Raw genomic sequence first — 144,179 nt, forward strand, 5'->3', positions numbered from 1 at the left:
TGTGATGAGGATTCGAGCCTGCCATCCTCAGATTACTAGCCAAGCGACCTAATCTCTTCGCCATGCCGAGCCAGGAGCATTTGTACCGGATGAACAGAAATGGATATTGTTTTCGGATTCAGCGCACAGGGTTTACCATAGAACAGAAACCACTTTCAAGACAATAAAACCATCGCAGTCCCGTGCGTTTCAGTGTGACTGACTACTACAGTATACTGGTTTTTAACTATATTGATACATTATCGGTGAAACTGGTTAATTAAGTGTATGTTATTTCAGCTGTATTGTTAATTTGATTGGAGGTGTCGTTTTAAAATCCTTGAAGTTTACGAAACAATATTATTTGTATTGATTATATCAGCTGATAGGTTGTCACGAGTTTCACTTCGAACACTACTGATTAGTTCATTCAACACAACATTAATTCACACAGGGTTTTCTACATAAACGCTGTTATTTGTAAGACTTCCATTCTCAGTAAAATAACTTTGATAACATTGGTCTATCCTACATTGGTAACATTGGTCTATCCTACAGTGATAAATAACATTGGCCTATCCTACAGTGATAACATTGGTCTATCCTACAGTGATAACATTGGTCTATCCTACAGTGATAACGTTGGTCTATCCTACATTGACAACATTGGTCTATTCTACATTGATAACATTGGTCTATTCTACAGTGATAACATTGGTCTATCCTACATTGATAACATTGGTCTATCCTACATTGATAACATTGGTCTATCCTACAGTGATAACGTTGGTCTATCCTACATTGATAACGTTGGTCTATCCTACATAGATAACATTGGTCTATCCTACATTGATAACATTGGTCTATCGTACATTGATAACATTGGTCTATCCTACATTGATAACATTGGTCTATCCTACAAGATAAGGTTGATTTATAAACAAGACAAACGATCCAAGAAACAACGTTTCCGTGTAATCAGATACGTTAAACGGAGACTTGTTCTGGTTGCTAAGTTTTGTGGTACAATAAGAATCTTGCATGACCTTATGTTTTAGGTTGCTAGGTTTGTTGATATTCTATTAACCTTTGAATAATTAATATTTTCTTGTTGCTAGTGTGTTGTTTGTTTATTTGTTTACATCTTAGCAACGTTTTTACAACCAGTATTGTCTCTTTACTCGGCTTATTGATATTCTAGCAACCTTTTAAGAACTAATACTTTCTAGTTGCTAGGTTGGTTGATACGCTAACAACCTTTAAAGAACTAATACTTTCTAGTTGCTAGATTGGTTGATACGCTAGCAACCTTTAAAGAACTAATACTTTCTAGTTGCTAGGTTGGTTGATACGCTAGCAACCTTTTAAGAACTAATACTTTCTAGTTGCTAGAGTGGTTGATACGCCAGCAACCTTTAAAGAACTAATACTTTCTAGTTGCTAGATTGGTTGATACGCTAGCAACCTTTAAAGAACTAATAATTTCTAGTTGCTAGGTTGGTTGATACGCTAGCAACCTTTTAAGAACTAATACTTTCTAGTTGCTAGGTTTGTGTTACTTTGTACCAGTGGATTTACTTCCTTGTTATCTAATGTGTTATACTGATCTCACTGTCATCATTTTTTAACAGTTTCTGCTGTTAAACATCACTTAGGCCTGACGTTTTCCTTGTAGTAGCAGGGACCTGGGTTTTCTCTTCCGTACCATCACGCTGCCGTCATTCCCAGGCCCTTACGAAGCCAGGGGCCAAGCTGAACCGCCCGCACCTTCCCCTCCCACCCCGGGGCCGACTGCGTGCGGCTATGCAAATGACCTGTCGTGTCAGAATCTGAAAAGGGCGCTGGAGGGAGGACAATACCGTTTGGCCACTCCTGCGTAGCTTGGCACTCCACCGCGCCCTGCTTGCCTTGTGAATTTAGCACGGTGCCCGAACTGCCACTCGCTGCTCAGGGTTCGCTCGTGCTGTTCGTGTTTAGTATCACACGTGGAAGGTACCTGTTCAGTGGCGTATGAAGTGTCTCAGTTCGTATGGTGTTGGTAAGTGTTTCAAAATATGGTTCATTTACAGAGATTAGTAGCACATAGGATGTCGTGATAACTATACGCATAACGTGGAATGTTTATTTTGTGAAAACATTATTTATTAAACAAAATATTTATTTCTCACACCTATAAAATGTTTTAAACGATCCTAAAATAATACTTGTCGCAAAGTCTTTCAGTAGCATAGCCTTAGGAAGAAGTTCCAACCTCTCATGCATTCACCAGTACGCCATCTAGTAGCAACCTTTTAATCGTAAGATCAATACTTCCGCCAGCTGTTGACGTCATTTTGTGACCGGAGGGGTTCCAATCCTTATCAGTTACTTTTCCCTTTTTTTGTTTATACGATTTTTCAGGGTCTCTATTAAAATCAATTATCTAATCAATATTAATAATAAAACTTCTCAGGAAACATCAGATGAAGTTAGGTTGCAGGTTTGTTACTATTATTTCACGTAACCAGTCGACAACATGTGACATCTGTTGATAAATAATATGATCTCTTATTTTCACAGACATTTTATTAGGGTTAAAATAGGTAGATGTTCAGACAAAACGATTTAATATTTACATGTCACTATAATGAAAAAACAAACGAGAAATGAATTTGTCAAACAGACCATTTTATCTAATTTTTAAACAGACAGCAGCTGTTTTAATAAAATGTGACAAAAGGTAAGAAAAGATCAGTGAGGCCCAATGTCTAGTTGACCTCGTAATTCAAGACTTTCTTGTAAGGTGTTGTTCTGTTCTTTGGTAAGACACTTTATCTCAGAGTAACGAACTATGTAGGTTCTGGAGGGATACGACACTTTGCCTCAGAGTAACGAGCTATGTAGGTTCTGGAGGGATACGACACTTTATCTCAGAGTAACGAACGAGTTAACAAAGGTAAGAAAGACTAGTAACAGTATATGTTTCTCTTTGTTAAGAAAGGTAAGAAAGACTAGTAACAGTATATGTTTCTCCTCATTAACAAAGGTAAGAAAGACTAGTAACAGTATATGTTTCCCTTCGTTAACAAAGGTAAGAAAGACTAGTAACAGTATATGTTCCTCTTCATTAACAAAGGTAAGAAAGACTAGTAACAGTATATGTTTCTCTTCGTTAACAAAGGTAAGAAAGACTAGTAACAGTATATGTTTCTCTTCGTTAACAAAGGTAAGAAAGACTAGTAACAGTATATGTTTCTCTTCATTAACAAAGGTAAGAAGGACTAGTAACAGTATATGTTTCTCTTCGTTAACAAAGGTAAGAAAGACTAGTAACAGTATATGTTCCTCTTCATTAACAAAGGTAAAAAAGACTAGTAACAGTATATGTTTCTCTTCGTTAACAAAGGTAAGAAAGACTAGTAACAGTATATGTTCCTCTTCATTAACAAAGGTAAAAAAGACTAGAACCAGTATATGTTTCTCTTCGTTAACCAAGGTAAGAAAGACTAGTAACAGTATATGTTTCTCTTAGTTAACGAAGGTAAGAAAGACTAGTAACAGTATATGTTCCTCTTAGTTAACGAAGGTAAGAAAGACTAGTACCAATAGATGTTTCTCTTTGATACATTAAAATACCAGACCATGGAATCACCAATTCTCCTTTGCATGATATTAAAATACCAGATTATCAAATCTCTAATTTTTCTATACATTATTTCAAATACCAGACAATGGAATCACTGATTGTTCTTTACATCATGTTAAAATACCACACCATGGAATCACTGATTGTTCTTTACATCATGTTAAAATACCAGACCATGAAGTCACTGATTGTTCTTTACATCATGTTAAAATACCAGACCATGAAGTCACTGATTGTTCTTCACATCATATTAAAATACCAGATCATGAAGTCACTGATTGTTCTTTACATCATGTTAAAATACCAGACCATGAAGTCACTGATTGTTCTTTACATCATATTAAAATATCAGACCATGAAGTCACTGATTGTTCTTTACATCATATTAAAATACCAGATCATGGAATCACTGATTGTTCTTTACATCATATTAAAATACCAGATCATGGAATCACTGATTGTTCTTTACATCATATTAAAATACCAGATCATGGAATCACTGATTGTTCTTTACATCATATTAAAATACCAGATCATGGAATCACTGATTGTTCTTTACATCATATTAAAATACCAGACCATGGAATCACTGATTGTTCTTTACATCATGTTAAAATACCAGATCATGGAATCACTGATTGTTCTTTACATCATGTTAAAATACCAGATCATGGAATCACTGATTGTTCTTTACATCATGTTAAAATACCAGATCATGAAGTCACTGATTGTTCTTTACATCATATTAAAATACCAGACCATGAAGTCACTGATTGTTCTTTACATCATATTAAAATACCAGATCATGGAATCACTGAATGTTCTTTACATCATATTAAAATACCACACCATGGAATCACTGATTGTTCTTTACATCATGTTAAAATACCAGATCATGGAATCACTGATTGTTCTTTACATCATGTTAAAATACCAGATCATGGAATCACTGATTGTTCTTTACATCATATTAAAATACCAGATCATGGAATCACTGATTGTTCTTTACATCATATTAAAATAGCAGATCATGGAATCACTGATTGTTCTTTACATCATGTTAAAATACCACACCATGGAATCACTGATTGTTCTTTACATCATGTTAAAATACCACACCATGGAATCACTGATTGTTCTTTACATCATGTTAAAATACCAGATCATGGAATCACTGATTGTTCTTTACATCATATTAAAATACCACACCATGGAATCACTGATTGTTCTTTACATCATATTAAAATACCACACCATGGAATCACTGATTGTTCTTTACATCATATTAAAATACCACACCATGGAATCACTGATTGTTCTTTACATCATATTAAAATACCAGATCATGGAATCACTGATTGTTCTTTACATCATGTTAAAATACCAGATCATGGAATCACTGATTGTTCTTTACATCATATTAAAATACCAGATCATGAAGTCACTCATTTTTCATCACATTATTTTAAACTACCAAACCTTGGAATCACTCATTTTTCATCACATTATTTTAAACTACTAAACCTTGGAATCACTCATTTTTCATTACATTATTTTGAACTACCAAACCTTGGAATCACTCATTTTTCATCACATTATTTTAAACTACCAAACCTTGGAATCACTCATTTTTCATCACATTATTTTAAACTACCAAACCTTGGAATCACTCATTTTTCATCACATTATTTTAAACTACCAAACCTTGGAATCACTCATTTTTCATTACATTATTTTAAACTACCAAACCTTGGAATCACTCATTTTTCATTACATTATTTTAAACTACCAAACCTTGGAATCACTCATTTTTCATTACATTATTTTAAACTACCAAACCTTGGAATCACTCATTTTTCATTACATTATTTTAAACTACCAAACCTTGGAATCACTCATTTTTCATCACATTATTTTAAACTACCAAACTTTGGAATCACTCATTTTTCATTACATTATTTTAAACTACCAAACCTTGGAATCACTCATTTTCATCACATTATTTTATACTACCAAACCTTGGAATCACTCATTTTCATTACATTATTTTAAACTACCAAACCTTGGAATCACTCATTTTTCATTACATTATTTTAAACTACCAAACCTTGGAATCACTCATTTTTCATTACATTATTTTAAACTACCAAACCTTGGAATCACTCATTTTTCATTACATTATTTTAAACTACCAAACCTTGGAATCACTCATTTTTCATCACATTATTTTGAACTACCAAACCTTGGTATCACTCATTTTTCATCACATTATTTTAAACTACCAAACCTTGGAATCACTCATTTTTCATCACATTATTTTAAACTACCAAACCTTGGTATCACTCATTTTTCATCACATTATTTTAAACTACCAAACCTTGGAATCACTCATTTTCCATCACATTATTTTAAACTACCAAACCTTGGAATCACTCATTTTTCATCACATTATTTTAAACTACCAAACCTTGGAATCACTCATTTTTCATCACATTATTTTAAACTACTAAACCTTGGAATCACTCATTTTTCATTACATTATTTTGAACTACCAAACCTTGGAATCACTCATTTTTCATTACATTATTTTGAACTACCAAACCTTGGAATCACTCATTTTTCATCACATTATTTTAACCTACCAAACCTTGGAATCACTCATTTTTCATTACGTTATTTTAAACTACCAAACCTTGGTATCACTCATTTTTCATTACGTTATTTTAAACTACCAAACCTTGGAATCACTCATTTTTCATTACGTTATTTTAAACTACCAAACCTTGGAATCACTCATTTTTCATTACATTATTTTATACTACCAAACTTTGGAATCACTGGTTGCCTTTCATGTTACATTAAATTACAAGACTATACAATCACTGATTTTCCTTCTCTTTCTTTAAAATACCATACCATGGAATCATTTATTGTCCTTCATTTCATATTGAAATACCAGACAATGAATTCACTGATTGTTCTTTACATCATATTAAAATACTAGACCATCGAATGACTGATTGTTCTTTGTATAATATTAAAATACTAAACAATGGTATCACCGATTGTCGTTCACATTACATTAAAATACCAGACCATCAAATAACTGATTGTTCTTTGAATAACATTAAAATACCAGGCCATTGAATCACTGATTATGCTTTATGTCATATTGAAATACCACACTATCAAAACACTGAGATTTTCCTTTATATCATATTAAAATACCAGACCATAAAATCACTGATTTTCCTTGACATTATATTAAACTACTAGACAATCAAATCACTAAGCTAACAGATAAAGGTATTCTATATTCTTTAAACAAAAGTAAAGAATAATGTTATACCAAGATTGTAAGCTAACAGATAACGCTAAGCTATGTTTCTTATAGAAAGATAAACAATAATATTATACTAAGGTTGTAAGTTAACAGATAAACCTAGGCTATGTTCTTTTCAGTAAAGTAAATAATAACTCTATCCTAAGATTGTAAATTTTAATTTAGATGTAATATGGTAACAGGGCAGTTTTAGGTTTGTACATTGAATGATAGCAGTGTAAAACTAGAAGTAGCAAGTTGGGTTACAGAGGGAAAAAATTTCACATCCAGTGATAGCAGTGTAAAACTAGAAGTAGCTAGTTGGGTTACAGAGGGCAAGATTTTCACATCCAGTGATAGCAGTGTAAAACAGGAAGTAGCGAGTGGGGTTACAGAGGGCATGATTTTCACATCCAGTGATAGAAGTGTAAAACTAGAAGTAGCAAGTTGGGTTACAGAGAGAAAAATTTTCACATCCAGTGATAGCAGTGTAAAACTAGAAGTAGCAAGTTGGGTTACAGAGAAAAATTTTCACATCCAGTGATAGCAGTGTAAAACTAGAAGTAGCAAGTTGGGTTACAGAGGGCAAGATTTTCACATCCAGTGATAGCAGTGTAAAACTAGAAGTAGCAAGTTGGGTTACAGAGGGAAAAATTTTCACATCCAGTGATAGCAGTGTAAAACTAGAAGTAGCAAGTTGGGTTACAGAGGGCAAGATTTTCACATCCAGTGATAGCAGTGTAAAACAGGAAGTAGTAAGTTGGGTTACAGAGGGCAAGATTTTCACATCCAGTGATAGCAGTGTAAAACAGGAAGTAGCGAGTGGGGTTACAGAGGGCAAGATTTTCACATCCAGTGATAGAAGTGTAAAACTAGAAGTAGCAATTTGGGTTACAGAGGGAAAAATTTTCACATCCAGTGATAGCAGTGTAAAACTAGAAGTAGCAAGTTGGGTTACAGAGGGCAAGATTTTCACATCCAGTGATAGCAGTGTAAAACTAGAAGTAGCAAGTTGGGTTACAGAGGGAAAAATTTTCACATCCAGTGATAGCAGTGTAAAACTAGAAGTAGCAAGTTGGGTTACAGAGGGAAAAATTTTCACATCCAGTGATAGCAGTGTAAAACTAGAAGTAGCAAGTTGGGTTACAGAGGGAAAAATTTTCACATCCAGTGATAGCAGTGTAAAACTAGAAGTAGCAAGTTGGGTTACAGAGGGCAAGATTTTCACATCCAATGATAGCAGTGTAAAACTAGAAGTAGCTAGTTGGGTTACAGAGGGAAAAATTTTCACATCCAGTGATAGCAGTGTAAAACTAGAAGTAGCAAGTTGGGTTACAGAGGGCAAGATTTTCACATCCAGTGATAGCAGTGTAAAACTAGAAGTAGCAAGTTGGGTTACAGAGGGAAAAATTTTCACATCCAGTGATAGCAGTGTAAAACTAGAAGTAACAAGTTGGGTTACAGAGGGCAAGATTTTCACATCCAGTGATAGCAGTGTAAAACAGGAAGTAGCGAGTGGGGTTACAGAGGGCAAGATTTTCACATCCAGTGATAGCAGTGTAAAACTAGAAGTAGCGAGTTAGGTTACATAGGGCGAGATTTTTATAGCCAATGATAGCAGTGTAAAATTAAAAGTAGCAAGTTGGGTTACAGAGGATGTGATTTTTACATCCAATGACAGCAGTGTAAATTAGGAAGTAGCAAGTTGGGTTACAGAGGATGTGATTTTTACATCCAATGACAGCAGTGTAAATTAGGAAGTAGCAAGTTGGGTTACAAGTTGGGTTTGGGTGCCAAAGCGATATTCACTTATCCGTATTATTTATATAGCAACAAGAAGACATAATCAGTTGGAGATTCATTTATCCATATTATTTATATAGCAACAAGAAGATATAATCAGTTGGAGATTCACTTATCCATATTATTTATATAGCAACAAGAAGACATAATCAGTTGGAGATTCATTTATCCATATTATTTATATAGCAACAAGAAGACATAATCAGTTGGAGATTCACTTATCCACATTATTTATATAGCAACAAGAAGACATAATCAGTTGGAGATTCACTTATCCATATTATTTATATAGCAACAGGAAGACATAATCAGTTGGAGATTCACTTATCCATATTATTTATATAGCAACAAGAAGACATAATCAGTTGGTTGAGGGGTGAGGAAATGATATCGATGAATGACACACTGAAAACAATGTGAGAAAGAACTGAATCTTGTTAAAAGGCTAATGGAAACTTGCACTGAATCTGTGAAGAAGGCTAATGTAACTTGAACTGAATCTGGCTAGAAGGCTAATGGTAACTTGAACTGAATCTGGCTAGAAGGCTAATGTAACTTGAACTGAATCTGTGAAGAAGGCTAATATAACTTGAACTGAATCTGGTTAGAAGGTTAATGGTAGCTGGTACAGCTTTAAGCATGACCTTTGTTTACACAGACGTGATGATAGACTGATTTTTAATTAAACGTTGTAGAATCAGTAATTTCCGGTTTATGAACAAATAAAACAATATCTTTTAAATTGACTAGGTCGTCACCAATGAAGTAAAATACAGAATCACGCGACGCTGAGTTAATTTGGTCCTGTTTCTATTAACAGGGTTACTTTCGAGGTCGTTACTAGTACCAAGTCCGCTTTCTCGTTTATATGTGCAAGTTGGAAATAGAAAGTTGCTCCAGGCCATTACCAATAGCAGATAATATAGATATAAACAAGTTAAATTTAGGGGGGTAGGAGTGAACTGGATATAAGAACTGTAATGATAAAAGTAAAACAAAACTTTGGTTCGTTATTTATTAAAACTGTTTGTATTCTTCTTTTGGCTTCCAGTGGCACAGCGGCATATCCGCGAACGTACAACGTTAGAATCCGGGTTTCGATACCCGTGGTAGGTGGAGCACATACACCCCATTATGTAGTTAATTACAAACATTCTTTTCTGTTATATTCTTAATACATTGGTCGTAACATGTATGTTAATATCTATGTATGTAATCTAATCCCCTGCGCCATCTATTAATGGCACCTCAATAAAAAATACCACATAAAGTTCATACTTAAGGTATTCAAGATTCAGACAATCATAAAATAACTGTTGTACGTACAACAACCATTTCTTTGTCACAGAACACAGTTCCAACTATGTGTACTCTCTTCACAGCTTTAACTAGAACTGTACGTGAGTGTTTGATCACATCTTTATTGATGTGATTTATAAATATTCATCAACAGGACTTCTCACACAAATGTTATTTTTCTCCAGTAAACGGCGCCACTTTCTTCAAGGTAAAATTATCACAGTTTATATGGGCACAATCTAAATACTTCATGTGCAAGACACGGTCAAAACATTTCATGTGCAAGACACAATCAAATTACTTCCTGTGCAAGAAACAATCTTAATACTTCATGTGCAAGACACGGTCTAAACACTTCCTGTGCAAGACATAATATAATCACTTTTTGCGCTGTCTTCCCAGAAAAAATAAACAGTAAATATCTTGTTTTCAGGACGTATTTACTCTTACCAAATTCTTTTCAATATGTTATGAACAGTATAGTTATTAATTATTAGCATAAACAGGTGCCCGCAGGGCGTCGTTCTTCTAGGTTTATTGAATACCATTTTAAAGTACAGTTTCTTTAGGGCGAGGAACGTAAAGATACCAAAGTTGTCTCGTAATTGTATAATCGTGGAATGTCGTGTTGTGGGATCCGTAGCGTTTCTTCTGCACACACGTGTATTTACTAATGTGTGAGTCTCATTGTGTTTATTTCTCTGTTCGAACTCGAGAATATACCAATAATATTGTTCTGTTTATGTTTCAGTGTTAAAATACACCACCATTGTTATGCGCCAATTTCCTGTTTACATATTACTGATAGAATTCGACAACATTGTCACGCGTCAATGTTGTGTTGATGTGTTACTGTTACAACACACCACAATTGTTATGTGTCAACATACAAGTTCTATCTTAATATCGGTTCTAGTGTAGTGCTACTATAACAGTTTTCAGTGCTACTGTTCCTGTTTTAGTGTGACGTATGTTATCCTGTGCAGTGTGGTAACTATTGTGCAGAGTACTTCCAATTGGTATGTTTCGAGTCAAAACTTCAAAACGTTTTTAAGTAATATTTTAACACGAATAACATAAAGTTTAGTATTACTGAAGTGACCTTCAAAATAAAAGTGATTCTATTTCTATGTCACTTTAAACTCAACATTCTGAAGCTACTCAGCATGTATGTTGGTCCTGATTTTGGCTGTCGCAACAAAAGAAGGGTGGACCGACCCCACCTGACGCTGTCCTATGGGTGGGGTGCGTCTAGACAACGTGACAGATGTCCTTGTTAGAAAAGGAGGGGTGCAGTTGCCAAGGGTTTGATTGTGTTTCATGCCTGTAGACTTACTGCGTGCACGTTATAACAACTGTGTGTTTGTTCATCACATCTAGCCTCAAGCATATTGTCACAAAGTCTGACTATTGGTTCATATACCTTATTGTATTAATACCTCTCATATTAAAGTCATACTCTATAACTCAACTATTTTACACATTATTATATTGATATCTCGCATATTAAAGTCATACACTATAACTCAACTATTTTACACATTATTGTATTCATATCTCGCATATTAAAGTCATACTCTATAACTCAACTATTTTACACATTATTGTATTCATATCTCGCATATTAAAGTCATACTCTATAACTCAACTATTTTACACATTATTGTATTCATATCTCGCATATTAAAGTCATACTCTATAACTCAACTATTTTACACATTATTGTATTCATATCTCGCATATTAAAATCATACTCTATAACTCAACTATTTTACACATTATTGTATTCATATCCCGCATATTAAAATCATACTCTATAACTCAACTATTTTACACATTATTGTATTCATATCTCACATATTAAAATCATACTCTATAACTCAACTATTTTAAACTAAGTTATTTGTTCCTTTTAAAGTTTCTTGATGTTATTATTGTTCTGTATTTAAAAGTAAGCTTTATCCGTTATCCTCGGATGTTTGTAGTAAAGCAACGTTCCATGTGTCACCCCAGTATATCTAATAAAAATTAGTGCTCTGTTCGTTTCGTTTATTTGGTTAAAAAGTCGTGTCTAACTTTGTTTTCACGTGACAATCCGATGCTGTTACATTATGGGTCGTTCGAGACTTAATCACGCCTTTCCAGATAAGAAACTGTGGTGTGATTCCAGGTGCTTTAGTACACTGTCCTTGTAACGGGACTCGTGCCAAGTGTGCCAAGAGTTGCTTACACTTTGATTCTTCGTCCTAGTGCTTCCGAGGGCGTTTAACTCGTTGTTACCACCTGAAGACGGGCCACAGTACGGCGTCCGTGACGACTGTTGTAGCGTCACATAACCTCCTATCTATTCACGTGCAGCGAAATGTAAAGTTTGTGTCTGAAAGATTATTGTACGAGGTGTGGTTAATATGTTCGTACGGGTAGAATCTCTGACTAGCGATATAAAAAAATTAATTGAAAACTGTAGAAACGCTCAATAGCTTTTTTTAGTCCTGGTTATGGAGTTTTATTAACGTTTACCTTATAGTACAGTTTCATGATGAGGAAATATATTTCAGCTAGGTGGACAATGTTTCAATCACACACATCTTTTATAATTCACTTCAGGCATCAGAGACAGGTTACTTTATACGTGGCTCCTATTGGTTTTGTTTGTTATATACTTATAAACAGTAGGGTCGTTAGCTGTAGGTCATCCCTAATCTAATAAACAGCAGGGTCGTTAGCTGTAGGTCATCCCTAATCTAATAAACAGTAGGGTCGTTAGCTGTAGATCATCTCTACTCTAATAAACAGCAGGGTCGTTAGCTGTAGGTCATCCCTAATCTAATAAACAGTAGGTTCGTTAGCTGTAGATCATCCCTACTCTAATAAACAGCAGGGTCGTTAGCTGTAGGTCATCCCTAATCTAATAAACAGTAGGGCCGTTAGCTGTAGATCATCCCTTATCTAATGAACAATAGGGTCGTTAGATGTAGGTCATCCCTAATCTAATAAACAGTAGGGTCGTTAGATGTAGGTCATCCCTAATCTAATAAACAGTAGAGTCGTTAGCTGTAGGTCGTCCCTAATCTAATAAACAGTAGAGTCGTTAGCTGTAGATCATCCCTAATCTAATAAACAATGGGGTCGTAAGCTGTAGGTCATCCCTAATCTAATAAACAGTAGGGTCGTTAGCTGTAGGTTGTCCTTAATCTGATAAACAGTAGGGTTGTTAGATGTAGAGCGTCCCTAATCTGATAAACAATAGACTCATTATCACTGATTTGTAGGTTCAAGGTCTTCTTATGTCTGACATAACGTGCACTTTATAAGGTAAAATTGGTGTATTTATTAAACTTTTCACTTTCTCAGTAAACTGTTGATTGTGACTCATTATGTACAGGACTCAGTAGGTTAGTCCTAGAGACTAAGTGTATTACGTACAGGACTCAGTAGGCTACTCCTAGAGACTAACTATTTTACGTACAGGATTGAGTAGGTTAGTCCTAGAGACTATCTGTATTACGTACAAAACTCAGTAGGTTAGTCCTAGAGACTAACTGTATTACGTACAGGACTCAGTAGGCTACTACTAGAGACTAACTGTATTACGTACAGGATTGAGTAGGTTAGTCCTAGAGACTAACTATATTACGTACAGGACTCAGTAGGTTAGTTCTAGAGACTAAAGGTATTTCACCTGAAAGCGTTATACCTATTGATTCGGTAACTTTATCCTAGTTACTGAATGTGGTTCTTCTGTAGGCATTACGTATAGTAATAAATTGTTTTGTTCTGGTTACTAATAGTTACTAAATGTTGTTTCTCTGTGGGCATTACATATAGTAATAAACAGTTTTGTTCTTGTGTCTGAGTGTGGTCCTTCTGTAGGCATTACGTGTAATAATAAATAGTTCTGTCATAGTGTCTGAATGTGGTTCTTCTGTAGGCATTGCATGTAATAATAAATAGTTTCGTCCTTGTTACTGAATGTGGTCCTTCTGTAGGCATTACGTGTAATAATAAATACTTCTGTCATAGTGTCTGAATGTGGTTTTTCTGTAGGCATTGTTTATAATGTTTCATAGTTTTGTCATAGTTACTGCGTTATGTATAGTATTCAATAGGTTTAATATTGAATATTTATCTGAGAGTAGTACATTTAGGAATAGATAGTCGTAAGTTTTTATTTTGTCATAAATTCTTTCCTCACCATATCAAAAATATAACAATTAACTAACAATACTACAATCATCAATTATATAACAATATAATAACTATATAACAATTATATAATAATAATATTTATAAATATCTTTTCCTGTATATATGTAAAAACGGCCCGTTTGGATTGAGAAAATTTTTCATGTAGAGGAGCCAACAACATTTCGACCTTCTTCGACTCTACGTAAAAAATTTTCTCAAACCAAACGAGCCGTTTTTTACATATATATGTTTCTCTACAAGTGGGTTTTCTCGTTATCACTGATAATTTTTTCCTCTGTTTCAGCGTAACGGATTAACGTCAACTTCTGCCATTGGGTCTGAAGAGGATTTAGGCCTAGCACTAATGCATCAGATCATGAACTCGAAAGAGGTAATTTTTATATCTTCTCAGTTACCATTCTCTATAGATAATTTAAAATTATTAACAGTTCATGTTTTGATTGTCACATCAAAACGTTCTTTTAATGAGAGAAAACCTAGTCCATGATAATTATACTCTTGGAGCTCTACAAATGAACAAACAGTTCTGTATTCTCACAAAAGAATACAAAATTCTGGAGTCCTACAAATGAAAACACAGTTCTAGGGTACCACAAATTAAAAGTTATATGGTCCCACAAAATAATACAAAATTGTGGAGTCCTAGAATACTGTTAGAATTAGTACCTTTGTTTATGTTGAAAACAGTAGATACTGTTAGAAGTAGTACCTTTCTTTATATTGAAAACAGAGATACTGTTAGAATTAGTACCTTTGTTTATGTTGAAAACAGTAGATACTGTTAGAATTAGTACCTTTGTTTATGTTGAAAACAGTAGATACTGTTAGAAGTAGTACCTTTCTTTATGTTGAAAACAGAGATACTGTTAGAATTATTACCTTTGTTTATGTTAAAAAGAGTAGATACTTTTAGAATTAGTACCTTTGTTTATGTTAGAAAGAGTAGATACTGTAAGAATTAGTACCATTGTTTATGTTAAAAACAGTAGATACTTTTAGAATTAGTACCTTTGTTTATGTTGAAAACAGTAGATACTGTTAGAAGTAGTACCTTTCTTTATGTTGAAAACAGAGATCCTGTTAGAATTAGTACCTTTGTTTATGTTAAAAAGAGTAGATACTTTTAGAATTAGTTCCTTTGTTTATGTTAAAAAGAGTAGATACTGTAAGAATTAGTACCATTGTTTATGTTAAAAACAGTAGATACTTTTAGAATTAGTACCATTGTTTATGTTAAAAAGAGTAGATACTTTTAGAATTAGTACCGTTGTTTATGTTAAAACAGATACTGTTAGAATTAGTACCTTTGTTTATGTTAAAAGAGTAGATACTTTTAGAATTAGTACCATTGTTTATGTTAAAAAGAGTAGATACTTTTAGAATTAGTACCGTTGTTTATGTTAAAAACAGATACTGTTAGAATTAGTACCTTTGTTTATGTTAAAAAGAGTAGATACTTTTAGAATTAGTACCATTGTTTATGTTAAAAGATTAGGAAGTATATTTCTGTACCAAAAGTAAGGATGTGGTGTTATTAATTTTATATGTTATGTTATTAGTGTGTTGATGTGTTGTTATTCGTTTTATATGTAGTGTTAATAGTGTTACATGTAGTGTTCTTAGAATTGGTGTGTTGTTATTAGTGTTACATGTAGTGCTATTAGAATGAGTGTGTTATTATTAGTGTTATTAAAATGGGTGTGTTGTTATTAATGTTATACGTAGTGTTATTGAAATAGGTGTGTTGTTATGTGTGTTTATGAGAAAGCCACATCAAGTCATCTGCTCTTCCTACCGATGAAGTCTGCTGTTACAATTATTATATTTGTATGTCAAGAAGACATCTCCATATTTATTGTAAATTAAAAAAATATCTAATGGTAAAAATTCCTATCTGGTAATTCAATAATTGGTTTAAAGAAATAAATTTCATTTTACAAGTTTCCTGTGTTGTAGGAACTACATATATATATGTATGTGTGTGTAAGTATGTATGTGTTTGTGTGTAAGTATGTATGTGTTTGTGTGTAAGTGTATTTTTGGCGATAACTTGACCAGCGTCTAAATCTTTATAAATCACTAACAGATTATATTTGTAACCCTGGGGTAACAGAATATAATTTTATATTTTCCTGTCGCACAGTATAATTCTGTTCATCTTCAAGCAACTCTGTTCGTTTGTTTCCTGGAACGTGAACCACAACAATATGATTGAATATTCACTGTGTCAGTGATTACAGACCTGTCGTTGTACGGTAATTAATTTTACATGTAAAAAAGCACAAAGGTACTAGCAACTTGTTCATAATTTTGGGTTTTCTGCATTCGACGTTTCTTCTTGTTTTTTTTTTCCTAGCAATGAAATTAATTATGTAGTACTTACTGCCTGTAAAGTTAAATGAAATTCCATGAAAATTTTCCAACCACGATTTACCAAACCTTCCTCCGTTGAAGGCGGTTTCTTTGATCCACTTCTTGTTGCCGCATGCAAAGGGCGCCCTCTTTTGTCACATATCACAGATAAGTTGATGTGTTCAAAATTTACCGAAGCCAGCTGATATATGATTGACACATTTATAGTCAAACCAGTATCTTATGCTTTCTTTGTTATTCTTGTATCACGAATTCTGTCTTCGGTTTTCTAAACACCTACTGTAGTTACGTTTCTGTACTTCAAAGTTCATTAAATTACTTCCAACTACACAGGTAAACCACAAATGTTTATTAAATGATTATGTTAAACCGCGTTAATTAAAAACACAGAATACGTTTCATAACTTTACTTTATCGAGCATTTCCTTAGAATCATGTTAAAGAAAGCATAGGCTATTGTTAAACGGATGTTTACATAGAATCGTTTTAAAGATTTCGCAATATATTGTTAACGGCATTACGATATTAATGACTGGAGTGAAAGTATGCCATGAAACCTTATAAGTGTAGTGAGTGTTGATACAAAAAGCCTATAGACGTAATGTGAGATCACATAGAGCCAAGTGTATATAAGTTATCATTAAAGTATACTGATTGAATTTTAAACTTAAATCGTTTCTGAATTAAGTTATATTCTGTTATATCACCAACGTTTTTAATGATACAAAACTAACCTCTTTAACCAACGGAGACTCTAAACTAAAGAACCAACAAATGTTTTCCAGTTTTGTTGTCTATACATTTAACTTTGTACTTTCAGTACATAACATAAAAGACATTGTAGGAATGCACTGTTTTTCTATATATCTTAGAAGTTTTAAGTATAACTGATTTTTACCAATAATAACTCTAACAATACAGCATTAATTCATTCTATGAATTATCTAAATTTTGACTGGCTCCTTAAGGGATTTACTAACTATCTCCTTCACACTTTTATCTCTTTTCTATGGGGTGGGGGTGGTAGTACTTGCCCCGTCGTAAATAATACGCCCATTAAAATACATAGCGTATCGTTAAACCATTGTTTATCAGTACAATGACATTAAAGAACACACGTGTATCGTCAAGGTAAACAATACACAATGTGTAGTTAAGTCATTGTTTATCGGTATAATGACATTAAAAGACACTCGTGTATCGTCACATTAAACAATACTCGATGTGTTGTTAAGTCATTGTTTATCGGTATAATGACATTAAAAGACACTCGTGTATTGTCACATTAAACAATACTCGATGTGTTGTTAAACCATTGTTTATCTATATAATGACATTAAAGAACACTCGTGTGTCGTTGAATGACAAGGTTTATCCAACAATAAATAATTTACTGTAAAGTTATTTTTATCGAATAATAATAAGAACAACGTGTAAAATAAGTGCCGTCTGGTGTTAATTATTATTCAACAGATAAAGTACCTGTTGTTTACGTTGGAAACCAAAACTGCTACGTTTTGATAATAAGATAGTCAAGTATGATTGTATTAAAACGAAACGCTAGATCGTTAACTAATTATTTATCAAAGCCTGAATTATTGTCAGTCCGAATATTCATGGTTTGCAGCCTGATCCTGCGCAAGCAAAAGTGATATCTGGATTTTGGGGCCTCTATAAATATTAAACCCATTTCTCACTAATGGATCAAACAAAAATTTACAGGTGCTGCTAACTAGTGTCTTCTATTTACCCTATTATTTCTAAACTTGGGATGGCTAAGCCTAGACGAAAATTCTGAAATAAGAAACAAATAAACGCTTGTAACAGAAGAAGTGCATAGGCCTATTCCAAATTGTACTTAATCGTAAAGTTATTAAACGTGACAACATTTCGCAGAATAAATAAAATGAATAGATAATATTTACATTTCAATGCTAGACTTCAGATAATCTTTGAAGCACTTTGACAGATTCTGATAAAATTCTAGTTTTATAGTTCCTAACATATGTTATAGTTGTTTCTAACATAACATTGCTAGTTCTATTGAGATATAATAACCATCTATGTGATGTTTCTTCTCTTGTTGCTAATTTTACAAGGTTTAATAACCATCTATGTGATGTTTCTTCTCTTGTTGCTAATTTTACAAGGTTTAATAACCATCTATGTGGTGTTTCTTCTCTTGTTGCTAGTTTTACAAGGTTTAATAACCATCTATGTGGTGTTTCTTCTCTTGTTGCTAGTCTTTACAAGGTTTAATAACAATCTATGTGGTGTTTCTTCTGTTCTTGTTGCTGGTGTTTACGAAGTTAATAACGATCTATCTAGTGTTTCTTCTGTTCTTGTTGCTGGTGTTTACGAGGTTTAATAACGATGTATCTAGTGTTTCTTCTGTTCTTGTTGATGGTGTTTACGAGGTTTAATAACGATCTATCTAGTGTTTCTTCTGTTCTTGTTGCTGGTGTTTACGAGGTTTAATAACGATCTATCTAGTGTCTCTTCTGTTCTTGTTGATGGTGTTTACGAGGTTTAATAACGATGTATCTAGTGTTTCTTCTGTTCTTGTTGATGGTGTTTACGAGGTTTAATAACGATCTATCTAGTGTTTCTTCTGTTCTTGTTGCTGGTGTTTACGAGGTTTAATAACGATGTATCTAGTGTTTCTTCTGTTCTTGTTGATGGTGTTTACGAGGTTTAATAACGATCTATCTCGTGTCTCTTCTGTTCTTGTTGCTGGTGTTTACGAGGTTTAATAACGATGTATCTAGTGTTTCTTCTGTTCTTGTTGCTGGTGTTTACGAGGTTTAATAACGATCTATCTAGTGTCTCTTCTGTTCTTGTTGCTGGTGTTTACGAAGTTAATAACGATCTATCTAGTGTTTCTTCTGTTCTTGTTGCTGGTGTTTACGAGGTATAATAACGATCTATCTAGTGTCTCTTCTGTTCTTGTTGCTGGTGTTTACGAGGATAATAACGATCTATCTAGTGTCTCTTCTGTTCTTGTTGCTGGTGTTTACGAGGTTTAATAACGATCTATCTAGTGTTTCTTCTGTTCTTGTTGCTGGTGTTTACGAGGTTTAATAACGATCTATCTAGTGTTTCTTCTGTTCTTGTTGCTGGTGTTTACGAGGTTTAATAACGATCTATCTAGTGTCTTCTGTTCTTGTTGGTGTTTACGAGGTTTAATAACGATGTATCTAGTGTTTCTTCTGTTCTTGTTGATGGTGTTTACGAGGTTTAATAACGATCTATCTAGTGTTTCTTCTGTTCTTGTTGATGGTGTTTACGAGGTTTAATAACGATCTATCTAGTGTCTCTTCTGTTCTTGTTGCTGGTGTTTACGAGGTTTAATAACGATGTATCTAGTGTTTCTTCTGTTCTTGTTGCTGGTGTTTACGAGGTATAATAACGATCTATCTAGTGTCTCTTCTGTTCTTGTTGCTGGTGTTTACGAGGTTTAATAATGATGTATCTAGTGTTTCTTCTGTTCTTGTTGATGGTGTTTACGAGGTTTAATAACGATGTATCTCGTGTCTCTTCTGTTCTTGTTGCTGGTGTTTTCGAGGTTTAATAACGATCTATCTAGTGTTTCTTCTGTTCTTGTTGCTGGTGTTTACGAGGTTTAATAACGATGTATCTAGTGTTTCTTCTGTTCTTGTTGCTGGTGTTTACGAGGTTTAATAACGATGTATCTAGTGTTTCTTCTGTTCTTGTTGCTGGTGTTTACGAGGTTTGATAACGATGTATCTAGTGTTTCTTCTGTTCTTGTTGCTGGTGTTTACGAGGTTTAATAACGATCTATCTAGTGTCTCTTCTGTTCTTGTTGCTGGTGTTTACGAGGTTTAATAATGATGTATCTAGTGTTTCTTCTGTTCTTGTTGATGGTGTTTACGAGGTTTAATAACGATGTATCTAGTGTTTCTTCTGTTCTTGTTGCTGGTGTTTTCGAGGTATAATAACGATCTATCTCGTGTCTCTTCTGTTCTTGTTGCTGGTGTTTTCGAGGTTTAATAACGATGTATCTAGTGTTTCTTCTGTTCTTGTTGCTGGTGTTTACGAGGTTTAATAACGATCTATCTAGTGTCTCTTCTGTTCTTGTTGCTGGTGTTTACGAGGTTTAATAACGATCTATCTAGTGTTTCTTCTGTTCTTGTTGCTGGTGTTTACGAGGTTTAATAACGATCTATCTAGTGTCTCTTCTGTTCTTGTTGCTGGTGTTTACGAGGTTTAATAACGATCTATCTCGTGTCTCTTCTGTTCTTGTTGCTGGTGTTTTCGAGGTTTAATAACGATGTATCTAGTGTTTCTTCTGTTCTTGTTGCTGGTGTTTACGAGGTTTAATAACGATGTATCTAGTGTTTCTTCTGTTCTTGTTGCTGGTGTTTACGAGGTTTAATAACGATCTATCTAGTGTCTCTTCTGTTCTTGTTGCTGGTGTTTACGAGGTTAATAACGATCTATCTAGTGTTTCTTCTGTTCTTGTTGCTGGTGTTTACGAGGTTTAATAATCCTGCATTTAATATTTTTCGTCTTGTTCTTGTAAATTTTTCTTCCGATATAAAATTAACAATTAGTTTAATGTCGCTCCAATTACTTCGATAAGAAAGGCTTGCGTTAAGACCAATTCTACATTGTTTTTTTTATGATTTTTTATGATTTCAGATAATCACGTATCAAGGAAACTATGTCCAAAACCATTTTAGTAATATTGATATAAGTCTAACTCACATGTCTTATTTCCACCTCTGATACTGAGAATTTGAACATAAGCCCCGAGATCACTGTTGCCTGGGAGGGAGTACCCTAGGACCCTTCGTTCATCCGACCCCTTTATTTTCAGAGAAGTTCAGTTTTCATATTTAAGATATAATTCTGAAACAATAATTCGATAGTAGGTGTTCAAGTATTCTCAATATGCCCTGAACAAAACCAATTCTACCTTTCGAAAGCCCTCTGGCGACAGATTTCTTATTTGTGTTTTTAGTCTTAAAACACTGTCTTAACATTTTATTTCTTCCAAAGTGTTTGCTAATCTATCTCTTAATGAAGGAAATAATGACACAATCCTCTCTGGTGTTTAGTTGTTATTATACTGACGCAATCCTCTCTGGTGCTTAGTTGTTATTATAATGACGCAATCCTCTCTGGTGTTTAGTTGTTATTATAATGACGCAATCCTCTCTGGTGTTTAGTTGTTATTATAATGACGCAATCCTCTCTGGTGTTCAGTTGTTATTATAATGATGCAATCCTCTCTGGTGTTTAGTTGTTATTATAATGACGCAATCCTCTCTGGTGTTTAGTTGTTATTATAATGACGCAGTCCTCTGGTGTTTAGTTGTTATTATAATGACGCAATCCTCTCTGGTGTTTAGTTGTTATTATAATGACGCAATCCTCTCTGGTGTTCAGTTGTTATTATAATGATGCAATCCTCTCTGGTGTTTAGTTGTTATTATAATGACGCAGTCCTCTCTGGTGTTTAGTTGTTATTATAATGACGCAATCCTCTCTGGTGTTTAGTTGTTATTATAATGATGCAATCCCTCTGGTGTTTAGTTGTTATTATAATGACGCAATCCTCTCTGGTCTTTAGTTGTTATTATAATGACGCAATCCTCTCTGGTGCTTAGTTGTTATTATAATGACGCATTCCTCTCTGGTGTTAGTTGTTATTATAATGACGCAATCCTCTCTGGTGTTTAGTTGGTATTATAATGACGCAATCCTCTCAGGTGTTTAGTTGTTATTATAATGACGCAATCCTTTCTTGTGCTTAGTTCTTATTATAATGACGCAATCCTCTCTGGTGTTTAGTTGTTATTATAATGATGCAATCCTCTCTGGTGTTTAGTTGTTATTATAATGACGCAATCCTCTCTGGTCTTTAGTTGTTATTATAATGACGCAATCCTCTCTGGTGCTTAGTTGTTATTATAATGACGCATTCCTCTCTGGTGTTAAGTTGTTATTATAATGACGCAATCCTCTCTGGTGTTTAGTTGGTATTATAATGACGCAATCCTCTCAGGTGTTTAGTTGTTATTATAATGACGCAATCCTTTCTTGTGCTTAGTTCTTATTATAATGACGCAATCCTCTCTGGTGTTTAGTTGTTATTATAATGGCGCAATCCTCTCTGGTGTTTAGTTGTTATTATAATGACGCAATTCTCTCTGGTGTTTAGTTGTTGTTATTATGACGCAATCCTCTCTGGTGTTTAGTTGTTATTATAATGACGCAATCCTCTCTGGTGGTTAGTTGTTATCATAATGACGCAATCCTCTCTGATGTTTAGTTGTTGTTATAATGACGCAATCCTCTCTTGTGTTTAGTTGTTATTTAGGCTAAAGTTTTAAAACCACGTTTAAATTAGTTATATTTGGAGCTTTTAAATATAATTTTTAATAATTTTACTCAATATGTCGGTTGTTAAACACAAAGCTGCCTCTCTGTGGTCTACCCATCATAGGTATCGAAACTCAATTTTAGTGTCATATGCATACATTCTGACTAACTGCTAGGTCACTGGAAAGTATTATTTAATGGATTGGTTTTGTTGTTGTTGCACACAAAGATACACAATGGGCTATCTGTGCTGTGCCCATCACCAGTATCGAAACTTGATTTTAATCAATAGCCTACAGACGTAGAATTACACTAACTGGGAATGTTTAATGTAAGGGAAATATATTAGTACACAGATCACCATATGAAATGTATTAGTACACAGATCACCACATCAAATATATTAGTACACAGATCACCACATCAAATATATTAGTACACAGATTAACTCATCAGATATATTAGTATGCAGATCACCACATCAAATATATTAGTACACAGATCACTTCATCAGATATATTAGTACACAGATCAACATATGAAATATATTAGTACACAGATCACCACATCTTTTTTTCGTTTCCAGTTTTGACATCTGAATTACTTGATGAACATGAAAAGAAACAAATGACAATTAGTATTTTCTGAAACTGTTGTAGAATGAATGTGAACTATCTGTTCAATTAGTATTTTCTGAAACTGTTGTAGAATGAATGTGAACTATCTGTCCAATTAGTATTTTCTGAAACTGTTGTAGAATGAATGTGATCTGTTCAATTAGTATTTTCTGAAACTGTTGTAGAATGAATGTGAACTATCTGTCCAATTAGTATTTTCTGAAACTGTTTTAGAATGAATGTGAACTATCTGTCCAATTAGTATTTTCTGAAACTGTTGTAGAATGAATGTGAACCATCTGTCCAATTAGTATTTTCTGAAACTGTTGTAGAATGAATGTGAACTATCTGTCCAATTAGTATTTTTGAAACTGTTGTAGAATGAATGTGAACTATCTGTCCAATTAGTATTTTCTGAAACTGTTGTAGAATGAATGTGAACTATCTGTCCAATTAGTATTTTCTGAAACTGTTGTAGAATGAATGTGAACTATCTGTCCAATTAGTATTTTCTGAAACTGTTGTAGAATGAATGTGAACCATCTGTCCAATTAGTATGTTTTGAAACTGTTGTAGAATGAATGTGAACTATCTGTCCAATTAGTATTTTCTGAAACTGTTGTAGAATGAATGTGAACCATCTGTTCAATTAGTATTTTCTGAAACTGTTGTAGAATGAATGTGAACTATCTGTCCAATTAGTATTTTTTGAAACTGTTGTAGAATGAATGTGAACTATCTGTCCAATTAGTATTTTCTGAAACTGTTGTAGAATGAATGTGAACTATCTGTCCAATTAGTATTTTCTGAAACTGTTTTAGAATGAATGTGAACTATCTGTCCAATTAGTATTTTCTGAAACTGTTGTAGAATGAATGTGAACCATCTGTCCAGGTTTCGGTTTATCTGTAGTAAATTATATCACGTTTCAGTATTTCATGAAATCCATTACTTTATGCTATCTCTATTTTATTGCATCACTAAATAATAGTCTAGTTTACTTATAAAACTAATTCTAGTGTATTGGATTTGTCGAACATGACTATGTTAATCTAGGAATTTAGTTTTTAATTGTCTATCATTGTTTTTCTGTTTAGTTATGTGAAAGAACATTATGTTCTTAGTGCAAAGATACACAATGTAATGTCTTCACTCTGTTCAGCGCGGCGAACCTAACCCTGGATATTTCATTGTAAGTATGGAAACTGACCCACTGAAAGGAATTACAGAATTACATTGTCATTAATTTCAAATATTCATTTCAGTTTCACGTCAAGAAGACTTCAACGGTTAAGCGAAAATCAGGAACAACTTTATTGTATTACTATGTAACCATAAACCTTCTGGTATTGTGGTTATGTTATCCAGATTCGGTTCTCACAACCCATTTTCTAATTTCCAGGCTGAGTGCCCGCCTATTCAAATGGAACCAGTCGACCTGTCCGTCAACAAAAGTCGGTCGACGTCATCTTCGCCTACTTTGTCCGTGTCTCCCGGGTTTGGACGTCGACTGCTATCACCAGCATCACCGGCAGAAAGCCCAAGCCTCATTGATCTTAGGGTTAATAAAGGAGGTAGGAAGCTGCTACGGTCGTACAATAATTACATGTACCCAGTTCGTAACTAGTGGTAGAATTTCTTGTTTTGTAACTTTTTGTTTTCAAAATTCGAAACAGAATTATTTTTTGATAATTTGAAAATCTTACTTTTAAAGCAACAAAAGCACACACATTTTGCTGGTTCTTTTGTAAATAATCACAAAGCTAGACAAAGGGCTATCTATATTCTTCCCACCATGGGTATCGAAACCCAATGTCTAACATTATAAATCTACATATGTTCCGCCAACCCACCGAACGTCGACAAAACCGGGAGATGGTTTATATATAACAGAACGGAAATAAATCCAGGAAATATTACTGTGTGTTTGTGTGTACGTTATAACTGTTCGAGTTGTACTAAGTAACAATGTTTGATTGAAAACAGTGTAACCATGAGTAAATATCACGTAATGTCAAGAAACATCGTAACCGTATACAACTGTTACGTTGTGTGAGGGAACATGGTAACCATGTAAATCCATTACATAGTGTCGGGGAATATATTCTGCTTGTTTCAAGTGTCACATAATACAGACTTTCTAATGTGTGAGGAAATAAACGTAGGAAATAGATGTGGTGAGGTCGACAACCTGTTTGTCTGTCCTTCATGTCATCTTTGTGGCTATTAACTACAGTTCCCAGAATGTCGGTAAACCACTGGGCGTTTCCTGTCTTGTTTCCACGACAGACTGACATAGATAGCTCATGAGAAGGGCGTGTTGCGTCATCACAACTCTTGTAATCCCCTGTGTGAGGTCGGATTATTTCTGAAGGTAATTATTTAGGGACCGTGCACTAGCTGGTGACCTGTCGTGATTGTCTCAGCGGTATCTGGCCGTTCATCCCAGCCAATATTCCATTTTATTTTAAAAGACCACTAGTGAGGCCAGGAGCATTATGGGAAGAAACTACCGGTATCGACTGCCATAATACTGGAACGTACTCTGATATCTCTGAGCTACAAAATTTGCACGAGCTGCAGAATGCGGTGTTAGAGGGGAACAACTCCCCATGTAATCATTGTTCTCACAAGAGAAGATAAGGACAGGACCTTGTTTCAGTTTTAATTATTCAAATAACTATAAGAAACAGTTTTATTAAAATCACCACCAACTCGTATAGAATATCCTTCCAGAGGATACATCGCCTGTGAGACACGTTTGCCACGCACGAGATGCAGAATTTGTTGTCACTATAGGCTGATGTTGTCACGTGCTTCAAGGGGCTGGACCGAAGTGGTCGTTCAACCCTCCGACCCCGTTTGGATGACGCTACAGGGGCTGAAACCAGTAATCAGCACGACTTGAAGCGGCTTTTTAATTGTACATCCTTTCGTTTCGTGACCAGTCTTGCAAGACCGTGGGCTGTTACTAATGAAGTGCTGACCACGGATTTGGCTGTTCCTATATTACCCTGTAGCTGATTAGAATATAATTAACATGTAGATCACTATGGTATGTTAATCATGACACAGTAAAGTTAAAACTTAGTTCCAAAATCCATTTAAACAATAACGTTTATCTTTCATTCACGACTATTCTTTGATCGATAATTATTTGAATGAATAATCAGCCAATAATAATCAAGTTTCGAGCAACAATTACATTTTTGTTTTTTTTGTAAATAGGCGACAGTGAGGGTATCACGAGTCATAATTATGATGGCACGGGTGATTAATTGTTAGCAACGTATTATAAGGTATAATTAAGATGTTATAAGGTTTAATTAAGATTATATTACACTTGATAATTTTTATAATTTTAAACAAAGATCAACAACACTTTTATAACGCTTAAATAACTGTTAAAATACAGTTGTGAAGCCTAAAACCAAGCAGGTTTACACTTCTTATATCATTGATGTGAAGCCTGAAACCAAACAGATTTACACTTCTTACATCAATGATGTGAAGCCTGAAACCAAGCAGGTTTACACTTCTTACATCATTGATGTGAAGCCTGAAACCAAACAGGTTTACACTTCTTACATCATTGATGTGAAGCCTGAAACCAAGCAGGTTTACACTTCTTACATCATTGATGTGAAGCTTGAAACCAAGCAGGTTTACACTTCTTACATCATTGATGTGAAGCCTGAAACCAAACAGGTTTACACTTCTTATATCATTGATGTGAAGCCTGAAACCAAACAGGTTTACACTTCTTACATCATTGATGTGAAGCCTGAAACCAAACAGGTTTACACTTCTTACACCATTGATGTGAAACCTGGAACCAAGCAGGTTTACACTTCTTACACCATTGATGTGAAGCATGAAACCAAGCAAGTTTACACTTCTTACACCATTGATGTGAAACCTGGAACCAAGCAGGTTTATATTTCTTTCGTCATTGTCTGAAGCCTCACACCAAACATATTTATACAATTACTTCCACGTGCTGTTAGTTTCCACATGGCTCCGGCATGGCCAAGTTGGTTAAGGCGTTCGATTCGTAATCTGAGGATCGCGGGTTCGAATCCCCGTTGCACCAAACATGCTCGTCCTTAAGCCGTGGGGCGTGATAATGTTGCGATCAATCCCACTATTCGTTGGTAAAAGAGTAGACCAAGAGTTTGCGGTGGGTGGTGATGACTAGCTACCTTCCATCTGGTCTAACACTGCTAAATTAGGGACGGCTAGCGCAAATAGCCCTCGTGTAGTTTTGCGCAAAATTTAAAAGCAAACAAACAGTTTCTACGTTTAGTTGTTTGTTTCGTATATTAATGTGAAGTTGCAAATTGTCTGTCTGTCCCTAACTTTAAGCGGCAGAGTGTAGAGAAGATGGCTGACTTAAAGTAAAATTATATACAACTTTAAACCTTGGATTATGTTCACAACAAGCCACTCACCTTCTGGTTAAGAGCCGGTTTACATTAGCAGCAGTATTAGCAACCACTCTCTAAAGGAAGGTTATGCTGTGTCTACCTATAGGTCATTCCCCACTCCTGAGAATAATTCTAGAGTCTTGCACCATTAAGACCAGCTCTTAACCGGAAGATGAATGTATCCTCGATTGATAAAATGTAGAGAAAATATCTGAACGTGAACACCGGTCGTTTAATATGAGGTAAACGAAACTTCTTTGAGAGAAGACAGATATCTCACCAGTTTCGTGATTTCCAAATCTAGCATAAGGATGAGCGAGGAATGGGAAAAGTTCAGGCTTAAAGCTATTTACAATGAGGTCTCTCGAATATTTACTATTTATTAGTTTTCACCACACGATGTGGAAATGGCGGGTCCTGAGGCAAGCGGTAAGAGAGTCACGGTTCTACAAATTATGTCCGCCCCTCCATGCCGTGTTCCGTGTTATGTGCCTGAAAGTCACGACATGCAACGTGGCTTACCAGTTTTTCCCTTTTAATTAGCCCACTTGCCGTATTAATAGGGTAGGTGAGTTATGTTTTACGGGAGACCATCGGTTAAGTAGCTTAAACTTGCGGAGAATATTTCACATTGAACAAGAGAAGCACTCCTGGGGAGTCACCCATCGGGGAGTGTGGGTGGACTGTGAGTTCTTCATATAGTTAATGAGGTCAACAAGAAGGTAAATGTCCTTAATTGTAAATCAAGCAGGCCCTATTACTTGGATCGTCTACTGACTTTTCTACACATAGTTTTCATTGTAAGCTCATAGCGTACTAAAACACGCTAACCTTTGAGAGCTGCATCCAAACCGTATTCTTCTATTTTATACAAGGTAATTTCAAATCATCTAAAGTAGGTGACAGTTATTATAACACAGAACACATCAACTGAAGTAGGTGATAGTTATTGTAACACAGAACACATCAACTAAAGTAGGTGATAGTTATTGTAACACAGAGCACATCAGTTAAAGTAGGTGATAGTTATTGTAACACAGAGCACATCAGTTAAAGTAGGTGATAGTTATTGTAACACAGAACACATCAACTAAAGTAGGTGATAGTTATTGTAACAAAGGAAACATTGTACAGGTAGATATTACGTTGTAGAGACAGATGTTACATTGTACAGGTAATCTTACATTGTAGAGGTAGAAGTTACACTGTACAGGTACACGTTACGTTGTAAAGGTAGAGGTTACACTGTACAGGTACACGTTACGTTGTAAAGGTAGAGGCTACACTGTACAGGTACACGTTACGTTGTAAAGGAAGAGGTTACACTGTACAGGTACACGTTACGTTGTAAAGGTAGAGGTTACACTGTACAGGTACACGTTACGTTGTACAGGTAGAAGTTACACTGTAAGCAACCGTTACGTTGTATAGGTAGAGGTTACATTGTAGAGGTAGACGTTACGTTGTACAGGCAGATATTACGGTTACAGGTACACGTTACGTTGTAAAGGCAGAGGTTACATTGTACAGGTAGAAGTTACACTGTACAGGCACACGTTACGTTGTAAAGGCAGAGGTCACACTGTACAGGTACACGTTTCGTTGTAAAGGTAGAAGTTACACTGTAAAGGTACACGTTACGTTGTATAGGTAGAGGTTACATTGTAGAGGTAGACGTTACGTTGTACAGGTAGATATTACGGTTACAGGTACACGTTACGTTGTAAAGGTAGAGGTTACATTGTACAGGTAGAAGTTACACTGTACAGGTACACGTTACGTTGTAAAGGTAGAGGCTACACTGTACAGGTACACGTTACGGTGATTGGTTAGAGGTATAAATAATTCGAATGTAAAAATGTATTCTTAAGACGGCTAGTATTAGTATTAGCCTGAAGATGACATAGGAAGGTAGAAACGTTTTCTCTAATTTATTTTAATTAAAGTTTTAATAACCGTACCAGCTGTCTTGAGAATAAATTTTACTTCAATTGGGTTTCTTGTCACCACGAGTTTCTACTGTAAGTTATCGTGTGTAACTATTATTTTGATTTTCTAAGATATTAGAACGGCTATACATATTTTCAGTTCTAAGTGTATAAATGTAAGGTTTTCATTTTCTGTAGCAAAATAGACAAACGTTTGTTTACGTCACGTGCCAAATTGTGAATCATTCACTATTTTATTTGATCTATTCTGCAGAGAGCAGCATATAGCAAAAGCCATGCGGACGTAACTTCCTTATTTCATGTTTCTTGGACTAGAGAAATAATAATATTTTAAGTTATATAGCAGTAGTCGGGGAAGTATATATCCTCCTAACTACTTATAACTGTACTTTACCAATTTAAGCGTGATATTAGATAACACTGCACAGGGCAGATAGTAGAAGGGATTGTCAGTGTGTTTTAGTTTTAGAAAGACTGTTTAGGAAGACATCCAGAGTTTTGTTATATTTACTTTATAACGTAAAATGCGAGTGATTATATATTCTTTCTTAGATATTACCCAAGCTTTGCAGCATTCCGAGTAAACTTAAAGTTAGTGTTAAATAAGTAGTTTATACCACAATACACAGAAAAATATAATGGTTTTTGTTATTGCTTACTTTCACTATAGAAATTTAAAATTTAGAAACTAGAACTAATGATGCTGTTTAACCTGGTAAATGTAGTTTAAAAAAAAAAAAAATGTTAATAATAATAATAATAATAATAATAATAGAGTCTATCAGAATTTATTGTTGAATGAAAACACTAGTTTTCTGGAAAACCAGAATTTTGATTTCAGAAAACTAGCACTGTGTTTTATTTATTGCTTTCAGAAAACTAAGACTGTGTTTTATTTATTGCTTTCAGAAAACTAACACTGTGTTTTATTTATTACTTTCAGAAAACTAACACTGTGTTTTATTTACTGCTTTCAGAAAACTAGCACTGTGTTTTATTTATTACATTCAGAAAATTAACACTGTGTTTATTTATTGCTTTCAGAAAACTAGCACTGTGTTTTATTTATTGCTTTCAGAAAACTAGCACTGTGTTTTATTTATGGCTTTCAGAAAACTAACACTGTGTTTTATTTATTACTTTCAGAAAACTAGCACTGTGTTTTATTTATTACTTTCAGAAAACTAACACTGTGTTTTATTTATTACTTTCAGAAAACTAACACTGTGTTTTATTTACTGCTTTCAGAAAACTAGCACTGTGTTTTATTTATTACATTCAGAAAATTAGCACTGTGTTTTATTTATTGCTTTCAGAAAACTAGCACTGTGTTTTATTTATTGCTTTCAGAAAACTAGCTGTGTTTTATTTATTTCAATAAATAATTTATAATTGTATACATTTCACCGTAATATCTTTTTTGTGCCCGGTAATAACTGTTTCATAATTTAAATTTATAATTTAAAAATATCCATAACAATACTTCATTCTGAAAAATGTATTTATTTAATTTTGTATGTGTTGACATAACTTAATTATTATTTATACAGGCCCGGCATGGCCAGCTGGGTTAAGGCGTTGGACACAACAGTATTCTGGAAAATATATTAGTGATCTGGTTGATGAATCTTGTAGGTCATCCAAGTAGTGTGTTGTTGCTAGTGACAGGGCAAATAGGACTATAGGTTGTATCTACATATATATGCAGTACAAGTCTAAAGAGGCTACATTGTTATTGTATAAGCCGTTGGTTAGGCTATATTTAGATTACTATGTTCAGTCTTGGACTCCTTACCTTTCAAAAAACATCGAACTGTAGGAAATGGTTCAGAGAATGGCTACTGGGATGGCCAGATGGTTAAGGCACTTGACTCGTAATCTGAGGATCGCGAGTTCGAATACCCGTCACACCAAACATACTCGCCCTTTCAGCCGTAGGGGCGTTATAATGTTACGGTCAATCCAAACTATTCATTGGTAAAAGAGCAACCCAAGAGTTGACGGTGGTTGGTGATGACTAGCTGCCTTCCCTCTAGTCTTACACTGTTAAATTAGGAACGGCTAGCGCAAATACCCCTCGTGTAGCTTTGCGCGAAATTAAAAATACATAGTGTCCTTTGGGTTTTATTCCAAACGTCTTTAATGCACTCTCATAAACTGGAAGAAACTATTGATTTGTCATGTTTTTGATCTAGTAAATTCCATATCTACTCAACTGGATTGAGATTGAAGCTCTGTGGGAACCAATGAATGAATGAGTCCAGTAGCTTCTTTCTTAACTAAACAGTTTCTACATAGGTTGGATGTGTGTTTGGGGTTATTATCTTCTTGATAGTAGAATCATTTACCAATAATACATAAACTGCTTGGTATACCATGATGGATCAATATCTGATGGTACTTGACCTGGTCCATTATTCCATTTATTTTGCAAGTATCTCTTGTCATCTCAGAAGAGAAACACCCCAAAATAATAACACTGCCCCTCATGCTTCATGGTAGGGGTATGCTTTGAGGTATATTCCACCTTTTTTCCACTGGACGTACAACCTACACTTTGAACCAAATATTTCAAACTTGGACTTATCCGTCCATAACACCCTTTCCAAATTATAAACAGTCCAGTTTTTGTACTTTTACCAACTTTCAGTTTCTTGAAAATGTTTCTATGTCAAAGTAAAGGTTTTAAACTGGTACATAACCAAATATTCCATTCTGGTTCAGTGTTCTTCATACTGTAGATCTGGACACTCTTCTGTTATTTGGTACATGTTGTTTGTGTCATGCTAGATATCAGTGCCAGTCTTACTTTTGTCCTGAAGACTTCATAAACAAAGATATTTAAAATCATTATCACTGAGTTTATGTGTTCTACCTCTTCCTTTCTTATTTTAAAATTTACTTGTCTCGGTTTCAAGTTCTAGGATGCATTTGTCAGTGTTTGTGGAACATTTCAAGTCTGCGGCAGTTTGTCGGAGAGTCCAACCAGCATCACGTAAAGCTTGTCTGTGAACGCTCTGCTCTATTGGCAGTTTTCTACGTTTTTTGGACCGTGGTATAACAATGAAACTTAATATATAAGGTTAAATACTGTCTACACCGAAGTTTCTTTGTGGAGTGCTATTAAACTGATTATATGATGATAAATCAGACACATGAATGAGAAAATATTTTATTCTCCTAACTCAGTACTGTAAATTAATACTTTATTCTCCTAACTCAGTACTGTAAATTAAGAGACTATTTTACATTCAGTGTTTACCATTTTATTAATACAAGCTTTCGAATGTAGTCTTCATTTGATAGATGTTTTGTTGGTAGTTAATTTATGTTATAATTATTACATATTAATATGATAGTGAAGATACAACAGAAAAAGTTTAGAAAGGTGGAAGTTTCCACAATTAAGGGTTAATATTAATGTAAGCCATACTTTTAAAGGTTTCATTTGGATATTTGTTATAGGGCGCAAGAATCTAAGACAAATATTTTATAGTGAAGAACAAACACCACATACGAATATTTGTGGGCCAGTCAACTAGTGAACTAGCAATGAAACAGTATTAAGATCACTATTAGTTATCGTGTCATCTCCCACTAGTGGAACAGCAGTAGGTTTGCAACACTAGAAACTGGGTTTCGACACCCATCATGGGCAAAACACATATATAGCCAATTGTGTAGCTTTGTGCTTGATTCCAAAACAAACAAACACTTATCGTGTTTTCAGCTACTCCAACGGTCAGTCGCGCTACTGTTATTAAAGGCCTTCAGTTTACACAAAGAGAAGGATATTTAGTAAATAAGTGAACTCATTCACCCCACAATCTGCCCAACAAAATAACAACGTTACTATAATGTGTTGTTTTTATTATTATTTTAAATAATAAAATAAGAGCATTGGGAGGAGGGAAGCATATGTTTTGGTGGATTAACCATAATTTAAGAGTCTCTGTCGACGATGTTTATGTAGATAAAGTTTATTATGGTAATTACACGATGTTTATGTAGATAAAGTCTATTATGGTAATTACACGATGTTTATGTAGATAAAGTCTATTATGGTAATTACACGATCTTTATGTAGATAAAGTCTATTATGGTAATTACACGATCTTTATGTAGATAAAGTCTATTATGGTAATTACACGATGTTTATGTAGATAAAGTCTATTATGGTAATTACCTCTCAAAAACGTTAATATTATTTACTAGAGTGCACTTTTTTTCTTCAAATTCTACAATTTTTCTAAATGGTGTTGAACTTTGTTTTGTTAATCAGTTAATGAAGGTCTCTTTTAAGGAGAACCAGTTTATGTTTTAGAAGCTTCTGGCTGTAAGAAAACGAATGATTTATCTTATTATCGCGTTTAGAAGTAATAATACTATTATAAATAAAACTTTCTTGAAGTAGTAATATTATTATAAATAAAACTTTATTGAAGTAGTAATATTATTATAAATAAAACTATTGAAGTAGTAATATTATTATAAATAAAACTTTAATGAAGTAGTAATATTAATATAAATAAAACTTTATTGAAGTAGTAATATTATTATAAATAAAATTTTCTAGAAGTAGTATTATTATTATAAATAAAACTTTCTTGAAGTAGTAATATTATTATAAATAAAACTTTCTTGAAGTAGTAATATTATTATAAATAAAACTTTCTTGAAGTAGTAATATTATTATAAATAAAACTTTATTGAAGTAGTAATATTAATATAAATAAAACTTTATTGAAGTAGTAATATTATTATAAATAAAATTTTCTTGAAGTAGTAATATTATTATAAATAAAACTTTCTTGAAGTAGTAATATTATTATAAATAAAACTTTATTGAAGTAGTAATATTATTATAAATAAAACTTTATTGAAGTAGTAATATTATTATAAATAAAACTTTATTGAAGTAGTATTATTATTATAAATAAAATTTTCTTGAAGTAGTAATATTATTATAAATAAAACTTTATTGAAGTAGTAATATTATTATAAATAAAATTTTCTGGAAGTAGTAATATTATTATAAATAAAACTTGCTGGAAGTAGTAATATTATTATAAATAAAACTTGCTGGAAGTAGTAATATTATTATAAATAAAATTTTCTTGAAGTAGTAATATTATTATAAATAAAACTTGCTGGAAGTAGTAATATTATTATAAATAAAACTTTCTTGAAGTAGTAATATTATTATAAACAAAATTTGCTGGAAGTAGTAATATTATAATTAAAGCTTGCTGGAAGTAGTAATATTATTATAAATAAAACTTTCTTGAAGTAGTAATATTATTATAAATGAAACTTTCTTGAAGTAGTAATATTATAAATAAAACTTTCTTGAAGTAGTAATATTATTATAAATAAAACTTTCTTGAAGTAGTAATATTATAAATAAAACTTTCATGAAATAATAATATTATTATAAATAAAACTTGCTGGAAGTAGTAATATTATTATAAATAAAACTTGCTGGAAGTAATAATATTATTACAAATAAAACTTTCTTAAAGTAGTAATATTATAAATAAAACTTTCATGAAATAGTAATATTATTATAAATAAAACTTGCTGGAAGTAGTAATATTATAAATAAAACTTGCTGGTAGTAATATTATAAATAAAAAGCAGTAATATTATAAATAAAACTTGCTGGAAGTAGTAATATTATTATAAATAAAACTTTCTTGAAGTGGTAATATTATTATAAACAAAATTTGCTGGAAGTAGTAATATTATAAATAAAACTTTCATGAAATAGTAATATTATTATAAATAAAACTTGCTGGAAGTAGTAATATTATAAATAAAACTTGTTGGAAGCAGTAATATTATAAATAAAACTTGCTGGAAGTAGTAATATTATTATAAATAAAACTTTCTTGAAGTGGTAATATTATTATAAACAAAATTTGCTGGAAGTAGTAATATTATAAATAAAATTGCTGGAAGTAGTAATATTATAAATAAAACTTTGTTGAAGTAGTAATATTATTATTGATAAAACTTGCTTTTGGGTACGTTTCCCAGTTATGATAGTTTATTAAGTAGATATAACTCAAGTCAAAGAGATATAGAAACTCACACACGCATACGGAACCTTCATAGTTATGGGGTTAATATCAGAAAACTTTGTTTTTATTGCTGTTTTTTATTCTCATGGCGATGGATAATTTCTAGTGTTTTTATCTTCTCTTTCATGCTATTATTAAAAGTTTGATTCCATAGACGTTCGTGTAGTGATATGTTCACAACTATACATTTAGAGCAGGAAGTTTTTAACCAAATGCAATATCACAGTTCATTTCTTTAATATCTCTCATCACCATGACAACCTACTTTACATTGTTGTGTTTCTGTCCTTCTGCTATCAATTTACCTGTTATTGTTACTAAAGAAACATAAAGTCATCATGTTGTTTAGCAACAGGAAAATCATTTGAGATCAAAGACTACAGAAATCCTTTATGGTAAAATTTACGTTAACTAACTCAATAACAATAATTATTGTAGGGTTTGATGAATAATTCACAAGTAAAAATTATTCTGACTACTTTTTAATCTTATGCTAGTACTAAACAAATAAAAACCAGGGTACTTCATGTTAGAACAATACCAAGACGCTTTTAAATGTATTCCTAAGTTTAAAAAAATTAGTCTTTTAAACCTTGATGACTGAAAAATCATTGCAGATATATTTTACTTTAAGTAAGAATGTTTTTAAGGTATAGATGGGTACAAACTTTAAAAACAAAAAGATAGAATAATTACATGGTTTGTAAGGTTGTTATATTTGTTATCATAACCTTACTGTCCACCTTTAGTGTTAGCTTCACAAATGTCAGTAACATTCATAGATATGCTCAATTTCATTTTTAAAATCATATTGTAACACAAGACTAAACGCAACAGTGGCGGCGCCAAGGGGGGCCCAAAATGAGCCAAGCCCCCTTCAGCCCCCCAATATTGTTACCTACATATATTCATAAAATATAGAAAACACAATCATCGTTGTTGCTTAACAATTAACATGAAAGAGACATAGATCTGTGGAACTCAGCGTCTTCATTGAGACGGAAGTATGTGTCATGCGTATCATAGCAACGTACTGAATGCACTGAAACTCATGCGCTGTATTGCTGCTCCCTGTGTAATACCATTCTATCTTGAGCTTTGACGAAGATTAGACAACCACGTTGATTTCAAGTTACAACAGATCATCAGGGATTTTACTTGATAAGCCAAAGGTTTCACAGGTATTTACCCATTAATTTCATTTATCTTTTATTGAAAAGTAAAACATAGCATGCATGTATAAGTGTATTGTGTATAGGTCAAAACTATGAAGGATTTAGCCCATGTTGTGTCCTCTGTGAGATCGTTTCACATCGTGTATCAGCCATCGAAAATTTGCTGTCAATCACCAGAACAGGTGCATTGTTTTGAAGTAATATTGACTATAAACTCAACATGATGAAAGATAGTTAGCCTGATAGTGACCTTACTTTTCCTCAGAGTGTATTAACTTCACATGGGATAATTCGTTTCTTCTATGTAAACTATGTCTTTATGTTATATGTCTTTTGATTTGTAGCTTTACTCTTAATGGTATATTAAATGTTCAATCTAAGCTAATCTTGATTTTCTTTATTATTATTTATTACCTTGGGTGGAACTTAGGTGAGCTTCCTCTTTTACATATATGCATATTCTCATAAACAGATTATTTCTAATTTGTAATAATGAATTATTAATCAGAGTATGAGTTTCCAATGAAAACTGCATTGAAAACGCAGTTCAAAATAGCACACCTTTCTGAAATGTACCTTGGTATTTACATTATTATAATTTACCATCTATACTTCATATTGATGGCATTTTGGGAAGCCCCTCCACAGTTTACCTCAGCCCCCCCCCCAATGAAAATATCCTGGCGCCGCCACTGAAACCCAATCTTTTCTGGTATCTTTAATTATTTACATTTATTAAAACTATATTTATTTGACTTCAGTTCATGATAAAAAATTTTGTTTCGTAAAGTAGACATTTTTTTTTCTCATGTGAGATGTTCCGATCAGTCTTATGTTAAAGTTATTGGTTTGGTAACATGTTTAATACTTGTTAGGGTACCTTATTGATACTTCAAATAAATCTATGCTGCCAACTAATTTTTTACACTTATAGGACACTTAAGCAAACTAGACAATATGAAAATATTGAAAATCGTACAAGTTCTATATTCTATTTGGTTTTACTGTGTTGTGTTTCAATAGTCTCTAAACAAGGCTTAATGGAATAGTTGTTTTTTACCCACAGCGTGTACCTTCAGCCTTTGTGGTTTCATTGAAGCTGATAGAACTCACATTTCCATATAAACCCCCGTAGGGTGTGTTAAATTTCATGCTTAAAATGTAAATTGTCCATTTCATAAAGTTAGGTCGTGTATTCCAAAGAGGTTAGAACGAACGCTGTAACTACCATTTAGGTTAGTTAGTTATCGTTATTATTTGTTTTGTAATGTTACCTGTTGGTTTCTGTTTATCTCGTCAACTTCATGTTTACTTAAAATCAACTTAACCGATTTTTTTTATCTTATATGAAAGTTTTAAGTCTCGAAATCTCTGTGATCAAAACTGCATTTACATAGGTGACAACTCACTGTAATTATATTTTACTTAAACTAAGTCAGAACGTTTTTAGTCAATGCAATAACCTGTCTTTACATAGAAAAATCTAACTCATTAAGGTTTATTGTTACGGAGAGAACGTTTTCTCTGAGCTGGTGAACCATGATTATAATTAATTATACTTGTCATGAGACGTTAGTATTAGCTCTATTGTATTTTTAACAATGCATTATTTATCTAGTCCTTCAGAGATTTTTGAGAATTAAAGATTTATAATAATCGTATAATTAACCATTCACCCTTACTTAGAATTCTTCATTGTTTTCATAATTATCCATTTTTCATTTATTTTTGTAGTTTATGTTATTTCAGTGGTCTCTAAACTTACGTAGAAACAACTGAAAGTTTCAGTTATAACCATGTTCGACTGCAACTTCAAATGAATTGCCTTCTGGTAATTTTTTTTAACTACGTGTGGGATTTTCACATTAGGCTTACGTGCGTTAGGTTCAGGGTTACCACACACTTCTCTTATAATTCCCCCATGGGTCCATAAAAAAGAACACTTTTCGATAGTTTACCTCCGTGAACATCTGTAATGTTGAAGACTGCTAATAAAAACATTTATTAAGTCTACTGTACATGGATATAAAATATCTTTGATATGTTGGTTTTACGTCATTGATGTAGCTGTCCTGGAATCATTAGATGTAACTTAAAGTTTGCGTGAATATCATTTTAGTTATTTTAAACACTTGGAATGCGTTGCACACTAGAGCGGTAGGAAACTCGATTTGCTAAGATACACAGTTGTGTGTATCTCAGGTCCTTGCGCGTACTTGACAGGGCTGAGAAAATAAAACTGTGTTGTTTAAAGTAATACGTGTGGGCTAATTCGCCCTGCCCACGTTATCTTTATTTATGAAGACACATTTCCTTGCTCTAGACAGGGTTGTCAAGGAAAGCAAGAATGTCTTATCCTTCTGGTTTTAAAGGTAACCAGTATGGCACATCTGTCGAGACCAGGATTTGAGTAAATCAGTTAAGCACAGGCTACCACCTGCCACGCGCACCTTATGTTGGTAACCAAGGCCAAAGGTCCAATGAAGGAACCGGAACAATGCAGTCAGGGTTTCTCCGTGTACATATTCCTACATACGTGTAAACTGACTTGGTAGTGCTCGAACTGGCGTGGTTGTAGAGCACGCCTGTGTCAGAACTAATGACAGAATATTTTAAGGTGAGAAGTGAACTGAAACAAAGTCTATGGAAGAAATAGCCACAAGTTTTCAGAATGGTATTTCATCAAGTCAGCTACGGAGAAAGTCAAGTCTACTTCATGTAATTAATGTGTAAACATTTTTTATTTGTCAATATAACACTTTCGTTTCAGCTTTTTAACACCTTGTTGCAGTAGTCTGAAAATGTTGCGGTATTAATATTTTTATTTGTCAGTATAACACTTTCTTTTCAGCTTTTTAACACCCTGTTGCAGTAGTCTGAAAATGTGGTATTAATATTTTTATTTGTCAATATAACACTTTCGTTTCAGCTTTTAACACCCTGTTGCAGTAGTCTGAAAATGTTGCGGTATTAATATTTTTATTTGTCAATATAACACTTTCGTTTCAGCTTTTTAACACCCTGTTGCAGTAGTCTGAAAATGTTGCGGTATTAATATTTTTATTTAAATTTCTTACTTAAATTGTTATATTCTGTACACAAAATATGTTTATATGATGTATATTCGGTGTTGTATTTAGGTAGGGCTAGAGGACGCTCAGTCCCAGGCCCCATAGTCTTAATGAGACCAATCGATTATTTTATTATATGTAAAATTACATGGAATGTAGGGCCTACAAAAATTATTAACCCCTGTGCCCACCCAGCCTTAACTCCGCCACTGCGAGAAATTATAAATTACCTGGAAGTAACATTGTTCAGTTGAGTGACCAATAAAACAGTTTCATGATTTATAGTCCCCGGCTGTTACAGCGGTAACTCTACGGATTTACAGCGCTAAAATCGGGGGTTTGATTCCTCCTCGGTGGACTCAGGAGATAGTCCAATGTGGCTTTGCTATAAGAAAATACACACACAGCTCTTGTATGTCCATTAACAACAAAAACAGATTTGTTACCTGTATGTCACTTTGAGTAATATACCGTTAAGAAATTTCACAGATTTATCAACTATATGAAACTGCAAGTCCATTATGTCCATAGTACTTGGAAATCCGCTAATTTAATTAAACATACATACGTTGTTCCATATCCTATGTACTTAGATCCTTCATCAGGCATGGTTCCAATAGAATTATCGATTTCTGTGTATCACTGGTATAATTTTTCCACAGTCAACCCAGATATCCCGTTCTTAAACTTCACTTTGATTGTGTGTGCCAAAACTCTGTAGTTTTCCACGTGCAAACCAGCCATCTCGTTCTGAAACTACTTTAATTGTATGTGTCAAAACTGTGTGGTTTTTACAGTATCAAACCAAACATCCAGTTCTGTAACTGTACTTTGATTGTATGTGTCAAAACTGTGTGGTTTTACAGTATCAAACCAAACATCCAGTTCTGTAACTGTACTTTGATTGTATGTGTCAAAACTATGTGGTTTTACAGTATCAAACCAAACATCCAGTTCTGTAACTGTACTTTGATTGTATGTGTCAAAACTGTGTGGTTTTTCCACAGTCAACTCAGACGTCCCGTTGTGAGCGTATGCGTTAACTTTACTGTATATCAAAACACTACTCGAGTTTCTCTAACGTCAAATCAAACATCCTGTTGTGCGTCGATTTTTAATGTATGTCAGTATTGAAGTCGCAACCTTGTGGATCATGTTATCATGTTTCAGATACGTTATTGGTACAGCTTGTGTTGTTATCCAGTGTGTGTAATTTACACTATAATTTAAAGTTTCGTACTGTGTTGTTTTTATCATACTATATATGTGTAGCTTGGGCTGGTATTGTTGTCTTATGTCCCATATTCGATTAAAATAAACAAAATATAAGCAGGACTGATGAGATCTGGCATTTCGACTTCAGTCACATATACTTAAGAACGTGTGACTAAAGTAATAATATATTGTACGGGTAACCCGTATTCCGTTAGTTAAGAATCGTTAGTGTTAATAGAGTTGTCTAACACAATGTCATGTCCGTTTACTTGTTTTCAAGTTAAGCACAAACTATACAATGGGTTATCGAAACCCGGTTTCTAGCATTAAATCCGCAGACATACCGCTGGGGTATCCTGTTCTGTGTTGCATGATGGATAATGACTCCAGTATAACTACAAGTTTACTCTGATAACTTGGTCCTGTTTCCAACACATATCTATATATAACTGGGAATTATGTTTGTGTGATACAAAAAATCCACATTTAACCTCATACCGATAAAGGTAAGAAAAATAAAGTGTAACGAATTATGGAAGTGTTTACTTCATTAGTGTAATTACACTTCCAACATGCACATAGTGTAATTACACTTCCAACTTGCACACTGAACAGCTGTGTAAGTTTATCTTCTTTTAAGTTGTTAAATTGTTTTCCAACTGTCTATAAAAAAATAGTTTCGTACTGAGATGACAGAAAGCAAACACTCCTCCCATAAGGATGAATCAATCATGTCTGGACCCCTGGGGTTTTAAACTGGTCCCTCCCTGGAATACAAGTTACGTTAAACTACTCATACAACAAATCATCAGTTTGTCACTTATCTGGGTTTGGAAAGAATTCTTTTAAAATGGTTATGTACATCACGTGTTTAGCACCTATGTTATCGCACCTGTATTAGAAAGTGAAGTAAGAACACGAAACCTTAAAAAACCCTTTCCACACAATCACTAGAACTGACATAATGATATGAAAAGTCATGTTTTAAACATACAATTAGTAGAACTGGCATCCAGATATAGCAAATCCTTTCTTAATCAGTTATTTTGTAAAAATAACATCCAAATATAACAAATCGTGTCTTAAACAGTTACTTAATTAAACTGTTTCACAAAACTAGCACATAAACATTATCAGATATAGAGGACTCTTTATTGTAGGTAGTATTAATTTATTTATTTTGTGGATTAATATTTCATGATTGTTTAGCTTTGTATCATAAGAGAGTTGAAAGCAGGCGATAAACGGAAGCTGTGTTTTTTAAGTTATTCATTTCGATGCTATCGAACGTCGCGTGCTGCAATCCACTGATTTTGAGAATATAGAGATTTCTAGAAGGCTTAAGTGATAAAATTATAAATAGCTGGAAGAATACAGACAGAGAACAGGAAGAAATCCAGAAGTAAAGCCAAGAGAAAGAGAAGTTCGGTCAGAAAAAGTTAGAAAATGTAAAGTTAACCGTGTAGGAATAAATAGCCTCATGGTAGATGTGTTACAGTGAAATTAACAGTTTTCTGACATTTTAAGAAAATAATTTGTCTCGTGAAAGGATTTAAACAGACGATTATTTAGAAGTTTATGTGCATAAAACAAACGTTTATTATAAGCAGGCGAAAATATAACAAAGCAAACAAGTATAAAAAGTTAAGGATACGCTGCGGTAACTCACGAGGCAACACAAGTGAATTATACACCGATACTGTGGTGATAAAAAGAAGATGAAAGAGAGAGAAGAAAAGGAATAAGTACATTGATAGTGTTTAAGAGAAGAGAAAGTAGTTAGGCTTGTCAACTTAATTCTAAAGTAATACAATTGGCGACTTTTGACAAGAGAACTGTAGTGTAATATCTAAGAATAACTATGATATACGTAGTGAAAATAACTTTGTGCATACGTTTAACTTGTTTTAAATAAATTCCTTTAAAAAGTGGAGAGCGTACTCTTCATTTATCGTCAACAAGTCAGACACCTGCTGAAGAATCCTCAGCCATACTTCTATAGAAACTGAAAAGTAAATTCCTGACACACATGCTTTTATTAAATATTTTGTACCCCGGTGGGACAGTGGCAATTCTAAAATGCTGGAATCAGTGTTTTGATTTCCCTAAGACGACACAGCAGATAGTTTGATGTGGCTTGGCTATAAAACACACACACAAACATAATATTTCCAGTAAGCAATGTTAACTAAACTTATTTGATTAGCAGTCACCCATTAGTCCTCAAGCTAAAGTTTAACAACCACTCTCTTTTAACACAAGTCAGTCAGTAGTACTACCAAAGTTTAATTGAATTAACTCAGGAGTTAGGTTAATAAAGGCTGAGATCAGTAGGGACCGTAGGGCGTAACAAACTTAGTATAGTAAAAATATTAGTATATTAATATATTTATCAGTTATGGTTAAGGTGGTTTTGATATTGATGGCACAAATAATTATGTTTTAATGGTAGAACATTGAATGATCGTGTTCCTCTTATGTTGTCACACATTTACTGTTATTTCAAATTAAAATGTTTACTTTACAAACAAGACCAACTTTTTATATTTGTTTGAGATGTTTACTGATAACATTCTACAGAATATGGTTAAAGTTGTCGGTTCACAAGTTCCATATAGTTCGTAAGTAAATATAGTAATGTTGGTGTCAAGTTTTGTAGACATAGAAAAGTTTATTTAGATTTGAAGCACTGATTTCTCTTGAACTGGGTGTTAAGTTCTGAGGCTTGAAGTGACGTCATGATACTGTCCTTTTATAGAAGGATTACAACATCAGCTGGTTATAACACTGTCTCTCTTCATCTGAGACTTGAAGTGTCGCCATGACACTGTCCTTTTATAGAAGGATTACAACATAAGCTGGCTATAACACTGTATCTCTTTATCTGAGGCTTGTTGAAGTGACGTCATGACACTGTCCTTTTATAGAAGGATTACAACATCAGCTGGTTATAACACTGTCTCTTTATCTGACGCTTGAAGTGACGTCATGACACTATACTTTTATAGAAGGATTACAACATCAGCTGGTTATAACACTGTATCTCTTTATCTGAGGCTTGAAGTGACGTCATGACACTGTCCTTTTATAGAAGGATTACAACATCAGCTGGATATAACACTGTCTCTTTATCTGAGGCTTGAAGTGACGCCATGACACTGTCCTTTTGTAGAAGGATTACAACATAAGCTGGCTATAACACTGTATCTCTTTATCTGAGGCTTGTTGAAGTGACGCCATGACACTGTCCTTTTATAGAAGGATTACAACATCAGCTGGTAATAACACTGTCTCTTTATCTGAGGCTTGAAGCTGGTAATAACACTGTCTCTTTATCTGAGGCTTGAAGTGACGTCATGACACTATCCTTTTATAGAAGGATTACAACATCAGCTGGTTATAACACTGTATCTCTTTATCTGAGGCTTGAAGTGACGTCATGACACTGTCCTTTATAAAAGGATTACAACATCAGCTGGTTATAACACTGCCTCTCTTTATCTGAGGCTTGAAGGTACGTCATGACACTGTCCTTTTATAGAAGGATTACAACATCAGCTAGTTATAACACTGTCTCTCTTTATCTGACGCTTGAAGTGACGCCATGACACTGTCCTTTTATAGAAGGATTACAACATCAGCTGGTTATAACACTGCCTCTCTTTATCTGAGGCTTGAAGTGACGTTATGACACTGTCCTTTTATAGAAGGATTACAACATCAGCTGGTTATAACACTGCCTCTCTTTATCTGAGGTTTGAAGTGACGTCATGACGCTGTCCTTTTATAGAAGGATTACAACATCAGCTGGTTATAACACTGTCTCTCTTTATCTGAGGCTTGAAGTGACGTCATGACACTGTCCTTTTATAGAAGGATTACAACATAAGCTGGTTATAACACTGTCTCTCTTTATCTGAGGCTACTTGAAGTGACGTCATGACACTATCCTTTTATAGAAGGATTACAACATCAGCTGGTTATAACACTGTCTCTCTTTATCTGAGGCTTGAAGTGACGTCATGACACTATCCTTTTATAGAAGGATTACAACATCAGCTGGATATAACACTGTCTCTTTATCTGAGGCTTGAAGTGACGCCATGACACTGTCCTTTTGTAGAAGGATTACAACATAAGCTGGCTATAACACTGTATCTCTTTATCTGAGGCTTGTTGAAGTGACGCCATGACACTGTCCTTTATAGAAGGATTACAACATCAGCTGGTAATAACACTGTCTCTTTATCTGAGGCTTGAAGCTGGTAATAACACTGTCTCTTTATCTGAGGCTTGAAGTGACGCCATGACACTGTCCTTTTATAGAAGGATTACAACATAAGCTGGCTATAACACTGTATCTCTTTATCTGAGGCTTGAAGTGACGCCATGACACTGTCCTTTTATAAAAGGATTACAACATCAGCTGGTTATAACACTGCCTCTCTTTATCTGAGGCTTGAAGGTACGTCATGACACTGTCCTTTATAGAAGGATTACAACATCAGCTAGTTATAACACTGTCTCTCTTTATCTGACGCTTGAAGTGACGCCATGACACTGTCCTTTTATAGAAGGATTACAACATCAGCTGGTTATAACACTGCCTCTCTTTATCTGAGGCTTGAAGTGACGTTATGACACTGTCCTTTTATAGAAGGATTACAACATCAGCTGGTTATAACACTGCCTCTCTTTATCTGAGGTTTGAAGTGACGTCATGACACTGTCCTTTATAGAAGGATTACAACATCAGCTGGTTATAACACTGTCTCTCTTTATCTGAGGCTTGAAGTGACGTCATGACACTGTCCTTTTATAGAAGGATTACAACATAAGCTGGTTATAACACTGTCTCTCTTTATCTGAGGCTACTTGAAGTGACGTCATGACACTATCCTTTTATAGAAGGATTACAACATCAGCTGGTTATAACACTGTCTCTCTTTATCTGAGGCTTGAAGTGACGTCATGACACTATCCTTTTATAGAAGGATTACAACAAAGCTGGTTATAACACTGTCTCTCTTTATCTGAGGCTTGAAGTGACGTCATGACACTGTCCTTTTATAGAAGGATTACAACATAAGCTGGTTATAACACTGTATCTCTTTATCTGAGGCTTGAAGTGACGTAATGACACTGTCCTTTTATAGAAGGATTACAACATCAGCTGGTTATAACACTGTCTCTCTTTATCTGAGGCTTGAAGTGACGTCATGACACTGTCCTTTTATAGAAGGATTACAACATCAGCTGGTTATAACACTGTCTCTCTTTATCTGAGGCTTGAAGTGACGTCATGACACTGTCCTTTTATAGAAGGATTACAACATAAGCTGGTTATAACACTGTATCTCTTTATCTGAGGCTTGAAGTGACGTAATGACACTGTCCTTTTATAGAAGGATTACAACATCAGCTGGTTATAACACTGTCTCTCTTTATCTGAGGCTTGAAGTGACGTCATGACACTGTCCTTTTATAGAAGGATTACAACATCAGCTGGTTATAACACTGTCTCTCTTTATCTGAGGCTTGAAGTGACGTCATGACACTGTCCTTTTATAGAAGGATTACAACATAAGCTGGTTATAACACTGTATCTCTTTATCTCAGGCTTGAAGTGTCGCCATGACACTGTCCTTTTATAGAAGGATTACAACATAAGCTGGCTATAACACTGTATCTCTTTATCTGAGGCTTGTTGAAGTGACGTCATGACACTGTCCTTTTATAGAAGGATTACAACATCAGCTGGTTATAACACTGTCTCTTTATCTGAGGCTTGACGTGACGTCATGACACTATGCTTTTATAGAAGGATTACAACATCAGCTGGTTATAACACTGTATCTCTTTATATGAGACTTGAAGTGACGTCATGACACTGTCCTTTTATAGAAGGATTACAACATCAGCTGGTTATAACACTGTCTCTCTTTATCTGAGGCTTGAAGTGACGCCATGACACTGTCCTTTTATAGAAGGATTACAACATAAGCTGGCTATAACACTGTATCTCTTTATCTGAGGCTTGAAGTGACGCCATGACACTGTCCTTTTATAAAGGATTACAACATCAGCTGGTTATAACACTGCTCTCTTTATCTGAGGCTTGAAGTGACGTCATGACACTGTCCTTTTATAGAAGGATTACAACATCAGCTAGTTATAACACTGTCTCTCTTTATCTGACGCTTGAAGTGACGTCATGACACTGTCCTTTATAGAAGGATTACAACATAAGCTGGCTATAACACTGTATCTCTTTATCTGAGGCTTGAAGTGACGCCATGACACTGTCCTTTTATAGAAGGATTACAACATCAGCTGGTTATAACACTGCCTCTCTTTATCTGAGGCTTGAAGTGACGTCATGACACTGTCCTTTTATAGAAGGATTACAACATCAGCTGGTTATAACACTGTCTCTCTTTATCTGAGGCTTGAAGTGACGCCATGACACTGTCCTTTTATAGAAGGATTACAACATCAGCTGGTTATAACACTGCCTCTCTTTATCTGAGGCTTGAAGTGACGTTATGACACTGTCCTTTATAGAAGGATTACAACATCAGCTGGTTATAACACTGCCTCTCTTTATCTGAGGCTTGAAGTGACGTCATGACACTGTCCTTTTATAGAAGGATTACAACATCAGCTGGTTATAACACTGTCTCTCTTTATCTGAGGCTTGAAGTGACGTCATGACACTGTCCTTTTATAGAAGGATTACAACATAAGCTGGTTATAACACTGTCTCTCTTTATCTGAGGCTTGTTGAAGTGACGTCATGACACTATCCTTTTATAGAAGGATTACAACATCAGCTGGTTATAACACTGTCTCTCTTTATCTGAGGCTTGAAGTGACGTCATGACACTATCCTTTTATAGAAGGATTACAACATAAGCTGGTTATAACACTGTCTCTCTTTATCTGAGGCTTGAAGTGACGTCATGACACTGTCCTTTTATAGAAGGATTACAACATAAGCTGGTTATAACACTGTCTCTCTTCATCTGAGGCTTGAAGTGTCGCCATGACACTGTCCTTTTATAGAAGGATTACAACATAAGCTGGCTATAACACTGTATCTCTTTATCTGAGGCTTGTTGAAGTGACGTCATGACACTGTCCTTTTATAGAAGGATTACAACATCAGCTGGTTATAACACTGTCTCTTTATCTGAGGCTTGACGTGACGTCATGACACTATGCTTTTATAGAAGGATTACAACATCAGCTGGTTATAACACTGTATCTCTTTATATGAGACTTGAAGTGACGTCATGACACTGTCCTTTTATAGAAGGATTACAACATCAGCTGGTTATAACACTGTCTCTCTTTATCTGAGGCTTGAAGTGACGCCATGACACTGTCCTTTTATAGAAGGATTACAACATAAGCTGGCTATAACACTGTATCTCTTTATCTGAGGCTTGAAGTGACGCCATGACACTGTCCTTTTATAGAAGGATTACAACATCAGCTGGTTATAACACTGCCTCTCTTTATCTGAGGCTTGAAGTGACGTAATGACACTGTCCTTTATAGAAGGATTACAACATCAGCTGGTTATAACACTGTCTCTCTTTATCTGACGCTTGAAGTGACGTCATGACACTGTCCTTTTATAGAAGGATTACAACATAAGCTGGCTATAACACTGTATCTCTTTATCTGAGGCTTGAAGTGACGCCATGACACTGTCCTTTTATAAAAGGATTACAACATCAGCTGGTTATAACACTGCCTCTCTTTATCTGAGGCTTGAAGTGACGTCATGACACTGTCCTTTTATAGAAGGATTACAACATCAGCTAGTTATAACACTGTCTCTCTTTATCTGACGCTTGAAGTGACGCCATGACACTGTCCTTTTATAGAAGGATTACAACATCAGCTGGTTATAACACTGCCTCTCTTTATCTGAGGCTTGAAGTGACGTTATGACACTGTCCTTTTATAGAAGGATTACAACATCAGCTGGTTATAACACTGCCTCTCTTTATCTGAGGCTTGAAGTGACGTCATGACACTGTCCTTTTATAGAAGGATTACAACATCAGCTGGTTATAACACTGTCTCTCTTTATCTGAGGCTTGAAGTGACGTCATGACACTGTCCTTTTATAGAAGGATTACAACATCAGCTGGTTATAACACTGTCTCTCTTTATCTGAGGCTTGAAGTGACGTCATGACACTGTCCTTTTATAGAAGGATTACAACATCAGCTGGTTATAACACTGTATCTCTTTATATGAGACTTGAAGTGACGTCATGACACTGTCCTTTTATAGAAGGATTACAACATCAGCTGGTTATAACACTGTCTCTCTTTATCTGAGGCTTGAAGTGACGCCATGACACTGTCCTTTTATAGAAGGATTACAACATAAGCTGGCTATAACACTGTATCTCTTTATCTGAGGCTTGAAGTGACGCCATGACACTGTCCTTTTATAGAAGGATTACAACATCAGCTGGTTATAACACTGCCTCTCTTTATCTGAGGCTTGAAGTGACGTCATGACACTGTCCTTTTATAGAAGGATTACAACATCAGCTAGTTATAACACTGTCTCTCTTTATCTGACGCTTGAAGTGACGTCATGACACTGTCCTTTTATAGAAGGATTACAACATAAGCTGGCTATAACACTGTATCTCTTTATCTGAGGCTTGAAGTGACGCCATGACACTGTCCTTTTATAAAGGATTACAACATCAGCTGGTTATAACACTGCCTCTCTTTATCTGAGGCTTGAAGTGACGTCATGACACTGTCCTTTTATAGAAGGATTACAACATCAGCTGGTTATAACACTGTCTCTTTATCTGACGCTTGAAGTGACGCCATGACACTGTCCTTTTATAGAAGGATTACAACATCAGCTGGTTATAACACTGCCTCTCTTTATCTGAGGCTTGAAGTGACGTTATGACACTGTCCTTTTATAGAAGGATTACAACATCAGCTGGTTATAACACTGCCTCTCTTTATCTGAGGCTTGAAGTGACGTCATGACACTGTCCTTTTATAGAAGGATTACAACATCAGCTGGTTATAACACTGTCTCTCTTTATCTGAGGCTTGAAGTGACGTCATGACACTGTCCTTTTATAGAAGGATTACAACATAAGCTGGTTATAACACTGTCTCTCTTTATCTGAGGCTTGTTGAAGTGACGTCATGACACTATCCTTTTATAGAAGGATTACAACATCAGCTGGTTATAACACTGTCTCTCTTTATCTGAGGCTTGAAGTGACGTCATGACACTATCCTTTTATAGAAGGATTACAACATAAGCTGGTTATAACACTGTCTCTCTTTATCTGAGGCTTGAAGTGACGTCATGACACTGTCCTTTATAGAAGGATTACAACATAAGCTGGTTATAACACTGTCTCTCTTCATCTGAGGCTTGAAGTGACGCCATGACACTGTCCTTTTATAGAAGGATTACAACATAAGCTGGCTATAACACTGTATCTCTTTATCTGAGGCTTGTTGAAGTGACGTCATGACACTGTCCTTTTATAGAAGGATTACAACATCAGCTGGTTATAACACTGTCTCTTTATCTGAGGCTTGACGTGACGTCATGACACTATGCTTTTATAGAAGGATTACAACATCAGCTGGTTATAACACTGTATCTCTTTATATGAGACTTGAAGTGACGTCATGACACTGTCCTTTTATAGAAGGATTACAACATCAGCTGGTTATAACACTGTCTCTCTTTATCTGAGGCTTGAAGTGACGCCATGACACTGTCCTTTATAGAAGGATTACAACATAAGCTGGCTATAACACTGTATCTCTTTATCTGAGGCTTGAAGTGACGCCATGACACTGTCCTTTTATAAAAGGATTACAACATCAGCTGGTTATAACACTGCCTCTCTTTATCTGAGGCTTGAAGTGACGTCATGACACTGTCCTTTTATAGAAGGATTACAACATCAGCTAGTTATAACACTGTCTCTCTTTATCTGACGCTTGAAGTGACGCCATGACACTGTCCTTTATAGAAGGATTACAACATCAGCTGGTTATAACACTGCCTCTCTTTATCTGAGGCTTGAAGTGACGTTATGACACTGTCCTTTTATAGAAGGATTACAACATCAGCTGGTTATAACACTGCCTCTCTTTATCTGAGGCTTGAAGTGACGTCATGACACTGTCCTTTTATAGAAGGATTACAACATCAGCTGGTTATAACACTGTCTCTCTTTATCTGAGGCTTGAAGTGACGTCATAACACTGTCCTTTTATAGAAGGATTACAACATAAGCTGGTTATAACACTGTCTCTCTTTATCTGAGGCTTGTTGAAGTGACGTCATGACACTATCCTTTTATAGAAGGATTACAACATCAGCTGGTTATAACACTGTCTCTCTTTATCTGAGGCTTGAAGTGACGTCATGACACTGTCCTTTTATAGAAGGATTACAACATCAGCTGGTTATAACACTGTCTCTCTTTATCTGACGCTTGAAGTGACGCCATGACACTGTCCTTTTATAGAAGGATTACAACATCAGCTGGTTATAACACTGCCTCTCTTTATCTGAGACTTGAAGTGACGTTATGACACTGTCCTTTTATAGAAGGATTACAACATCAGCTGGTTATAACACTGCCTCTCTTTATCTGAGGCTTGAAGTGACGTCATGACACTGTCCTTTTATAGAAGGATTACAACATCATCTGGTTATAACACTGTCTCTCTTTATCTGAGGCTTGAAGTGACGTCATGACACTGTCCTTTATAGAAGGATTACAACATAAGCTGGTTATAACACTGTCTCTCTTTATCTGAGGCTTGTTGAAGTGACGTCATGACACTATCCTTTTATAGAAGGATTACAACATCAGCTGGTTATAACACTGTCTCTCTTTATCTGAGGCTTGAAGTGACGTCATGACACTATCCTTTTATAGAAGGATTACAACATAAGCTGGTTATAACACTGTCTCTCTTTATCTGAGGCTTGAAGTGACGTCATGACACTGTCCTTTTATAGAAGGATTACAACATAAGCTGGTTATAACACTGTCTCTTTATCTGAGGCTTGAAGTGACGTCATGACACTATCCTTTTATAGAAGGATTACAACATCAGCTGGTTATAACACTGTCTCTCTTTATCTGAGGCTTGAAGTGACGTCATGACACTGTCCTTTTATAGAAGGATTACAACATAAGCTGGTTATAACACTGTCTCTCTTTATCTGAGGCTTGAAGTGACGTCATGACACTATCCTTTTATAGAAGGATTACAACATCAGCTGGTTATAACACTGTCTCTCTTCATCTGAGGCTTGAAGTGACGCCATGACACTGTCCTTTATAGAAGGATTACAACATAAGCTGGCTATAACACTGTATCTCTTTATCTGAGGCTTGTTGAAGTGACGTCATGACACTATCCTTTTATAAAAGGATTACAACATCAGCTGGTTATAACACTGTATCTCTTTATCTGAGGCTTGAAGTGACGTCATGACACTGTCCTTTTATAGAAGGATTACAACCTCAGCTGGTTATAACACTGTCTCTCTTTATCTGAGGCTTGAAGTGACGCCATGACACTGTCCTTTTATAGAAGGATTACAACATCAGCTTGTTATAACACTGTCTCTTTTATTTGAGGCTTGAAGTGACGTCATGACACTATCCTTTTATAGAAGGATTACAACCTCAGCTGGTTATAACACTGTCTCTCTTTATCTGAGGCTTGAAGTGACGTCATGACACTGTCCTTTTATAGAAGGATTACAACATCAGCTGGTTATAACACTCTTTATCTGAGGCTTGAAGTGACGTCATGACACTGTCCTTTTATAGAAGGATTACAACCTCAGCTGGTTATAACACTGTCTCTCTTTATCTGAGGCTTGAAGTGACGTCATGACACTGTCCTTTTATAGAAGGATTACAACATCAGCTGGTTATAACACTGTCTCTTTATCTGAGGCTTGAAGTGACGTCATGACACTATCCTTTTATGGAAGGATTACAACATCAGCTGGTTATAACACTGTCTCTCTTTATCTGAGGCTTGAAGTGACGCCATGACACTGTCCTTTTATAGAAGGATTACAACATCAGCTGGTTATAACACTGTGTCTCTTTATCTGAGGCTTGAAGTGACGTCTTGACACCATCCTTTTATAGAAGGATTACAACATAAGCTGGTTATAACACTGTATCTCTTTATCTGAGGCTTGAAGTGACGTCATGACACTGTCCTATTATAGAAGGATTACAACATCAGCTGGTTATAACACTGTCTCTCTTTATCTGAGGCTTGAAGTGACGCCATGACACTGTCCTTTTATAGAAGGATTACAACATCAGCTGGCTATAACACTGTATCTCTTTATCTCAGGCTTGAAGTGACGTAATGACACTGTCCTTTTATTGAAGGATTACAACATCAGCTGGTTATAACACTGTCTCTCTTCATCTGAGGCTTGAAGTGTCGCCATGACACTGTCCTTTTATAGAAGGATTACAACATAAGCTGGCTATAACACTGTATCTCTTTATCTGAGGCTTGTTGAAGTGACGTCATGACACTGTCCCTTTATAGAAGGATTACAACATCAGCTGGTTATAACACTGTCTCTTTATCTGAGGCTTGACGTGACGTCATGACACTATGCTTTTATAGAAGGATTACAACATCAGCTGGTTATAACACTGTATCTCTTTATCTGAGACTTGAAGTGACGTCATGACACTGTCCTTTTATAGAAGGATTACAACATCAGCTGGTTATAACACTGTCTCTCTTTATCTGAGGCTTGAAGTGACGCCATGACACTGTCCTTTTATAGAAGGATTACAACATAAGCTGGCTATAACACTGTATCTCTTTATCTGAGGCTTGAAGTGACGCCATGACACTGTCCTTTTATAAAAGGATTACAACATCAGCTGGTTATAACACTGCCTCTCTTTATCTGAGGCTTGAAGTGACGTCATGACACTGTCCTTTTATAGAAGGATTACAACATCAGCTGGTTATAACACTGTCTCTCTTTATCTGACGCTTGAAGTGACGTCATGACACTGTCCTTTTATAGAAGGATTACAACATAAGCTGGCTATAACACTGTATCTCTTTATCTGAGGCTTGAAGTGACGCCATGACACTGTCCTTTTATAGAAGGATTACAACATCAGCTGGTTATAACACTGCCTCTCTTTATCTGAGGCTTGAAGTGACGTCATGACACTGTCCTTTATAGAAGGATTACAACATCAGCTAGTTATAACACTGTCTCTCTTTATCTGACGCTTGAAGTGACTCCATGACACTGTCCTTTTATAGAAGGATTACAACATCAGCTGGTTATAACACTGCCTCTCTTTATCTGAGGCTTGAAGTGACGTTATGACACTGTCCTTTTATAGAAGGATTACAACATCAGCTGGTTATAACACTGCTCTCTTTATCTGAGGCTTGAAGTGACGTCATGACACTGTCCTTTTATAGAAGGATTACAACATCAGCTGGTTATAACACTGTCTCTCTTTATCTGAGGCTTGAAGTGACGCCATGACACTGTCCTTTTATAGAAGGATTACAACATAAGCTGGTTATAACACTGTCTCTCTTTATCTGAGGCTTGAAGTGACGCCATGAGACTGTCCTTTTATAGAAGGATTACAACATAAGCTGGCTATAACACTGTATCTCTTTATCTGAGGCTTGTTGAAGTGACGTCACGACACTATTCTTTTATAGAAGGATTACAACATCAGCTGGTTATAACACTGTCTCTCTTTATCTGAGGCTTGAAGTGACGCCATGACACTGTCCTTTTATAGAAGGATTACAACATCAGCTGGTTATAACACTGTCTCTCTTTATCTGACGCTTGAAGTGACGCCATGACACTGTCCTTTATAGAAGGATTACAACATCAGCTGGTTATAACACTGTCTCTCTTTATCTGAGGCTTGAAGTGACGTTATGACACTGTCCTTTTATAGAAGGATTACAACATCAGCTGGTTATAACACTGTCTCTCTTTATCTGAGGCTTGAAGTGACGTCATGACACTGTCCTTTTATAGAAGGATTACAACATAAGCTGGTTATAACACTGTCTCTTTTATCTGAGGCTTGTTGAAGTGACGTCATGACACTATCCTTTATAGAAGGATTACAACATCAGCTGGTTATAACACTGTCTCTCTTTATCTGAGGCTTGAAGTGACGTCATGACACTGTCCTTTTATAGAAGGATTACAACATCAGCTGGTTATAACACTGTCTCTCTTTATCTGAGGCTTGAAGTGACGTCATGACACTGTCCTTTTATAGAAGGATTACAACATAAGCTGGTTATAACACTGTATCTCTTTATCTGAGGCTTGAAGTGACGTAATGACACTGTCCTTTATAGAAGGATTACAACATCAGCTGGTTATAACATTGTCTCTCTTTATCTGAGGCTTGAAGTGACGTAATGACACTGTCCTTTTATAGAAGGATTACAACATCAGCTGGTTATAACATTGTCTCTCTTTATCTGAGGCTTGAAGTGACATCATGACACTGTCCTTTTATAGAAGGATTTCAACATCAGCTGGTTATAACACTGTCTCTCTTTATCTGAGGCTTGAAGTGACGTCATGACACTGTCCTTTTATAGAAGGATTACAACATCAGCTGGTTATAACACTGTCTCTCTTTATCTGAGGCTTGAAGTGACGTCATGACACTGTCCTTTTATAGAAGGATTACAACCTCAGCTGGTTATAACACTGTCTCTCTTTATCTGAGGCTTGAAGTGACGTCATGACACTGTCCTTTTATAGAAGGATTACAACATAAGCTGGTTATAACACTGTATCTCTTTATCTGAGGCTTGAAGTGACGTAATGACACTGTCCTTTTATAGAAGGATTACAACATCAGCTGGTTATAACATTGTCTCTCTTTATCTGAGGCTTGAAGTGACGTAATGACACTGTCCTTTTATAGAAGGATTACAACATCAGCTGGTTATAACATTGTCTCTCTTTATCTGAGGCTTGAAGTGACATCATGACACTGTCCTTTATAGAAGGATTTCAACATCAGCTGGTTATAACACTGTCTCTCTTTATCTGAGGCTTGAAGTGACGTCATGACACTGTCCTTTTATAGAAGGATTACAACATCAGCTGGTTATAACACTGTCTCTCTTTATCTGAGGCTTGAAGTGACGTCATGATACTGTCCTTTATAGAAGGATTACAACATCAGGTGGTTATAACACTGTCTCTCTTTATCTGAGGCTTGAAGTGACGTCATGACACTATCCTTTATAGAAGGATTACAACCTCAGCTGGTTATAACACTGTCTCTTTATCTGAGGCTTGAAGTGACGCCATGACACTGTCCTTTTATAGAAGGATTACAACATCAGCTGGTTATAACACTGTCTCTTTATCTGAGGCTTGAAGTGACGCCATGACACTATCCTTTTATAAAAGGATTACAACATCAGCTGGTTATAACACTGTCTCTTTATCTGAGGCTTGAAGTGACGTCATGACACTATCCTTTATAGAAGGATTACAACATCAGCTGGTTATAACACTGTCTCTTTATCTGAGGCTTGAAGTGACGCCATGACACTGTCCTTTTATAAAAGGATTACAACATCAGCTGGTTATAACACTGTATCTCTTTATCTGAGGCTTGAAGTGACGTCATGACACTGTCCTTTTATAGAAGAATTACAACCTCAGCTGGTTATAACACTGTCTCTCTTTATCTGAGGCTTGAAGTGACGCCATGACACTGTCCTTTTATAGAAGGATTACAACATCAGCTTGTTATAACACTGTCTCTTTTATTTGAGGCTTGAAGTGACGTCATGACACTATCCTTTTATAGAAGGATTACAACCTCAGCTGGTTATAACACTGTCTCTCTTTATCTGAGGCTTGAAGTGACGTCATGACACTGTCCTTTATAGAAGGATTACAACATCAGCTGGTTATAACACTCTTTATCTGAGGCTTGAAGTGACGTCATGACACTGTCCTTTTATAGAAGGATTACAACCTCAGCTGGTTATAACACTGTCTCTCTTTATCTGAGGCTTGAAGTGACGTCATGACACTGTCCTTTTATAGAAGGATTACAACATAAGCTGGTTATAACACTGTATCTCTTTATCTGAGGCTTGAAGTGACGTAATGACACTGTCCTTTTATAGAAGGATTACAACATCAGCTGGTTATAACATTGTCTCTCTTTATCTGAGGCTTGAAGTGACGTAATGACACTGTCCTTTTATAGAAGGATTACAACATCAGGTGGTTATAACATTGTCTCTCTTTATCTGAGGCTTGAAGTGACATCATGACACTGTCCTTTTATAGAAGGATTTCAACATCAGCTGGTTATAACACTGTCTCTCTTTATCTGAGGCTTGAAGTGACGTCATGACATTGTCCTTTTATAGAAGGATTACAACATCAGCTGGTTATAACACTGTCTCTCTTTATCTGAGGCTTGAAGTGACGTCATGACACTGTCCTTTTATAGAAGGATTACAACCTCAGCTGGTTATAACACTGTCTCTCTTTATCTGAGGCTTGAAGTGACGTCATGACACTGTCCTTTTATAGAAGGATTACAACATAAGCTGGTTATAACACTGTATCTCTTTATCTGAGGCTTGAAGTGACGTAATGACACTGTCCTTTTATAGAAGGATTACAACATCAGCTGGTTATAACATTGTCTCTCTTTATCTGAGGCTTGAAGTGACGTAATGACACTGTCCTTTTATAGAAGGATTACAACATCAGCTGGTTATAACATTGTCTCTCTTTATCTGAGGCTTGAAGTGACATCATGACACTGTCCTTTATAGAAGGATTTCAACATCAGCTGGTTATAACACTGTCTCTCTTTATCTGAGGCTTGAAGTGACGTCATGACACTGTCCTTTATAGAAGGATTACAACATCCGCTGGTTATAACACTGTCTCTCTTTATCTGAGGCTTGAAGTGACGTCATGATACTGTCCTTTTCTAGAAGGATTACAACATCAGGTGGTTATAACACTCTCTGTCTCTCTTTATCTGAGGCTTGAAGTGACGTCATGACACTATCCTTTTATAGAAGGATTACAACCTCAGCTGGTTATAACACTGTCTCTTTATCTGAGGCTTGAAGTGACGCCATGACACTGTCCTTTTATAGAAGGATTACAACATCAGCTGGTTATAACACTGTCTCTTTATCTGAGGCTTGAAGTGACGCCATGACACTATCCTTTATAAAGGATTACAACATCAGCTGGTTATAACACTGTCTCTTTATCTGAGGCTTGAAGTGACGTCATGACACTGTCCTTTTATAGAAGGATTACAACATCAGCTGGTTATAACATTGTCTCTCTTTATCTGAGGCTTGAAGTGACATCATGACACTGTCCTTTATAGAAGGATTTCAACATCAGCTGGTTATAACACTGTCTCTCTTTATCTGAGGCTTGAAGTGACGTCATGACACTGTCCTTTTATAGAAGGATTACAACCTCAGCTGGTTATAACACTGTCTCTCTTTATCTGAGGCTTGAAGTGACGTCATGACACTGTCCTTTATAGAAGGATTACAACATCAGCTGGTTATAACACTGTGTCTCTTTATCTGAGGCTTGAAGTGACGTCTTGACACCATCCTTTTATAGAAGGATTACAACATAAGCTGGTTATAACACTGTATCTCTTTATCTGAGGCTTGAAGTGACGTCATGACACTGTCCTATTATAGAAGGATTACAATATCAGCTGGTTATAACACTGTATCTCTTTATCTGAGGCTTGAAGTGACGTCATGACACTGTCCTTTTATAGAAGGATTACAACATCAGCTGGTTATAACACTGTCTCTCTTTATCTGAGGCTTGAAGTGACGCCATGACACTGTCCTTTTATAAAAGGATTACAACATCAGCTGGCTGTAACACTGTATCTCTTTATATAAGGCTTCAAGTGACGTCATGACACTATCCTTTTATAGAAGGATTACAACATAAGCTGGTTATAACACTGAGTTTTTTCTACTGAAACTTTAAATCATTTTAAATTATCTTCTGATAAAATTTGAATCCAATGTTTTTTTTTGCATTTATATAAAACTGAAACTGTTTTGAATTTTTATCGGTGATACATGTTAAAACGTTTGTTTCATCACACTTACCACGTAAGGTACAAGATCAAGTGTAACACAAGCTGCTTCCTTTGTATAGAACATAAGTAAATTCTTTTAAAAACTTTACTTATATATTCATATATTTAACAGCTCATTGGTAAATTATTTTATTAAGTTTGTAGCTGTTCAACCACATATTTCTACATTACTGTTATAACAGATTCTTACGTTATTACTTTTGCTAGACATCAGTTTTAACACGCCACCTGGTGATGCCAGGTAAATCTGATGAAACTTTGTGAACGAAATAATAAAAAGTTTTACTATGTTTTTGTGAATTTCGCGCAAAGTTACACGAGCGATATCTGCACTAGCCTTCCGTAATTTAGCAATGTAAGAATAGAGGGAAGATAGTCATCATCACCCACCGCCAACTCTTGGGTACTCTTTTACCAACGAATAATGGGATTAACGGTAACATTATATCGCTCCCACGTCTGAATGGGCGAGCATGTTTGGTGTGACGGGGATTCGAACCCGCGACCCTCAGATTATGAGTCGAGCGCCTTAACCACCTAGCTATGACAGGCCATTTCGGTATGTTCAACTGATAAAAGCTTTCAAATAATATAGTTTTTATAATATTTTGTATACTTGTATCTACCACCTAGTTATTGGTGAATTATCACATATATATATACTGATTTTCACTCCCAACTTAGGTATAAATAGGAGAATATATTACGTAACGCCATTACGTCCCGTCTAAACATTATGTAACCTATGCTTTATTGATATTTCGGTTAAAATAAGTAAGGGTCGTCATGATGACCACAACTGATTTCCCATAAGCGACCACCAGCTCCGGATGCGTCATGTGAATGTTCTTTCATCTCACGAAGTTCAACTCTATCATAAAGAAGACTGCTGTTTTCAATCCATTTAACCCTTAGAAGCGATAATCTTTTGCAAAGACATGGACTGACTTCACCACACAGCAGCAGCGGGTGACCTGCAGAACTCTTTGGAACTGGATTGTAGACAGGAAAATTGTGTTGTATTCAGAACTTAACTCTGCTTCCTGGCGTTCATAAATCAAGAGATTGGCAAATAAAGATGAAGACATTTGGAAGCGGACGGCCTTGGGCTCGCAAGTGTTTGACACTACAGGTGGTCAATAATAAATTGTTTCTGAACATATAGGCTGTGTTATTAGTCAAGTCTCCTCAGTTTCTTTATTGGGCTCAAAGTACTGTTAATCCGACATCAAAACGAAACCGACTGAACTGTAGCACTCACTAAATACAAAGCTACACTGGAGAATAAAGCGCGTTGAAGAATTGATTGTACATGATTTACTTGAAGTTTAGCTCAAGGTTAGAAACAAACTTAGAAAGTCGTGACGTTTCACGATCTTATCGGCAATCATTAAACTTGTGAAAGCTTCGTTTGCCGCACGCCCACCAGGTGTCGCAGTTTTGTAGTATTTACTTCGTGAGAGTCGAAGCTGACTTTTTAGTCGTGATGATTTCATCAGAATGGTTCGTGTAACTTTGCATTAATATAAAAATAAAATCATCACACTTATTATGCATTAAACTTTAACTTTTTTTTAAAAGAATTTGACATGTGAATGTTAATCAGTTGTCAACACTTTTGCGAATTTTTATAAGACCGGCTGTGTCTTTCAAATGAGTACGCTAGTGTTAAGAGTTTGTTTGTATTTTTATTGTTTCGTTTCTGATTAACTCACAAGTTGCATGGTTATTTCGAGTTCCAAGTGGTGACTAGAGTTTAATGATTATTAAATAAAATTAGACAGATCTGTTTGTTTGCCATTAAGCACAAAGCTACATAAAGGGTTATTTGTGCTCTGCCCATCACGGGTATCGAAATCCAATTTTTAGAGATATAGAAACACCACTGTGCCGCTGGGGAGGGAGAGAAAATTAGAAAAACAAAATCTACAACACAAAAGATGTTTTGATTTGCTTTTATTTTGTGTGACTCTCGGGTCTTCTTGGATAACTTTACATATATAGAAACGTTATTATCGAAGGTGTAAGTTATGATACCTAAAAAAGGCCTGGGCTAATACACTAACCGAATAACAGACATTTTTTACACCGCTTTCTGGATAAAATCTTAGTAATTCCTCAAGACTACTGACCAGGTTCATTGAAAACAGTGAGAAATCCGGACGAAGTACACTGTATGATTAGGACCAATTAGAACGAGGGACAAGAGGCGTTTGGTCAAAGCTTCAAGCTGAGAAAGGGCCTCAAATGTACTCTTCTGTTATTGTTTTACATTTGTTAAGTTTCGCGACTTCTTTTGATATCGGAACAAAATGTGACAAACGGTTTCAGCTCATAATTGTAAATAATATGTAGAAACCAAATGTTCAACTTAGGTTTCACTTTTCATTTGGCCTGACGACTGTCAATTTTCATTCGTATGGCATATTTTTTTATTATTATAACCAGGTGCCTCTCTAAACTTCTTGGAAGGCCTGCGTATGACATCAGTAAACCGCATACAAATCATTTTTATAAAACTAGGTGGTTGTAGTGTGTTTGACAGTGATTTTTCATGGAAAAGCTATATTTGTTAACCTGTTTCTTACAGTTTCATGTAACCAATGTTAACCTGTTTCTTACAGTTTCATGAATTAGATGTAATCAATGTTAACCTGTTTCTTACAGTTTCATGAATTAGATGTAACCAACGTTAACCTATTTCTTACAGTTTCATGAATTAGATGTAACCAATGTTAACCTGTTTCTTACAGTTTCATGAATTAGATGTAACCAATGTTAACCTGTTTCTTACAGTTTCATGAATTAGATGTAACCAATGTTAACCTGTTTCTTACAGTTTGATCAATTAGATGTAACCAACGTTAACCTGTTTCTTACAGTTTCATGAATTAGATGTAACCAATGTTAACCTGTTTCTTACAGTTTGATCAATTAGATGTAACCAACGTTAACCTGTTTCTTACAGTTTGATGAATTAGATGTAACCAATGTTAACCATTAAGAGTTTTAAATCAGGTTATTCTCCCATATTTTCTAGAAACCATTTCCTGTGACGACCACTCACTAATTACCATGGAAACTATCAATCGATCAAGATTGTTGTCACTGCAGAGGATAAAAGAAGCGTCCATGTAAGTGACTGACTCTACTGGTTCAGGATAGTTTGGTAACTGTATAAAATACATGACAAGTTTAAGATAAAGTGATTTATTTTTGTTTTGTTTGTACTTGAGGTGGGTTTTGACTTCTAGTTTATCTGTCTGTTATTTCTACTTCAACGGTAATAAGGGTGATTATTTTGGATATATTTGTTTCTAGTCTAGATTACTTTCCATCATATTTCTTTCTTTCTTGAACTGGACTTGTTCATATTTCTGTCATAATTTGTCTTCTCTGTAAGTGTCTGTTTTATTATTTGTTTTGGGTTGAAATGAGTATATCTGTTGTGTTCAGTTAGTGCTATTTATTGGTGGATTAGATGGTTGAATTTTCTTGTAATATGAGCACATAACACAAAAACTGGCACTAAGATATGTGATACCTTTCTAAGATATACTGTTTAATTTACACAGAAACTTAGCTTGCTAGAGCCAAATGACAAAAGTGTCCTTCAAACTTTACCGCTTTGTTTCGATAGTAAAGCTACTTTACGTAGAATCTCGTCATGTGAACAAGTCACCTACCCAGAAAATAATACCTTCTTATCTCTGTCGTGATGTAGGAAATGACATTTCATTTCTTCAACGTTTCAAAAGACTGAAGGATGATCTTTTCTTCAGTAATTTCTTGTTGAAAGTGGTGAGCTTGCACGAGTGGCGCTGATGTTTTCTACTAAAAATTGGGGTCACTTATTTCTTCGCATATATTTGCACATATTTAAGATATCCTTGGAAGGTTGGACATGTAAGGATGACTTCAACAAGACTGATGAGCAAGAGTTACAGAATGAAGGGCGTCAAGACGTTCTACCACCAATACGGAGGGAGACCTCTAACAAAACTGAGCAGGAATTGTGTAGATGGTGCCAAGACGTATGCATGACTAAGATCCTGTATCCGTCTCTGGTTCACGTGGGCCGTGGGTGAGATACACACGTCCCCACGTTGGTGACCATCGCTCAATACTTTGGGGGGTGTGGCTGTACACGAAATAGGGTGCTGCGTGCAGACGACACACCTTCCCTAACCCCTACAGAGGGGAAATCTCTACCTAGCGACACGCCTGGTTCGGCTAGAGGCCAAAGGTCAGAGGTTAGCAGCGATTCTAACTGAAGGCCAAGTCCGTCCAAAGCTACGACCAAGTAAAAGGAACTGACTTTATTTTAAGTCTCCTACTTATCTATTTACAAGAACTTTCAAACTGTTTAAATATTACATTAAAAAAGTATCAACAAACGGGTGAATTGGTGACGTATTTCCTCTGCTTTCTACAAAAAAATTGGGTTAAAATGAGCATGCAAATGGTTTACAGGGTTAAAAATGAGAAAATGTTTTAACTGCCTGTCTAGTGCTTTATAAAAAATTAACATATAGAAATACTTCCTTCCATTAGTGATTTATAAAAATTAACATATAGAAATACTTCCTTCAATTAGTGCTTTATAAAAATTAACATATAGAAATACTTCCTTCAATTAGTGCTTTATAAAAATTAACATATAGAAATACTTCCTTCAATTCTTTTTTTTAACATCGAAAGCTAGAAAATATCTATATTAATTTTGTTTATATAGATTCAGTTCTATAGTCTATATTAATTTCTTATATATAGATGTATATATATAAAGGCTATTAATTCTACCATATAGCCTATTAATTTTTTATTTATAGGTTTATATCTAGTAAGTCTAATAATTTCTTTTATATAGATTTAAATCTAGAAAATCTGTATTAGTTTCTTATATATACGTTTAGATTTAGCTATATATCTATTAATTTCTTATACATACATTTAGATTTAGCGATATATCTATAAATTTATCTTATCTAGATTTAGATCAAGAGAATCTCTGTTAGTTTCTTATATATACATTTATATCTAATAAGTATCTATCAATTTCATATATATATATTTAGATCTACTAAGTATCTATTAATTTATTCTATATAAGGATTTAGATCTAGAAAAATCTTTATCAATTTCTTATGTGTACTTTTAGATCTACCAAATATCTATTAATTTATTCTATACAGATTTAGAACCAGATTGTTATCGTACACATTTTTTACACAGATTAAGTTTCTTATTACCTTGTTTCAAACACACTGACATCCAATAAAAATCATTTTGAGTTCATTTATACAAATCGAAATTTAGGAACACTTTATTCAAACTATGTAGAACTTAAGAATTGGAATTTCTCAGGAAACTTCAAAGTTACAAATAATAATAAATAAATGTTGACATGTTTGAACGTTGAGACTACAAGAAAAACAACAAGTTGCCAAAAATGCCCTTGACATCATTCTGGTAATGCCACTTAATAAAAATGTCCTTGACATCATTCTGGTAATGCCACTTAATAAAAATGCCCTTGACATCATTCTGGTAATGCCACTTAATAAAAATGTCCTTGACATCATTCTGGTAATGCCACTTAATAAAAGTGTCCTTGACATCATTCTGGTAATGCCACTTAATAAAAGTGTCCTTGACATCATTCTGGTAATGCCACTTAATAAAAATGTCCTTGACATCATTCTGGTAATGCTACTTAATAAAAATGCCCTTAACATCATTCTGGTAATGCCAGTTAATAAAAATGCCCTTAACATCATTCTGATAATGCCACTTAATAAATAATTAAATTTCCTCCTTCAAGACAGGCGCGTAAAAGTGTAAGGAAGATAGACATATACTTTGCACGACAATAATTCAGCAAAATAATGATTTTATCTTCGCGTGCAAACATCTGTCCACATCTGTCATTAAGAACCTTGAAGCAAAACCAGATATTTTCGTTATTGTTGGATTCCTTCTTATATTACAATATCTATTTACATACTTAAATGTTCTGTTCCAAGGTGATAGACGTTCTGGCTTCTACGTGTCAACGATTTAATTTCGTTGACCTAAATGTGATTACAACGCTGCTCATATTTCTGACAATGAAACGTAAACCAAGAAGTCAATATATCTTGAGATATTCGGTAATAAAGAGGTAAGGTACATGTTGATAATGCACTTCACTGTCATTAGCCGATGTTGAAGTTGAACGCTTTACTATAGTAAGTAGATTTGAGAATTAGAGATTATGTTAACCAGAGAAGCTGACTTATCTTCTTCATTTAGGGTTTTGTGTTGCAGATTTTTTGTAGCCTGGTAGAAAACGTTTTATTCACAACGTTGATACATTTCTTGCCCTATCGCTACTATTCTAGTGGTAAGTTAGGCAATCCCCTTTCTGTATTAGTATCGTACTTTTATGTGGCTTACTACACGTCTTCATGGAATAAAACTCAAATTGCTTAATGGCTCAATCCTGTCGTCTTTTGTAGAGGTCTATCCAAACCTGGAATCAAGTGGTTATGGTATGAAATAGGATGAAAAAACTTAAGTAAGTGCTCTTACGAAGAAGGACCACTTTCATTATGTAACCGCCAATCAGGCACGAGACCGCCACGAGGCCATTTAACTTAAGTTGCGGTTATTGATTGTGAACGTAGAACAACTTCCACTTCAGGCTTCACTATCATTACGACTCCTTGATTAATGACTATCATTGAATGTTTTCACATCACTGCTAAACATTACTGACAGATTCCGTGACAGGTGATTGTCCGACACTTTTAAACAACATTCATTTACAGCAAATTAGGCCCTGTAATAACGAACTTTTAAAACAATAATATCAATGATAGGAACTGAAGCCTATACGTCTTTATTAAGAATATCTATAATAATTCTATTCTCAGCTATATATTCAGTATTCCCATACGTTAACAACATACTTCCATTAAGCAAAACATTTATAAATCCTGTCAGCTATAACATCTTGAAGTGAAATCGTTGTGAGTGTAGCAAACAGTAAATATAATAGATCGACAACAAGATATTCATACTTTGTGAATGTGATGAACAAACAAGTTGAGTAGGAGGTATTCTTTGATATCAGGTTATCAAAATATATATCTATTCCAAGTTTTTAGGAGTAGATAGTAATTTCTTACATCAGGTTGAAAAGCATATACAACACTTGTAAAGATCACTCAGGTTTGAATACACTGCCCTCTCACGGACTGTTGCAGTCATTAGATAATATTTCTTTAATTAAATAGACTTTTTTTGTTGAAATTCTGAACAGTGTGGTAAACAACAGAAATAGAATGGGCTTTGTTAAGACTGAAAACTGTTAACTGTGTGGTAGACAACATCAGTAGAATGTAATTTATTAAAACTGTGAACTATTAATTCTGTAGTAGACACCTTTATTATTAAATGTTGTTTGTGAACCTGACGATGACCGAAGAAGGTTGAAAAGTTGTTCGCTCTTCTATGTAAAATATTTTCTCAACCCAAACGAGCCGTTTTGCATATAAATTTCTCAACATCACTAAATGTTGTTTTGTTAAGCATTGTGTAGTAGACACCATTGTTAAATATTTTTATGTTGAGGATTGTATGGTAGACACCATTATTAAATATCGTTTTTTATGTTAAGCATTGTGTAGTAGATACCATTGTTAAATATTTTTATGTTGAGGATTGTATGGTAGACACCATTATTAAATATCGTTTTTATGTTAAGCATTGTGTAGTAGATACCATTGTTAAATATTTTTATGTTGAGGATTGTATGGTAGACACCATTATTAAATATCGTTTTTTATGTTGAGCATTGTGTAGTAGATACCATTGTTAAATATTTTTATGTTGAGGATTGTATGGTAGACACCATTATTAAATATTGTTTTTTATGTTAAGCATTGTGTAGTAGATACCATTGTTAAATATTTTATGTTGAGGATTGTATGGTAGACACCATTATTAAATATCGTTTTTTATGTTAAGCATTGTGTAGTAGACACCATTATTAAATGTTTTATGTTGAGGATTGTATGGTAGACACCATTATTAAATATCGTTTTTTATGTTAAGCATTGTGTAGTAGATACCATTGTTAAATATTTTATGTTGAGGATTGTATGGTAGACACCATTATTAAATATCGTTTTTTATGTTAAGCATTGTGTAGTAGACACCATTATTAAATGTTTTATGTTGAGGATTGTATGGTAGGCACCATTATTAAATATCGTTTTTTTATGTTAAGCATTGTGTAGTAGACAACCATTATTAAATGTTTTATGTTGAGGATTGTATGGTAGGCAACCATTATTAAATATCGTTTTTATGTTAAGCATTGTGTAGTAGACACCATTATTAAATGTTTTATGTTGAGGATTGTATGGTAGGCACCATTATTAAATATCGTTTTTTATGTTAAGCATTGTGTAGTAGACACCATTAAATGTTTTATGTTGAGGATTGTATGGTAGGCACCATTATTAAATATCGTTTTTTATGTTAAGCATTGTGTAGTAGACAACCATTTATAAATGTTTTATGTTGAGGATTGTATGGTAGGCACCATTATTAAATATCGTTTTTTATGTTAAGCATTGTGTAGTAGACACCATTATTAAATGTTTTATGTTGAGGATTGTATGGTAGGCAACCATTATTAAATATCGTTTTTTTTATGTTAAGCATTGTGTAGTAGACAACCATTATTAAATGTTTTATGTTGAGGATTGTATGGTAGGCAACCATTATTAAATATCGTTTTTATGTTAAGCATTGTGTAGTAGACACCATTATTAAATGTTTTATGTTGAGGATTGTATGGTAGGCACCATTATTAAATATCGTTTTTTATGTTAAGCATTGTGTAGTAGACAACATTATTAAATGTTTTATGTTGAGGATTGTATGGTAGGCAACCATTATTAAACATCGTTTTTTATGTTAAGCATTGTGTAGTAGACAACCATTATTAAATGTTTTATGTTGAGGATTGTGTAATAGATACCAATGTTAAATGTTTTTATGTGAAGCATTGTGTAGTAGATACCATTATTAAATGTTTTATGTTGAGGATTGTATGGTAGACACCATTATTAAATGTTGTTTGTTTTTTAGTATTGTATAGTAGACGCCATTATTAAATGTTGTTTGTTTTTTTTAGTATTGTATAGTAGACACCATTATTAAATGTTGTTTTTTAGTTTTTAGTATTGTGTAGTAGACATCATTATTAAATGTTTTTAGTATTGTGAAGTAGACATCATTATTAAATGTTTTTTAGTATTGTGTAGTAGACACCATTATTAAATGTTTTTAGTATTGTGTAGTAGACAACCATTATTAAATGTTTTTAGTATTGTGAAGCAGACATCATTATTAAACGTTTTTAGTATTGTGTAGTAGACACACCATTATTAAATGTTTTTAGTATTGTGAAGCAGACATCATTATTAAATGTTTTTTTAGTATTGTGTAGTAGACACCATTATTAAATGTTTTTAGTATTGTGAAGCAGACATCATTATTAAATGTTTTTTTAGTATTGTGTAGTAGACACCATTATTAAATGTTTTTTAGTATTGTGAAGTATACATCATTATTAAACGTTTTTAGTATTGTGTAGTAGACAACCATTATTAAATGTTTTTAGTATTGTGTAGTAGACAACCATTATTAAATGTTTTTTAGTGTTGTGAAGCAGACATCATTATTAAATGTTTTTTAGTATTGTGTAGTAGACACCATTATTAAATGTTTTTTAGTATTGTGAAGTAGACATCATTATTAAATGTTTTTAGTATTGTGTAGTAGACACCATTATTAAATGTTTTCTGTTTTTTAGTGTTATGTAGTAGACGCCATTATTAAAAGTTGTTTGTTTTTTAGTATTGTATAGTAGACGCCATTATTAAATGTTGTTTGTTTTTTTAGTATTGTATAGTAGACACCATTATTATATGTTGTTTTTTGTTTTTAGTATTGTATAGTAGACACCATTATTAAATGTTGTTTTTTTAGTTTTTAGTATTGTGTAGTAGACACCATTATTAAATGTTTTTAGTATTGTGTAGCAGACACCATTATTAAAATGTTTTTAGTATTGTGTAGTAGACACCATTATTAAATGATTTTAGTATTGTGTAGTAGACACCATTATTAAACGTTTTTAGTATTGTGTAGTAGACACCATTATTAAATGTTTTTTAGTATTGTGTAGTAGACACCATTATTAAATGTTTTTTAGTATTGTGTAGTAGACACCATTATTAAATGTTTTTTAGTATTGTGTAGCAGACACCATTATTAAATGTTTTTTAGTATTGTGTAGCAGACAACCATTATTAAATGTTGTTTTTTAGTATTGTGTAGCAGACACCATTATTAAATGATTTTAGTATTGTGTAGCAGACGCCATTATTAAATGTTGTTTTTTTAGTTTTGTGTAGCAGACGCCATTATTAAATGTTGTTTTTTTAGTATTGTGTAGCAGACGCCATTATTAAATGTTGTTTTTTAGTATTGTGTAGCAGACGCCATTATTAAATGTTGTTTTTTAGTATTGTGTAGCAGACGATATTATTAAATGTTTTTTAGTATTGTGTAGCAGACACCATTATTAAATGTTGTTTTTTCGTATTGTGCAGGAGACACCATTATTAAATGTTTTTTTAGTATTGTGTAGTAGACACCATTATTAAATGTTTTGTTTTTTAGTATTGTACAGTAGACACCGTTAATATGTTTGCCTGAATGCTACTTTTATTGTTGATGTCAGTTGGTGTTCTTGGTAAAAATTCTCAGTAATGGACATGTTAAAACTCTGTGTGATGTGTTATAATTATTATTTAAGTTGTATAGCTACAAATGTAAGAATGAGATGTTCTTCTTCAAAATAATAAGCTACAGGTGGCTTATGATTACTGGATGAACTAAGTTTCATGAAAATATTAAGATGATTTGCTTAGAAGTATCTGTAAAGGATTATATTTTTCTCTTGCAGAGCTCTGACAAATCACCTACCAAAAAGATCAAGTGTAACAGAACCCTCTGGAGTAAATGGAATTCTACAAAATGGGATCTTGGCACACAGCCGGGCATCACACCCAGCAGTGACACCTATGCACGTGACTGTTTCTTCACTATTAAGTTCCGTTAACAGCACCACTTTTGTGAACGGGTCTTCAGCCTTGGCCCTTTCCCAGACAGACATGTATTCAGAAAGTCTTTGAGGCGGAAAGTTCATAAATGTGACTTTGAAGGATGTGAAAAGGTTTACACTAAAAGTTCTCACTTGAAGGCGCACAAGAGAACACATACAGGTGAGAAATTATACACATTGACGACAACACTGTAACAAGAGAACACATACAGGTGAGAAATTATACACACTGATGACAACACTGTAACAAGAGAACACATACAGGTGAGAAATTATACACACTGATGACAACACTGTAACAAGAGAACACATACAGGTGAGAAATTATACACACTGATGACAACACTGTAACAAGAGAACACATACAGGTGAGAAATTATACACATTGATCTACAACACTGAAACAAGAGAACACATACAGGTGAGAAATTATACACATTGACTGACAACACTGTAACAAGAGAACACATACAGGTGAGAAATTATACACATTGATCTACAACACCGTAACAAGAGAACACATACAGGTGAGAATTTATACACACTGATGACAACACTGTAACAAGAGAACACATACAAGTGAGAAATTATACACACTGATGACAATACTGTAACAAGAGAACACATACAGGTGAGAAATTATACACACTGCTGACAACACTGTAACAAGAGAACACATACAGGTGAGAAATTATACACACTGATGACAACACTGTAACAATAGAACACATACAGGTGAGAAATTATACACACTGATGACAACACTGTAACAATAGAACACATACAGGTGAGAAATTATACACATTGATGATAACACTGTAACAAGAGAACACATACAGGTGAGAAATTATACACATTGACGACAACACTGTTACAAGAGAACACATACAGGTGAGAAATTATACACATTGATGACAACACTGTAACAAGAGAACACATACAGGTGAGAAATTATACACATTGATGACAACACTGTAACAATAGAACGCATACAGGTGAGAAAGTATACACATTGACGACAACAGTTACAAGAGAACACATACAGGTGAGAAATTATACACATTGACGACAACACTGTAACAAGAGAACACATACAGGTGAGAAATTATACACATTGACTGACAATACTGTTACAAGAGAACACATTGACTGACAACACTGTAACAAGAGAACACATACAGATGAGAAACTATGCACACTGATGACAACACTGTAACAAGAGAACACATACAGGTGAGAAATTATACACATTGATGACAACACTGTAACAAGAGTACACATACAGGTGAGAAATTATACACACTGATGACAACACTGTAACAAGAGTACACATACAGGTGAGAAATTATACACACTGATGACAACACTGTAACAATAGAACACATACAGGTGAGAAATTATACACATTGACGACAATACTGTAACAAGAGAACACATACAGATGAGAAACTATACACACTGATGACAACACTGTAACAAGAGAACACATACAGGTGAGAAATTATACACATTGATGACAACACTGTAACAAGAGAACACATACAGGTGAGAAATTATACACATTGATGACAACACTGTAACAAGAGAACACATACAGGTGAGAAAGTATACACATTGACGACAACACTGTAACAAGAGAACACATACAGGTGAGAAAGTATACACATTGACGACAACACTGTTACAAGAGAACACATACAGGTGAGAAATTATACACACTGGACGACAACACTGTTACAAGAGAACACATTGATGACAACACTGTAACAAGAGAACACATACAGGTGAGAAATTATACACACTGATAACAACACTGTAACAATATAACACATACAGGTGAGAAATTATACACACTGATGACAACACTGTAACAATAGAACACATACAGGTGAGAAATTATACACATTGATGACAACACTGTAACAAGAGAACACATACAGGTGAGAAATTATACACATTGATGACAACACTGTAACAAGAGAACACATACAGGTGAGAAATTATACACATTGATGACAACACTGTAACAAGAGAACACATACAGGTGAGAAATTATACACATTGATGATAACACTGTAACAAGAGAACACATACAGGTGAGAAATTATACACATTGATGATAACACTGTAACAAGAGAACACATACAGGTGAGAAAGTATACACATTGATGACAACACTGTTACAAGAGAACACATACAGGTGAGAAATTATACACATTGACGACAACACTGTTACAAGAGAACACATTGATGACAACACTGTAACAAGAGAACACATACAGGTGAGAAATTATACACACTGCTGACAACACTGTAACAAGAGAACACATACAGGTGAGAAATTATACACATTGATGACAACACTGTAACAAGAGAACACATACAGGTGAGAATTATACACATTGACGACAACACTGTTACAAGAGAACACATACAGGTGAGAAATTATACACACTGATGACAACACTGTAACAAGAGAACACATACAGGTGAGAAATTATACACATTGATGACAAAACTATTACAAGAGAACACATACAGGTGAGAAATTATACACATTGACGACAACACTGTTACAAGAGAACACATACAGGTGAGAAATTATACACACTGATGACAACACTGTAACAATAGAACACATACAGGTGAGAAATTATACACACTGATGACAACACTGTAACAAGAGAACACATACAAGTGAGAAATTATACACACTGATGACAACACTGTAACAAGAGAACACATACAGGTGAGAAATTATACACACTGATGACAACACTGTAACAAGAGAACACATACAGGTGAGAAATTATACACACTGATGACAACACTGTAACAAGAGAACACATACAGGTGAGAAATTATACACACTGCTGACAACACTGTAACAAGAGAACACATACAGGTGAGAAATTATACACATTGACAACAACACTGTAACAAGAGAACACATACAGGTGAGAAATTATACACACTGATGACAACACTGTAACAAGAGAACACAAACAGGTGAGAAATTATACACATTGACGACAACACTGTAACAAGAGAACACATACAGGTGAGAAATTATACACACTGATGACAACACTGTAACAATAGAACACATACAGGTGAGAAATTATACACATTGCTGACAACACTGTAACAAGAGAACACATACAGGTGAGAAATTATACACATTGACTGACAACACTGTAACAAGAGAACACATACAGGTGAGAAATTATACACACTGATGACAACACTGTAATAAGAGAACACATACAGGTGAGAAATTATACACATTGACGACAACACTGTAACAAGAGAACACATACAGGTGAGAAATTATACACACTGATGACAACACTGTAACAATAGAACACATACAGGTGAGAAATTATATACATTGATGACAACACTGTAACAAGAGAACACATACAGGTGAGAAATTATACACATTGACGACAACACTGTAACAAAAGAACACATACAGGTGAGAAATTATACACACTGATGACAACACTGTAATAAGAGAACACATTGATGACAACACTGTAATAAGAGAACACATTGATGACAACACTGTAACAAGAGAACACAAACAGGTGAGAAATTGTATACATTGCATTAACACTATGTTGTTATATTTGAACAACAAAATTATGTTGTTCAAATATAACTGGACTTATGATAACAGCCAAACAGCTTCAACATTTCAAAATACTAGGAATGAAAAATTTCAATAAAAATGACATATGATATGAAGTTCTTTGTTTTCATGAGATATGTTATCTACAAGTATGCTTGGTTACAAACACTTTTTTGTCTGGACCAAATAACCTTTAATAAACAGAAATATCATTTTCAAAATATACTGACTTGAAATGTTCCTTATCATGACTGCCTGGATGCTTATTCTGGTTGTAGACAAGCAGTGAACAGGTATCATTGAAATAAGAATTGGTTCTGAAAATAGCTCAGTAGAGAGAACACTAAATATAGACACAACATTAAAGTAGCAAGAAAGCAGGTTTTGGAGAAAATAACACAAGAGAAAATGTATAACAACATTAAAGCAGAACAACAGGTACTGAATATATACTATGTTAAAGAAAGTATTGATTTGGAGATGACATCACTATAGTGATACAATAGGATCTAGAGATCAAAACACTAAAGAAAATAGTGATGACAACACTGTAACAAGAGTACCAGTTCATGAGTTCAAAACATTAGAGAAAATAGTGATCATAACACTGTAACAAGAGAACCAGTTCAGGAGTTCAAAACACTAGAGAAAATAGTGATGATAACACTGTAACAAGAGAACCAGTTCAGGAGTTCAAAACACTAGAGAAAATAGTGATGACAACACTGTAACAAGAGAACCAGTTCAGGAGTTCAAAACACTAGAGAAAATAGTGATGACAACACTGTAACAAGAGAACCAGTTCATGAGTTCAAAACACTAAAGAAAATAATGATGACAACACTATAACAAGAGAACTAGTTCATGAGTTCAAAACACTAAAGAAAATAATGATGACAACACTATAACAAGAGAACTAGTTCATGAGTTCAAAACACTATAGAAAATAGTGATGACAACTCTGTAACAAGAGAACCAGTTTAGGAGTTCAAAACACTAGAGAAAATAGTGATGACAACACTGTAACAAGAGAACCAGTTTAGGAGTTCAAAACACTAGAGAAATTGTGATGACAATACTGTAACAAGAGAACTAGTCCAGGAGTTCAAAACACTAGAGAAAACAGTGATAATAACACTGTAACAAGAGAACCAGTTTAGGAGTTCAAAACACGAGAGAAAATAGTGATGACAACACTCTAACAAGAGAACCAGTTCAGGAGTTCAAAACACTAGAGAAAATACTGAAATAGTGATGACAACACTGTAACAATAGAACCAGTTCAGATGTTTAAAACACTAGAGAAAATTGTGATGACAATACTGTAACAAGAGAACCAGTTCAGGAGTTCAAAACATCAGAGAAAACAGTGATAATAACACTGTAACAAGAGAACCAGTTTAGGAGTTCAAAACACTAGAGAAAATAGTGATGACAACAATGTAACAAGAGAACCAGTTCAGGAGTTCAAAACACAAGAGAAAATAGTGATGACAACACTGTAACAAGAGAACCAGTTCAGGAGTTCAAAACACGAGAGAAAACAGTGATAATAACACTGTAACAAGAGAACCAGTTCAGGAGTTCAAAACACTAGAAAAATACTGAAATAGTGATGACAACACTGTAACAATAGAACCAGTTCAGATGTTTAACACTAGATAAAACTGTGATGACAACACTGTAACAAGAGAACCAGTTCAGGAGTTCAAAACACTAGAGAAAATAGTGATGACAACACTGTAACAAGAGAACCAGTTCATGAGTTCAAAACACTAGAGAAAATAGTGATGACAACACTGTAACAAGAGAACCAGTTCATGAGTTCAAAACACTAGAGAAAATAGCGATGACAACACTGTAACAAGAGAACCAGTTCAGGAGTTCAAAACACTAGAGAAAATAGTGATGACAACACTGTAACAAGAGAACCAGTTCATGAGTTCAAAACACTAGAGAAAATAGTGATGACAACACTGTAACAAGAGAACCAGTTCATGAGTTCAAAACACTAAAGAAAATAGCGATGACAACACTGTAACAAGAGAACCAGTTTAGGAGTTCAAAACACTAGAAAAAATACTGAAATAGTGATGACAACACTGTAACAATAGAACCAGTTCAGATGTTTAAAACACTAGAGAAATTGTGATGACAATACTGTAACAAGAGAACTAGTCCAGTAGTTCAAAACACTAGAGAAAACAGTGATGACAACACTCTAACAAGAGAACCAGTTCAGGAGTTCAAAACACTAGAGAAAATACTGAAATAGTGATGACAACACTCTAACAAGAGAACCAGTTCAGGAGTTCAAAACACTATAGAAAATACTGAAATAGTGATGACAACACTGTAACAATAGAACCAGTTCAGATGTTTAAAACACTAAAGAAAATTGTGATGACAATACTGTAACAAGTGAACCAGTTCAGGAGTTCAAAACATCAGAGAAAACAGTGATAATAACACTGTAACAAGAGAACCAGTTTAGGAGTTCAAAACACTAGAAAAAATACTGAAATAGTGATGACAACACTGTAACAATAGAACCAGTTCAGATGTTTAAAACACTAAAGAAAATTGTGATGACAATACTGTAACAAGAGAACCAGTTGAGGAGTTCAAAACATCAGAGAAAACAGTGATAATAACACTGTAACAAGAGAACCAGTTTAGGAGTTCAAAACACTAGAGAAAATAGTGATGACAACACTGTAACAAGAGAACCAGTTCAGGAGCTCAAAACACAAGAGAAAATAGTGATGGCAACACTGTAACAAGAGAACCAGTTCAGGAGTTCAAAACACTAGAAAAAATACTGAAATAGTGATGACAACACCGTAACAGTAGAACCAGTTCAGATGTTTAAAACACTAGAGAAAATAGTGATGATAACATGATGAACCATGTATACTAACGTATTAACGTTATGAACCATGTATACTAACGTATTAACGTGATGAACTATGCGTACTACCGTAATAACGTGATGAAGTATGCGGACTACTGTAATGACATGATGAACTATGCGTACTACTGTAACAACATGATGAACTATGCGTACTACTGTAATGACATGATGAACTATGCGTACTACTGTAACGACATGATGAACTATGCGTACTACTGTAATAACGTGATGAACTATGCGTACTACTGTAACAACATGATGAACTATGCGTACTACTGTAATAACGTGATGAACTATGCGTACTACTGTAATAACGTGATGAACTATGCGTACTACTGTAACAACATGATGAACTATGCGTACTACTGTAATATCGTGATGAACTATGCGTACTGCAGTAATAACATGATGAACTATGCGTACTACTGTAATAACGTGATGAACTATGCGTACTACTGTAACAACATGATGAACTATGTATAAAATCCTTAGATGTAACAGTTAACACACTTGAACAACCTGTCCTAAAATCAGTAAAACCTATATAACCTTTTTCATAACATTCATGTGGTGAGTTAAGTTCAATGGGGAGTCCCCATCACGTGTATAAAGCACCAAACTGGAGACGTCAGCAAATTAGTAACCGTAATGTGTGCTAGAAACTAGTTGTGGAAAAGTAATTATAAACTGACTTCGTAACGTGTCCTAAGTACAAGATATTGAAGAATATTAATCTGAATTTCCTGTTTGTTTTCCAGTTAAATTATCTTAATAAACATCATTGTTACTGCACATATAAAACACTTGCTACTAAACGTGTTATGGAAAGCGAACTTTCCTTTTGTTTTCGAACCTTAAACCTCGTATTTCTCTTTGAAAAATAACATTTTTTCATCTTATTATTATTTATAATAGCCACACTGTTGAACAATAGGATTATTGGTTGATTTGGAAACGACGAAAAAAAATATAATGAAACCGTAGTTTCTTGAGTGTGAAACGTTTTTCTAGAGAAATCAAACAACATTCTCGCTTTATATGTATAACTTCCGGGTTAAGCTTAATCTGTACTTAGACACCGGAATTAGGATAGGTTAAAGGAATGCGTTCACCTTTCTGATGAGATGCAAGTCCCATAAAGTCCTAACCGAACAAGACTCGTCTTACTAGAGGGATAAAACAATCTCTTCAATAAATCGTGCTGCAGCAGCTAAACCAATCAACTACCACATAACTGAAACACGTGACCAATTGAAAAGATTTGAGCCACAGTGTCAGTTTCCTGGTGAACTTAAGTAATATTTTTCATTCAATGCCAGAAGCAACAAGGATTTCTGTTTGTTTTGTCTCGGCTCTCGAGCAAGGCCTTTCATCTTTGCCTCCAGGCGATGTAAAATGTAAGATTTTAATGTTATCTGGTCACGCTTCTAAATGTCTGTCTTTAGTCCAATGTGGAGGTTTCTTCTGTTACTGAGGAATTTTCAAAATAGGTTGACTACCATAAGTATATACAAGAACAGTATATACACTGAAACACTATACAGTGAGGAAAGTAACCGAAACAAGAACAGTATATATACTGAAACACTATACGGTGAGGAACAGAAAGTAACCGATACAAGAACAGTATATACACTGAAACACTATACAGTGAGGAAAGTAACCGAAACAAGAACAGTATATACACTGAAACACTATACAGTGAGGGAAAGTAACCGATACAAGAACAGTATATACACTGAAACACTATACAGTGAGGGAAAGTAACCGAAACAAGAACAGTATATACACTGAAACACTATAGAGTGAGGAAAGTAACCGATACAAGAACAGTATATACACTGAAACACTATACAGTGAGGAAAGTAACCGATACAAGAACAGTATATACACTGAAACACTATACAGTGAGGAAAGTAACCGATACAAGAACAGTATATACACTGAAACACTATACAGTGAGGAAAGTAACCGAAACAAGAACAATATATACACTGAAACACTATACAGTGAGGAAAGTAACCGAAACAAGAACAGTATATACACTGAAACACTATACAGTGAGGAAAGTAACCGAAACAAGAACAGTATATACACTGAAACACTATACAGTGAGGAATGTAACCGAAACAAGAACAGTATATACACTGAAACACTATACAGTGAGGAACAGAAAGTAACCGAAACAAGAACAGTATATACACTGAAACACTATACAGTGAGGAAAGTAACCGATACAAGAACAGTATATACACTGAAACACTATACAGTGAGGAAAGTAACCGAAACAAGAACAGTATATACACTGAAACACTATACAGTGAGGAAAGTAACCGATACAAGAACAGTATATACACTGAAACACTATACAGTGAGGAAAGTAACCGAAACAAGAACAGTATATACACTGAAACACTATACAGTGAGGGAAAGTAACCGAAACAAGAACAGTATATACACTGAAACACTATACAGTGAGGAAAGTAACCGATACAAGAACAGTATATACACTGAAACACTATACAGTGAGGAAAGTAACCGAAACAAGAACAGTATATACACTGAAACACTATACAGTGAGGAAAGTAACCGAAACAAGAACAGTATATACACTGAAACACTATACAGTGAGGAAAGTAACCGAAACAAGAACAGTATATACACTGAAACGCTATACAGTGAGGAAAGTAACCGAAACAAGAACAGTATATACACTGAAACACTATACAGTGAGGAATGTAACCGAAACAAGAACAGTATATACACTGAAACACTATACAGTGAGGAAAGTAACCGATACAAGAACAGTATATACACTGAAACACTATACAGTGAGGAAAGTAACCGAAACAAGAACAGTATATACACTGAAACACTATACAGTGAGGAAAGTAACCGATACAAGAACAGTATATACACTGAAACACTATACAGTGAGGAAAGTAACCGAAACAAGAACAGTATATACACTGAAACACTATATAGTGAGGAAAGTAACCAAAACAAGAACAGTATATACACTGAAACACTAAACAGTGAGGAAAGTAACCGAAACAAGAACAGTATATACACTGAAACACTATACAGTGAGGAAAGTAACCGAAACAAGAACAGTATATACACTGAAACACTATACAGTGAGGAAAGTAACCGATACAAGAACAGTATATACACTGAAACACTATACAGTGAGGAATGTAACCGATACAAGAACAGTATATACACTGAAACACTATACAGTGAGGAAAGTAACCGATACAAGAACAGTATATACACTGAAACACTATACAGTGAGGAAAGTAACCAGAAACAAGAACAGTATATACACTGAAACACTATATAGTGAGGAAAGTAACCAAAACAAGAACAGTATATACACTGAAACACTAAACAGTGAGGAAAGTAACCGAAACAAGAACAGTATATACACTGAAACACTATACAGTGAGGAAAGTAACCGAAACAAGAACAGTATATACACTGAAACACTATACAGTGAGGAAAGTAACCGATACAAGAACAGTATATACACTGAAACACTATACAGTGAGGAAAGTAACCGATACAAGAACAGTATATACACTGAAACACTATACAGTGAGGAAAGTAACCGAAACAAGAACAGTATATACACTGAAACACTATACAGTGAGGAACAGAAAGTAACCAAAACAAGAACAGTATATACACTGAAACACTATACAGTGAGGAAAGTAACCGAAACACGAACAGTATATACACTGATTTGAACCTTGTGAGAAGAATGTCCGGTTTAAATAATAATTACTTAAACATGTAGGAGATCCTGGTGAATATGTGATTTATTAAACATGAAGTAGACCATAATGAGAAACATGAACGATGATCTGGTGCCATGTTAAGTTTTAATCTGCCATATATGTCATACTAAAAGTTTTTCTTACAAACATTATCTTAACACAGTTCTTTTCTATAGAAACAATGGTTGAGGGTTATTCAATCAGCAGGTTTGTCAGCCGAAATTCGGAATACAGGTGTTTATTGTGCAAACAATGCACATTAAAATAGTGGACAATGCACGTTAAAATAGTGGAGAGTTTTCGTTGTCAGACACAATCTGTATTGTGTTTCTGTTAGATTTCAACTCGACACCGAGACATTACTTCTTTAAAGCTTAATGTCCGGTTAAAGTTCTACATCAGTTATAGTAATAATCACTAATACAGAAACGTTTTAAGCATATCCTGCCGGTTTACTGCTGAAGTATGAATCCGATGATTCACGGTTTTCGTTCGCTCCGCACTTTGTGGGCGAACAATAAGAGTGTCATCATTATTCGACCAGACAACAGTAGGTCACGAACTGAAGTGATTATTCGACCAGACAACAGTAGGTCAGGAACGTAAGTGATTATTAGTTTAAAACTAGTTCTTTGTGAAGGTCCGGCATGGCCAAGCGTGTTAAGGCGTGCGACTCGTAATCCGAGGGTCGCGGGTTCGCATCCCCGTCGCGCCAAACATGCTCGCCCTCTCAGCTGTGGGGGCGTTATAATGTAACGATCAATCGCACTATTCGTTGGTAAAAGAGTAGCCCAAGAGTTGGCGGTGGGTGGTGATGACTAGCTGCCTTCCCTCTAGTCTTACACTACTAAATTAGGGACGGCTAGCACAGATAGCCCTCGAGTAGCTTTGTGCGAAATTCGAAAAACAAACATCCTTTGTCAAGCTACGTGCGAAAACTAAAACATATTTTACATAAAGTTTTAAACATATACACAGTAGTGAATAATACTTGTTAAATCAAATTTTCCGGATAAGCCTAGAATTAACCATTTATAATAGACAACAACCTCTTGAACTGGTGTAAAAGCTCTTCTTGTGAGAAACATTACTAAACAGTACATCTTTACGAAATGCATCACGTGGAATATAAAATTCGTTTTTTTTCCAAAGATGATTTTGACTCGCAACTGTTATTGAACCCAGTTTCTCGGTTGTTTTTTGTTTGTTTGTTTTTTTACAAGACACACGTCTAATCCAGATTTTTGATATAGTTTAAAAGTTCCTTTCGTAAGGAATGCATTTGCTTACATAACGATAGTTTTTAAGAATGAGTCGGTAACCCTGCATTAGGTGAACAAACACGTCGTGCGCTCAGTGCATGTCACGAGTAGTTCATCTGTGCCCAAGACCAGTCACAGGTGAATAGGTCATCACGTGCCACTGATATCATGAAGACGTTCATACCCTGCCACAATGTCACTAAATTCTTTGTACAGAAATGGCATTTGTTAAAATTACTTGGTTTGAAGTAATGTGTAAGGATTGTTTGAGTTGAGCCCTATATAAACATTGTTTAGTGGAGAAAACCAAAATATGTTACTTGTAGTACCAAACGTAACTCTGAGGTATTCAGGGCCAATGATCTTTTGAATTCTATTTAAATTTGTATGTGAAGTTGGGCCACTGTTTTTCTTTTAACTTCATTTCTGTTTACACTTGATAATATTTGTATTGTTACTTATTTATTGATTGTGTGGTGCAGATAGCCTAGTTGCTTTTGCCATAACACATTAAACAACTTATGTGTTTATAAACATACTGATGGTTTGACCCCAACTCTGTTTATAAACACATTGATAGCTTGACCATGATTCCAAAGTGTTTATAAATAAACTGATCGTTTAACATAAGCCATAAGTTCTTCATGAATACTTACTGAACGGACATACTAAGTAATACTTATTGAACGTTTAATTTAGATTTTAGAACTTAGAAAGATACGTGACTTTTGTACCTAATATCTTGTAAATTCTCAGTTCTTTTCGACTAGTAACAAAGACATGTATACAGCTTTGAGAGCACGAACTTGTTTTTTCATTCTCATTAATGTTTCATCGATGTTTATTAACATAAGAATGGAAGACGATGTTTGTACAATATGTTCGTGCAATGTTCAGTCTTTATTTACTCATCTCCTGCGTGTTTTAGCCAACGCTACCTGTGGGTGGAGATAACCTACATATTCACCATTAAAGAATAGACGGAGCACGAGATGTTGACCTTTCACAAGTCCAGTACCGGTCTCGTTTCTCACGGGTTCAGTTCGTTGACATCATCTATCTCTAATTAGAGCACCACCCTCCCCATCTAACCCTAACGTTTATATTGTCGTTGTTCGGTAGTCACGACTTAAGCGGGTCATCCAGTCGTGGGAAGAGAAGAAAGTGTAGAGGTGACATGACCACGTTAAATGTTCTGCTTCCACTGCAGTAGGTTAAGATTCGTGCTCCTTGTGGTAACATGCAAGGACGCAACATTCAAATACTGTGGACTTTCGTGATGTTAATAACCATCATTAACTCGTCATCGTAAGGTAAATAGTGGTTCAAGTAAAGTGACTTTGCCAGTGTTCTGAGTCCAGTAAGATTTGTTTCTGTCAAACATTTGTACAGTTTGTTGAACTTCATTGACAACGTCACCACTTGTTGTTTGGGATTCATGGTGAACCCTCGCTTTGTTGTTTCTCAACTATAAAATAAATTATTATGGGTCTTAATATGGATTTTCTAGTCGTGCGTATGTGAGTGTATAACTGAAATGTAATTTGTAGAATCTAAATCTATATATATTCTGAAATCCCGAATTATAAAGGCGGAGTTTTTCTTATAGTTTCGACTTCTCAACTTGGTGTTACAACAGCGACATATTTCCCAGATAATAAGATTCTTTAGTACACTAACCCTAATATCATCGACTTGTTTCCATATATCTCATTACCTGGTGGTCCACACTCACTAAATGCATGACAACCGAACCTTTTCTATGTAAACTAAATAGAAGACCGAAGCAATAACTTATAATTAGGAACGTAATGAAGGGAAGGACTTCAACTGTTTCTTTGTAACTAGCGATCTCACAACAAACATAAATAGTTTATAAAAGGTGGATGAAACACTAATAATATTCACGTGGTTAATATTTTTGTGAAAATTTGGGTGAACACCATCGCATGCAAGAGTTGAGGTAGAAAAACTACATTCAGCCCTCATACCACATATGGATATTAAGGTTAATAAAATGATATATTGTACCTCAATCATAAGTACCTTCCAGGGGAAGACTTGTGTTGGCTAAGTAAGTACGTCACGTGGTCACCTTGCACCTGCTATACATTGCAATGAAGTTTATTTTCTCGGTTTCTTGGGCTGGTTATGGTGATCTTTATCTTACAGTGACACTAGTAAGCCGTTGGGAAAGGTGAGAATGCAATGTAGCTTGTGTGACATACACTTCAAGTAGGCGACGTCTCCAACTCTTCGCAAAACGGAAATGCCTCGTGTGTAGTCTGGGACGAGAGTATGTCACGATTCTATTTAGATTAGTTACCTCAGAATACATTGTTATCATAAACAAACTACTGCAATATCTAATTTTATTTTGTGTATTTGTAGCTTCTGTGGTTAAAGGTGTTTCATTGTCTTCCATAAACTTAAAACAATGGATAAAAATTAAAGTTCTTTATTGTTTTCATTTTTCTACTAACACAAAATGCAGATATCTATGAATAAATTAACGTATTTTATTTAAGCTTGTGTATTTACTGACTGTAAATAGAACTACCTGTTTTACAGGTGAGAAGCCCTACACCTGCACCTGGGAAGGTTGCACGTGGAAGTTTGCGAGGTCAGACGAGTTAACCCGTCACTACCGCAAACATACGGGTCAAAACCATTTAAGTGCCAGCTATGTCAAAGGTCATTTTCACGCTCAGATCACCTTTCTCTTCACATGAAGAGGCATTAGGCACGCAATAAAGGTGAGTATAACACTTGTTACTTGGTGAAAAGACATGTATGGGAAATTTAATCTCTCAATAAAAAAAATACACAAGGTTGTAATATTACAATATACTGTTAACATAACACTAATTAAACTTGTATAAATGTGACTTCAATTACAACTTGTTTCACTATAAAACTTCGATAAAATTAATTATCTTCCAAACTCCTTATTCCTTGGATTCCCAATTATCTCTCCTTATATAATATTTCATTGTACAACTTCAAAACCTAACACCAAGATGAACCGTTTAATATTTCATTGTACAACTTCATCACTAAACACAAAGATCAACTGTTCAATATTTCATTGTACAACATCATAACCAAACACCAAGATGAACTGTTTAATATTTCATTGTACAACTTCCAAAACCTAACACCAAGATGAACCGTTTAATATTTAATTGTACAACTTCATCACTAAACACCAAGATGAACTGTTTAATATTTCATAATACAACTTCATCAATAAACACCAAGATGAACTGTTTAATATTTCATTGTAGAACTTCATAACCAAACACCAAGATGAACTGTTTAATATTTCATTGTACAACTTCATCACTAAACACCAAAATGAACTGTTTAATATTTCATTGTACACCCTCATAACCAAACACCAAGAAGAACTGTTTAATATTTCATTGTACAACTTCATTACTAAACACCAAGATGAACTGTTTAATATTTCATTGTACAACGTCATTACTAAACACCAAGATGAACCGTTTAATATTTCATTGTACAACTTCATCACTAAACACCAAGATGAACTGTTTAATATTTCATAATACAACTTCATCAATAAACACCAAGATGAACTGTTTGATATTTCATTGTAGAACTTCATAACCAAACACCAAGATGAACTGTTTAATATTTCATTGTACAACTTCATTACTAAACACCAAAATGAACTGTTTAATATTTCATTGTACAACTTCATCACTAAACACCAAGAAGAACTGTTTAATATTTCATTGTACAACTTCATTACTAAACACCAAGATGAACTGTTTAATATTTCATTGTACACCCTCATAACCAAACACCAAAAAGAACTGTTTAATATTTCATTGTACAACTTCATAACCAAACACCAAGATGAACTGTTTAATATTTCATTGTACAATTTCATCACTAAACACCAAGATGAACTGTGTAATATTTCATTGTACAACTTCATAACCAAACACCATGATGAACTGTTTAATATTTCATTTTACAACTTCATCACCAAACACCAATATGAACTGTTTAATATTTCATTGTACAACTTCATCACTAAACACCAAGATGAACTGTTTAATATTTCATTGTACAACGTCATTACTAAACACCAAGATGAACTATTTAATATTTCAATGTACAACTTCATAACCAAACACCAAGATAAACTGTTTAATATTTCATTGTACAACTTCATCACTAAACACCAAGATGAACTGTTTAATATTTCATTGTACAACGTCATTACTAAACACCAAGATGAACTGTTTAATATTTCATTGTACAACTTCATCACTAAACACCAAGATGAACTGTTTAATATTTCATTGTACAACTTCATAACCAAACACCAAGATGAACTGTTTAATATTTCATTGTACAACTTCATTACTAAACACCAAGATGAACTGTTTAATATTTCATTGTACAACGTCATTACTAAACACCAAGATGAACCGTTTAATATTTCATTGTACAACTTCATCACTAAACACCAAGATGAACTGTTTAATATTTCATAATACAACTTCATCAATAAACACCAAGATGAACTGTTTGATATTTCATTGTAGAACTTCATAACCAAACACCAAGATGAACTGTTTAATATTTCATTGTACAACTTCATTACTAAACACCAAAATGAACTGTTTAATATTTCATTGTACAACTTCATAACCAAACACCAAGATGAACTGTTTAATATTTCATTGTACAATTTCATCACTAAACACCAAGATGAACTGTGTAATATTTCATTGTACAACTTCATAACCAAACACCATGATGAACTGTTTAATATTTCATTTTACAACTTCATCACCAAACACCAATATGAACTGTTTAATATTTCATTGTACAACTTCATCACTAAACACCAAGATGAACTGTTTAATATTTCATTGTACAACGTCATTACTAAACACCAAGATGAACTATTTAATATTTCAATGTACAACTTCATAACCAAACACCAAGATAAACTGTTTAATATTTCATTGTACAACTTCATCACTAAACACCAAGATGAACTGTTTAATATTTCATTGTACAACGTCATTACTAAACACCAAGATGAACTGTTTAATATTTCATTGTACAACTTCATCACTAAACACCAAGATGAACTGTTTAATATTTCATTGTACAACTTCATAACCAAACACCAAGATGAACTGTTTAATATTTCATTGTACAATTTCATCACTAAACACCAAGATGAACTGTGTAATATTTCATTGTACAACTTCATAACCAAACACCAAGATGAACTGTTTAATATTTCATTTTACAACTTCATCACCAAACACCAATATGAATTGTTTAATATTTCATTGTACAACTTCATCACTAAACACCAAGATGAACTGTTTAATATTTCATTGTACAACGTCATTACTAAACACCAAGATGAACTATTTAATATTTCATTGTACAACTTCATCACCAAGCACCAAGATGAACTGTTTAATATTTCATTGTACAACTTCATAACCAAACACCAAGATGAACTATTTAATATTTCAATGTACAACTTCATAACCAAACACCAAGATAAACTGTTTAATATTTCATTGTACAACTTCATCACTAAACACCAAGATGAACTGTTTAATATTTCATTGTACAACGTCATCACCAAACACCAAGATGAACTGTTTAATATTTCATTATACAAACTCATCACTAAACACCAAGATGAACTGTTTAATATTTCTTTGTACAACGTCATTACTAAACACCAAGATGAACTGTTTAATATTTCATTGTACAACTTCATCACTAAACACCAAGATGAACTGTTTAATATTTCATTGTACAACTTCATTACTAAACACCAAGATGAACTGTTTAATATTTCATTGTACACCCTCATAACCAAACACCAAAAAGAACTGTTTAATATTTCATTGTACAACGTCATTACTAAACACCAAGATGAACTATTTAATATTTCATTGTACAATTTCATCACTAAACACCAAGATGAACTGTGTAATATTTCATTGTACAACTTCATAACCAAACACCATGATGAACTATTTAATATTTCATTTTACAACTTCATCACCAAACACCAATATGAACTGTTTAATATTTCATTGTACAACTTCATCACTAAACACCAAGATGAACTGTTTAATATTTCATTGTACAACGTCATCACCAAACACCAAGATGAACTATTTAATATTTCAATGTACAACTTCATAACCAAACACCAAGATAAACTGTTTAATATTTCATTGTACAACTTCATCACTAAACACCAAGATGAACTGTTTAATATTTCATTGTACAACGTCATTACTAAACACCAAGATGAACTGTTTAATATTTCATTGTACAACTTCATCACTAAACACCAAGATGAACTGTTTAATATTTCATTGTACAACTTCAAAACTAAACACCAAGATTTAATGAAGCAATAAGGTCAATCATCGTTTAATTTTTCATAGTACAACTTAAAAACCAAAAATACCAATATTTTATGAAGCAATAAGGTCAATAATTGTTTAATATTTCATTGTACAACTTTATAACCAAAAATACCAAGATTTAATGAAGCAATAAGGTCAATCATTGTTTAATATTTCATAGTACACCATCACTAAACACCAAGATTTAATGAAGCAATAAGACCAATCATTGTTTAATATTTCATTGTACAACTTTATAACCAAAATGCCAAGATCTAATGAGGCAATAAGGACAATCATTGTTTAAGATTTCATTGTAGAACGTCATAACCAAACACCAAATGTAATAAAGTTATAAGGTCAATCATTTTGTAATATTTCATTTCACTACTTTATTACCAAACACCATTATTGATGGAAGTAGTAGGGTCAATTAGCTTTTAAATTTCATTGCACAACTTCATAGACAAACACAAAAATTTACAAAAGCAATAAGATAAATAATTTTTTTAATATTTCATTGTACAACTGCATCACTAAACACCAAGATTTAATGAAGCAATAAGGTCAATCATTGTTTAATATTTCATAGTACACCTTCATCACTAAACATCAAGATGAACTCTTTAATATTTCATTGCACAACTTCAAAACTAAACACCAATATTTAATGAAGCAATAAGGTCAATCATTGCTTAATATTTCATTGTACAAATTTATAACCAAAAACACCTAGATTTAATGAAGCAATAAAGTCAATCATTCTTTAATATTTCATAGTACAACTTTATAACCAAAAAACACCAAAACTTAATGAAGCAATAAGGTCAATCATTGTTTAATATTTCATAGTACACCATCACTAAACACCAAGATTTAATGAAGCAATATGATTAATCATTGTTTAATATTTCATTGTACAACTTTATAACCAAAATGCCAAGATTTAATGAAGAAATAAGGACAATCATTGTTTAAGATTTCATTGTAGAACGTCATAACCAAACACCAAATGTAATAAAGTTATAAGGTCAATCATTTTGTAATATTTCATTTTACTATTTTATAACCAAACACCATTATTGATGGAAGTAGTAGGTTCAATTAGTTTTAAATTTCATTGCACAACTTCATAGACAAACACGAAAATTTACAAAAGCAATAAGATAAATCATTTTTTAATATTTCATCGTACAACTGCATCACTAAACACCAAGATTTAATGAAGCAATAAGGTCAATCATTGTTTAATATTTCATTGTACAACTTTATAACCAAAGAACACCAAGATTTAATGAAGCAATAAGGTCAATTATTGTTTAATATTTCATAGTACAACTTTATAACCAAAATATACCAAGATTTAATGAAGCAATAAGGTTGTTCGCTCTTCTATGCAAAATATTTTCTCAACCCAAATGAGCCGTTTTGCATATATAAGGTCAGTCATTGTTCAATATTTCATTGTACAACTTAAAAGCCAAACAACACCAAGATTTAATGAAGCAATAACGTCAATCATTGTTTAATATTTATAGTACAACTTCGTCACTAAATACCAAGATTTAATGAAGCAATAACTTCAATCATTGTTTAATATTTACAGTACAACTTTTACTAAATAGCAAGATTTAATGAAGCAATAACGTCAATCATTGTTTAATATTTCATTGTACAACTTTATAACCAAAAAACACCAATATTTAATGAAGCAATAAGTTCAGTCATTGTTTAATATTTCATTGTACACCTTCATCACTAAACACCAAGATTTAATGAAGCAATAACGTGAATCATTGTTTAATATTTTATTGTACAACTTTATAACCTAAAAGCACCAATATTTAATGAAGCAATAAGTTCAATCATTGTTTAATATTAAATTGTACAACTTGATAACCAAAAACACCAATATTTTATGAAGCAATAAGGTGAATTATTGTTTAACATTTCATAGTACAACTTTATAACCACAAAACGCCAAGATTTAATGAAGCAATAAGGTCAATAACTGTTTACTATTTCATTGTACAACTTAAAACCAAAAAAATACCAAGATTTAATGAAGCAATAAGGTCAATCATTGTTTAATATTTCATAGTACACCTTCATCACTAAATACCAAGATTTAATGAAGCAATAAGGTCAGTCATTTTTCAATATTTCATTGTACAAGTTAACAACCAAAAAAACACCAAGATTTAATGAAGCAATGAGGTCAATCACTGTTTAATATTTCATAGTACAATTTAAAAACCAAAAATACCAAGATTTAATGAAGCAATAAGGTCAATCATTGTTTAATATTTCATTGTACAACTTCAAAATTAAACACCAATATTTAATGAAGCAATAAGGTCAATCATTGTTTAATATTTCATTGTACAAATTTATAACCAAAAAACACCTAGATTTAATGAAGCAATAAAGTCAATCATTCTTTAATATTTCATAGTACAACTTTATAACCAAAAACACCAAGACTTAGTGAAGCAATAAGGTCAATCATCGTTTAATATTTCATAGTACAACTTTATAACAAAAAAATACCAAGATTTAATGAAGCAATAAGGTCAATCATTTTTAGTATTTCATTGTACAACTTTATAACCAAAAAAACACCAAGATTTAATGAAGCAATAAGGTCAATCATTGTTTAATATTTCATTGTACAACTTAAAACCAAAAAACACCAAAATTTAATGAAGAAATAAGGTCAATCATTGTTTTATATTTCGTGGTACAACTTTATAACCAAAAACACCAAGATTTAATGTAGCAATAAGGTCAATCATTGTTTAATACTTCATAGTACACCATCACTAAACAGCAAGATTTAATGAAGCAATAAGATCAATCATTGTTTAATATTTCATTGTACAACTTTATAACCAAAATGCCAAGATTTAATGAAGCAATAAGGTCAATTATTGTTTAATATTTCATAGTACAACTTCAAAACTAAACACCAATATTTAATGAAGCAATAAGGTCAATCATTGTTTAATATTTCATTGTACAAATTTATAACCAAAAAACACCTAGATTTAATGAAGCAATAAAGTCAATCATTCTTTAATATTTCATAGTACAACTTTATAACCAAAAAACACCAAGACTTAATGAAGCAATAAGGTCAATCATCGTTTAATATTTCATAGTACAACTTTATAACAAAAAAATACCAAGATCAAATAAAGCAATAAGGTCAATCATTGTTTAGTATTTCATTGTACAACTTTATAACCAAAATCACCAATATTTAATGAAGCAATAAGGTCAATCACTGTTTCATATTTCACCGTACACCTTCATCACTAAAACCAAGGTTTAATGTAGCAATAATGTCAATCACTGCTTGCTATTTCATTGTACAACTTAAAACCAAAAAATACCAAGATTTAATGAAGCAATAAGGTCAATCATTGTTTAATATTTCATAGTACACCTTCATCACTAAATACCAAGATTTAATGAAGCAATAAGGTCAGTCATTTTTCAATATTTCATTGTACAACTTAAAACCAAAAACATCAAGATTTAATAAAGCAATAAGGTCAATCACTGTTTAATATTTCATAGTACAAATTAAAACCAAAATAACAAGATTTAATGAAGCAATAAGGTGAATCATTGTTTAATATTTCATTGTACACCTTCATCACTAAACACCAAGATTTAATGAAGCAATAAGGTCAGTCGTTGTTCAATATTTCATTGTACAACTTCATCACTAAACACCAAGATGAACTGTTTAATATTTCATTGTACAACTTCATTACTAAACACCAAGATGAACTGTTTAATATTTCATTGTACACCCTCATAACCAAACACCAAAAGAACTGTTTAATATTTCATTGTACAACGTCATTACTAAACACCAAGATGAACTATTTAATATTTCATTGTACAATTTCATCACTAAACACCAAGATGAACTGTGTAATATTTCATTGTACAACTTCATAACCAAACACCATGATGAACTATTTAATATTTCATTTTACAACTTCATCACCAAACACCAATATGAACTGTTTAATATTTCATTGTACAACTTCATCACTAAACACCAAGATGAACTGTTTAATATTTCATTGTACAACGTCATCACCAAACACCAAGATGAACTATTTAATATTTCAATGTACAACTTCATAACCAAACACCAAGATAAACTGTTTAATATTTCATTGTACAACTTCATCACTAAACACCAAGATGAACTGTTTAATATTTCATTGTACAACGTCATTACTAAACACCAAGATGAACTGTTTAATATTTCATTGTACAACTTCATCACTAAACACCAAGATGAACTGTTTAATATTTCATTGTACAACTTCAAAACTAAACACCAAGATTTAATGAAGCAATAAGGTCAATCATCGTTTAATTTTCATAGTACAACTTAAAACCAAAAATACCAATATTTTATGAAGCAATAAGGTCAATAATTGTTTAATATTTCATTGTACAACTTTATAACCAAAAATACCAAGATTTAATGAAGCAATAAGGTCAATCATTGTTTAATATTTCATAGTACACCATCACTAAACACCAAGATTTAATGAAGCAATAAGACCAATCATTGTTTAATATTTCATTGTACAACTTTATAACCAAAAATGCCAAGATCTAATGAGGCAATAAGGACAATCATTGTTTAAGATTTCATTGTAGAACGTCATAACCAAACACCAAATGTAATAAAGTTATAAGGTCAATCATTTTGTAATATTTCATTTCACTACTTTATTACCAAACACCATTATTGATGGAAGTAGTAGGGTCAATTAGCTTTTAAATTTCATTGCACAACTTCATAGACAAACACAAAAATTTACAAAAGCAATAAGATAAATAATTTTTTTAATATTTCATTGTACAACTGCATCACTAAACACCAAGATTTAATGAAGCAATAAGGTCAATCATTGTTTAATATTTCATAGTACACCTTCATCACTAAACATCAAGATGAACTCTTTAATATTTCATTGCACAACTTCAAAACTAAACACCAATATTTAATGAAGCAATAAGGTCAATCATTGCTTAATATTTCATTGTACAAATTTATAACCAAAAAACACCTAGATTTAATGAAGCAATAAAGTCAATCATTCTTTAATATTTCATAGTACAACTTTATAACCAAAAAACACCAAAACTTAATGAAGCAATAAGGTCAATCATTGTTTAATATTTCATAGTACACCATCACTAAACACCAAGATTTAATGAAGCAATATGATTAATCATTGTTTAATATTTCATTGTACAACTTTATAACCAAAAATGCCAAGATTTAATGAAGAAATAAGGACAATCATTGTTTAAGATTTCATTGTAGAACGTCATAACCAAACACCAAATGTAATAAAGTTATAAGGTCAATCATTTTGTAATATTTCATTTTACTATTTTATAACCAAACACCATTATTGATGGAAGTAGTAGGTTCAATTAGTTTTTAAATTTCATTGCACAACTTCATAGACAAACACGAAAATTTACAAAAGCAATAAGATAAATCATTTTTTAATATTTCATCGTACAACTGCATCACTAAACACCAAGATTTAATGAAGCAATAAGGTCAATCATTGTTTAATATTTCATTGTACAACTTTATAACCAAAGAACACCAAGATTTAATGAAGCAATAAGGTCAATTATTGTTTAATATTTCATAGTACAACTTTATAACCAAAATATACCAAGATTTAATGAAGCAATAAGGTTGTTCGCTCTTCTATGCAAAATATTTTCTCAACCCAAATGAGCCGTTTTTGCATATATAAGGTCAGTCATTGTTCAATATTTCATTGTACAACTTAAAAGCCAAACAACACCAAGATTTAATGAAGCAATAACGTCAATCATTGTTTAATATTTATAGTACAACTTCGTCACTAAATACCAAGATTTAATGAAGCAATAACTTCAATCATTGTTTAATATTTACAGTACAACTTCGTTACTAAATAGCAAGATTTAATGAAGCAATAACGTCAATCATTGTTTAATATTTCATTGTACAACTTTATAACCAAAAAACACCAATATTTAATGAAGCAATAAGTTCAGTCATTGTTTAATATTTCATTGTACACCTTCATCACTAAACACCAAGATTTAATGAAGCAATAACGTGAATCATTGTTTAATATTTTATTGTACAACTTTATAACCTAAAAGCACCAATATTTAATGAAGCAATAAGTTCAATCATTGTTTAATATTAAATTGTACAACTTGATAACCAAAACACCAATATTTTATGAAGCAATAAGGTGAATTATTGTTTAACATTTCATAGTACAACTTTATAACCACAAAACGCCAAGATTTAATGAAGCAATAAGGTCAATAACTGTTTACTATTTCATTGTACAACTTAAAAACCAAAAAATACCAAGATTTAATGAAGCAATAAGGTCAATCATTGTTTAATATTTCATAGTACACCTTCATCACTAAATACCAAGATTTAATGAAGCAATAAGGTCAGTCATTTTTCAATATTTCATTGTACAAGTTAACAACCAAAAAACACCAAGATTTAATGAAGCAATGAGGTCAATCACTGTTTAATATTTCATAGTACAATTTAAAAACCAAAAATACCAAGATTTAATGAAGCAATAAGGTCAATCATTGTTTAATATTTCATTGTACAACTTCAAAATTAAACACCAATATTTAATGAAGCAATAAGGTCAATCATTGTTTAATATTTCATTGTACAAATTTATAACCAAAAAACACCTAGATTTAATGAAGCAATAAAGTCAATCATTCTTTAATATTTCATAGTACAACTTTATAACCAAAAAACACCAAGACTTAGTGAAGCAATAAGGTCAATCATCGTTTAATATTTCATAGTACAACTTTATAACAAAAAAATACCAAGATTTAATGAAGCAATAAGGTCAATCATTTTTTAGTATTTCATTGTACAACTTTATAACCAAAAAAACACCAAGATTTAATGAAGCAATAAGGTCAATCATTGTTTAATATTTCATTGTACAACTTAAAAACCAAAAAACACCAAAATTTAATGAAGAAATAAGGTCAATCATTGTTTTATATTTCGTGGTACAACTTTATAACCAAAAACACCAAGATTTAATGTAGCAATAAGGTCAATCATTGTTTAATACTTCATAGTACACCATCACTAAACAGCAAGATTTAATGAAGCAATAAGATCAATCATTGTTTAATATTTCATTGTACAACTTTATAACCAAAAATGCCAAGATTTAATAAAGCAATAAGGTCAATTATTGTTTAATATTTCATAGTACAACTTCAAAACTAAACACCAATATTTAATGAAGCAATAAGGTCAATCATTGTTTAATATTTCATTGTACAAATTTATAACCAAAAAACACCTAGATTTAATGAAGCAATAAAGTCAATCATTCTTTAATATTTCATAGTACAACTTTATAACCAAAAAACACCAAGACTTAATGAAGCAATAAGGTCAATCATCGTTTAATATTTCATAGTACAACTTTATAACAAAAAAATACCAAGATCAAATAAAGCAATAAGGTCAATCATTGTTTAGTATTTCATTGTACAACTTTATAACCAAAATCACCAATATTTAATGAAGCAATAAGGTCAATCACTGTTTCATATTTCACCGTACACCTTCATCACTAAAAACCAAGGTTTAATGTAGCAATAATGTCAATCACTGCTTGCTATTTCATTGTACAACTTAAAAACCAAAAAATACCAAGATTTAATGAAGCAATAAGGTCAATCATTGTTTAATATTTCATAGTACACCTTCATCACTAAATACCAAGATTTAATGAAGCAATAAGGTCAGTCATTTTTCAATATTTCATTGTACAACTTAAAACCAAAAACATCAAGATTTAATAAAGCAATAAGGTCAATCACTGTTTAATATTTCATAGTACAAATTAAAACCAAAAATAACAAGATTTAATGAAGCAATAAGGTGAATCATTGTTTAATATTTCATTGTACACCTTCATCACTAAACACCAAGATTTAATGAAGCAATAAGGTCAGTCGTTGTTCAATATTTCATTGTACAACTTAAAAACCAAAAAACACCAAGATTTAATGAAGCAATAAGTTCAATCATTGTTTAATATTTCATTGTACAACTTGATAACCAAGAAACACCAAGATTTAATGAAGCAATAAGGTGAATCATTGTTTAATATTTCATTGTATAACTTAAAAACCAAAAAATACCAAGATTTAATGAAGCAATAACGTCAATCATTGTTTAATATTTCATTTTACAACTTTATAACCAAAAAATACCAAGATTTAATGAAACAATAGGTCAATCATTGTTTAATATTTCATAGTACAATTTCATAACTAAAAAACACCAAGATTTAATGAAGCAATAAGGTCAATCATTGTTTAATATTTCATAGTACACCATCACTAAACACCAAGATTTAATGAAGCAATAAGGTCAATAATTGTTTAATATTTTATTGTACAACTTTATAACCAAAAAATACCAAGATTCAATAAAGCAAAAAGGTCAATCATTGTTTAGTATTTCATTGTACAACTTTATAACCAAAAAACACCAAGATTTAATGAAGAAGTAAGGTCAATCGTTGTTTTATATTTCTTGGTACAACTTTATAACCAAAAACACCAAGATTTAATGTAGCAATAGGGTCAATCATTGTTTTATATTTCATAGTACACCATCATTAAACACCAAGATTTAATGAAGCAATAAGATTAATTATTGTTTAATATTTCATTGTACAACTTTATAACCAAAAAAACACCAAGATTTAATGAAGCAATAAGGTCAATCATCGTTTAATATTTCATAGTACAACTTTATAACAAAACAATACCAAGATTTAATGAAGCAATAAGGTCAATCATTGTTTAATATTTCATTGTACAACTTAAAAACCAAAAAACACCAAGATTTAATGAAGAAGTAAGGTCAATCGTTGTTTTATATTCCGTGGTACAACTTTATAACCAAAAACACCAAGATTTAATGTAGCAATAAGGTCAATCATTGTTTAATATTTCATAGTACACCATCACTAAACACCAAGATTTAATGAACCAATAAGATCATTGTTTAATATTTCATTGTACAACTTTATGACCAAAAAACACCAAGATTTAATGAAGCAATAAGTTCAATCATTGTTTAATATTTCATTGTACAACTTGATAACCAAGAAACACCAAGATTTAATGAAGCAATAAGGTGAATCATTGTTTAATATTTCATTGTATAACTTAAAAACCAAAAAATACCAAGATTTAATGAAGCAATAACGTCAATCATTGTTTAATATTTCATTTTACAACTTTATAACCAAAAAATACCAAGATTTAATGAAACAATAGGTCAATCATTGTTTAATATTTCATAGTACAATTTCATAACTAAAAAACACCAAGATTTAATGAAGCAATAAGGTCAATCATTGTTTAATATTTCATAGTACACCATCACTAAACACCAAGATTTAATGAAGCAATAAGGTCAATAATTGTTTAATATTTTATTGTACAACTTTATAACCAAAAAAATACCAAGATTCAATAAAGCAAAAGGTCAATCATTGTTTAGTATTTCATTGTACAACTTTATAACCAAAAACACCAAGATTTAATGAAGAAGTAAGGTCAATCGTTGTTTTATATTTCTTGGTACAACTTTATAACCAAAAACACCAAGATTTAATGTAGCAATAGGGTCAATCATTGTTTTATATTTCATAGTACACCATCATTAAACACCAAGATTTAATGAAGCAATAAGATTAATTATTGTTTAATATTTCATTGTACAACTTTATAACCAAAAAAAACACCAAGATTTAATGAAGGAATAAGGTCAATCATCGTTTAATATTTCATAGTACAACTTTATAACAAAACAATACCAAGATTTAATGAAGCAATAAGGTCAATCATTGTTTAATATTTCATTGTACAACTTAAAAACCAAAAAACACCAAGATTTAATGAAGAAGTAAGGTCAATCGTTGTTTTATATTCCTTGGTACAACTTTATAACCAAAAAACACCAAGATTTAATGTAGCAATAAGGTCAATCATTGTTTAATATTTCATAGTACACCATCACTAAACACCAAGATTTAATGAACCAATAAGATCATTGTTTAATATTTCATTGTACAACTTTATGACCAAAAAACACCAAGACTTAATGAAGCAATAAGGTCAATCATCGTTTAATATTTCATAGTACAACTTTATAACCAAAAAACACCAAGATTTAATGAAGCAATAAGGTCAATCATAGTACACCTTAATCACTAAACACCAAGATTTAATGAAGCAATAAGGTCAGTCATTTTTCAATATTTCATTGTACAACGTAAAAACCAAACAACACCAAGATTTAATGAAGCAATAACGTCAATCATTGTTAAATATTTATAGTACAACATCGTCACTAAATACCAAGATTTAATGAAGCAATAACTTCAATCATTGTTTAATATTTCATAGTACACCTTCATCACTAAACACCAAGATTTAATGAAGCAATAAGGTCAGTCATTTTTCAATATTTCATTGTACAACTTAAAAACCAAACAACACCGAGATTTAATGAAGCAATAACGTCAATCATTGTTTAATATTTATAGTACAACTTCGTCACTAAATAGCAACATTTAATGAAGCAATAAGGTCAATCATTGTTTTATATTTCATGGTACAAATTTATAACCAAAAACACCAAGATTTAATGTAGCAATAACGTCAATCATTGTTTAATATTTCATTGTACACCTTCATCACTAAACACCAAGATTTAATGAAGCAATAAGGTTAGTCATTGTTCAATACTTCATTGTACAACTTTATAACCAAAAATGCCAAGATTTAATGAGGCAATAAGGACAATCATTGTTTAAGATTTCATTGTAGAACGTCATAACCAAACATCAAATGTAATAAAGTTATAAGGTTAATCATTTTGTAATATTTCATTTTACTACTTTATAACCAAACACCATTATTGATGGAAGTAGTAAGGTCAATTAGTTTTTAAATTTCATTGCACAACTTTATAGCCAAACATGAAAATTTACAAAAGCAATAAGATAAATCATTTTTTTAATATTTCATAACCAATCACCCATACAACTTGATCACTAAACACCAAAATTTATTGATGCAGTAAGGTTAGTGATTGTTTAATATATCATTGTAAAATTTCATACCAAACACTATGATTTACTGAAGAAGTAAGTTCAATCATTGTTTAATATTTCATTATACAACTGCATAATGAAACACCAAAATATAATGAAGGAATATGGCCAATGAGTGTTTAATATTTCAATATCCAACATCAAAACCAAACAGCAAGATTTAATGAAACAATAAGGTCAATAGTTGTTTAATATTTCATTGCACAACTTCATTGCCAAACACCAAGATTTACCGAAGCAATAATGTCGATCATGGTTAAATATTTCATTGTGCAACTTTACCGCTAAACAAGAAGATTTACTGAAACAATAAGGTCAATCATTTTTTACTATGCTTCATAACGAAACACCAGGATTTACTGATGCAATATGGTCAGTCATCGTGTAATTTTTCATTGTAAAACTTCTTCACTAAACACACAGATTTACTTAAGTAATACGGCCAATCGTTGTTCAATATTTCATTGTACATTTTATAATAAATAATACAAACAGTAACTCAAGCTGTAAAGAAAATCGTTGTTTAATATTTCATTGTACAACTCCATCACTAATCACCGAGATTTATTAAAGTAATAACTCAATAATTGTTTAATATTTTATTTTACTACTTCATCACCAAACACCAACATTTAATGAAGGAATACGATGAATTATTGTTTAATATTTCATTGTACAATTTCATCAGTAAACAAGGAATTTTATGCAAGCAATAAAATCAATTATTGTTTTATATTTCATTGTATATCTTTATCACTAGTCACCAACACTTTCTGAAGCAATAAGGCCAATCATTATTTAACATTTCATTGTTCAACTTGATAGCGAACACCAAAATTTAGTAAAGGAATAAAATCAATCATTTTTTATTTCATTGTACAACTTCATCACTAATCACCAAGATTTATTAATGCAATAAGGTTAATCATTGTTTAATATTACATTGTACAACTTCATAACCAAGCACCAAAATTTAATGAAGCTATAAGGTCAATCATTGTTTAATATTACATTGTAGAACTTCATAACCCAAGAACAAGCTTTACTGCAGTATGGTCAATAATTGTTTAATATTTCATTTTACAACTTCATAACCCAAGAACAAGCTTTACTGCAGTATGGTCAATCATTGTTTAATGGTTTAGTAAAGACTGTTTTTCATATTTCATTACTTTAAAATATCCAGTCTTTTAATACAATTTTTGTTAACAGATATTTCCTGTGACCTTACAGCCTACTGACGAATAAGAACAAGATGAACTACTTCAAAACTAAAATGGCTCAGGACGAATCCGGTGTTCATCTGTTTTTATGTTTAGTGACCATGACGTCAGCAGCATACAGCGGTTTTTGCTGGAAGACACTTTTATATTTACTTACCTGGGCCATAATGCATCGAGACGTTCGTTGGCTAGAGACAGCTGTAAGATACTGTTTGTGAAACATTTATTATTCACACTAAGATGATCAGCTGAGAAAAGGCTGCTGGTTACAACATACCTGTGTACTGGTCAGCATACATTTGCTATATTTTAGCGTCCTGTGTCGGGCTTCCCCATTTTACAATTCGTCCAGATGAAGAGAAGGGTTAACATTAACCGAAATAAGTCGTGTAAGCTCAACGTAGAGCTCCCCAGGCCAGTTATTACCCACTTTCAGGGGTAAGGTGCTTCTTCCACGTGGTTGATGGTGATAAGTCAGGAGAATCACCTTATATGTAAAGAATATATAAATATATAAATATACATATTAAAAGTTGCTCAGTGACATTTTATATGAACACTGCCTTCAACTGAATATTTGAAAGTACTAATGTTGTTAATATACTGTTTGAAAAACCTGGCTTTAAATTAAAAACACACAAGAAATTTGCTTAGCATTGAGAATTTTGTTTCGTGAAAGATTTTTATTGTAATTTTGAAACAATTTTGACTACCTGTTATGGATTCCAAAATCAACTCAGTCAATATTTGAGCATTTAAAATATTTACTTCCTTCCTACCAGAATTTAATGGTTAATTATATGAAAATCTTGTAATTAATTTTAATGATTTATAGTAACCAAGCCTTTACCTTTACGTTCTATGCTTTTTTGTGTTATTAATGTTAATTTTGCTTATTTTTTCGTAACAATTTATAAATAATTTAAACGATGGCCGTTGTGGCAGAGACTAAGTTTATTTAGGTTTCATTGACAAGTGCCGCCTTATTGTGGTACACTATTTCTTCTTATAATTGATGTGATACAATAACTTTTTCAAATCAGTTTCTATTTACACAAAGACGATGGTTCAGACCTGTATTCGTATATTTGCTGATGACAAATTATAGGTTTTGGTTTCGTTAAATGATATAGATTCTGTGATATAGCAGTCCGAACGCTCGACTTCTGTGATGGTAAGAGTCGTCAGGTTTTATGTATACGGGAATACCTATATGACAATACAGTTTGTGATAATGACCGCACTCATCTAAATAGCTTTGGTTCTAACACCTCAATGAACGTGTTTACATGTAGAACAGAATGTTTTATATTTTTGTTACGTGGTACTAAACATTTTGTAAACCCTTATCTTCGCTGCCCCGCGGCTTGTTAAGCACAAAGCTTCACAATGGGCTATCTGTACTTATAGCTGTAGAGAAATTACAGTAATACCGATGTTTATAATTAATTAAGAAATTTCCTATAAAAGATAGCTTTGCCATGCTATGTACCCACGTTGAATAAAGGGATCCATCAGTTCCACACGAACATTTTGTTTAACCCTATATTACACATTTAACTATTCGTTCTATTATTTCAGATGTCAGTAGCACTGGGATACAGCACCTTCAACATCACTATTGATAAATTAGATCCTTTATCATGTTCTTGACTTGTTTTTTGTCCTTTCGCTGTGTTCTTGCTTCCTGTTCTTTCTTTACGTTCTTAACTTGTTTCCTGTTCTTTCATTACGTTCTTAACTTTTTTCCTGTTCTTTCATTACGTTCTTAACTTTTTTCCTGTTCTTTCATTACGTTCTTAACTTGTTTCCTGTTCTTTCTTTAGTCCTTAACTTGTTTCCTGTTCTTTCTTTAGTCCTTAACTTGTTTCCTGTTCTTTCATTAGGTTCTTAACTTGTTTCCTGTTCTTTCATTAGGTTCTTAACTTGTTTCCTGTTCTTTCTTTAGTCCTTAACTTGTTTCCTGTTCTTTCTTTAGTCCTTAACTTGTTTCCTGTTCTTTCATTACGTTCTTAACTTGTTTCCCGTTCTTTCATTGCGTTCTTAACTTGTTTCCTGTTCTTTCATTGCGTTCTTAACTTGTTTCCCGTTCTTTCATTATGTTCTTAACTTGTTTCCTGTTCTTTCTTTAGTTCTTAACTTGTTTCCTGTTCTGTTGTTACGTTCTTGATTGTTTTCGATTTGCTAATAACGTTCTTATTATTTGATGTTTCTGTTCGTTTTGTCGTATACTCGTCTATATGTGAGACTGTTTACAAAATACAAAAAAGTACGTTATTAAGACATTAGCTTCACTCTGTTTTAACGATTATCCCATTTTTGACGGTACTTGTCATGTGTAATAGTTAAAGGATCTATAATTTAGGGCTTGATATTGGACCCAGCACAGCATTGCTAATTGCGGGATGGAAATCAGTCATCGAATATGTTCACACTTTCAGCCTTGAGGACGATTTAACTTGAAGTCTATTCCACTTCCTTTGTAAATAGCAGTCCAAGAATTGGTGGTAGGTGGTGTTGACTAGCTGCTGTCTCTAGTCTGACACTTCAAAGTTAGGTACGGCTATCACAGTTAGGCTATCACAGTTACCCCTCGAGTAGTTTTGCGCGAAACTTAACAAAACAAATTACCTAATTAGTAGTAAATTATGGCAAATGTTGCTACAACAGCTACTGTAATTAATATTTCCTGGTTAACAGGATATTTATGCGGTTCAAAGTTCCTTTTACGTTTTACTAATTTTCTTATTCAGAATTATAAATGACACAAGCCTGCATACCTAAACTTTATAAACGTTGTTTTAGTTTTATTAACGTATTTCCCATAATTCATCTGTGTAGATTTCGAAAACAATATTAATTTTTTTCTATCACGTAAGGATTTTTTTACAAATTGGGAAGAACAGATTCTTACTTAGGTCGAAATATTATTTTGCTTACAACAATAAACATTTATTATTATTATTGTTGTTAGTTTTGGGTTGTAGAACTATTGATAAAACTCTCACATTGCGATTGGATAAGAGAAACCTACACCCAATGGTTGTCAACATTTTAAGCATAACAAAATGTGACCCTAATATGAAAATGATTCACTTATGTAAAACATAAAGTGATATTATGTGAAAAGTTTGTACGTGATGGAGAAAAAATGGATATAAGTTTCGGATTCTACTTACAGGAATTATTATAGTACATGTAACAATTTCAAGACAGTAAAACCATCGTAGGACTGTATAATCAGAACAAAACCTACTGGGAAATTTCATTCAGCATTTGACAACAAAAATAAAAGTACAAATTGTAAGCACTGACATCACTATAGACACATTTGTTGGTCATTAGTTGCTTTAAAATCATGGCCAATAATCCAAACATTTCTATAGTTAAAAGAACTGAGTACTTCTTGTGGTACAAGAGCTTGTGCTAGAATTGAATATTTTCTAATGTCTGTTGTAATTATACAGTTCTATCAAGTACCAAACATTAAAATATAGATAAGTGGACAACTCATCATCTTTACCATGTGAAACAAATACTACTGGAAGTTGCATAGTTCTCTCAACACACGAGCACATTCGTAACCACTTTATGACAGTTACTCTAGAAGGAACACAATCTGGAGAAATATATCATGTTACATTAACTTGTAGATGGATTTTCTAGAATACAGAATATACACTAATCACTAGACAAAAATATATACTGTTCGGAAAATACGATTACTGATACACCTAGATGGGATTTGGATAATCAGGCTGACCATTAGACGACTGTAAGATTAAGCTAAAATCTAAATATTTCAAATTAATCTCTAATATAAAGGTATTCTTAATATATACATTGAATCTGATCAGTCAAATGTGTATAACCCACTTTTCAAATGAATAAAGACTGTTACGGATATATGTATAATATGTGGAAAGGATTTGACTGTCTGAAATATAACACCTAGAACGAATCTTGGCTGTCAGAAATATAAACTTCAGAAAACATACAGAGAAGGTCTGTATTGTTGGATATAACAAATATACAGTTAAGTACAGAGAGGAACTTTGTTATTGGATATAAGAAGTATCTTGAGAAGGTTTGTGTTGTTTCATATAATGGATATACAACACCTAGACAGAATTGGATTATCAGAATTATATACTTTGGGTTTATTCCTTGGTGCTGTAGTGTTTGTTTGATTTTCTACAACTCTTTGTCCATTACTAAACATTCCCAACATGGGCAGAAACACTTGTATCAAAGCCTGCCCTGCTGAAGAGAGATATAAGTTATAGAGAAACTTGGTATATATATATATATATTTCTATTGGACTGTGTAAAATACACTAAAAGTTGCATTCCAAATAAAATTGCTTTCTTATTAAACATTGGATCTGTAGTTTTCTTAATGTGTTTTCACACCAACAAAGAAAGTTTAACCATTTCATCCAGAAGTGCATCTGATTTCTATTGTTTAGGAAATCAGTAACAATGATGTTTTGCTGTTTAAATAACTCTTAACGGTGTTTTGCTCAGTAGAGTTGTTAACTTTTGTAATATGAGCTGAAAATCTCATCACGTTGAGATTGGTGAAGGTTGATTAAAATCCATATAATATAATACTGATGATAAGAACAAAATTGGGTTACCAAAATCTCCTCCATTAGCTTTGCTTACAGAAATAACAAATAAGTGTAAAATAAGTAATATTAAATGCAAGAGAAAAGAAATAGTTCTTATGCAATGTTTATCTATAACAAAGGACTGCAGTAAAAAACAATCTTAAAAGAATCCCATAATTTTTCTCAGAAAAAGATGATTTCTTTCCTATTATAAAGTAATACAATTTGTTAATCTCTGGTTAATCACCTCATTAAAAACTTGTACCTCATCAGTTCTCATCACAAAATATTTCTACCCAGTGTATAAAATATATCTTAATGGTTTACAAAATACTTAACTCTAACAAATACAAATGGAATATAAGCTAAAGTATGAACAAAAGAAAAGAAACTAAAAATAAACCTACTGTATATTTATTACCTACCTAACTTCTCACTAGTAGTTATAGGGTTCTCATTTGTTTCACATGACAACTTTTCTATAGGTATTTACAGAATTATTCATAATGACACACACTCCCTCACTGTTTTCTTGAAGTATTCTATATAAACCCCCTGCCTATTTGAACATATGGGTTACTTGTTTAATATCTTTTTTTACTCTCTTAATTAAATATTATCTGCTTACTCCATCTCTCTGTATATCATATCTAAACATTAATTTAGTGACCATGATATTACACACACAACTTTCGCTCTGTGTATCATATCCAAACATCAATTTAGTGATCATGATATTACACACACATCTTTCTCTCTGTGTATCATATCTAAACATTAATTTAGTCACCATGATATTACACACACATCTTTCTCTCTCTGTATCATATCTAAACATTAATTTAGTGACCATGATATTCCACAAATATCTTTATCTCCGTGTACCAAATACAAACATTAATTTAGTGACCATGATATTACACACATTTCTTTCTCTCTGTGTATCATATACAAACATTAATTTAGTCACCATGATATTACACCCATTTATTTTTCTCTGTGTAACATATCAAAACATTAATTTTGTGACCATGATATTATACACATATCTTTCTCTCTGTGTACCACATACAAACATTAATTTAGTGACCATGATATTACACACACCTCTTTATCTCTGTGTACCACATACAAGCATTAATTCAGTGGCCATGATATTCCACACATATCTTTTTCTCTGTGTATCATATCCAAACATTAATTTAGTGACCACAGTATTACACACATTTTTTTCTCTCTGTGTATTATATCCAAACATTAATTTTGTGACCATGATATTACACACATATCTTTCTCTCTGTGTACCATATACAAACATTAATTTAATGACCATGATATTACACACAATTCTTTCTCTCTGTTTACCACATACAAACATTAATTTAGTGACCATGATATTACACACATTTCTTTCTCTTTGTGTATCATATCCAAACATTAATATAGTGACCACAGTATTACACACATTTCTTTCTCTCTGTGTACCACATGCAAACATTAATTCAGTGACCATAATATTACACATATATCTTTCTCTCTGTGGACCACATACAAACATTAATATAGTGACCATGATATTACACACATTTTTTTCTCTCTGTATATCATATCCAAACATTAATTTTGTGACTATTATATTACACACATTTCTTTCTCTCTGTGTACCACATACAAACATTAATTTAGTGACCATGATATTCCACAAATATCTTTATCTCCGTGTACCACATACAAACATTAATATAGTGACCATGATATTACACACATTTCTTTCTGTCTGTGCACCACATACAAACATTAATTTAGTGACCATATTTCACCCATTTATTTTTCTCTGTGTATCATATCAAAACATTAATTTTGTGACCATGATATTATACACATATCTTTCTCTCTGTGTACCACATACAAACATTAATTTAGTGACCATGATATTACACACATTTCTTTCTCTCTGTATACCACATACAAGCATTAATTCAGTGGCCATGATATTCCACACATATCTTTTTCTCTGTGTATCATATCCAAACATTAATTTAGTCACCATATTTCACCCATTTATTTTTCTCTGTGTATCATATCAAAACATTAATTTTGTGACCATGATATTATACACATATCTTTCTCTCTGTGTACCACATACAAACATTAATTTAGTGACCATGATATTACACACATTTCTTTCTCTCTGTGTATCATATCCAAACATTAATTTAGTGACCACAGTATTACACACATTTCTTTCTCTCTGTGTACCACATACAAACATTAATTCAGTGACCATAATATTACACATATATCTTTCTCTCTGTGGACCACGTACAAACATTAATTTAGTGACCATGGTATTCCACACATATCTTTCTCTCTGTGTACCACATACAAACATAAATTTCGAAACTATGATATTACACACATTTCTTTCTGACTGTGTATCATATCTAAACATTAATTTAGTGACCATGATATTACAGACATTTCTTTCTCATGTGTATCATACCCAAACATTAATTTAGTGACCATGATATTACACACATATCCTTCTCTCTGTGTATCATATCTAAACATTAATTTAGTGACCATGATATTACACACATTTCTTTCTCTCTGTGTATCATATCTAAACATTAATTTAGTGACCATGATATTACACACATATCCTTCTCTCTGTGTATCATATCTAAACATTAATTCAGTCACCATGATACTACACACATATCCTTCTCTCTGTGTATGATATCTAAACATTAATTTGGTCACCATGATACTACACACATTACTTTCTCTCTGTGTATCATATCCAAGCATTTATTCAGTGACAATGATCTTACACACATATCTTTCTCTCTGTGTATCATATCTAAACATTAATTTAGTGACCATGATGTTACACACATTTCTTTCTATCAGTGTATCATATCCAAACATTAATTTAGTGACCATAATATTACACACATTTCTTTCTCTCTGTGTACCACATACAAGCATTAATTCAGTGGCCATGATATTCCACACATATCTTTATCACTGTGTATCATATCCAAACATTAATTTGGTCACCATGATACTACAAACATATCATTCTCTCTGTGTATCATATCTAAACATTAATTTGGTCACCATGATACTACACACATTTCTTTCTCTCTGTGTATCATATCCAAACATTTATTTAGTGACAATGATATTACACACACACATCTTTCTCTCTCTGCATACCACATACAAACAGTAATTAAGTGACCATGATATTACACACATTTCTTTCTCTCTGTGTATCATATCTAAACATTAATTTAGTCACCATGATATTACACACATTTTTTTCTCTCTGTGTATTATATCCAAACATTAATTTTCTGACCATGATATTTCACAAATATCAATATCTCCGTGTACCACATACAAACATTAATTTAGTGACCATGATATTACACACATTTCTTTCTCTCTGTGTACCACATACAAGCATTAATTCAGTGGCCATGATATTCCACACATTTTTTTCTCTCTCTGTATCATATCCAAACATTAATTTAGTGACCATAATATTACACATATATCTTTCTCTCTATGGACCACGTACAAACATTAATTTAGTGACCATGGTATATCACACATATCTTTCTCTCTGTGTACCACATACAAACATAAATTTCGAAACCATGATATTACACACATTTCTTTCTCACTGTGTATCATATCTAAACACTAATTTAGTGACCATGATATTACACACATTTCTTTCTCTCTGTGTATCATATCCAAACATTAATTTTGTGACTATTATATTACACACATTTTTTTCTCTCTGTGTACCACATACAAACATTAATTTAGTGACCATGATATTCCACAAATATCAATAACCATTGTATCATATCTAAACTTTAATTTAGTGACCATGATATTACACAAAATTCTTTCCGTCTGTGTACCACATACAATCATTAATTTAGTGACCATGATAATACACACATATCTTTCTCTCTGTGTACCACATACAAACATTAATTTAATGACATTGATATTACACACATATCTTTCTCTCTGTGTATCATATCTCAACATTAATTTAGTGACCATGATGTTACACACATTTCTTTCTATCAGTGTATCATATCCAAAGATTAATTTAGTGACCATAATATTACACACATTTCTTTCTCTCTGTGTACCACATACAAGCATTAATTCAGTGGCCATGATATTCCACACATATCTTTATCTCTGTGTATCATATCCAAACATTAATTTAGTCACCATGATATTCCACAAATATCAATATATCCGTGTACCACATACAAACATTAATTTAGTGACCATGATATTACACACATTTCTTTCTCTTTGTGTATCATATCTAAACATTAATTTAGTGACCATGATATTACACACATTTCTTTTTCTCTCTGTATTATATCCAAACATTCATTCAGTGACCATGATATTACACACATTTCTTTCTCTCTGTGTGTACCACATACAAACCTTAATTTAATAACCATGATATTACATACACGTCTTTCTCTCTGTGTACCACATACAAGCATTAATTCAGTGGGTATGATATTCCACACATTTCTTTCTCTCTCTGTATCATATCCAAACATTAATTTAGTGACCATAATATTACACATATATCTTTCTCTCTGTGGACCACGTACAAACATTAATTTAGTGACCATAGTATATCACACATATCTTTCTCTCTGTGTACCACATACAAACATAAATTTCGAAACCATGATATTACACACATTTCTTTCTCACTGTGTATCATATCTAAACATTAATTTAGTAACCATGATATTACAGACATTTCTTTCTCTCTGTGTATCATACCCAAACATTAATTTAGTGACCATGATATTACACACATATCCTTCTCTCTGTGTATCATATCTAAACATTAATTTAGTGACCATCATATTACACACATTTCTTTCTCTCTGTGTATCATATCTAAACATTATTTTAGTGACCATGATATTACACACATATCCTTCTCTCTGTGTATCATATCTAAACATTAATTCAGTCACCATGATACTACACACATATCCTTCTCTCTGTGTATAATATCTAAACATTTATTTAGTGACAATGATATTACACACACACATCTTTCTCTCTCTGCATACCACATACAAACATTAATTAAGTGACCATGATATTACACACATATCTTTCTCTCTGTGTATCATATCTAAACATTAATTTAGTGACCATGATGTTACACACATTTCTTTCTATCAGTGTATCATATCCAAACATTAATTTAGTGACCATAATATTACACACATTTATTTCTCTCTGTGTACCTCATACAAGCATTAATTTCAGTGGCCATGATATTCCACACATATCATTATCTCTGTGTATCATATCAAACATTAATTTAGTCACCATGATATTCCACACATTTCTTTTTCTCTCTGTATCATATCCAAACATTCATTCAGTGACCATGATATTACACACATTTCTTTCTCTCTGTGTGTACCACATACAAACCTTAATTTAATAACCATGATATTACACACACGTCTTTCTCTCTGTGTACCACATACAAGCATTAATTCAGTGGCCATGATATTCCACACATTTTTTTCTCTCTCTGTATCATATCCAAACATTAATTTAGTGACCATAATATTACACATATATCTTTCTCTCTGTGGACCACGTACAAACATTAATTTAGTGACCATGGTATATCACACATATCTTTCTCTCTGTGTACCACATACAAACATAAATTTCGAAACCACGATATTACACACATTTCTTTCTCACTGTGTATCATATCTAAACATTAATTTAGTGACCATGATATTACAGACATTTCTTTCTATCTGTGTATCATACCCAAACATTAATTTAGTGACCATGATATTACACACATATCCTTCTCTCTGTGTATCATATCTAAACATTAATTTAGTGACTATGATATTACACACATTTCTTTCTCTCTGTGTATCATATCTAAACATTATTTTAGTGACCATGATATTACATACATATCCGTCTCTCTGTGTATCATATCTAAACATTAATTCAGTCACCATGATACTACACACATATCCTTCTCTCTGTGTATAACATCTAAACATTAATTTGGTCACCATAATACTACACACATTTCTTTCTCTCTGTGTATCATATCCAAACATTTATTTAGTGACAATGATATTACACACATTTCTTTCTATTTGTGTATCATATCTAAACATTAATTTAGTGACCATGATATTACACACATTTCTTTTTCTCTCTGTATCATATCCAAACATTCATTCAGTGACCATGATATTACACACACATCTTTCTCTCTCTGCATACCACATACAAACATAAATTAAGTGACCATGATATTACACGCATATCATTCTCTCTGTGTATCATATCTAAACATTAATTTAGTGACCATGATGTTACGCACATTTCTTTCTATTAGTGTATCATATCCAAACATTAATTTAGTGACCATAATATTCCACAAATATCAATATCTCCGTCTACCACATACAAACATTAATTTAGTGACCATGATATTAAACACATTTCTTTCTCTCTCTGTATCATATCCAAACATTCATTTAGTGACCATGATATTACACACATATCTTTCTCTCCGTGTACCACATACAAACCTTAATTTAGTAACCATGATATTACACACATTTCTTTCTCTCCGTGTACAACATACAAACATTAATTTAGGGACCATAATATTCCACATATATCTTTCTCTCTCTGTACCATGTACAAACATCAATTTAGTGACCCTGATATTACACACATACCTTTCTCTCTGTGTATCACATCTAAACATTAATTTAGTGACCATGATGTTACACACTTTTCTTTCTATCAGTGTATCATATCCAAACATTAATTTAGTGACCATAATATTACACACTTTTTTTTCTCTCTATGTATCATACCCAAATATTAAATTTGTGACTATTATATTACACACATTTCTTTCTCTCTGTGTACCACATACAAACATTAATTCAGTGGCCATGATATTCCACACATATCTTTATCTCTGTGTATCATATCCAAACATTAATTTAGTCACCATGATATTCCACAAATATCAATATCTCTGTGTACCACATACAAACATTAATTTAGTGACCATGATATTACACACATTTCTTTCTCTCTGTGTATCATATCTAAACATTAACTTAGTCACCATAATATTACACACACATCTTTCTCTCTGTTTACCATATCTAAACATTAATTAAGTCACCATGGTATTACACACATTTATTTCTCTCTGTGTACCACATACAAACATTAATTTAGTGACCATGATATTCCACAAATATCAATATCTCCGTGTACCACATACAAACATTAATTTAGTGACCATGATAATACACACACATCTTTCTCTCTGTGTATCATATCTAAACATTAATTTAGTGACCATGATATTCCACAAATATCTTTATCTCTGTGTACCACATACAAACATTAATATAGTTACCATGATATTACACACATTCCTTTCTATCTGTGTACCACATACAAACATTAATTTAGTGACCATGATATTACACACATTTCTTTCTCTCTGTGTACCCTATACAAACATTAATTTAGTGACCATGATATTACACACATTTCTTTCTCACTGTGTATCATATCTAAACATTAATTTAGTGACCATGATATTACAGACATTTCTTTCTCTCTGTGTATCATACCCAAACATTAATTTAGTGACCATGATATTACACACATATCCTTCTCTCTGTGTATCATATCCAAACATTAATTTAGTGACCATGATATTACACATTTCTTTCTCTCTGTGTATCATATCTAAACATTAATTTGGTCACCATGATACGACACACATTTCTTTCTCTCTGTGTATCATATTTAAACATTAATTTAGTGACCATGATATTACACACATATCCTTCTCTCTGTGTATCATATCTAAACATTAATTTTGTGACCATGATATTATAAACATATATTTCTTTCTCTGTACCACATACAAACATTAATTTAGTGACCATGATATTACACACCTTTCTTTCTCTCTGTGTACCACATACAAACATTAATTTAGTGACCATGATATTACACACACATCTTTATCTCTGTGTACCACATACAAGCATTAATTCAGTGGCCATGATATTCCACACATATCTTTTTCTCTGTGTATCATATCCAAACATTAATTTAGTGACCACAGTATTAAACACATTTCTTTCACTCTGTGTACCACATACAAACATTAATTCAGTGACCATAATATCACACATATATCTTTCTCTCTGTGGACCACGTACAAACATTAATTTAGTGACCATGGTATTCCACACATATCTTTCTCTCTGTGCACCACATACAAACATTAATTTGGTGACCATGATATTACACACATTTCTTTCTCTTTGTGTACCATATACAAACATTAATTTAGTGACCATGATATTACACAAATTTCTTTCTCACTGTGTATCATATCTACACATTAATTTAGTGACCATGATATTATAGACATTTCTCTCTCTCTGTGTATCATACCCAAACATTAATTTAGTCACCATGATATTACACACATATCCTTCTCTCTGTGTATCATATCTAAACATTAATTTCTGACTATCATATTACACTGTGAATATACACATTCCTTTCTCCCTGTGTACCACATACAAGAATTAATTCAGTGGCCATGATATTCCACACATATCTTTATCTCCGTGTACCACATATAAACATTAATATAGTTACCATGATATTACACACATTTCTTTCTATCTGTGTACAACATACAAACATTAATTTAGTGACCATGATATTACACACATTTCTTTCTCTCTGTGTACCACATACAAACATTAATTTAGTGACCATCATATTACACACATATCCTTCTCTCTGTGTATCATATCCAAACATTAATTTAGTGACCATGATATTACACACATATCCTTTTCTCTGTGTATCATATCTAAACATTAATTTAGTGACCATGATATTACACACATTTCTTTCTCTCTGTGTATCATATCAAAACATTAATTTTGTGACCATGATATTACACACATTTCTTTCTCTCTGTGTACCACATACAAACATTAATTTAGTGACCATGATATTACACATATATCTTTCTCTCTGTGGACCACGTACAAACATTAATTTAGTGACCATGATATTCCACACATATCTTTCTCTCTGTGCACCACATACAAACATTAATTTAGTGACCATGGTATTACACACATTTCTTTCTCTCTGTGTATCATATCCAAACATTAATTTAGTGACCATGATACTACACACATTTCTTTCTTTCTGTGTATCATATATAAACATTAATTTAGTCACCATGATATTATACACATTTTTTTCTCTCTGTGTATCATATCCAAAATTAATTTTGTGACCATGATATTACACACATTTCTTTCTCTCTGTGTACCACATACAAACATTAATTTAGTGACCATGATATTCCACAAATATCTTTATCTCCGTGTACCACATACAAACATTAATTTAGTGACTACGATATTACACACATTTCTCTCTCTGTGTACCACATACAAACATTAATTTAGTGACCATGATATTACACACATTTCTTTCTCTCTGTGTACCACATACAAACATTAATTTAGTGACCATGATATTACACACATTTCTTTTTCTCTGTGTATCATACCCAAACATTAATTTAGTGACCATGATATTACACACATATCCCTCTCTCTGTGTATCATATCTAAATATTAATATCTGACTATTATATTACACTGTGAATATACACATTCCTTTCTCCCTGTGTACCACATACAAACATTAATTCAGTGGCCATGATATTCCACACATATCTTTATCTCTGTGTATCATATCCAAACATTAATTTAGTGACCACTGTATTACACACATTTCTTTCTCTCTGTGTACCACATACAAACATTAATTTAGTGACCATGATAACACACACATTTCTTTCTCTCCAGGTACCACATACAAGCATTCTCTCAGTGGCCATGATATTCCACACATATCTTTTTCTCTGTGTATCATATCCAAACATTAATTTAGTGACCACAGTATTACACACATTTCTTTCTCTCTGTGTACCACATACAAACATTAATTCAATGACCATAATATTACACACATTTCTTTCTCTCTGTGTACCCCATAGAAACATAAATTTCAAAACCATGATATTACACACATTTCTTTCTTTCTGTGTATCATATCTAAACATTAATTTAGTCACCATGATATTATACACATTTTTTCTCTCTGTGTATCATATCTAAACATTAATTTAGTCACCATGATATTATACACATTTTTTTCTCTCTATGTATCATATCCAAACACTAATTTTGTGACTATTATATTACACACATTTCTTTCTCTCTGTGTACCACATACAAACACATTAATTTAGTGACCATGATATTCCACAAATATCTCTATCTCCGTGTACCACATATAAACATTAATATAGTCACCATGATATTACACACATTTCTTTTCTATCTGTGTAATACAATATTATCACGTATGGTTATCCAGGAGAAACAATACAATATTATCACGTATGGTTATCCAGGAGAAACAATACAATATTATCACGTATGGTTATCCAGGAGAAACAATACAATATTATCACGTATGGTTATCAGGAGAAACAATACAATATTATCACGTATGGTTATCAGGAGAAACAATACAATATTATCACGTATGGTTATCCAGGAGAAACAATACAATATTATCACGTATGGTTATCCAGGAGAAACAATACAATATTATCACGTATGGTTATCCAGGAGAAACAATACAATATTATCACGTATGGTTATCAGGAGAAACAATACAATATTATCACGTATGGTTATCAGGAGAAACAATACAATATTATCACGTATGGTTATCCAGGAGAAACAATACAATATTATCACGTATGGTTATCAGGAGAAACAATACAATATTATCACGTATGGTTATCCAGGAGAAACAATACAATATTATCACGTATGGTTATCCAGGAGAAACAATACAATATTATCACGTATGGTTATCCAGGAGAAACAATACAATATTATCACGTATGGTTATCCAGGAGAAACAATACAATATTATCACGTATGGTTATCAGGAGAAACAATACAATATTATCACGTATGGTTATCAGGAGAAACAATACAATATTATCACGTATGGTTATCCAGGAGAAACAATACAATATTATCACGTATGGTTATCCAGGAGAAACAATACAATATTATCACGTATGGTTATCCAGGAGAAACAATACAATATTATCACGTATGGTTATCCAGGAGAAACAATACAATATTATCACGTATGGTTATCCAGGAGAAACAATACAATATTATCACGTATGGTTATCCAGGAGAAACAATACAATATTATCACGTATGGTTATCCAGGAGAAACAATACAATATTATCACGTATGGTTATCCAGGAGAAACAATACAATATTATCACGTATGGTTATCCAGGAGAAACAATACAATATTATCACGTATGGTTATCCAGGAGAAACAATACAATATTATCACGTATGGTTATCCAGGAGAAACAATACAATATTATCACGTATGGTTATCCAGGAGAAACAATACAATATTATCACGTATGGTTATCCAGGAGAAACAATACAATATTATCACGTATGGTTATCCAGGAGAAACAATACAATATTATCACGTATGGTTATCCAGGAGAAACAATACAATATTATCACGTATGGTTATCCAGGAGAAACAATACAATATTATCACGTATGGTTATCCAGGAGAAACAATACAATATTATCACGTATGGTTATCCAGGAGAAACAATACAATATTATCACGTATGGTTATCCAGGAGAAACAATACAATATTATCACGTATGGTTATCCAGGAGAAACAATACAATATTATCACGTATGGTTATCAGGAGAAACAATACAATATTATCACGTATGGTTATCCAGGAGAAACAATACAATATTATCACGTATGGTTATCCAGGAGAAACAATACAATATTATCACGTATGGTTATCCAGGAGAAACAATACAATATTATCACGTATGGTTATGGAAACAATACAATATTATCACGTATGGTTATCAGGAGAAACAATACAATATTATCACGTATGGTTATCCAGGAGAAACAATACATATATCACGTATGGTTATCAGGAGAAACAATACAATATTATTATGGTTAGGAGAAACAATACAATATTATCACGTATGGTTATCCAGGAGAAACAATACAATATTATCACGTATGGTTATCCAGGAGAAACAATACAATATTATCACGTATGGTTATCCAGGAGAAACAATACAATATTATCACGTATGGTTATCCAGGAGAAACAATACAATATTATCACGTATGGTTATCCAGGAGAAACAATACAATATTATCACGTATGGTTATCCAGGAGAAACAATACAATATTATCACGTATGGTTATCCAGGAGAAACAATACAATATTATCACGTATGGTTATCCAGGAGAAACAATACAATATTATCACGTATGGTTATCCAGGAGAAACAATACAATATTATCACGTATGGTTATCAGGAGAAACAATACAATATTATCACGAAACAATACAATATTATCACGTATGGGAGGTTATCACGTATGGTTAGAAACAATACAATATTATCACGTATGGTTATCCAGGAGAAACAATACAATATTATCACGTATGGTTATCCAGGAGAAACAATACAATATTATCACGTATGGTTATCCAGGAGAAACAATACAATATTATCACGTATGGTTATCCAGGAGAAACAATACAATATTATCACGTATGGTTATCCAGGAGAAACAATACAATATTATCACGTATGGTTATCCAGGAGAAACAATACAATATTATCACGTATGGTTATCCAGGAGAAACAATACAATATTATCACGTATGGTTATCCAGGAGAAACAATACAATATTATCACGTATGGTTATCCAGGAGAAACAATACAATATTATCACGTATGGTTATCAGGAGAAACAATACAATATTATCACGTATGGTTATCCAGGAGAAACAATACAATATTATACAATATTATTATGGTTATCCAGGAGAAACAATACAATATTATCACGTATGGTTATCCAGGAGAAACAATACAATATTATCACGTATGGTTATCCAGGAGAAACAATACAATATTATCACGTATGGTTATCCAGGAGAAACAATACAATATTATCACGTATGGTTATCCAGGAGAAACAATACAATATTATCACGTATGGTTATCCAGGAGAAACAATACAATATTATCACGTATGGTTATCCAGGAGAAACAATACAATATTATCACGTATGGTTATCCAGGAGAAACAATACAATATTATCACGTATGGTTATCCAGGAGAAACAATACAATATTATCACGTATGGTTATCCAGGAGAAACAATACAATATTATCACGTATGGTTATCCAGGAGAAACAATACAATATTATCACGTATGGTTATCCAGGAGAAACAATACAATATTATCACGTATGGTTATCCAGGAGAAACAATACAATATTATCACGTATGGTTATCCAGGAGAAACAATACAATATTATCACGTATGGTTATCCAGGAGAAACAATACAATATTATCACGTATGGTTATCCAGGAGAAACAATACAATATTATCACGTATGGTTATCCAGGAGAAACAATACAATATTATCACGTATGGTTATCCAGGAGAAACAATACAATATTATCACGTATGGTTATCCAGGAGAAACAATACAATATTATCACGTATGGTTATCCAGGAGAAACAATACAATATTATCACGTATGGTTATCCAGGAGAAACAATACAATATTATCACGTATGGTTATCCAGGAGAAACAATACAATATTATCACGTATGGTTATCCAGGAGAAACAATACAATATTATCACGTATGGTTATCCAGGAGAAACAATACAATATTATCACGTATGGTTATCCAGGAGAAACAATACAATATTATCACGTATGGTTATCCAGGAGAAACAATACAATATTATCACGTATGGTTATCCAGGAGAAACAATACAATATTATCACGTATGGTTATCCAGGAGAAACAATACAATATTATCACGTATGGTTATCCAGGAGAAACAATACAATATTATCACGTATGGTTATCCAGGAGAAACAATACAATATTATCACGTATGGTTATCCAGGAGAAACAATACAATATTATCACGTATGGTTATCCAGGAGAAACAATACAATATTATCACGTATGGTTATCCAGGAGAAACAATACAATATTATCACGTATGGTTATCCAGGAGAAACAATACAATATTATCACGTATGGTTATCCAGGAGAAACAATACAATATTATCACGTATGGTTATCCAGGAGAAACAATACAATATTATCACGTATGGTTATCCAGGAGAAACAATACAATATTATCACGTATGGTTATCCAGGAGAAACAATACAATATTATCACGTATGGTTATCCAGGAGAAACAATACAATATTATCACGTATGGTTATCCAGGAGAAACAATACAATATTATCACGTATGGTTATCCAGGAGAAACAATACAATATTATCACGTATGGTTATCCAGGAGAAACAATACAATATTATCACGTATGGTTATCCAGGAGAAACAATACAATATTATCACGTATGGTTATCCAGGAGAAACAATACAATATTATCACGTATGGTTATCCAGGAGAAACAATACAATATTATCACGTATGGTTATCCAGGAGAAACAATACAATATTATCACGTATGGTTATCCAGGAGAAACAATACAATATTATCACGTATGGTTATCCAGGAGAAACAATACAATATTATCACGTATGGTTATCCAGGAGAAACAATACAATATTATCACGTATGGTTATCCAGGAGAAACAATACAATATTATCACGTATGGTTATCCAGGAGAAACAATACAATATTATCACGTATGGTTATCCAGGAGAAACAATACAATATTATCACGTATGGTTATCCAGGAGAAACAATACAATATTATCACGTATGGTTATCCAGGAGAAACAATACAATATTATCACGTATGGTTATCCAGGAGAAACAATACAATATTATCACGTATGGTTATCCAGGAGAAACAATACAATATTATCACGTATGGTTATCCAGGAGAAACAATACAATATTATCACGTATGGTTATCCAGGAGAAACAATACAATATTATCACGTATGGTTATCCAGGAGAAACAATACAATATTATCACGTATGGTTATCCAGGAGAAACAATACAATATTATCACGTATGGTTATCCAGGAGAAACAATACAATATTATCACGTATGGTTATCCAGGAGAAACAATACAATATTATCACGTATGGTTATCCAGGAGAAACAATACAATATTATCACGTATGGTTATCCAGGAGAAACAATACAATATTATCACGTATGGTTATCCAGGAGAAACAATACAATATTATCACGTATGGTTATCCAGGAGAAACAATACAATATTATCACGTATGGTTATCCAGGAGAAACAATACAATATTATCACGTATGGTTATCCAGGAGAAACAATACAATATTATCACGTATGGTTATCCAGGAGAAACAATACAATATTATCACGTATGGTTATCCAGGAGAAACAATACAATATTATCACGTATGGTTATCCAGGAGAAACAATACAATATTATCACGTATGGTTATCCAGGAGAAACAATACAATATTATCACGTATGGTTATCCAGGAGAAACAATACAATATTATCACGTATGGTTATCCAGGAGAAACAATACAATATTATCACGTATGGTTATCCAGGAGAAACAATACAATATTATCACGTATGGTTATCCAGGAGAAACAATACAATATTATCACGTATGGTTATCCAGGAGAAACAATACAATATTATCACGTATGGTTATCCAGGAGAAACAATACAATATTATCACGTATGGTTATCCAGGAGAAACAATACAATATTATCACGTATGGTTATCCAGGAGAAACAATACAATATTATCACGTATGGTTATCCAGGAGAAACAATACAATATTATCACGTATGGTTATCCAGGAGAAACAATACAATATTATCACGTATGGTTATCCAGGAGAAACAATACAATATTATCACGTATGGTTATCCAGGAGAAACAATACAATATTATCACGTATGGTTATCCAGGAGAAACAATACAATATTATCACGTATGGTTATCCAGGAGAAACAATACAATATTATCACGTATGGTTATCCAGGAGAAACAATACAATATTATCACGTATGGTTATCCAGGAGAAACAATACAATATTATCACGTATGGTTATCCAGGAGAAACAATACAATATTATCACGTATGGTTATCCAGGAGAAACAATACAATATTATCACGTATGGTTATCCAGGAGAAACAATACAATATTATCACGTATGGTTATCCAGGAGAAACAATACAATATTATCACGTATGGTTATCCAGGAGAAACAATACAATATTATCACGTATGGTTATCCAGGAGAAACAATACAATATTATCACGTATGGTTATCCAGGAGAAACAATACAATATATCACGTATGGTTATCCAGGAGAAACAATACAATATTATCACGTATGGTTATCCAGGAGAAACAATACAATATTATCACGTATGGTTATCCAGGAGAAACAATACAATATTATCACGTATGGTTATCCAGGAGAAACAATACAATATTATCACGTATGGTTATCCAGGAGAAACAATACAATATTATCACGTATGGTTATCCAGGAGAAACAATACAATATTATCACGTATGGTTATCCAGGAGAAACAATACAATATTATCACGTATGGTTATCCAGGAGAAACAATACAATATTATCACGTATGGTTATCCAGGAGAAACAATACAATATTATCACGTATGGTTATCCAGGAGAAACAATACAATATTATCACGTATGGTTATCCAGGAGAAACAATACAATATTATCACGTATGGTTATCCAGGAGAAACAATACAATATTATCACGTATGGTTATCCAGGAGAAACAATACAATATTATCACGTATGGTTATCCAGGAGAAACAATACAATATTATCACGTATGGTTATCCAGGAGAAACAATACAATATTATCACGTATGGTTATCCAGGAGAAACAATACAATATTATCACGTATGGTTATCCAGGAGAAACAATACAATATTATCACGTATGGTTATCCAGGAGAAACAATACAATATTATCACGTATGGTTATCCAGGAGAAACAATACAATATTATCACGTATGGTTATCCAGGAGAAACAATACAATATTATCACGTATGGTTATCCAGGAGAAACAATACAATATTATCACGTATGGTTATCCAGGAGAAACAATACAATATTATCACGTATGGTTATCCAGGAGAAACAATACAATATTATCACGTATGGTTATCCAGGAGAAACAATACAATATTATCACGTATGGTTATCCAGGAGAAACAATACAATATTATCACGTATGGTTATCCAGGAGAAACAATACAATATTATCACGTATGGTTATCCAGGAGAAACAATACAATATTATCACGTATGGTTATCCAGGAGAAACAATACAATATTATCACGTATGGTTATCCAGGAGAAACAATACAATATTATCACGTATGGTTATCCAGGAGAAACAATACAATATTATCACGTATGGTTATCCAGGAGAAACAATACAATATTATCACGTATGGTTATCCAGGAGAAACAATACAATATTATCACGTATGGTTATCCAGGAGAAACAATACAATATTATCACGTATGGTTATCCAGGAGAAACAATACAATATTATCACGTATGGTTATCCAGGAGAAACAATACAATATTATCACGTATGGTTATCAGGAGAAACAATACAATATTATCACGTATGGTTATCCAGGAGAAACAATACAATATTATCACGTATGGTTATCCAGGAGAAACAATACAATATTATCACGTATGGTTATCCAGGAGAAACAATACAATATTATCACGTATGGTTATCCAGGAGAAACAATACAATATTATCACGTATGGTTATCCAGGAGAAACAATACAATATTATCACGTATGGTTATCCAGGAGAAACAATACAATATTATCACGTATGGTTATCCAGGAGAAACAATACAATATTATCACGTATGGTTATCCAGGAGAAACAATACAATATTATCACGTATGGTTATCCAGGAGAAACAATACAATATTATCACGTATGGTTACACAGGAGAAACAATACAATATTATCACGTATGGTTATCCAGGAGAAACAATACAATATTATCACGTATGGTTATCCAGGAGAAACAATACAATATTATCACGTATGGTTATCCAGGAGAAACAATACAATATTATCACGTATGGTTATCAGGAGAAACAATACAATATTATCACGTATGGTTATCCAGGAGAAACAATACAATATTATCACGTATGGTTATCCAGGAGAAACAATACAATATTATCACGTATGGTTATCCAGGAGAAACAATACAATATTATCACGTATGGTTATCCAGGAGAAACAATACAATATTATCACGTATGGTTATCCAGGAGAAACAATACAATATTATCACGTATGGTTATCCAGGAGAAACAATACAATATTATCACGTATGGTTATCCAGGAGAAACAATACAATATTATCACGTATGGTTATCCAGGAGAAACAATACAATATTATCACGTATGGTTATCCAGGAGAAACAATACAATATTATCACGTATGGTTATCCAGGAGAAACAATACAATATTATCACGTATGGTTATCCAGGAGAAACAATACAATATTATCACGTATGGTTATCCAGGAGAAACAATACAATATTATCACGTATGGTTATCCAGGAGAAACAATACAATATTATCACGTATGGTTATCCAGGAGAAACAATACAATATTATCACGTATGGTTATCCAGGAGAAACAATACAATATTATCACGTATGGTTATCCAGGAGAAACAATACAATATTATCACGTATGGTTATCCAGGAGAAACAATACAATATTATCACGTATGGTTATCCAGGAGAAACAATACAATATTATCACGTATGGTTATCCAGGAGAAACAATACAATATTATCACGTATGGTTATCCAGGAGAAACAATACAATATTATCACGTATGGTTATCCAGGAGAAACAATACAATATTATCACGTATGGTTATCCAGGAGAAACAATACAATATTATCACGTATGGTTATCCAGGAGAAACAATACAATATTATCACGTATGGTTATCCAGGAGAAACAATACAATATTATCACGTATGGTTATCCAGGAGAAACAATACAATATTATCACGTATGGTTATCCAGGAGAAACAATACAATATTATCACGTATGGTTATCCAGGAGAAACAATACAATATTATCACGTATGGTTATCCAGGAGAAACAATACAATATTATCACGTATGGTTATCCAGGAGAAACAATACAATATTATCACGTATGGTTATCCAGGAGAAACAATACAATATTATCACGTATGGTTATCAGGAGAAACAATACAATATTATCACGTATGGTTATCCAGGAGAAACAATACAATATTATCACGTATGGTTATCCAGGAGAAACAATACAATATTATCACGTATGGTTATCCAGGAGAAACAATACAATATTATCACGTATGGTTATCCAGGAGAAACAATACAATATTATCACGTATGGTTATCCAGGAGAAACAATACAATATTATCACGTATGGTTATCCAGGAGAAACAATACAATATTATCACGTATGGTTATCCAGGAGAAACAATACAATATTATCACGTATGGTTATCCAGGAGAAACAATACAATATTATCACGTATGGTTATCCAGGAGAAACAATACAATATTATCACGTATGGTTATCAGGAGAAACAATACAATATTATCACGTATGGTTATCAGGAGAAACAATACAATATTATCACGTATGGTTATCCAGGAGAAACAATACAATATTATCACGTATGGTTATCCAGGAGAAACAATACAATATTATCACGTATGGTTATCCAGGAGAAACAATACAGGAGAAACAATACAATATTATCACGTATGGTTATCCAGGAGAAACAATACAATATTATCACGTATGGTTATCCAGGAGAAACAATACAATATTATCACGTATGGTTATCCAGGAGAAACAATACAATATTATCACGTATGGTTATCCAGGAGAAACAATACAATATTATCACGTATGGTTATCCAGGAGAAACAATACAATATTATCACGTATGGTTATCCAGGAGAAACAATACAATATTATCACGTATGGTTATCCAGGAGAAACAATACAATATTATCACGTATGGTTATCCAGGAGAAACAATACAATATTATCACGTATGGTTATCCAGGAGAAACAATACAATATTATCACGTATGGTTATCCAGGAGAAACAATACAATATTATCACGTATGGTTATCCAGGAGAAACAATACAATATTATCACGTATGGTTATCCAGGAGAAACAATACAATATTATCACGTATGGTTATCCAGGAGAAACAATACAATATTATCACGTATGGTTATCCAGGAGAAACAATACAATATTATCACGTATGGTTATCCAGGAGAAACAATACAATATTATCACGTATGGTTATCCAGGAGAAACAATACAATATTATCACGTATGGTTATCCAGGAGAAACAATACAATATTATCACGTATGGTTATCCAGGAGAAACAATACAATATTATCACGTATGGTTATCCAGGAGAAACAATACAATATTATCACGTATGGTTATCCAGGAGAAACAATACAATATTATCACGTATGGTTATCCAGGAGAAACAATACAATATTATCACGTATGGTTATCCAGGAGAAACAATACAATATTATCACGTATGGTTATCCAGGAGAAACAATACAATATTATCACGTATGGTTATCCAGGAGAAACAATACAATATTATCACGTATGGTTATCCAGGAGAAACAATACAATATTATCACGTATGGTTATCCAGGAGAAACAATACAATATTATCACGTATGGTTATCCAGGAGAAACAATACAATATTATCACGTATGGTTATCCAGGAGAAACAATACAATATTATCACGTATGGTTATCCAGGAGAAACAATACAATATTATCACGTATGGTTATCCAGGAGAAACAATACAATATTATCACGTATGGTTATCCAGGAGAAACAATACAATATTATCACGTATGGTTATCCAGGAGAAACAATACAATATTATCACGTATGGTTATCCAGGAGAAACAATACAATATTATCACGTATGGTTATCCAGGAGAAACAATACAATATTATCACGTATGGTTATCCAGGAGAAACAATACAATATTATCACGTATGGTTATCCAGGAGAAACAATACAATATTATCACGTATGGTTATCCAGGAGAAACAATACAATATTATCACGTATGGTTATCCAGGAGAAACAATACAATATTATCACGTATGGTTATCCAGGAGAAACAATACAATATTATCACGTATGGTTATCCAGGAGAAACAATACAATATTATCACGTATGGTTATCCAGGAGAAACAATACAATATTATCACGTATGGTTATCCAGGAGAAACAATACAATATTATCACGTATGGTTATCCAGGAGAAACAATACAATATTATCACGTATGGTTATCCAGGAGAAACAATACAATATTATCACGTATGGTTATCCAGGAGAAACAATACAATATTATCACGTATGGTTATCCAGGAGAAACAATACAATATTATCACGTATGGTTATCCAGGAGAAACAATACAATATTATCACGTATGGTTATCCAGGAGAAACAATACAATATTATCACGTATGGTTATCCAGGAGAAACAATACAATATTATCACGTATGGTTATCCAGGAGAAACAATACAATATTATCACGTATGGTTATCCAGGAGAAACAATACAATATTATCACGTATGGTTATCCAGGAGAAACAATACAATATTATCACGTATGGTTATCCAGGAGAAACAATACAATATTATCACGTATGGTTATCCAGGAGAAACAATACAATATTATCACGTATGGTTATCCAGGAGAAACAATACAATATTATCACGTATGGTTATCCAGGAGAAACAATACAATATTATCACGTATGGTTATCCAGGAGAAACAATACAATATTATCACGTATGGTTATCCAGGAGAAACAATACAATATTATCACGTATGGTTATCCAGGAGAAACAATACAATATTATCACGTATGGTTATCCAGGAGAAACAATACAATATTATCACGTATGGTTATCCAGGAGAAACAATACAATATTATCACGTATGGTTATCCAGGAGAAACAATACAATATTATCACGTATGGTTATCCAGGAGAAACAATACAATATTATCACGTATGGTTATCCAGGAGAAACAATACAATATTATCACGTATGGTTATCCAGGAGAAACAATACAATATTATCACGTATGGTTATCCAGGAGAAACAATACAATATTATCACGTATGGTTATCCAGGAGAAACAATACAATATTATCACGTATGGTTATCCAGGAGAAACAATACAATACAATATTATCACGTATGGTTATCCAGGAGAAACAATACAATATTATCACGTATGGTTATCCAGGAGAAACAATACAATATTATCACGTATGGTTATCCAGGAGAAACAATACAATATTATCACGTATGGTTATCCAGGAGAAACAATACAATATTATCACGTATGGTTATCCAGGAGAAACAATACAATATTATCACGTATGGTTATCCAGGAGAAACAATACAATATTATCACGTATGGTTATCCAGGAGAAACAATACAATATTATCACGTATGGTTATCCAGGAGAAACAATACAATATTATCACGTATGGTTATCCAGGAGAAACAATACAATATTATCACGTATGGTTATCCAGGAGAAACAATACAATATTATCACGTATGGTTATCCAGGAGAAACAATACAATATTATCACGTATGGTTATCCAGGAGAAACAATACAATATTATCACGTATGGTTATCCAGGAGAAACAATACAATATTATCACGTATGGTTATCCAGGAGAAACAATACAATATTATCACGTATGGTTATCCAGGAGAAACAATACAATATTATCACGTATGGTTATCCAGGAGAAACAATACAATATTATCACGTATGGTTATCCAGGAGAAACAATACAATATTATCACGTATGGTTATCCAGGAGAAACAATACAATATTATCACGTATGGTTATCCAGGAGAAACAATACAATATTATCACGTATGGTTATCCAGGAGAAACAATACAATATTATCACGTATGGTTATCCAGGAGAAACAATACAATATTATCACGTATGGTTATCCAGGAGAAACAATACAATATTATCACGTATGGTTATCCAGGAGAAACAATACAATATTATCACGTATGGTTATCCAGGAGAAACAATACAATATTATCACGTATGGTTATCCAGGAGAAACAATACAATATTATCACGTATGGTTATCCAGGAGAAACAATACAATATTATCACGTATGGTTATCCAGGAGAAACAATACAATATTATCACGTATGGTTATCCAGGAGAAACAATACAATATTATCACGTATGGTTATCCAGGAGAAACAATACAATATTATCACGTATGGTTATCCAGGAGAAACAATACAATATTATCACGTATGGTTATCCAGGAGAAACAATACAATATTATCACGTATGGTTATCCAGGAGAAACAATACAATATTATCACGTATGGTTATCCAGGAGAAACAATACAATATTATCACGTATGGTTATCCAGGAGAAACAATACAATATTATCACGTATGGTTATCCAGGAGAAACAATACAATATTATCACGTATGGTTATCCAGGAGAAACAATACAATATTATCACGTATGGTTATCCAGGAGAAACAATACAATATTATCACGTATGGTTATCCAGGAGAAACAATACAATATTATCACGTATGGTTATCCAGGAGAAACAATACAATATTATCACGTATGGTTATCCAGGAGAAACAATACAATATTATCACGTATGGTTATCCAGGAGAAACAATACAATATTATCACGTATGGTTATCCAGGAGAAACAATACAATATTATCACGTATGGTTATCCAGGAGAAACAATACAATATTATCACGTATGGTTATCCAGGAGAAACAATACAATATTATCACGTATGGTTATCCAGGAGAAACAATACAATATTATCACGTATGGTTATCCAGGAGAAACAATACAATATTATCACGTATGGTTATCCAGGAGAAACAATACAATATTATCACGTATGGTTATCCAGGAGAAACAATACAATATTATCACGTATGGTTATCCAGGAGAAACAATACAATATTATCACGTATGGTTATCCAGGAGAAACAATACAATATTATCACGTATGGTTATCCAGGAGAAACAATACAATATTATCACGTATGGTTATCCAGGAGAAACAATACAATATTATCACGTATGGTTATCCAGGAGAAACAATACAATATTATCACGTATGGTTATCCAGGAGAAACAATACAATATTATCACGTATGGTTATCCAGGAGAAACAATACAATATTATCACGTATGGTTATCCAGGAGAAACAATACAATATATATCGTATGGTTATCCAGGAGAAACAATACAATATTATCACGTATGGTTATCCAGGAGAAACAATACAATATTATCACGTATGGTTATCCAGGAGAAACAATACAATATTATCACGTATGGTTATCCAGGAGAAACAATACAATATTATCACGTATGGTTATCCAGGAGAAACAATACAATATTATCACGTATGGTTATCCAGGAGAAACAATACAATATTATCACGTATGGTTATCCAGGAGAAACAATACAATATTATCACGTATGGTTATCCAGGAGAAACAATACAATATTATCACGTATGGTTATCCAGGAGAAACAATACAATATTATCACGTATGGTTATCCAGGAGAAACAATACAATATTATCACGTATGGTTATCCAGGAGAAACAATACAATATTATCACGTATGGTTATCCAGGAGAAACAATACAATATTATCACGTATGGTTATCCAGGAGAAACAATACAATATTATCACGTATGGTTATCCAGGAGAAACAATACAATATTATCACGTATGGTTATCCAGGAGAAACAATACAATATTATCACGTATGGTTATCCAGGAGAAACAATACAATATTATCACGTATGGTTATCCAGGAGAAACAATACAATATTATCACGTATGGTTATCCAGGAGAAACAATACAATATTATCACGTATGGTTATCCAGGAGAAACAATACAATATTATCACGTATGGTTATCCAGGAGAAACAATACAATATTATCACGTATGGTTATCCAGGAGAAACAATACAATATTATCACGTATGGTTATCCAGGAGAAACAATACAATATTATCACGTATGGTTATCCAGGAGAAACAATACAATATTATCACGTATGGTTATCCAGGAGAAACAATACAATATTATCACGTATGGTTATCCAGGAGAAACAATACAATATTATCACGTATGGTTATCCAGGAGAAACAATACAATATTATCACGTATGGTTATCCAGGAGAAACAATACAATATTATCACGTATGGTTATCCAGGAGAAACAATACAATATTATCACGTATGGTTATCCAGGAGAAACAATACAATATTATCACGTATGGTTATCCAGGAGAAACAATACAATATTATCACGTATGGTTATCCAGGAGAAACAATACAATATTATCACGTATGGTTATCCAGGAGAAACAATACAATATTATCACGTATGGTTATCCAGGAGAAACAATACAATATTATCACGTATGGTTATCCAGGAGAAACAATACAATATTATCACGTATGGTTATCCAGGAGAAACAATACAATATTATCACGTATGGTTATCCAGGAGAAACAATACAATATTATCACGTATGGTTATCCAGGAGAAACAATACAATATTATCACGTATGGTTATCCAGGAGAAACAATACAATATTATCACGTATGGTTATCCAGGAGAAACAATACAATATTATCACGTATGGTTATCCAGGAGAAACAATACAATATTATCACGTATGGTTATCCAGGAGAAACAATACAATATTATCACGTATGGTTATCCAGGAGAAACAATACAATATTATCACGTATGGTTATCCAGGAGAAACAATACAATATTATCACGTATGGTTATCCAGGAGAAACAATACAATATTATCACGTATGGTTATCCAGGAGAAACAATACAATATTATCACGTATGGTTATCCAGGAGAAACAATACAATATTATCACGTATGGTTATCCAGGAGAAACAATACAATATTATCACGTATGGTTATCCAGGAGAAACAATACAATATTATCACGTATGGTTATCCAGGAGAAACAATACAATATTATCACGTATGGTTATCCAGGAGAAACAATACAATATTATCACGTATGGTTATCCAGGAGAAACAATACAATATTATCACGTATGGTTATCCAGGAGAAACAATACAATATTATCACGTATGGTTATCCAGGAGAAACAATACAATATTATCACGTATGGTTATCCAGGAGAAACAATACAATATTATCACGTATGGTTATCCAGGAGAAACAATACAATATTATCACGTATGGTTATCCAGGAGAAACAATACAATATTATCACGTATGGTTATCCAGGAGAAACAATACAATATTATCACGTATGGTTATCCAGGAGAAACAATACAATATTATCACGTATGGTTATCCAGGAGAAACAATACAATATTATCACGTATGGTTATCCAGGAGAAACAATACAATATTATCACGTATGGTTATCCAGGAGAAACAATACAATATTATCACGTATGGTTATCCAGGAGAAACAATACAATATTATCACGTATGGTTATCCAGGAGAAACAATACAATATTATCACGTATGGTTATCCAGGAGAAACAATACAATATTATCACGTATGGTTATCCAGGAGAAACAATACAATATTATCACGTATGGTTATTCCAGGAGAAACAATACAATATTATCACGTATGGTTATCCAGGAGAAACAATACAATATTATCACGTATGGTTATCCAGGAGAAACAATACAATATTATCACGTATGGTTATCCAGGAGAAACAATACAATATTATCACGTATGGTTATCCAGGAGAAACAATACAATATTATCACGTATGGTTATCCAGGAGAAACAATACAATATTATCACGTATGGTTATCCAGGAGAAACAATACAATATTATCACGTATGGTTATCCAGGAGAAACAATACAATATTATCACGTATGGTTATCCAGGAGAAACAATACAATATTATCACGTATGGTTATCCAGGAGAAACAATACAATATTATCACGTATGGTTATCCAGGAGAAACAATACAATATTATCACGTATGGTTATCCAGGAGAAACAATACAATATTATCACGTATGGTTATCCAGGAGAAACAATACAATATTATCACGTATGGTTATCCAGGAGAAACAATACAATATTATCACGTATGGTTATCCAGGAGAAACAATACAATACAATATTATCACGTATGGTTATCCAGGAGAAACAATACAATATTATCACGTATGGTTATCCAGGAGAAACAATACAATATTATCACGTATGGTTATCCAGGAGAAACAATACAATATTATCACGTATGGTTATCCAGGAGAAACAATACAATATTATCACGTATGGTTATCCAGGAGAAACAATACAATATTATCACGTATGGTTATCCAGGAGAAACAATACAATATTATCACGTATGGTTATCCAGGAGAAACAATACAATATTATCACGTATGGTTATCCAGGAGAAACAATACAATATTATCACGTATGGTTATCCAGGAGAAACAATACAATATTATCACGTATGGTTATCCAGGAGAAACAATACAATATTATCACGTATGGTTATCCAGGAGAAACAATACAATATTATCACGTATGGTTATCCAGGAGAAACAATACAATATTATCACGTATGGTTATCCAGGAGAAACAATACAATATTATCACGTATGGTTATCCAGGAGAAACAATACAATATTATCACGTATGGTTATCCAGGAGAAACAATACAATATTATCACGTATGGTTATCCAGGAGAAACAATACAATATTATCACGTATGGTTATCCAGGAGAAACAATACAATATTATCACGTATGGTTATCCAGGAGAAACAATACAATATTATCACGTATGGTTATCCAGGAGAAACAATACAATATTATCACGTATGGTTATCCAGGAGAAACAATACAATATTATCACGTATGGTTATCCAGGAGAAACAATACAATATTATCACGTATGGTTATCCAGGAGAAACAATACAATATTATCACGTATGGTTATCCAGGAGAAACAATACAATATTATCACGTATGGTTATCCAGGAGAAACAATACAATATTATCACGTATGGTTATCCAGGAGAAACAATACAATATTATCACGTATGGTTATCCAGGAGAAACAATACAATATTATCACGTATGGTTATCCAGGAGAAACAATACAATATTATCACGTATGGTTATCCAGGAGAAACAATACAATATTATCACGTATGGTTATCCAGGAGAAACAATACAATATTATCACGTATGGTTATCCAGGAGAAACAATACAATATTATCACGTATGGTTATCCAGGAGAAACAATACAATATTATCACGTATGGTTATCCAGGAGAAACAATACAATATTATCACGTATGGTTATCCAGGAGAAACAATACAATATTATCACGTATGGTTATCCAGGAGAAACAATACAATATTATCACGTATGGTTATCCAGGAGAAACAATACAATATTATCACGTATGGTTATCCAGGAGAAACAATACAATATTATCACGTATGGTTATCCAGGAGAAACAATACAATATTATCACGTATGGTTATCCAGGAGAAACAATACAATATTATCACGTATGGTTATCCAGGAGAAACAATACAATATTATCACGTATGGTTATCCAGGAGAAACAATACAATATTATCACGTATGGTTATCCAGGAGAAACAATACAATATTATCACGTATGGTTATCCAGGAGAAACAATACAATATTATCACGTATGGTTATCCAGGAGAAACAATACAATATTATCACGTATGGTTATCCAGGAGAAACAATACAATATTATCACGTATGGTTATCCAGGAGAAACAATACAATATTATCACGTATGGTTATCCAGGAGAAACAATACAATATTATCACGTATGGTTATCCAGGAGAAACAATACAATATTATCACGTATGGTTATCCAGGAGAAACAATACAATATTATCACGTATGGTTATCAGGAGAAACAATACAATATTATCACGTATGGTTATCCAGGAGAAACAATACAATATTATCACGTATGGTTATCCAGGAGAAACAATACAATATTATCACGTATGGTTATCCAGGAGAAACAATACAATATTATCACGTATGGTTATCCAGGAGAAACAATACAATATTATCACGTATGGTTATCCAGGAGAAACAATACAATATTATCACGTATGGTTATCCAGGAGAAACAATACAATATTATCACGTATGGTTATCCAGGAGAAACAATACAATATTATCACGTATGGTTATCCAGGAGAAACAATACAATATTATCACGTATGGTTATCCAGGAGAAACAATACAATATTATCACGTATGGTTATCCAGGAGAAACAATACAATATTATCACGTATGGTTATCCAGGAGAAACAATACAATATTATCACGTATGGTTATCCAGGAGAAACAATACAATATTATCACGTATGGTTATCCAGAAACAATACAATATTATCACGTATGGTTATCCAGGAGAAACAATACAATATTATCACGTATGGTTATCCAGGAGAAACAATACAATATTATCACGTATGGTTATCCAGGAGAAACAATACAATATTATCACGTATGGTTATCCAGGAGAAACAATACAATATTATCACGTATGGTTATCCAGGAGAAACAATACAATATTATCACGTATGGTTATCCAGGAGAAACAATACAATATTATCACGTATGGTTATCCAGGAGAAACAATACAATATTATCACGTATGGTTATCCAGGAGAAACAATACAATATTATCACGTATGGTTATCCAGGAGAAACAATACAATATTATCACGTATGGTTATCCAGGAGAAACAATACAATATTATCACGTATGGTTATCCAGGAGAAACAATACAATATTATCACGTATGGTTATCCAGGAGAAACAATACAATATTATCACGTATGGTTATCCAGGAGAAACAATACAATATTATCACGTATGGTTATCCAGGAGAAACAATACAATATTATCACGTATGGTTATCCAGGAGAAACAATACAATATTATCACGTATGGTTATCCAGGAGAAACAATACAATATTATCACGTATGGTTATCCAGGAGAAACAATACAATATTATCACGTATGGTTATCCAGGAGAAACAATACAATATTATCACGTATGGTTATCCAGGAGAAACAATACAATATTATCACGTATGGTTATCCAGGAGAAACAATACAATATTATCACGTATGGTTATCCAGGAGAAACAATACAATATTATCACGTATGGTTATCCAGGAGAAACAATACAATATTATCACGTATGGTTATCCAGGAGAAACAATACAATATTATCACGTATGGTTATCCAGGAGAAACAATACAATATTATCACGTATGGTTATCCAGGAGAAACAATACAATATTATCACGTATGGTTATCCAGGAGAAACAATACAATATTATCACGTATGGTTATCCAGGAGAAACAATACAATATTATCACGTATGGTTATCCAGGAGAAACAATACAATATTATCACGTATGGTTATCCAGGAGAAACAATACAATATTATCACGTATGGTTATCCAGGAGAAACAATACAATATTATCACGTATGGTTATCCAGGAGAAACAATACAATATTATCACGTATGGTTATCCAGGAGAAACAATACAATATTATCACGTATGGTTATCCAGGAGAAACAATACAATATTATCACGTATGGTTATCCAGGAGAAACAATACAATATTATCACGTATGGTTATCCAGGAGAAACAATACAATATTATCACGTATGGTTATCCAGGAGAAACAATACAATATTATCACGTATGGTTATCCAGGAGAAACAATACAATATTATCACGTATGGTTATCCAGGAGAAACAATACAATATTATCACGTATGGTTATCCAGGAGAAACAATACAATATTATCACGTATGGTTATCCAGGAGAAACAATACAATATTATCACGTATGGTTATCCAGGAGAAACAATACAATATTATCACGTATGGTTATCCAGGAGAAACAATACAATATTATCACGTATGGTTATCCAGGAGAAACAATACAATATTATCACGTATGGTTATCCAGGAGAAACAATACAATATTATCACGTATGGTTATCCAGGAGAAACAATACAATATTATCACGTATGGTTATCCAGGAGAAACAATACAATATTATCACGTATGGTTATCCAGGAGAAACAATACAATATTATCACGTATGGTTATCCAGGAGAAACAATACAATATTATCACGTATGGTTATCCAGGAGAAACAATACAATATTATCACGTATGGTTATCCAGGAGAAACAATACAATATTATCACGTATGGTTATCCAGGAGAAACAATACAATATTATCACGTATGGTTATCCAGGAGAAACAATACAATATTATCACGTATGGTTATCCAGGAGAAACAATACAATATTATCACGTATGGTTATCCAGGAGAAACAATACAATATTATCACGTATGGTTATCCAGGAGAAACAATACAATATTATCACGTATGGTTATCCAGGAGAAACAATACAATATTATCACGTATGGTTATCCAGGAGAAACAATACAATATTATCACGTATGGTTATCCAGGAGAAACAATACAATATTATCACGTATGGTTATCCAGGAGAAACAATACAATATTATCACGTATGGTTATCCAGGAGAAACAATACAATATTATCACGTATGGTTATCCAGGAGAAACAATACAATATTATCACGTATGGTTATCCAGGAGAAACAATACAATATTATCACGTATGGTTATCCAGGAGAAACAATACAATATTATCACGTATGGTTATCCAGGAGAAACAATACAATATTATCACGTATGGTTATCCAGGAGAAACAATACAATATTATCACGTATGGTTATCCAGGAGAAACAATACAATATTATCACGTATGGTTATCCAGGAGAAACAATACAATATTATCACGTATGGTTATCCAGGAGAAACAATACAATATTATCACGTATGGTTATCCAGGAGAAACAATACAATATTATCACGTATGGTTATCCAGGAGAAACAATACAATATTATCACGTATGGTTATCCAGGAGAAACAATACAATATTATCACGTATGGTTATCCAGGAGAAACAATACAATATTATCACGTATGGTTATCCAGGAGAAACAATACAATATTATCACGTATGGTTATCCAGGAGAAACAATACAATATTATCACGTATGGTTATCCAGGAGAAACAATACAATATTATCACGTATGGTTATCCAGGAGAAACAATACAATATTATCACGTATGGTTATCCAGGAGAAACAATACAATATTATCACGTATGGTTATCCAGGAGAAACAATACAATATTATCACGTATGGTTATCCAGGAGAAACAATACAATATTATCACGTATGGTTATCCAGGAGAAACAATACAATATTATCACGTATGGTTATCCAGGAGAAACAATACAATATTATCACGTATGGTTATCCAGGAGAAACAATACAATATTATCACGTATGGTTATCCAGGAGAAACAATACAATATTATCACGTATGGTTATCCAGGAGAAACAATACAATATTATCACGTATGGTTATCCAGGAGAAACAATACAATATTATCACGTATGGTTATCCAGGAGAAACAATACAATATTATCACGTATGGTTATCCAGGAGAAACAATACAATATTATCACGTATGGTTATCCAGGAGAAACAATACAATATTATCACGTATGGTTATCCAGGAGAAACAATACAATATTATCACGTATGGTTATCCAGGAGAAACAATACAATATTATCACGTATGGTTATCCAGGAGAAACAATACAATATTATCACGTATGGTTATCCAGGAGAAACAATACAATATTATCACGTATGGTTATCCAGGAGAAACAATACAATATTATCACGTATGGTTATCCAGGAGAAACAATACAATATTATCACGTATGGTTATCCAGGAGAAACAATACAATATTATCACGTATGGTTATCCAGGAGAAACAATACAATATTATATGGTTATCAGGAGAAACAATACAATATGGTTATCCAGGAGAAACAATACAATATTATCACGTATGGTTATCCAGGAGAAACAATACAATATTATCACGTATGGTTATCCAGGAGAAACAATACAATATTATCACGTATGGTTATCCAGGAGAAACAATACAATATTATCACGTATGGTTATCCAGGAGAAACAATACAATATTATCACGTATGGTTATCCAGGAGAAACAATACAATATTATCACGTATGGTTATCCAGGAGAAACAATACAATATTATCACGTATGGTTATCCAGGAGAAACAATACAATATTATCACGTATGGTTATCCAGGAGAAACAATACAATATTATCACGTATGGTTATCCAGGAGAAACAATACAATATTATCACGTATGGTTATCCAGGAGAAACAATACAATATTATCACGTATGGTTATCCAGGAGAAACAATACAATATTATCACGTATGGTTATCCAGGAGAAACAATACAATATTATCACGTATGGTTATCCAGGAGAAACAATACAATATTATCACGTATGGTTATCCAGGAGAAACAATACAATATTATCACGTATGGTTATCCAGGAGAAACAATACAATATTATCACGTATGGTTATCCAGGAGAAACAATACAATATTATCACGTATGGTTATCCAGGAGAAACAATACAATATTATCACGTATGGTTATCCAGGAGAAACAATACAATATTATCACGTATGGTTATCCAGGAGAAACAATACAATATTATCACGTATGGTTATCCAGGAGAAACAATACAATATTATCACGTATGGTTATCCAGGAGAAACAATACAATATTATCACGTATGGTTATCCAGGAGAAACAATACAATATTATCACGTATGGTTATCCAGGAGAAACAATACAATATTATCACGTATGGTTATCCAGGAGAAACAATACAATATTATCACGTATGGTTATCCAGGAGAAACAATACAATATTATCACGTATGGTTATCCAGGAGAAACAATACAATATTATCACGTATGGTTATCCAGGAGAAACAATACAATATTATCACGTATGGTTATCCAGGAGAAACAATACAATATTATCACGTATGGTTATCCAGGAGAAACAATACAATATTATCACGTATGGTTATCCAGGAGAAACAATACAATATTATCACGTATGGTTATCCAGGAGAAACAATACAATATTATCACGTATGGTTATCCAGGAGAAACAATACAATATTATCACGTATGGTTATCCAGGAGAAACAATACAATATTATCACGTATGGTTATCCAGGAGAAACAATACAATATTATCACGTATGGTTATCCAGGAGAAACAATACAATATTATCACGTATGGTTATCCAGGAGAAACAATACAATATTATCACGTATGGTTATCCAGGAGAAACAATACAATATTATCACGTATGGTTATCCAGGAGAAACAATACAATATTATCACGTATGGTTATCCAGGAGAAACAATACAATATTATCACGTATGGTTATCCAGGAGAAACAATACAATATTATCACGTATGGTTATCCAGGAGAAACAATACAATATTATCACGTATGGTTATCCAGGAGAAACAATACAATATTATCACGTATGGTTATCCAGGAGAAACAATACAATATTATCACGTATGGTTATCCAGGAGAAACAATACAATATTATCACGTATGGTTATCCAGGAGAAACAATACAATATTATCACGTATGGTTATCCAGGAGAAACAATACAATATTATCACGTATGGTTATCCAGGAGAAACAATACAATATTATCACGTATGGTTACACAGGAGAAACAATACAATATTATCACGTATGGTTATCCAGGAGAAACAATACAATATTATCACGTATGGTTATCCAGGAGAAACAATACAATATTATCACGTATGGTTATCCAGGAGAAACAATACAATATTATCACGTATGGTTATCAGGAGAAACAATACAATATTATCACGTATGGTTATCAGGAGAAACAATACAATATTATCACGTATGGTTATCCAGGAGAAACAATACAATATTATCACGTATGGTTATCCAGGAGAAACAATACAATATTATCACGTATGGTTATCCAGGAGAAACAATACAATATTATCACGTATGGTTATCCAGGAGAAACAATACAATATTATCACGTATGGTTATCCAGGAGAAACAATACAATATTATCACGTATGGTTATCCAGGAGAAACAATACAATATTATCACGTATGGTTATCCAGGAGAAACAATACAATATTATCACGTATGGTTATCCAGGAGAAACAATACAATATTATCACGTATGGTTATCCAGGAGAAACAATACAATATTATCACGTATGGTTATCCAGGAGAAACAATACAATATTATCACGTATGGTTATCCAGGAGAAACAATACAATATTATCACGTATGGTTATCCAGGAGAAACAATACAATATTATCACGTATGGTTATCCAGGAGAAACAATACAATATTATCACGTATGGTTATCCATTAGAAACAATACAATATTATCACGTATGGTTATCCAGGAGAAACAATACAATATTATCACGTATGGTTATCCAGGAGAAACAATACAATATTATCACGTATGGTTATCCAGGAGAAACAATACAATATTATCACGTATGGTTATCCAGGAGAAACAATACAATATTATCACGTATGGTTATCCAGGAGAAACAATACAATATTATCACGTATGGTTATCCAGGAGAAACAATACAATATTATCACGTATGGTTATCCAGGAGAAACAATACAATATTATCACGTATGGTTATCCAGGAGAAACAATACAATATTATCACGTATGGTTATCCAGGAGAAACAATACAATATTATCACGTATGGTTATCCAGGAGAAACAATACAATATTATCACGTATGGTTATCAGGAGAAACAATACAATATTATCACGTATGGTTATCCAGGAGAAACAATACAATATTATCACGTATGGTTATCCAGGAGAAACAATACAATATTATCACGTATGGTTATCCAGGAGAAACAATACAATATTATCACGTATGGTTATCCAGGAGAAACAATACAATATTATCACGTATGGTTATCCAGGAGAAACAATACAATATTATCACGTATGGTTATCCAGGAGAAACAATACAATATTATCACGTATGGTTATCCAGGAGAAACAATACAATATTATCACGTATGGTTATCCAGGAGAAACAATACAATATTATCACGTATGGTTATCCAGGAGAAACAATACAATATTATCACGTATGGTTATCCAGGAGAAACAATACAATATTATCACGTATGGTTACACAGGAGAAACAATACAATATTATCACGTATGGTTATCCAGGAGAAACAATACAATATTATCACGTATGGTTATCCAGGAGAAACAATACAATATTATCACGTATGGTTATCCAGGAGAAACAATACAATATTATCACGTATATTATACAGGAGAAACAATACAATATTATCACGTATGGTTATCCAGGAGAAACAATACAATATTATCACGTATGGTTATCCAGGAGAAACAATACAATATTATCACGTATGGTTATCCAGGAGAAACAATACAATATTATCACGTATGGTTATCCAGGAGAAACAATACAATATTATCACGTATGGTTATCCAGGAGAAACAATACAATATTATCACGTATGGTTATCCAGGAGAAACAATACAATATTATCACGTATGGTTATCCAGGAGAAACAATACAATATTATCACGTATGGTTATCCAGGAGAAACAATACAATATTATCACGTATGGTTATCCAGGAGAAACAATACAATATTATCACGTATGGTTATCCAGGAGAAACAATACAATATTATCACGTATGGTTATCCAGGAGAAACAATACAATATTATCACGTATGGTTATCCAGGAGAAACAATACAATATTATCACGTATGGTTATCCAGGAGAAACAATACAATATTATCACGTATGGTTATCCAGGAGAAACAATACAATATTATCACGTATGGTTATCCAGGAGAAACAATACAATATTATCACGTATGGTTATCAGGAGAAACAATACAATATTATCACGTATGGTTATCCAGGAGAAACAATACAATATTATCACGTATGGTTATCCAGGAGAAACAATACAATATTATCACGTATGGTTATCCAGGAGAAACAATACAATATTATCACGTATGGTTATCCAGGAGAAACAATACAATATTATCACGTATGGTTATCCAGGAGAAACAATACAATATTATCACGTATGGTTATCCAGGAGAAACAATACAATATTATCACGTATGGTTATCCAGGAGAAACAATACAATATTATCACGTATGGTTATCCAGGAGAAACAATACAATATTATCACGTATGGTTATCCAGGAGAAACAATACAATATTATCACGTATGGTTATCCAGGAGAAACAATACAATATTATCACGTATGGTTATCCAGGAGAAACAATACAATATTATCACGTATGGTTATCCAGGAGAAACAATACAATATTATCACGTATGGTTATCCAGGAGAA

General features: G+C 33.0%; 1 pseudogene across 1 annotated transcript; it reads left to right on the forward strand.

Annotated features, from left to right (window-relative positions):
* The first annotated feature begins 1,898 nt into the window (after nucleotides 1-1,898).
* Nucleotides 1,899-105,811, forward strand: LOC143228686 (Krueppel-like factor 7; annotated as a pseudogene). The gene is made up of 7 exons (XR_013015413.1): nucleotides 1,899-2,017; nucleotides 14,521-14,607; nucleotides 24,978-25,149; nucleotides 62,777-62,870; nucleotides 70,766-71,084; nucleotides 85,085-85,269; nucleotides 101,445-105,811. The product of XR_013015413.1 is annotated as a Krueppel-like factor 7 (transcript).
* The last annotated feature ends 38,368 nt before the right edge of the window (nucleotides 105,812-144,179 follow it).

The sequence above is a fragment of the Tachypleus tridentatus genome, chromosome 10 (genome assembly GCF_004210375.1).
Source record: "Tachypleus tridentatus isolate NWPU-2018 chromosome 10, ASM421037v1, whole genome shotgun sequence".
In the NCBI taxonomy this organism is placed as follows: Eukaryota; Metazoa; Arthropoda; class Merostomata; order Xiphosura; family Limulidae; genus Tachypleus; species Tachypleus tridentatus.